Source organism: Ranitomeya imitator, chromosome 9, assembly GCF_032444005.1.
Source record: "Ranitomeya imitator isolate aRanImi1 chromosome 9, aRanImi1.pri, whole genome shotgun sequence".
NCBI lineage: Eukaryota > Metazoa > Chordata > Amphibia > Anura > Dendrobatidae > Ranitomeya > Ranitomeya imitator.
In genome coordinates this window covers 51,382,696-51,526,874 of record NC_091290.1, presented here as the reverse complement: position 1 = coordinate 51,526,874, position 144,179 = coordinate 51,382,696, and the positions used below count along the sequence as shown (strand labels likewise).

Below are 144,179 nucleotides of genomic sequence, written 5' to 3'. Positions count from 1 at the left end.
CCTCTCCTTCTGTGTCTGTGTCCCCTCCGGCGTCCTCCTCTGCTTTTCCTGTGTTCCCTGCGGCTTCCACTCTAGCAAACTGCTGGAGCTTTGCCGCCACCGCCATTCTTTTCTGGCATGCCGCGTTGTCCTTCTCCGCCTTCTCCCTGGCGTCGGCGCCATCTTGGCCGGTCCCTGCCTCGCCGGCTCCGGCGTCTCTTTGTCTCCTCCTGGTCATGTTTGCCGATCTCGGGGCCGCCGCTATTCACCGCCGCACTCCCGGGACTCTCCTGCAGCCGGTAAGCGCTTTGAATCGCCGCTCAGCTGCGGCTTATCAGGATAAACTCAGCGTTAGCAGCGGGAGCGCTCTGTCACGCGTCCGCTTACATGGACGTTCAGGCCACGCCCCCCACAACACCATTTTTTTAGGGACTACATCACATTTGAAGTCACTTTGAGGGGTCTATATTATAGAAAATACCCAAGTGTGACACCATTCTAAAAACTGCACCCCCCAAGGTGCTCAAAACCACATTCAAGAAGTTTAACTCTTCAGGTATTTCACAGGAATTTTTGGAACTTTTTTTTCGCAAAAATTAATTTTAGCCCCAAATTGTTTTATTTTACCAAGAATAACAGGAGAAATTGGACCCCAAAGTTTGTTCTACAATTTGTTCTGAGTATGCTGATACCCCATATGTGGGGGTAAACTACTGTTTGGGTGCATGGCAGAGCTCAGAAGGGAAGGAGCGCCGTTTGACTTTTCAATGCAAAATTGACTGGAATTGAGATTGCATTTTTCCATTTTGGAAAGTAGACCCCTATGGAACTTATCTAGATGTGTGGTGAGCACTTTGACCCACCAAGTGCTTCACAGAAGTTAATAATGTAGAGCTGTAATAATAATTAATCATATTTTTTCCCAAAAATGATCTTTTCGCCCCAATTTTTCAATTTCCCAAGGGTAACAGAAGAAATTGGACCCAAAATTTGTTGTGCAATTTGTCCTGAGTACGCTGAAACCCTCTATTGGGGGTAAACCACTGTTTGGGCTCATGGAACAGCTTGGAAGGGAAGGAGCGCCATTTGACTTTCCAATGCAAAATTGACTGGAATTGAGATGGGATGCCATGTCGCGTTTGGAGAGCCCCTGATGTGCCTAAACATTGAAACCCCCCTGTTATGATCTGGTGGCCTTGGAGCAGCATGAGACATACTCTGGAGAAGGTGGTCCCTGTACTGACCGCAAAACCTGAAGCTAGCAGCGCAACTAAAAGCAGCCGTGGGGGGTACCTAACTCTCCCTAGACCCCTCGGCAAAGCCTAAGATCTAACTACCCCTAAAGACAGAAACAGGAAACCTATCTTGCCTCAGAGAAAATCCCCAAAGGATAGATAGCCCCCCACAAATATTGACTGTGAGAGGAGAGGGAAATAACATACGCAGATATGAAATCAGATTTTAGCATAGGAGGCCATACTAGCTAAAAAGAAAGAATAGAACAGAGTACTATGCGGTCAGTACAAAAACTCTAGAAAATATCCACCGCAGAAAATATGGATCACCACATCTGACTCAAGACATGGGGGGTATATCTGCATCTCCAGAGAAATAGCTAGGCTGCAAAAAATCCTTCACAGACCAAGCAGGACAAGACAAAAACATGAAAATGCACAGAACTATAAGGTCCACTGCAGGTGGACAGAAAAAACAAAGCCAGGACTTATCTTTGTAGAAAAACACAGCAAACTGGAGAGACCAGCAGGGAAGTGAATCCTTCAAGAACAATGGACAACTGGCACTGATTAAAGGATCCTGCAAAGCTATATACCCCAGTCAGTCCTGCAATTAGTAGAAACACATGTCCACTCCTGCAATCCAGGCACAACTGCATTACCCTCTACAACCACCGGAGGGAGCCCAAAAGCTGAATTCACAACACCCCCCACACGTGACACCATTTTGGAAAGTAGACCCCCTAAGGAACTTATCTAGATGTGTTGAGCACTTTGACCCACCAAGTGCTTCACTGAAGTTTATAATGTAGAGCCGTAAAAATAAAAATCATATTTTTTCATAAAAATGATATTTTCGCCCCCAATTTTTTATTTTCCCAAAGGTAACAGAAGAAGTTGGACCTCAAAAGTTGTTGTGCAATTTATCCTGAGAATGCTGATACCCCATATGTGGGATAAACCACTGTTTGAGTGCATGGCAGAGCACTTTCCAATGCAAAATTGACTGGAATTGAGATGGGACGCCATCAGGGCCGGACTGGCCACTTGGCAATTCTGGCAAATGCCAGAAGGGCCAGTCTGGTTGTGGGCTGCCTTGTGTGCTACGTTGTTAACAGAATCAATGTTTTCAAGGCACCCACACTGTTAACAGTTGTGACAGAGTACAAAACCGGTCACTCCGTCACTTACCTCAGCATGCCGTGGGTATAATTAGAAATATTGGTCTTGTAGTAAATCTTCCTTTCCTCCATCCAGGGTAATATTAGTAATATATCCCATCTGGTTATTGGGGACGGGGACACCATGGGCCTGTATGATTTCAAATGCCAGGGCTGAATTTCATCCCCAGTCTGTACCTGGACGCCATGTCACGTTTGGAGAGCCCCTGGTGTGCCTAAACATTGAAACCCCCCACAAGTGACACTATTTTGGAAAGTAGACCTCCTAAGGAACTTATCTAGATGTGTGGTGAACAATTTGAACCCCCAAGTGTTTCAGTACAGTTTATAGCGCAGAGCCGTGAAAATAAAAAATAAAAATTCCACAAAAATTATGTTTTAGCCCCCAGTTTTGTATTTTCCCAACAGTAACAGGAGAAATCAGACCCCAAAAGTTGTTGTTCAGTTTGTCCTGAGTACGCTGATACCCCATATGTGGGGGGGGGGGCATCGTTTGGGTGCATCGCAGAGCTCGGAAGGGAAGGAGCTCCGTTTGGAATGCATAATTAGATGGAATAGTCTACAGGCGTCACATTGCGTTTGCAGAGCGCTTGATGTACCTAAACAGTAGAAACCTGCCACAAGTGACCCCCATATTGGAAACTAGACCCCAAGGAACTTATCTAGATGTGTTGTGAGAACTTTCAACTCCCAAGTGTTTTACTACAGTTTTTAACAGTGTACGGGGGTTAATGTGCCCGGAGCGGTCTGTGACCGCTCCTGGCACATAGTGCCGGATGTCAGCTGCGATAGTCAGCTGACACCCAGCCACGTTCGACCGCGCCCCCACCCCCCCGTGAGCGCGGCTGATCGCGCTGGACGTACTATTCTGTCTAGGGGAAGTAGGGCCCACCCCACATGGACAGAATAGTACATCCAATGGTGGAAAGGTATTAAAAATGTGGCAGTAAATTTTTATTTTTTCAAGGAAATTTACCAAATGTATTTTTTTAGGGACCTATCCAGGTTTGAAGTGACTTTGAGGGTTCTATATATTGGAAAAAAAACAAAAGTGATACATTTAAAAAATCACACCCACTGACAAAATGAAAACTGCTGTCAGGTAATTTATAATAATAATAATAATAATAATAATTTTTACTTATATAGCGCCAACATATTCCGCAGCACTTTACAACTTATAGAGGGGACTTGTACAGACAATAGACATTACAGCATAACAGAGACCACAGTTCAAAACAGATACCAGGAGGAATGAGGGCCCTGCTCGCAAGCTTACAAACTATGAGGAAAAGGGGAGACACGAGAGGTGGATGGTAACAAATACTTTCCTGTTCAGACCAGACATAGTGTAAGGATCAGGTGTTCATGTAAAGCTGCATGAACCAGTTAACAGCCTAAGTATGTAACAGTACAGACACAGAGGGCTATTAACTGCATAAAGTGTATGAGAACATGATGCGAGGAACCTGATTATGTTGTTTTTTTTTTAATAGGCCACACAGGGATCGTTAGGTTAATGCATTGAGGCGGTAGGCCAGTCTAAACAAATGAGTTTTTAGGGCACACTTAAAACTGTGGGGATTGGGGATTAATCGTATTAACCCCAAGTCAGCGGGCATGTTGCTTTGGAGTAATGGTGGAACCGCACATGGAGATGGCAATGTCAGGCAAAGGTAGGTTAATAGAGGGAGAAAACACGAGGAGTTCAGTTTTTGACAGGTTCAGTTTCAGATAGAGGGAGGACATGATGTTAGAGACAGCGGTAAGACAATCACTGATGTTTTCTAAAAAGGTCGGCGTGATAACAGAAGAAGAGGTGTATAATTGGGTGTCGTCAGCATAGAGATGGTACTGGAAACCAAATCTACTGATTGTTTGTCCAATAGGGGCAGTATACAACGAGAAGAGGAGGGGGCCTAGGACTGATCCTTGAGGAACCCCAACAGTATGGGGAAGGTGAGAGGAGGAGGAACCAGCAAAACATACAGTGAAGGATCGGTCAGAGAGATAGGAGGAGAACCAGGAGAGAACGGTGTCCTTGAGGCCGATGGAGCGGAGCATAGTGAGGAGGAGCTGATGATCCACAGTATCGAATGCTGCAGAGAGATCCAAGAGAATTAGCATGGAGAAGTGACCATTAGATTTAGCTGTTATTAGGTCATTAGAGACTTTAGTGAGGGCAGTTTCAGTAGAGTATAAAGAGCGAAAACCAGATTGAAGAGGGTCGACAAGAGAGTTATCTGAGAGATAGCGGGTAAGACAGGAGTGGACCAGGTGTTCAAGGAGTTTAGAGATGAAGGGAAGATTAGAGACAGGTCTATAATTAGCGGCACAGTTTTGATCGAGGGATGGTTTTTTAAGTAATGGATGTATGATGGCATGCTTAAATGAGGAGGGAAAAATACCGGAAGTGAGGGAAAGGTTGAATATTTTTGTTAGGTGAGAGGTGACAGCCGGGGAAAGGGATTGGAGATGTGACGGAATGGGGTCACTGGTGCAAGTGGTCGGGCGAGAAGATGCAAGGAGCCTGATTACTTCTTCTGTAACTGGTTCAAAGTCAGAGAGTGAACTAGATGCAGTGGGGGACGGAGGACAGTGCATGGTATGAAGAGATTGGGAGATGATTTCCTGTCGAATGTGGTCAATTTTTTCTTTGAAGTAATTGGCCAGATCGTCAGCACGGAGATCTGTGGTTGGGGCCTGCTCTCTTGGGTTGAGTAGGGACTGGAAAGTGTCAAAGAGACATTTAGGGTTATTTGACAGTGAGGTGATGAGGGTGTTGAGGGTGTTAATTTATTAACCCTTCAGGTGCTTTTCAGGAATTAATGCAAAGTGACATGACAGGAATGAAAAAGTGTATTTTTACCACCTACAGTACAGACCAAAAGTTTAAAGATTTTTCTGTATTTTCATGACTATTGAAATTGTACATTCACACTGAAGGCATCAAAACTATGAATTAACACATGTGGAATTATATACTTAACAAAAAAGTGTGAAACAGCTGAAATTATGTCTTATATTCTAGGTTCTTCAAAGTAGCCACCTTTTGCTTTCATGACTGCTTTGCACACTCTCAGCATTCTCTTGATGAGCTTCAAGAGGTAGTCACTGGGAATGGTTTTCACTTCACAGGTGTGCCCTGTCAGGTTTAATAAGTGGGATTTCTTGCCTTATAAATAGGGTTGGGACCATCAGTTGTGTTGTGCAGAAGTCTGGTGGATACACAGCTGATAGTCCTACTGAATAGACTGTTAGAATTTGTATTATGACAAGAAAAAACAGCTAAGTAAAGAAAAACAAGTGGCCATCATTACTTTAAGAAATGAAGGTCAGTCAGTCCGAAAAATTAGGCAAACTTTGAAAGTGTCCCCAAGTGCAGTGGCAAAAACCATCAAGCGCTATAAAGAAACTGGCTCACATGAGGACCGCCCCAGGAAAGGAAGACCAAGAGTCACCTCTGCTTCTGAGGATAAGTTTATCCGAGTCAATAGCCTCAGAAATTGCAGGTTAACAGCAGCTCAGATTAAAGACCAGGTTAATGCCACACAGAGTTCTAGCAGCAGACACATCTCTACAACAACTGTTAAGAGGAGACTTTGTGCAGCAGGCCTTCATGGTAAAATAGCTGCTAGGAAACCACTGCTAAGGACAGGCACCAAGCAGAAGTGACTTGTTTGGGCTAAAGAACACAAGGAATGGACAATAGACCAGTTTAAATCTGCTTTGGTCTGATGAGTCCAAATTTGAAATCTTTGGTTCCAAACACCGTGTCTTTGTGCGACGCAGAAAAGGTGAATGGATGGACTCTACATGCCTGGTTCCCACCGTAAAGCATGGAGGAGGAGGTGTGATGGTGTGGGGGTGCTTTGCTGGTGACACTGTTGGGGATTTATTCAAAATTGAAGGCATACTGAACCAGCATGGCTGTCACAGCATCTTGCAGCGGCATGTTATTCCATCTGGTTTGCGTTTAGTTGGACCAGCATTTATTTTTCAACAGGACAATGACCCCAAACACACCTTCAGGCTGTGTAAGGGCTATTTGAAGGAGAGTGATGGGGTGCTACGCCAGATTATCTGGCCTCCATAGTCACCAGACCTGTACCCAATCGAGATGGTTTGGGGTGAGCAGGACCGCAGAGTGAAGACAAAAGAGCCAACAAGTGCTAAGCATCTCTGGGAACTCCTTCAAGACTGTTGGAAGACTATTTCCGATGACTACCTCTTGAAGCTCATCAAGAGAATGCCAAGAGTGTGCAAAGCAGTCATCAAAGCAAAAGGTGGCTACTTTAAAGAACCTAGAATATAATTTCACTTGTTTCACACTTTTTTACTTTACTAATCGGAGCTATATCCACATGTGAACAATTCTACCACAGGCGGGCGCACAGGGGGTGGGAGGGGGGTGGGGACAGGGATCTTTATTTAAAACATGAAAAAAAAAAAAAAGGATTTTTCATATCTTCTTTCCAGCGAACGCTGCTGGAGAGAAGATATGAATGGCGGCTTCAGCACCAGATGCAGGGGACAGCACTTATCTCTAGCGCTGTCTCCTGCACGCTCCGTGTGGTACCCAGTCGGCACACGGGCGTCACACGTGTGCCGCACGTGTGCCACACGGATGGCCTACGTGAGCTCACGGTCACACGGACATGGATAACTCCGGTACCGATTTTTTCGGTACCGGAATTATCTGGACATGTGAGACTGGCCTGACCTGTAGACCTAAAATTGTATCTGATCTATTTGACAGAACCAGATCCAGAAGATTACCTCTCCTGGTCAGTTCAACTAACAGCTGAGAGAGGTAATTGTCCTGAACTGTGGATAAGAAATTGTAGCTTTTAGTACAGCCTGAAGATTTTATGTCCCATTGAATGTCTGGATAGTTAAAATCCTCCATTATAAGAACCCTATTACTGTTTGCTGCCTTTTTAACTTTTTGCAGCATTTCATCCTCTACCTGTTCAGCTATATTAGGAGGCTTGTAGCAAAATCCAATTAGCAGCTTTCTATTATTGCCATCCCCATGTACATTTACCCACAGTGGCTCTGCATTGATGTAATCAATGTCTTCATATATCCCCAATATCTTCATTGAGCACAGTTTTTAATGTGTATTTTACAAAGATGAACACCTCTCCACCTTTTATATCTTTCTTGTCCTTTCTAAATGTAGTGTAGCTCTCTACATTTGTTACCTACATTTGTTACCTTTGATAAAGACCAATTGTGGTTGAAACGTCGTATCATGGTGGAATAAAGGTTTTTTCTTTTTCATCACCTGGACTGGATGCTGTTCCTTTCTATTCCTTTTGTACGTTTGTTACCTAGTCATGGCTCTCGTCAAGTCATGTTTCCCTAAAGCCCACTACATCGTATTCTGTGACCGTTTTGAGTCTCTAATTCATTCATTTTTTTTTTTGCTTCAAAAGAGCATCGATTCTTCTAGGTACAATATCACTCAATTTTTGAAGGAACTCGGTACAGAAGTTGTTCCAAACTTCTTAGAGAACTAACCACAGATCTTCTAGGGATGTCTCTTGTGCGTAATCGTTCTGCCTCTTTATGTAATCAGAGACTGGATGATTTTGAGATCAGGGCTCTGTGGGGCCATATAATCATTTCCAGGTCTTCTTGTTCTTTATTCTGAAAATAGTTCCTAATGATATTGGCTGTATGTTTGGGGTTGTTGTCCTGCTGCAAAATAACTTTGGAGCCAATCAAATACCTCCCTGGTGGTATTGCATGATGGATAACTATCTGCCTGTATTTCTCTGCAATGAAGACAGCATTAATCCTGACCAAATTCCCAACTCCATTTTCAGAAATGCTGCTCCAAACATACGAGGACCCTCTGCCATGTGTCATTGTGGCCTGCAGACCCTCATTATTGTAAAGTGCTCCAGCATTTGGCCATCAAATTTCCTTATGTTTACAGCCATTTTTCTACATGCCAATTGTTATATTTTTATGTATAGATGAGACATTTGGTCGTGTTTCCATGTGGAAGATATGTCTTTTTGGCAGCAATTCTTTCATAGAGATCATTTCAGGTGTAGCTGGGTCCCACTGGTGCTGCCAGTTCTGAGCTGATGATTCTACTGGACAAAGTATAATGTGTCATTGATCTGCTTTACAAAACTTCCTTCACCAAGCACAGCGGCTAGGGTCCTAAATGTTGCCCATATCTTCTTCAAAGAGCTTGAACAGCAATTCTTGAAACCCCAGCCTGCTTAATTCTTACCCTTTGAGTGACCTTAATGATGCAATAATTACCTTGTGTCTTGTTGCTGTGCTCAGTTTTCAAATGGTGTATGGCATGTGCCATTAAACTTTCTTCCAATATGCATCCCCCAGGTTGCGAATAGAAGCGTATTAAGGCCGCTGGAGTGTATTGCAGTCACAGGCATAGCTGTGGTTGCAATGCAGAATAAAAGAAAGTGTGGTCTTGGACAAGCTTTTTTCCCAAGGCAGGTTTAACTCGGCATGGGCATTAATTTTTGGAGCGACCTACAGGATGGTAGTGGGGAGGTTCACTCCATCCAGCCAGGTCTTACAAGTGGCCCATAGCCACATATTCCATGTAAAAACCCTGCAGTAAAGGGTTTGGGTGTGTCAGTGTTTGCTTGCAAGTGGCACAGGGCCGCCATCAGAGCATTACTGCCCTTACTGCTGTTAGAGTGAACAGCAGCACACAGAAAGGCTCGCAGGTCAGGGGCCCCGCTTATGTGCTATTGTTCATCGCGCCCCATCGTGCAGCAAAGTGGTCACTGGGACCCGGGAGCTTTCCCGAAGCTGTGCAAGACTGTCTGATCTTGACGGCTGTGCAGCTCCTGCTCCCTCCATCTACTGTGTCATGTTCTGGATGCTGGAGGCAGAGAAGAGCTGCTGGGGAGCGACTGCGAGGCACGTATGCAAAACTTTTTTGTTTTCTGTACTAAATTAAATAAATGGGGGAGGGGAGGAGGAGGAGGAATTGCACATGATGACGGGGAAGGAGTAAGGGGACTGCACATGATGATGTGGAGAGGGGGGTTAAAGGGGACTGCACATGATGATGTGGAGAGGGGGGTTAAAGGGGGACTGCACATGAAGTGAGGATTAAAGGGGAACTGCAAAGGATGACATGGGGTAAAGGGGACTGCACATGATGATGTGGGGAAGGGCGGTTAAAGGGGGACTGCACAAGATAATGTGGGGAGGAGGTAAAAGGGGGACTGCACATGATGATGTGGGGAGGAGGTAAAAGGGGGACTGCACATGATGTGTGGAGAAGGTAAAAGGAGGACTGCACATGATGATGTGGGGAGGGGGTTAAAGGGGGACTGCACATGATGATGTAGAGAGGGGGGTTAAAGGGGGACTGCACATGAAGTGGGGATTAAAGGGGAACTGCAAAGGATGACATGGGGTAAAGGGGACTGCACATGATGATGTGGGGAGGGGGATAAAGGGGGACTGCACATGATGTGGAGGGTTAAAGGGGGACTGCACATGATGATGTGGGAGTAAAGGGGACTGCACATGAAGTGAGGGGTTAAAAGAAACTGCAAAGGATGACAATGGGGTAAAGTGGACTGCACATGATGATGTGGGGGGTTAAAGGGGGACTGCACATGATGAAGTGGGAGTAAAGGGGACTGCACATGATGAAGTGGGGGAGGGGGACTGCACATGATGAAGTGGGGGAGGGGGACTGCACATGATGAAGTGGGGGAGGGGATGGGAGACTGCAAATGATGAATTGAGAGTGGGGGAAGAGGGACTGCAATTGAATTGAAGGTGGGGAGTGGGGAGAGCAAATGATTGGGAGAGAGCAAATAATAATGAATTTTGAGGGTGGGGGAGTAAATGACGTATTGAATGTGGGTTTAGAGCTGTTGATAATGAATAGAGGGTGGGAGAGAGAAGACATGACAATAAATTGGGGTGCAAGGGGCATGTAAATATAATGAGTTGGGGAGCAGGAGGTGCATAGTGGGGGGCTTTGAGTATGCAGGTACTGGTAATGAATTGGGGGAAAGAGTAAAAGTGCTAATTAATTTATATATTTATTAGGTGGGGAAAGTGGCTATGTATAGCTAGAAGGGGCTCAGTGGCGTATTATAATTTATATTTGGAATGGTGGGTTGCATAATAACCAATTATGTATTAATGGTGGGTGCATATCTATATTCAGATGTGTAGTGTAGAAGAAAGGGAAAAAGAGGGGAATGTGCTCTGGAAGCGGTGCTCTAGGTAACTGTGTTATTTTATGCAGAGATTACTCCTGGCAGGAAGAAATGATGGCGGTCTGCGCTGCATGAAAAAGAAAAGCAAAGATGAAGGACTTCAGCTAGAGACATCACTGGTAAGTCAGTGTGTTACCTGTACACTGACACTATACACTGTACACTCTGTTCAGAGCTCCTGTGTATAATGTTACCAGTGATCACTATATTATATGTACACTGACACTATATACAGAGCTCCTGTGTATAATGTAACCAGTGATCACTGTATTACCTGTACACTGACACTGTATACTATGTACAGAGCTTCTGTGTATAACATCACTTAGTATTGTGTTTTGTTTTTTATTAATCATCATTATTGTAGTATTCAGTCACTATCTGGTGATAATATGTGGTCTGGTCATGGTGTGACGGCATTTGTCCCTTGTATGTGGTATTATAGGTCACTATGTGGTGGTAATATGTGGTCTGGACATGGTGTGGAAGTATGTGTTGCTTTTTTGTGGTATTATTGGTCTTGGTATAGGGGATTGTGTTGTGTATGGAGGTCACTTGTTCTCTCTGATATCAGTAAGGGGAAGATTCTTTATTTCCAATAGAGATTAAATACTTGTACGTTTAACCCCTCCCTGTCCTGTGACTATTACACAGTAGCAAATATACACTTACAGGGCTTTTACAGTGAAAACAAGTAATCACCTATCCTAAGTCCCTATTCACACTTTCAGTATTTGGTCAGTATTTTGTCTCAGTATCTGTAAACTAAAACAAATAGTGAGCGATAAATACAGAAGTGGTGACATATTTCTATTATATTTTTCCTCTGATTGTTTCACTCCTGTTTTTTTGCCTTACAAATACTGAGGTAAAAAATGAACAAATACTGAATGTGTGAACGTGGTCAAAGGATAAGTGATGATAAGTTATTGATTGGTGGGGGTCCGACTACTGAGACCTGCACCGATCTGCAGAATGTGCAACTTTTATCTGTGTTACAAAAAAATTCCTACAAAAAATTAGTATACATATCTTGGTACCGTGTTAGCCAGTGGATAGAAAAATATTTAGAATTGAGAGTCGAACCACTGAAGACTCTCAGTTCTAAATATTTCTACAAAAAATTAGGAAGCTATAGCCAAGCAAAATACATACCGTATATTTTATTGATTCAGGAAAAGATTTAAAAAAACTTCACATAAAATCATGTTTCAAGGGAGATACAAATACAAAATAAACTGTCTGCACAGAAAATTTGGCCATTATCTTGAAAATTAGTGTCATAATAGAATCATGATCTCAGCACATACCAATCAACATAGAGAAACTGATTTAGAAATCAGTCATTCAAGTTGAATATTAAAACAATCAATGAATATCTGCTAAAACTCTGCACATATCAATATTCAATGGGGATAAGAAAGATTAAATATAGTCCCGAAGGTTCATTAAATTATATACTAACACGTGAGGGTTTAGGCTGCCGTCACACTATCAGTATTTGGTCAGTATTTTACATCAGTATTTGTAAGCCAAAACCAGGAGTGGGTGATAAATACAGAAGTGGTGCATATGTTTCTATTATACTTTTCCTCTAATTGTTCCACTCCTGGTTTTGGCTTACAGATACTGATGTAAAATACTGACCAAATACTGCTAGCGTGACGGCAGCTTCACACAGATAATACAGTATGCAGGTACAAGGGACTTTCTAGTACCAATCTCTATATATACAAATTCACTGAAGGTAGCGCATAAAAATAAGGCATAGAGGCCATGTACCACTAAATCAACAAATAGATTATAGAAATTCCTATAAAGTGCATTTAAGCAGGATAGATATACATGTGCAGGCAGCAATGATTGGATAAAGTATCTCTCTTGTGAGTAGGCTAAGTGAGGCATATTTACCTGGCAGTGCAGTATATGGCCCCGACGCGCGTTTAGTGTGATGCTTCTTCCTAATCACTGATCAGCCTGAATGGCAGCTTTCTGTCTATGCACAGTGTACATTGAAAGCTGACAAACAGTGTGGGGGCGGGGTCATTCAGAGCTTATGACTATGGAGGACTGCATGGCAGCTGGTTTACTAGTCTTATAATGATCATTTCCTGCCAATAAATCAGTGATTTTATCAAAACTACAGCAAGCAGCCCAGTAAATAACGCACTGCTGGAATCTCTGGCTCAACATTATCTTCCTTTCAGATTAAGTGGCAAAAAACCCGATGACAGAGGATTCCTTTAAGGTCCTGAGTGATCATAAAGATTAAAATAGGTTAATCTACCCTTTCAAGCATCATACTAAAGTAGGAAGCCATGGATGCTGCATATTTTCTTTTTATGCTACGCACTAGAAAATATGACATTTAGGCCATGTTCACACAGTGCGTTTTTTACTGCGGAACCGCAGCGGTATTGCCGCTGCGGTTCCGCAGCAGTTTTCCATGCAGGGTACATAACAATGTAACCCTATGGAAAACAGTCACTGCTGTGCACATGGTCCGGAATTTCGTTTAAAAAGCCGCGCAGAATAGCTGCGGCAAAAAAGAAGGAGCATGTCACTTCTTTTTCCTGAACCGCAGCGGTTCTGCACCCATAGACCTCCATTGTGAGGTCAAAATCGCAGTAAAACCCGCAGATCAAAAATATATCTGCGGGTTTTACTGCGATTTGATGTGCAGAACCGCTGCAGCAGGAAGTGCGGGGGAGCGGGCAGAAGTGCGTGGGCGGAGTGTGGCTGCCCCCCCGTGTTCCGATCCCGCCCCCCCGTGCTCCGATGCCCCCCCCGTGCTCCGATGCCCCCCCCAGTGCTCCGATGCCCCCCCCGTGCCCTAATCTCCCCCCCTTATACTTACCCGGCGTCCCGGTGTCCGTCCGGCCGTCTTCTCCCTGGGCGCCGCCATCTTGCAAAATGGCGGGCGCATGCGCAGTGCGCCCGCCGAATCTGCCGGCCGGCAGATTCGCTCCAAAGTGCATTTTGATCACTGAGATATAACCTATCTCAGTGATCAAAATAAAAAAATAGTAAATGACACCCCCCCCCACTTTGTCACCCCCATTGGTAGGGACAATAAAAAAATTAAGAATTTTTTTTTTTTTTTTCACTAAGGTTAGAATAGGGGTAGGGGTAGGGTTAGGGGTAGGGTTAGGGGTAGGGTTAGGGGTAGGGTTAGGGGTAGGGTTAGGGTTAGGGTTAGGGTTAGGGGTGGGTTAGGGTTAGGGTTAGGGTTAGGGGTAGGGTTAGGGTATTTTCAGCCATTTTAGCCCTAAAAAGCTTCCTAGGAAACACACAGTCTCTGCATAGAAAACTGCATAAAAAAAGGATAAAAAAACGCATCAAAAAACGCATCAAAAAACGCATCAAAAAAGGACCAAAAAAGGACCAAAAAAAGGACCTGCGTTTTCTGCCAAGAGCTGCAGTTTTTTAAAAAAACTGTCCTGAAAAAAAAAGGATGGAAATCCTGAACGTGTGAACATACCCTTATAGTGTCCCCATGTATCCTATCACACACTATGAAGAATTGTTATCAACCCCTTCAGGGGCTCATATGTTTTCTATTCTTTTAGCAGCACATTCTGTCTGAGGCATACCAGCAATCAGATGGAAATCAAGAAACTGAGTATTGTTGTAATGTGTATTATGACATGCGTTATTAGTGATAGCTTGTATCTTGCCTAACAGTAGGAAGAGTTAGGGTTAATGTTTGAGACTAGCCCAGAGTGGGAGGGGCTATGGAGAAGGGACAAAGACAATTTCCTCTCAGGACATCAGATAGGGCCCAGTGCACAAGAGACGCAGACCTACAGTCTGACTAGTCAGCAGAAGAGCGTCATGTGAATGTCCGTGATGTGAGTACAGACCGAGACAGTGGATAGCGAGATTCTGACCAGTAAGAGGAAAAGCAGCAGAAAGACAGAAGTGATGCACCAGAGATAGATCCTGGGACAATGGATTTAGCAGTCTGGGTTTATAACTCAGAGAGGAAATGGGCCAGGCCCAGGACGAAATAGGTAATGTGAGACAAAGAGAGTGCCCTTGGTGGGAGTCCCAAGACATCATCAAGCTAAGAAGCTAAATACTGGCCATATTGGCAAGCTAATTCCCTTAGGAGGAAAGGGGACGTGGATGGGGACTCTCACTTACTGGACGGTAGTACTGTGCTGGGTTGTAGTGAAGGCAGGAGAACCAATAGAGACAGAAGCTAAGTGAGTTAAGAGAAAGGAACTGAGACTGTGAGTGAAAATGCTCCTTGTGTTGAAGGAAACATGACATTGGTATTGTCGATGTTCTCGGTGGGGCTACCACTTCTACTATATCCCCAAATAACTCATCATTTACCCCAAAACCCGATCCCCTCTCACTAATAAAGATTGTAACGACCGTTATGCCGGTCGCTGCTTGAGAACAGAACACGGCGCTGCTATGAATGACTCAGGGCACAATATGATATTAAACCAACTTTTCTTTATAACTTACTAGCTGAAGAGCCCGGCGTTGCCTGGGCATAGTAAATATCTGTGGTTAGTCATAGCACCTCACGTCTCTTATTTTCCCATCATGCCTCTCATTTTCTCCCTTACACCTCTCATTTTCTCCCTTACACCTCTCATTTTCCCCCTCGCTCCTCTTATTTTCCCCCTCACTCCTCTCATTGCCCCCTAACACTTGTCATTTCGACCTCACATCTGTCATTTTCCAATCACTCCACTATTTTCCCTCACTCCTCTCATTTTGCACTCACACCTTTTCATTTTTACCTCACACCCCTCATTTTCACCTCAGTATATATATGTTTGTCATCCCCCTTATATATAGTGTACACCTGTATGTCTTCTCTTGTATATAGTATACACCTGTATGTCATCTCCCCTGTAAATAGTATATACCTGCTGTATGTCATCTCCTCCTGTATATTGTATATACCCATGTGTCATCTCCTCTATTATATACCTGTAAGTCATCTCCTCCTGTATATAGTATATACCTGTGTGTCATCTGATCCTGTATATAGTATATACCTGTGTGTCATCTGCTCCTGTATATAGTATATACCTGTGTGTCATCTCCTCCTGTATATAGTATATACCTGTGTATCATCTCCTCCTGTATATAGTATATACCTGTGTGTCATCTCTCCTGTATATAGTATATACCTGTGTGTCATCTCCTCCTGTATATAGTATATATCTGTGTGTCATCTCCTCCTGTATTAGACCGCGTTCACACGTTATTTGGTCAGTATTTTTACCTCAGTATTTGTAAGCTAAATTGGCAGCCTGATACATCCCCAGCCAACAGGAAGCCCTCCCCCCTGGCAGAATATATTAGCTCACACATACACATAATAGACAGGTCATGAGACTGACAGCTGCCGTATTTACTATATGGTACATTTGTTGCTCTTGTAGTTTGTCTGCTTATAAATCCAATTTTTAGTTTTGATGGATAATACCAGACTTGTGTGTGTTTTAGGGCAAGTTTCATGTGTCAAGTTGTGTGTGTTGAGTTGCATGTGGCGACATGCATGTAGCGACTTTTGTGAGATGAGTTTTGTGTGGCGACATGCGTGTAGCAACTTTTTGTGTGTCGAGTTGCATGTGACAGGTTAGTGTAGCAAGTTGTGTGCAGCAAGTTTTGCGCATGGCGAGTTTTGCGCGTGGCGAGTTTTATGTGTGGTGCATTTTGAGTATGTGCAAGTTTTGCGTGAGGCAACTTTTGCATGTGTTGCAACTTTTGTGCATGTGGCAATTTTTCCGTGTGTGCAAGTTTTGCACGTGTGGCGAGTTTTGTGTGAGCCTAGTTTTGCATGTGGCGAGTTTTGCGCGTGGCGAGTTTTGAGCGGCAACTTTTGTGTTTCGACTTTTATGTGGCGAGGTTGGTGTATGTATTCAAGCACGTGGTAGTTTGTGGCGCCTTTTGTGTGTGTGTTCATATCCCCGTGTGTGGTGAGTATCCCATGTCGGGGCCCCACCTTAGCATCTGTACAGTATATTTTCTTTGGCGCCATCGCTCTCACTCTTTAAGTCCCCCTTGTTCACATCTGGCAGCTGTCAATTTGCCTCCAACACTTTTCCTTTCACTTTTTCCCCATTATGTAGATAGGGGCAAAATTGTTTGGTGAATTGGAACGCGCGGGGTTAAAATTTAGACTCACAACATAGCCTATGACGCTCTCGGGGTCCAGACGTGTGACTGTGCAAAATTTTGTGGCTGTTGCTGCGACGGTGCAGATGCCAATCCCGGACATACATACATACACACACACATTTAGCTTTATATATTAGATGCAAAAAATGACAGAATTTTCTCTCCCAACACAATATGGGCCACAACAGCCACAACTCACAGAATACAAGTTATGCAGCCTGAGAGACCCCAAGTGCCAGCTTCACAGACAGGAATCAGACTACCCCACAACTATACCACTCCCTCCCTTATGTGTAATGGGCCTACACGGGGTTATACTGTGTCTGTGACACGTGGTCCTCTGAGGAATACAATCTTACACCCGCCTCCCGCCTAGTTTACAATAGATCACGGGTACCCGGTTTTCCCAACATATCTACTATATAAAGCTGAATGTGTGTGTGTGTGTGTGTGTGTGTATGTCCGGGATTGGCATCTGCACCGTCGCAGCAACAGCCACAAAATTTTGCACAGTCACACGTCTGGACCCCGAGAGCGTCATAGGCTATATTGTGAGGCGAAATTTTAACCCCGCGCGTTCCAATTCACCAAACAATTTTGCCCCTATCTACATAACGGGGAAAAAAGTGAAAGGAAAAGTGTTGGAGGCGTCGCAGCTACAGAAACAAAATTTTGCACAGTCACACGTCTGGACCCTGAGAGCGTCATAGGCTATGTTGTGAGGTGAAATTTTAACCCCGCGCGTTCCAATTCACCAAACAATTTTGCCCCTATCTACATAATGGGGAAAAAGTGAAAGGAAAAGTGTTGGAGGCGTCGCAGCTACAGCCACAAAATTTTGCACAGTCACATGTCTGGACCCCGAGAGCGTCATAGGCTATATTGTGAGGTGAAATTTTAACCCCGCGCTTTCCAATTCACCAAACAATTTTGCCCCTATCTACATAATGGAAAAAAATGAAAGGAAAAGTGTAGGAGGCAAATTGACAGCTGCCAGATGTGAACAAGGGGGACTTAAAGAATGAGAGCGATGGCGCCAAAGAGTATATACCGTACAGTTGCTAAGGTGGGGCCTCGACATGGGATACTCACCACACACGGGGATATGAACACACACAAAATGGGCCACACACTACCATGTGCTTGAACACATATTACCCTCAGCACACATTTCACCACAAATACACCAACCTCGCCACATAAAAGTCAAAACACAAAAGTCGCCACTCAAAACTCGCCACGCGCAGAACTCGCCACATGCAAAAACTAGGCTCTTGCAAAACTCGCCACAAGTGCAAAATTCTCCTCATGAAAAACTCGCCACACGCAAAACTTGCACACGCGGAAAAATTGCCACATGCACAAAAGTTGCAACACATGCAAAAGTTGCCTCACACAAAACTTGCACATACTCAAAAGGCACCACACATAATACTCGCAACGCGCAAAACTCGCCATGCGCAAAACTTGCTGCACACAACTTGCTACACTAACCTGTCACATGCAACTCGACACACAAAAAGTTGCTACACGCATGTTGCTACACAAAACTCATCTCACAAAAGTCGCTACATGCATGTTGCCACATGCAACTCAACACACACAACTTGACAAACGAAACTCGCCCTAAAACACACACAAGTCTGGTATTATCCTTCAAAAATAAAAATCTGATTAATAAGCAGACAAACTACAACAATTGCACCATATAGGAAATACGGCAGCTGTCAGTCACATGACCTGTCTATTATGTGTATGTGTGAGCTAATATTTACTGCCAGGGGGAGGGCTTCCTGTTGGCTGGGGATTTATCAGGCTGCCAATTTATCTTACAAATACTGAGGTAAAAATACTGAGCAAATAACGTGTGAACGAGGTCTAATACAGGAGGAGATGACACACAAGTATATACTATATACAGGGGAGATGACACACAGATATATACTATATACAGGAGAGATGACACACAGGTATATACTATATAGAGGAGGAGATGACATATAGGTACATATATATACAGGAGGAGATGACACACAGGTATATACTATATACAGGAGGAGATGACATACAGGTATATGCTATATATAGAAGATGACATGCAGGTATATACTATATGCAGGAGGAGATGACACTCAGATATATACTATATACAGGGGAGATGACACACAGGTATATACTATATACAGGAGGAGATGACATACAGGTATATACTATATATAGAAGGAGATGACATTCAGGTATATACTATATATATGGGAGATGACACACAGCAGGTATATACTATATACAGGGGAGATGACATACAGGTATATACTATATACAGGAGATGACATACAGATGTATACTATATATAAGGGAGATGACAAACATGTATATACTGAGGTGATGAGGTGAAAATGAGAGGTGTGAGGTGAAAATGAAAAGGTGTGAGTGCAAAATGAGAGGAGTGAGGAAAAATAGTGGAGTGATCAGAAAATGACAGATGTGAGGTTGAAATGACAAGTGTTAGGGGGGGAATGAGAGGAGTGAGGGAGAAAATGAGAGGTGTGAGGGAGAAAATGAGAGATGTCAGGGGGAAAATGAAATATGTGATTGGGAAAATGAGAGGCGTGATGGGAAAATAAGAGATGTGAGGTGCTATAACTAACCACAGATATTTACTATGCCCAGGCAACGCCGGGCTCTTCAGCTAGTATATATATATATCACAGTATATACTCAGTGTATACGCCGTGCACCGTCTTATTGTTGAGCGCTCAGTGTACTCTTTCACAATATATGCTTCAATGGTAAATAACTGCATTTGTTATACAGACGTCCAGCAGCGGATTAAATAGGTATTTGAGCCACCAAATCTTCTGCTGCAGATCCAGATAAAGTTCACGAATAATTCCAGGAATATCCTTATAACCAGAATCGTGAAGCTCGGGAATCCACACAGTGTCTATTCATTATCAGGCAATTCTTAATACAAGACTGTCCTTAATTAGGCTGCGATTCCTATCTAGCTATCCCTAGCTAACTACACAGTCGGTGACCGGTCACACTTCTCTGTTTACTCACAAGAATAGCTTTCTTGAAGTCACACAGTCCCAAAACAGGAATGCCTCAAGATCTGGATTCCCCACTCTCCATCACCGCGCTGCTTCTTCTCAAAACGCCCAGAAACTCTCTCTGAGGTCACTGTCCTGTTTCCAGAATCTTCTTGTCTTTAACTCATGGGTGACCTCCGGTGGCTGAACAAAATTACTGCAACAACATTGTAATTATCCTGTCTATTACTCAAGGGTGACCTCCGGTGGCTGAACACAGTTACTGTATCAACACTGTTTATGATAGAAAAAAGACATCACCACTTTACAAGATGAAAACTCCAATTTTGGATAATAATTGGCCACAGCAGCCTTTATTATAAACATACAAATATTTAACAGCAAATAAATAACATGGGGAGGGTCCATGAAGCTCAAAATCTGGTGATTAACCATAATGAAAAGTAAGCATATAACAGACCATAAATTACACCCAGCCGTCACCCCACTGGCTTGGGAGCACCAAATACCTCTAAGGGTTCCATTGTCCACTTAACCCCGGGGATCCGGCCCAACGATGCCAAAATCCCCCCAAAATCACCAGACCAGAAAAACCATAATGTAACACCAACTGAGCAATTAATATACCCACAAATTCCCCAGATGAATTTAGCACCAACTTAAAGGACCCCCCAACCGCATCAAAGCCACCATGACCCATGACTAAATCCCCAAGCCAACACAATAAACAAACAAAATTAAGGGAGGGTGGGCGGAACTGCTCACAAATGCCTCCAGAGCGGGAACTGGCAAGACCCCTCCCATAGCTCACACTATAAAACCCCATTTTTGCATACCCCCACCTACTCCCACTATCCCCACCCCCCTCCAACCCCCTGTCATGCCGGCCTTTGGTAACACCGCAGGGGGAAGGAGGCAGCTTGCTCCGGACTGTACTTTCATTAAGCTATTTACCTGCTATCTTTTGTACACAATCCCTACCAGGTTAGTGTTCAGTAAAAAGTTTATTTTTGACTGGTGATCTCCTTCATTGAAGTCCTCAACATCTGGCCCTTACCAGCCAAAGTCTTTGCTAACATGCGGCCTGCAAGGGCGTAGCACCTCTATGGACCAAGTCCACACACCCAGCCAAGACCCCCGCTTACATGTAACGTGCCTGGGCCTAAGAGAGACGAGTACTTTATCCATTGCTACAGCCCCGGAATATGTTACATAGGTCTGAAATTCAGTAATGGTGTGGCCTCATTCAGACTTTGGAGAATGTGTCCATTTAATAATGTAGAGTTTACAGCTGTAAGGCTATGTTCACACGTTCAGGATTTCCATCCTTTTTTTTTCAGGACTGTTTTTTTAAAAAACTGCAGCTCTTGGCAGAAAACGCAGGTCCTTTTTTTGGTCCTTTTTTGTCCTTTTATGATGCGTTTTTTGATGCGTTTTTTGATCCTTTTTTTTTATGCAGTTTTCTAACCCTAACCCTAACCCTAACCCTACCCCTAACCCTAACCCTACCCCTACCCCTATTCTAACCTTAGTGAAAAAAAAAAAAAAAATTTCTTAATTTTTTTATTGTCCCTACCAATGGGGGTGACAAAGTGGGGGGGGGTGTCATTTACTATTTTTTTTATTTTGATCACTGAGATAGGTTATATCTCAGTGATCAAAATGCACTTTGGAGCGAATCTGCCGGCCGGCAGATTCGGCGGGCGCACTGCGCATGCGCCCGCCATTTTGCAAGATGGCGGCGCCCAGGGAGAAGACGGCCGGACGGACACCGGGACGCCGGGTAAGTATAAGGGGGGGAGATTAGGGCACGGGGGGGGCATCGGAGCACTGGGGGGGGCATCGGAGCACGGGGGGGGGGGGCATCGGAGCACGGGGGGCGGGATCGGAGCACGGGGGGGCAGCCACACTCCGCCCACGCACTTCCGCCCGCTCCCCCGCACTTCCTGCTGCAGCGGTTCTGCACATCAAATCGCAGTAAAACCCGCAGATATATTTTTGATCTGCGGGTTTTACTGCGGTTTTGACCTCACAATGGAGGTCTATGGGTGCAGAACCGCTGCGGTTCAGGAAAAAGAAGTGACATGCTCCTTCTTTTTTGCCGCAGCTATTCTGCGCGGCTTTTTAAACGAAATTCCGGATCATGTGCACAGCAGTGACTGTTTTCCATAGGGTTACATTGTTATGTACCCTGCATGGAAAACAGCTGCGGAACCGCAGCGGCAAAACCGCTGCGGTTCCGCAGTAAAAAACGCACTGTGTGAACATGGCCTAAATCTACGTAAACCTTCAGCACTTAGGTAACTCTACAAGTCTGTTTAGGTTAAAACCCAGCCAAAGCTGTGAGTGATCAGATCTCCATATAAAACAGCTTGCCAAATGGGAAATCCGTCCATGTTTCCTAGACAAAACTTGTTTGCGAATTTTAAGCAAAAAACCTGCAATGATTACTATGAAGACAAACATCTTGTAGTTAATCGTAACAGAGGAATATTTAGCTTGTAGAACAGCTCCCTCTAGTGGTCATAGAAAATGGCTCTCTGGAAATAATATGTTTTCAGATGGTAGAACACGCAAATTGTCACATGTACTTTATTAAGTAGCTTCCGAAATAGCGTGGACATCTAATTTCCAGAAAATAAATCCATGAAACTGTTATGTATGTGGAACTCCCGCCAAGGCCGTGGGGTACTCGGTACCGGGTCCGGCACTTAAAGGGGATGTCACGGTGGAGGCAACCCGGCCCATGGCCCTGGGTGCCCACGCAAAATGGACGGTCATTAAATGGATTTGAATAAAGTTTGTGCTCATGACGCCACCTGTAGTATTTGGTCAGGGTGACCGACGCTGCTAAAGGGGTCCTCTGGGGTAATATTGTGGCAGCAGAGATGGTATGGCCTCTCACAGTTGCAGCTGCATCCCCAGGGCTCCCGGTGTGTAGACAGAGATGGTGAATGATGTAGCAAGAAACGGAGGACAGGGGTTTGCAGTCTCTTTACCTTGTTTACTGAAGGATTCAGGCAGCCACAGTCCAGGGCACCAGATCATGGATGCAGGTGTGGTTCGGCCGGCTTTGAAGCGAGTTGGGAGTCCCCCTTACCAGGTGGGGTTAGAGGCCTTCCTTCTAGCGCTGTGGTGTAGTCCCTTGCTGCCTTAAGCCTCTCACAAGGTCCTAACGTGTTCTCTCTGTCCTCCAGGTTGGTAGGGCACTACCCACACGACAGGTAGCTCGAACCTTTTTACAGGGTTTCTATCATGACCCGGGCTCTATGCGCTACTGTGTCCTCAGGTGTAAGGGTGGACAGGTGACATATAATCCAGCTGTCCTGCCGGTTTCTGCTATGCCACTTGGAGTACGACACAACCCCGGTGTTCTGTTGGGCGGTAGCTCAGTTGCAGCTAATCACCTAGTTCTTCACTCTCCTTCGCTTCTCTTCCCCTCCACGATCTCTACAGCTTGCTCTGCGTTCTGTTCTATCTCTTTCCTTTCAGGAGCTGCAGTATCCTCGTGGCTGCAGGCCCCTCTCTCAAACGTTCTGCCTCAGACTTCTACAGTCTGCTGTCTGGCACTCACTGACTGACTTCGCTTTCCCTCCAGATACATATATATATATATCTACTATATAATTGTCTAAGGGTCACTTCCGTCTGTCTTTCTGTCACGGATATTCATTGGTCGCGGCCTCTGTCTGTCATGGAAATCCAAGTCGCTGATTGGTTGCGGCAAAACAGCCACGACCAATCAGCGACAGGCACAGTCCGGAAGAAAATGGCCGCTCCTTACTCCCCGCAGTCAGTGCCCGGCGCCCGCATACTCCCCTCCGGTCACCGCTCACACAGGGTTAATGCCGGCGGTAACGGACCGCGTTATGCCGCGGGTAACGTTACCACTGCTATTGACCCTGTGTGTCCCCAACTTTTTACTATTGATGCTGCCTATGCGGCATCAATAGTAAAAAATGTAATGTTAAAAATAATTAAAAAAAACAAAAAACCTGCTATACTCACCCTCCGTTGTCCACCGAGCCGCTCGCGCCGGCCGCCATCTTCCGTTCCCGGCGATGCATTGCGAAATTACCCAGAAGCGACGTCATGGCAGGTCCTTCTCGCATAGCATCCTTGACACCGGAACCTGCTGCTTGCACTGCCAAGAACAGGACGCAACGTCGGAGGGTGAGAATAACTTTTTTATTATTATTATTATTATTATTATTATTATTTGTAACATTATCAATTTTTACTATTGATGCTGCATATGCAGCATCAATAGTAAAAAGTTGGTCACACAGGGTTAATAGCTGCGTTAATGGCGTGCGTTACACCGCGGTCCATTAACGCTGGCATTAACCCTGTGTGAGGGCTGACTGGAGGGGAGTACGGAGCGGGCACTGACTGCGGGGAGGAAGGAGCGGCCATTTTGCTGGCGGACTGTGCCCATCGCTGATTGGTCGTGGCAATGGTCGTGGGTGTCTTGCCATGACCAATCAGTGACTTGGATTTCCATGACAGACAGAGGCCACGACCAATAAATATCCATGACAGACAGAAGGACAGACAGAAAGACAGAAATGACCCTTAGACAATTATATAGTAGATTAATCAGGTCAGTAATTGGTTAATTAATAAGACAGGTCTGCAATGGTAAAGTTGTTTGAAAAGTAAGAGGTCATTTTTATATACTTTCGATTGCAGAAGTCAATAAGAATATTGAAAAAATTCCATCACCTGCAGTTTTTTCACAAACACCTTTTCTTGCATCAAACTTTGACCCCTTTGCGTGACCTTTGGGGGATGATTTTGGAGTCTTTACGTTGATTAGAAATTAATGGATGCCGGGCTGTAATTGGGTGCTGTGGGCAGAGAAGATTTTCTTAACCCAGCTTCCAAAGAGTGTGGTGGTGTTCATAGCATCCAATCATAGCATAGGTTTAGTTTGACCCCAGGAGTATAAGAAAAGAAAGATGTACTGCGATTGGTTGTTATGGGCAGTAAAGACAGATTTTTCATTTCTCTCAGTTCATAACAGTGTGGTGGTGTCCACAGCAACCAATCAAAGCACAGCTTTCATTTTACCTCAGCAGTATAAGAACTGAAAGCAGCACTGTGACTGCTACCGATGGGGAGCGAAGGCAGATTTTCTTTTAGCCAGAGTCTATAAGAGCGTGGTGGGCTAGTTACCATGATACTGTTCATCCTTTAGTGGTTGTGATGGATTACACTTCTGTTTCTAACAACGTGATCAAAATGTCTAGAGGGGGTGTCATAATTCCCCCAACAACTTTTGCTACATTTGCAGTTGTTTTGTAGTGAAAAAACAATGAAGGGACATTATGGACTTCGTTGGAGAATTGTATTATGCATACTTTGGTGTAAAACTAGGTGATAAGGACAAGGCTTAGGCTCCAAATGTAGTGTAACAGTCTTATAGAAAATGCGAGCACTCACCATCCGCTAAAATCCACTTCTTTATTATGACATGTAGTCAAAAGGCAGAACGAATCAGGGAAAAAACGTGATTCCACAAGACGACGGCCGTTTCGCGCTGCCGCGCTTCCACGGGTCTTGACCTGCATTCACGCATCATGACGACATAGAAAGAGTGTGTGTAGGTGACAATAACCAGCTGTTGGTGCGGCTTATTGCTCTTTTTTTTTCCAAATGTAGTGTGTTCTGTTTCTGTGGAAGAACTACAACAGTTGTCTAAAGGAAAGAAAGAGAGCTTTCGTTTTGGTGCGCCATTGACAAGGGACTGCAAAATCACTTGATTCAGAGCATGAAGAGCAGGATTCTGAAGAAGACTTTCACACTAGTCCCAACGAGCCACAGATTTTTTCATTGCTCGAATAAAATAATACAGTCAGGGACTCGGACCTTCCTCAATATTCTGCAGAACTTTTAGGCTGTAGACTAAATGAAAAGAACCTACTCGCTCCTGGTACCTGTTTTTCATTGTACAGAAGCAGAGATAAGGAATTCTTTCCATACTTTTCTCAAGACGGTGCTCTAGTGTATTGAAGTGATGTTCCTGGGCTGAAAGAAAATGTAAGATTGAGTACTGTATAATGTGAGCTAGTGGAGACCCTTTATTGATTCATCCCCCCCCAAAAAGTCTGAAAGTTGTGCCTCTGTCAGAGATTAACTGCGGCATCTAAATGATTAAACAGCAGCGATCTGAGCTCAGCTCCTGTTGCTGCTGTTAGAGGCAGGTGTCGGCTATGTAACACAGAGAGCGGTCACCCAGAGTGCATCCTATATTGGGAAGAGCTTAAAGTCAGTAACAAGACACCTATGATATTTCTAAATGCCCTAAAATTTACTTACAGATGGCTTTATATCACATGATCAAAACAAAAAAGGAAAAAATATAAAATTTTGATTGTATATTATCATTTATTGCATCTTTCAAAACCATTTAGAAACACAATAATTATTTAAGAACAGAAACTGAGCAGCAAAAGAAAGCAGGCCGTCATGCACAACAGCGTTTCCAGACCATAAAGCATGATTTGCAGACATACGCCATTACATATCCAGTAATACCTTTATATTATGTGCTAATGTATTCAAAATGAAGATTGATTCATATTTGTACATAATAGTGAGCTGGCAGATTCCATACAAAAAGATGAGCCGACCACAGCGATGAAACTGAGATGGTGAAGACGGGAAGTCATGCAGTGCGCCCAGGAAGCCTCCATAGGGTAAGAGATGTTGACTGTTGCCTGCTAGGAGAGGATGTTGAGGGCAGTTGTCAGCGTCTGCAGTTCGTCTCTCAGCTCTTCCAGGGAGCTTTGAATTTGACTGGGTGAATCCAGAACCTCGATGCTCAAAGTGTAGGGGTTGTACTGCACCGCAAAAGGCCTCTTTATATGAGACACATAGGTCCTGTGGGATGGGAAATTGGATATAGGAACACATCATGGATATATCATGTAAACTAATAGGTTATATAAAGAGGACAGTAAAAAAAAAAGGTAAACTCGATTCTTTTTCTAATATTTATATCAATAAAGCTATAGTCACATGATGTTTCTGGCTTTTATTTAATGTATATGCCAGGACTAATGACCTCCATATACAGCAACATGCATATGGCAGGACTAAAGATCCCATACACAGCAACGCACGATTTTGCTAAGTGCTCCTGTATTCTCTATAAGAGAGCTGGTGCTAGATAAAAGGATCAGCCATTAGAAATCCAACAGACTAGAACCTTCTCTCTCTCTAAATCATCTCTCCAGGGAGAGTCGGGGGCTTATGCACCTATTGACTACCTCCTCTTGTACTTTTGCTTGGTGGCCCCATCTGAGCTATATATATGGTACATATTTGTCACAGGTTTATAGTAACATAGTAACATAGTAACATAGTTAGTAAGGCCGAAAAAAGACATTTGTCCATCCAGTTCAGCCTATATTCCATCATAATAAATCCCCAGATCTACGTCCTTCTACAGAACCTAATTGTATGATACAATATTGTTCTGCTCCAGGAAGACATCCAGGCCTCTCTTGAACCCCTCGACTGAGTTCGCCATCACCATCTCCTCAGGCAAGCAATTCCAGATTCTCACTGCCCTAACAGTAAAGAATCCTCTTCTATGTTGGTGGAAAAACCTTCTCTCCTCCAGACGCAAAGAATGCCCCCTTGTGCTCGTCACCTTCCTTGGTATAAACAGATCCTCAGCGAGATATTTGTATTGTCCCCTTATATACTTATACATGGTTATTAGATCGCCCCTCAGTCGTCTTTTTTCTAGACTAAATAATCTAGAGAGCGGCCAGAAGACCGTGTTGTGTGACATCACGTACTCCTGCACTGATTAGAAGCACTTCACAATCATGTAAAACTGTTCAATTGAGAGCTCCAGGAGCTTTCCTGCTTTGATGGTCTCAGCTGTTCAATGTTGGCCACTCCCCTCTGCTATATATGCTCACATCTGGCAATCAAGGATTGCCAGAGTTAGTTTCTTACTGCCTGGTTCTGGAGTTGGAGTTGTTGTTTTTTTTTTTGAGGAGGCGTTTGGAGAGCTGTTCTGAAGACTGTTGCTTGGTAATTTATCTATGTGCATATACTCATCCTCTCCTACTTGTTTTTTCCTTCCTTTACTTCCCGGTGTTCTAGTGTTCCGGTGTTTTCATTTATCTCTGTACATCCTCCTTTGTTAGTCTGGTTTGTGCATTCTTATACACTACAACTCCCCACTTCCCTGGATGGGGGAGGGGACAGATAAGGGCTCATTTAGGCTACCTTCACATTTCCGTCGGTATGGGCCCGTCGCAATGCGTCGGGCCGACGTATCGACGGACGTTGTGAAATTACTGCACGACGTGGGCAGCGGATGCAGTTTTTCAACGTATCCGCTGCCCATTCTGCAGTCCGGGGAGGAGGGGGCGGAGTTTTGGCCGCGCATGCACGGTCTAAAATGGCGGACGCGACACATAAAAAACATTACATTGAACGTTTTTTGTGCGTTGCGTCCGCCAAAACACGACGGATCCGTCGCACGATGGACGCGACGTGTGGCCATCCGTCGCGATCCGTCGCTAATGCAAGTCTATGGGCAAAAAACGCATCCTGCAAGCACATTTGCAGGATCCGTTTTTTGCCCAAACTGACGGATTGCAACAAAGGACAAAAGATGGAAGTGTGAAAGTAGCCTTAGGAGCTCAGTAAGGCACATGGCCCCAACATCTTCATCATGAGAAGTAATCCAGGGAGCAGGGATAGCTAAGACGCCCCTAGCTTTAGGGGAAGGAGCCACTAGCCCCAGCATATCCTGTAACAGAGCCATGACAATATTATGGTAATACACCAGATTAGGCCTTTAGAGATATTTTTGGTGCAATATTTGTTTTGCTGATATTTTCAATGAATGTCTAATGAAATCACATTTTTAGTGAGGTCTAAGGGGTATCATTTCTCTTTATGGAGAGTGGCATACCATCTCTGGCTTGTCAAGGTAAGGAGGCTTATTCGCCGTGCAATGCTCCTCTGGGAAATATAATATGCAAATTGCCTCTTCTGAGAAAAATATATTTCCCAGAGGAGCATTGCACGGCGAATAAGCCTCCTTACCTTGATAAGCCATCGTTGAAGTCTTTCACCTGATCGTTGGTCGCTGGAGAGAGCCGTCTGTGTGACAGCTCCCCAGCGACCACACAACGACTTACCAACGATCACGGCCAGGTCATATCGCTGGTCATGATCGTTGGTAAGTCGTTTAGTGCAACGGTACCTTTAGTCCTCTTTTTCTCAGAAGAGGCAATTTGCATTTTTAGTGAGTAAGTTGTCTTAGGGTTCTAGAGTCTGGAGGAGCCCATACACTTTAGACTATTGGCTGATCTTGCCGATATCAGTGGCTTTGGCCGACTTTACTCCAATGTGCATTAAACAGATACTTGTTAGGAATAGAGGCCAAAAGGTTCATTTTTTGACTTGTGTTGAGCTGATGTTACCCTATGCACTTTTTTAGTATGTTGGCCCATGAATATGTTAAACATGATGTGAACATAGCCAAAGATCTAAACCACTGGCGGAAACAGACAGAAAGGTCTCCTGTACAAGAACAGCATATGGACCCTTTGCAGTCTAATAGTTCATTATAATGCACAATTCCACATGTTTTGGAGGTGGTAGTGGCCCTTTTACCTCTTGTACCCTTATGCAGCTACACAGATTGCACCAATGATATGCCTGACCCTAAGCTAAACACTGTGACTCTCACCAGAAGGTAAGACAAGTCTTCACCGGTCTTGTTCGTAGAGATGAATGTAAGTATCAGAAATGGCCAAGTAAGTACATTCCGTTATTTCCTATATTCCCATTTATCTGTGTGCATATTCATCCTGTTAAATGAATTGTGATGACTATGGAACACATTTCACATTTATGGTTAACACTCTGTAGGATCTGCTACTAGTTGTATTCAAGTAGTCTCAAGTAGATAATGAAAGTGAACAAAATCACTCCAAAGGAAATGCAAAATTATGATATTGCTTTATGCAGTCAGGCATTATAATATGCGGTGGCCGACATTTCAGTCCTGTCCTGGACCTTGGTCATGGCCTCTCTGGAAATCTCAGGAGGATGAGTTGATGGCTTTGGAAAATACATAACTTTAAAGAGAGACTAAAGTGGACCAAGGAGACCAAGATGGAAGAATGAGCAAAAATCTACTTTTTGATCATGGCACATTTTAACAAACCTTTTCAAAAAATTATGACCTACAATATGGTATTGCAGCACAGCCTAATTCAAGTTTTAGGAAGTACGGACTAAGTTGCAATACTATTTAAGACTAGACAAAAAAAAGCAGAATAACACTGGACAACTCCTGTAAGCTAATAGCGGTACTGAAATACAGTATTTGCTTAATATGCGATGTACAATATTTATTTTTCGATTCTTCTTTGTCATACCTTAGTTTTTCCTTAGCATCTGTGAAACTTTCTGATACAAAATATACAGACTGGTAATTCTGGTCCTGATATGGCTGAATCGCTGCTTCCTCTGGGTCAAATGGTCGAATCTCTGGCTCATCAGACAAAGAGTGCTTAGAAAAAAAAAATCCATAAAAGCATTTATAAATAAATATATAAATTCAATTATCCTAACAAAATTGCGAGTATCTGATATACCTATATCATTTTTAAAATGTCTATGTATGTAGTGTCAGCATGACATTTTTAAGATTTCCACAGATCGTAAGTAATATTAGAAGATACTGCTATATGAAGTACGGTAATACTATGAGATTTATGGAGTATGTGATACGGAATTTAACATGATTTGTTCACAAGGAAAATAGATAATCGCCAGAGGTGTCTGGAAGTGTCTAACTGCCCTCTTCTTATTGGGTAGACACCACTTTGAGCATGCATGTGGTATCAAAAGGGATAGATGTCAGCCAGCAACCATCTAGGCATTTTTAGTTGACAACGTTTGAGTAGATTAGTTTAATTATGCTCTTATTAGTGTTTGACCACATATTGCAGGAAAAAATTGCAATAACCGGTAAAAAAAAAAAAAATGGGCAGGTTAACAAATCCAAGAGCCAAAGAGATGTAAGACCTCATTCAGACGTCCATTTTTCATGCACAACTACTATCTGTGTGTTTCACAGATATCACTCGTACCTGCAATATTCTATGGTTCTATTCACATGTCCGTGACTTTTGCGGAGACATGTCTGATTTTCATGCACATATCAGATCAAAATCGGCAACGGAAGTCTATGGGTCCGTGAAAAAAATTGAACTGCACTCCGATGACATCTGAGTGTGGTTCCATTTTCAGAAATGATAAGGTGGAAAAACATTTTTTTTTTTGTTTCCATGTACGAGAAAAACTGACGACACTTGGACCACACTCCAATCAAACTGGTCTGTCCATTTTTCTTGTACGTGAGAAAAACTGATACCTAAATGAGGCCTGAAGTTTAGACAATGGCTGATACATATTGAATGTCTGTGGGGCAACTTAGTGTCCCAGACCTCAGCTTATTATATGGAAATAAACACCATGTGCACAGCTATAATATGGTGCTGAGACTAGGTACCCAAACCATCAAATCAAATATGAAAAAGTCTCGCACTCAACTAAAGCATCAATTTGTAGATTTATTAGTAGCACCAGAAACATTTCAGTCCATAAAGACTTTCATCAGTCACGTGCTGTGCTTATTTATATATGGCAACAATTTCTCACTGGAGAGTGGATAACAAGTTATGCGGAAAGAAGCCGCTGCATAATATGGCTGAGATAATAGAAAAGATTTTTGGAAACACTTGAATGGTATGCTGTGGGGGTGGGGAGGTAACCACAGGTGTGCTCTTTGCAAACAGGGGCTGTAGAAAGCCGATGGGAAGTGAGGGAATAGTCCTCCAAACTCGGTATGAGTCGCACCAGGCATCGTCTGACACAAAACTTCTTTTGGCCGGGGGTAACCTATGATATTCGTTAGTACTGCCAGACCTGTGACAGTTGCCAGCGCATTGGCAAGAGGAAAGATCGATGCAAGGACCAAATTACGCCCCCTCCCCATTGTAGAGGAACCATTTAGCTGAGTAGCGGTCGATCTGATAGGGCCGTTAGCCAAACCCAGTCCATCAGGGAAAAAGTATATATTGACACTGGTAGATTATGCCACATGGTATCCAGAGGTGGTTGCATTACCTAACATACTGGCAGAGACGGTGGCGGCCACCCTGCTCCAGGTTTTCTCACGGGTTGGATTTCCCTGAGAGATTATCTCAGACCAGGGTACCCAGTTTACAGCAGATGTGACCAACCAACTGTTGAAGCTTTGTGGTGCAAAGTTCATTAGAAGCATCTCGTACCACCTGCAAACCAATGGGTTGTGTGAACGCTTTAATGGGATGTTAAAACAACTCATTGGGACTTTTACCAGGACCTACAGGGACTGGGAGAAATTCTTGCCACACTTCCTGTTTGCCTATCGGGAGGTGCCCCAAGAATCCACAGGGTTCTCCCCGTTCTAGCTGGTATATGGGAGACGGGTAAGGGGACCCCTAGACTTAGTGCTAGAACAATGGGAAGGGGAGGGCCTCATAGAAGGGGTACCTATTGTACCCTGTGTGCTGGAATTCCGGGACCGCCTACAGGAGCTGACCCAGGCTGTACGTGAGAACATGCAGGTGACCTAGCGGCGCCAGCGTGTATGGCACGATCGGAGGGCCAGAGAGCGCACCTTGGAAATAGGACAGAAGGTCCTGGTGTTAGAGCCCACTCGGAAGAACAAGTTCCAAGCTGCATGGCAGGGGCCCTACCAGGTAGTGGGGAAAATAGCCGACACAACCTATAATGTTGCCGATTGTGATGACCCCAGGGTTATCCGCATGTTCTACGTGAATATGCTGAAGCCCTCCCGGGAGCGCCCTGAAGAGGTAGTGGCCATCTGTGCACCTGAAGCAGAGGATTTAGCCAGACTTCCCTTGCCGGATGTCTTAGGGGAAAGGACTCAGTCTAAAACATGGGACCAGGTACACTTGGGTGAAGACCTAGGCCCCCAGGAGAGACAGCAGGCGAAGGAGTTGTTGAGGCAGCTACAATGGATGTTTTCGGGGAGAACAGGATACAATCGCCTGGCACAACACAAGGTTGAAACCCAGGATCAGACCCCCCTGTGACAAAACCCCTTCCGCGTCCCTGAGTCTGTATGAGAGGGGATGCGACAAGAGATACAAGAGATGTTGCGTTTAGGGGTCATTGAAGAGTCAGATAGTCCCTGGGCATCCCCCGTAGTGTTAGTGCCCAAGAAGGATGGGACTACACGGTTTTGTGTAGACTATCGTAAGCTCAATGAGAAAACAGTGACGGATGCATATTCCATGCCGCATGTGGATGAGTTGTTAGACTGGCTGGCGGGGGCAAAGTATTTGACCACCATCGATCTATGCAAAGGCTACTGGCAGATTCCCCTTAGTCCTGACGCTATTCCCAAGTCGGCATTTGTCACCCCGTTCAGCTTTTTCCAGTTTCGAGTTATGCCATTCGGGATGAAGAATGCCCCGGCGACCTTCGAGAGGCTGGCTGACCGGCTTCTGGATGGTCTCCAGGACTATGCTTGTGCCTACCTGGACGACATCGCCATCTACAGTGCGACATTGGAAGAGCATCTAAATCACCTAGAGAGAGTATTGAACAGGATCCACAAAGCCGGAATCACCCTGAACCCAAACAAGTGTCACGTGGGCAAAGCAGAAGTTCAGTATTTAGGGCATTGGGTGGGAAGTGGGAAACAGCGACAAGAACCAGCCAAGATTGAGGCCATAGCCAAATGGCCCACCCCACGCACTAAAACCCAGGTCATGCCATTTCTAGGGACAGCGGGGTATTACAGGAAATTCGTTCCCAATTACAGCAGTGTAGCCAAGCCCCTCACTGATCTGACCCGTAAGAACCAATCCCGCCAGGTAACCTGGACCTCAGAGTGTGAGGAAGCCTTCCGCCAACTAAAGGACGCCCTCACCAATACCCCTGTATTGGCCGCACCCTATCCAACTAAACGTTTCCTTGTTCACACAGACGCTTCTATGTTTGGATTGGGGGCAGTACTGAGCCAAGTTGGGCCGGACGGCCAAGAACACCCGGTAGCTTGCCTGAGGCAGAAACTACTGCCCCATGAAGTAAGCTATGCGGCCATCGAGAAGGAGTGCCTGGCGGTAGTATGGGCACTCAAAAAGTTGCAACCATATTTCTATGGACGACAGTTTTCCCTCCTAACGGACCATAATCCCCTAGTCTGGCTTAATTGGGTCTCTGGAGACAACGCCAGATTGCTGCGGTGGAGTTTAGCCCTACAACCTCTGGACTTCACCATCCACTACAGACCCGGCAAACAAAACGGTAACGCTGATGGACTAAGTCGACAAACGGAACTTGTACCAACCCTATAAACTTCGGTCATCCCCAAACCGATCCGTTAAGGATCAGACTGTGTATGCCGATCGCGTCGCTGAAAAGGGGAGCCGTGTTACGGAACCACTCAGCACCCAGAATATGTTGTGCAGTTATATGTATGTATAATAGGTTCCATGTGAGATGCATGTCCCTAATGCATCAGCCCACAGGCTGCGCCCCTGGGCAGAGGGGACACGATATTCCCCTTTTGTCCGCCCCTCCACCTTTGTAATTCCCACAGTAAATATCGTAATGTATGGCTGGCCTGCCGCTTTTCTATTGGCCTGCCCTGTGTATCTGTGTGATATATTCTGTGTCCTGTGAGTAAAGTGTTGTCAGACTGGAAATACGTGGAGAAGCAGTGATCTTTTATATGCGCCCATGTAACCAAGCAATTCCAGCCAGCATCCTTTATTCAGACTCCAGCCAAAGCAGAGTGGACCTCCTGAAACACGGGGTGGTACTGAAAGAGGTACCCCAGCTTGGTAGACCCCGTTAAAGGCATCATGGTGGCTCAGTGCGTAGCACTGCAGCATTGCAGCACTGGGTTCAAATCCCACTAAGGACAACATCTGCAAGGTATGTATGTTGTAAGTTCTCTTTGGAGTGTGGAACGAAAACTACAAAAACAGGGAGAAAATACAAAGACATACTGATAGGGAATCAAGATTGTGAGCCCCATTGGGGACAGTGATAATGTATGTAAAGCGCTGTGGAATTAATGGTGCTACATATAAGTGAGTAAAATAAATAAAAGCTTATGGGCCCAAATGCAAAATCTCAAACAGAGCCTCCAACTATCATGGGTCTCTTATAGAATGTATCTGCACATATGGATTTTTGGGGCCCCCTAGGCTTCAGTGTATGGGTGTGATTGCAACCTCTGGACCCAGTATAATTATACCTATACTTCTTTTCCAATGGCAGAATAATACATACCAGCAATTCACCATATGAAGATAGTAAACCGGCACCATAGGCTTTTACTTCTCCATCCTGCTTGCAAAGTCCAAACTCCACGGTAAACCAATAGAGCTGTAACAACACGCAGGGGAAAACAAACTGCTAAAATAATTTCTATTGCTATACATACAGCATACGAAAGCTTTATATGGGTGTACATGAAGCAAAAAAGAGCATGTTTCAAACATTCCTATGTGCCCCTATGTCTGCCCATTAAACGTCCTGGGGTCTCTGCTGACTAAGAATCTCTGTAGGTCGTCACCACCACGTAATGTCAGAATTTTGCTATGTAATCTGAAGGCAGCATTAAATAGAGGCTGAGACACAGATTTATATATGGGATATGTCACTTATTAGGCTATGTGCTGTTGTTTCCATACAATGAAAGTTTTAATACCAAGAGATTATCACTGCCTGGACTACAGTTCATGTCAGCCATGGTCCAATCACACTCCTTCCCCTGATAAACAGCTCACTGTCAATATACACTGTACACAGAAATCTGTGGCATGGGCGGAGTCAGCAGTGGTGTGGATGGGGTCAGCTTTCTGAGCTCTGCTACATCCTAATTCTAAGGGCGCAGTCAGATGGCCGTATACACAGATGATGGCTTTTGGCTCTCCAGACCTGAGCGTAACAGCCTGTGTTTCTACTGAACTGTCACACTTGGGCCGGAGAGATGATTGCCAGTCCGACCATCGTGATACGATCGTTGTCCGTGTTATACGGCCGTCTGACTGCGCCCTAAGAATTCTGGTTGTATCACAACTACTGCACCCAGTAAACTAAGTGATACATCACTGGAATCAGGGTCTCTTTTCCTACATTATGTTGCTCTCAGATGAGGTAGTAAAAACTTGCTGACAGATTCCATTTAAAAGAAAATGTCAATTTAATTATTTAGCAGTGAAAATCTTTCCTAAGTATCTTTTTATTACGGCTGAAACTACAAACGTGCAAAAAATACTGCATATCACCGTCAGCTTGCTGGTGACTTACATTATGCTGAGACGTAGCAGTGGCATAGTGCGATCTTTGGCTGAGTGACGTATAACATAGTAACATACTGTAGTAACATGGTTATTAAGGTTGAAGGAAGAATTTAAGTCCATCTAGTTCAACCCATAGCCTAATCTAACATGCCCTAACATGTTGATCCAGAGGAAGGCAAAAAACCCCATGAGGCAAAGAGTAAGCTCCACATTGGGGAAAAAAATTCCTTCCCGACTCCACATACGGCAATCAGACTAGTTCCCTGGATCAAGGCCCTATCAATGAATCTAGTGTATATACCCTGTAACATTATACTTTTCAAGAAAGGTATCCAGTCCCCTCTTAAATTTAAGTAATGAATCACTCATTACAACATCATACGGCAGAGAGTTCCATAGTCTCACTGCTCTTACAGTAAAGAATCCGCGTCAGTTATTATGCCTAAACCTTCTTTCCTCCAAACGCAGAGGATGCCCCCTTGTCCCTGTCTTAGGTCTATGATTAAAAAGATCATCAGAAAGGTCTTTGTACTGTCCCCTCATATATTTATACATTAAAATAAGATCACCCCTTAGCCTTCATTTTTCCAAACTAAATTGCCCCAAGTGTAATAACCTATCTTGGTATTGCAGACCCCCCAGTCCTCTAATAACCTTGGTCGCTCTTCTCTGCCCCCGCTCTAGTTCAGCTATGTCTTTCTTATGCACCGGAGACCAGAACTGTGCACAGTATTCTAAGTGTGGTCGAACTAGTGACTTGTATAGAGATAAAATTATGTTCTCCTCATGAGCATCTATGCCTCTTTTAATGCATCCCATTATTTTATTTGCCTTTGTAGCAGCTGCCTGACACTGGCCACTAAATGTGAGTTTGTCATCCACCCATACACCCAGGTTTTTTTTCATTGACGGTTTTGCCCAGTGTTTTACAATTAAGCACATAGTCATACATCTTATTACTTCTACCCAAGTGCATGACCTTACATTTATCCCCATTAAAGCTCATTTGCCATTTATCAGCCCAAGCTTCTAGTTTACATAAATCATCCTGTAATATAAAATTGTCCTCCTCTGTATTAATTACCCTGCAGAGTTTAGTGTCATCTGCAAATATTGAAATTCCCCTCTGTATGCCCCCTACAAGGTCATTAATAAATATGTTAAAAAGAAGAGGGTCAAATACTGACCCCTGTGGTACCCCACTGCTAACCGCTACCCAGTCCGAGTGTGCTCCATTAATTAACCGTTTCCTATCCCTGAGCCAGCTCTCAACCCACTTACACATATTTTCACCTATCCCCATTATTCTCATTTTATGTATCAACCTTTTGTGTGGCACCGTATCAAAAGCTTTTGAAAAGTCCATATATGAACGGTCCCTAGTAAACCCGTGCTGATACTGGGTCATGAGGTTATTCCTCTTCAGATACTCCAGTATAGCATCCCTTAGAATGCCCTCCAGGATTTTACCCACAGTAGAGGTTAAGCTTACTGGCCTATAATTTCCGAGTTCAGTTTTTGTCCCCTTTTTGAATATTGGCACCACATTTGCTATACGCCAGTCCTATGGCACAGACCCTGTAATTATGGAGTCTTTAAAAATTAAAAATAATGGTCTATCAATGACTATACTTAATTCCTGCAGTACTCGAGGGTGTATCCCATCCGGGCCCAGAGATTTGTCAATTTTAGTGATTTTTAGACACCGCCGCACTTCCTGCTGGGTTAAGCAGGTGACATTTAATGGGGAATTTTTGATATCACCAATCATATTGTCCGCCATGGAATTTTCTTGTGTAAATACTGATGAAAAAAAGTCATTTAGCATATTGGCTTTTTCCTCATCCTCATCCACCATCTCACCCAGACTATTTTTAAGGGGGCCAACACTATCATTTTTTAGTTTTTTACTATTTATGTAGTTAAAGAATATTTTGGGATTATTTTTACTTTCTCTGGCAATGAGTCTCTCTGTCTCAATCTTAGATGCCTTGATTTGCTTTTTACAGAATTTATTTAATTTTCTGTATTTATTTAATGCCTCCTCACTACCTACTTCCTTTAATTCTCTAAATGCTTTCTTTTTGTCACTTATTGCGCCCCTTACAGCTCTATTTAGCCATATTGGTTTCCTCCTATTTCTAGTGTGTTTATTCCCATACGGTATATATCGTGCACAGGTCCTATCCAGGATGCTAATAAACGTCTCCCATTTTCTTTGTGTATTTTTATGTCTCAGGATATCGTCCCAGTTAATTGCACCAAGATCATCTCTCATCCATTGGAAATTTGCCCTCCTGAAGTTTAGTGTCCTTGTAACCCCTCTACTACACATCTTACTAAAGGATACATGAAAACTTATTATTTTGTGGTCACTATTACCTAAGTGTGAAGAGCAGAACAAAAATGATTACCTCAATGAACAAAAATAAAAAAAGGAATTTGTGATAAATATTGACCTGTCCATTCAAGGACATTTTAGCTATAGTATGAAATCCTGTTTTTCTTGTCTGTGGAATTGCCTTTGTACTGTTTGTTGTGAAACTGCCGCCCACGAAACTGTTTTCTTTTCTTTTCTTTCTTTCCTGTTTTGTCTCTTTGTTTAAACATGCAAAACTTGTATAACCACTAACAACTATATAAAGAAGGGATAGCACATTGAAGGCAGGCGTGCTTCAGAGACTTCCCAGTGATACACTATACAAGACGTGTCTTGTGTATTATTTCTGGTGATTCACCACTTCCAAAGGCTGCTCCGACTGAGTGTGATCCCGACATTTCCTGGCGCCTGAACAGGGACCCGAGGTCTGTGTATTCCTTCAAGAACACCGGCAGAATACGAACGAAAAGAGAATCTGGGATAATGGACGGCAGATAAACAAAAACCTGGCCAGGTAAGAGACACTGTTAGATCTCTTATATCTGCCCTGCACTGTCCGTAAGATTTTCTGTGTCGTGTTCTTTAGCGGGTAGTTCTAGTAGAGGAGGATACCTATAGCTCGGGTTCTTGAACTATTTAGGAATTGATCACCTCACGGAGTACGGCATTGAATGAGAGTGAATGTGAATAGAAGGTGTGTGGAAGTTGGGAATAGCCCTATAAGCCGCCCAGGGGGTTGAAACAGAAGAAGTGACTGTCCCACTGGGCAACGTGGTTGCGTCCTTTCGGGGAGACCTCCGCGCCTATGTTCAATCTCTGATCCTGTCTTTGACAAAAACCTGGTGACGGATAAGTGTATGATAGTATGAGCCCAGGACAGATAAATTAGCCTGGGACAAGAATACGTTGTATGTGATAGTATAAGCCCAGGACAGATAAATTAGCCTGGGACAAGATACGTTGTATGTTCTTTTTCTGTCTGGTTGCATTTGTGTTGTTTGCTATAGGTGTAGGAATCAGGATTTTCTTACATCAACACGATTTAAACATCCTAGCTCCTTAGGAAGAAGGTAACGAGGTATTCTCATACCCAAACGCCACCTAGGGCAAGAAAAAGACATCCTAGCTCCTTAGGAAGAAGGTAACGAGGTATTCTCATACCCAAACGCCACCTAGGGCAAGAAAGCTCAGGATAAGAAAATGGGGAATAAGCAAACAAAGTCGGAACCAGAAGAATTAGATATCTATACTATCATAAAGGAGAGAAGTGGTGAGGATGCCACTAAGGGGCTGAAAAAGATTTTTAGTAAGTTTGGAGTTACTAGGGCAGAAGCTTTTAGTAGAAAACTATGAGAAGGAATTCAGGAAAGGAAAAAAGGCATAATCAGAGACAAGAAATGGATAGATCAGATCCAAGCATTGATTGATGTCTCTAGGGTAGCAGAAAATGAGGGATGGACATATAATCAACAGAGTAAAAAGTGGTGTATTAGACCCACAGGCTGTGGAGAAAAACAAAATGTGGAATCTAAAAATACCCCACCCCCATACCTTAACCCACATGCCCCATCTTTTCTCCAAACACCACCTCAAAGTTTAGCCGGACCAGGAGGATGGGTATGTCCGCACTGTGGACAACAAAATCCAGACTGGAGAAATGATTGCCTAGCCTGTGGTACACCTAGACATGGCGCTGTACTTGCCCCTGTTAGGGTAGTACCAAGACCCTTTAGGGAACCTGGTGCTGACGGAGTAATGGGAACTAGATATCACCAAACTCGACAATATTTCCCTTGGTCCCCCGCTGAAGGCATGTCTCTCTTGCACAACGCACCAGATCCCACCCAGTGTCCAGTTAGATTTGCACAATATATACAGCAAATTATGCAGACTCACGCTGGAGTTTGGGCAGATGGAGAAGAATTATGTAGAATGAAAATGACTCCTGGAGTCTTCCAGGAGCTATTAGCAAATCTACAGGTACATAGGCCCCAAGCAGGAGATGGTGCCTTACAAACGATAGAATCAGGTACACAATTTGTAGATCACTTAATGGTTTTCATGAGGGAGAGACAGAGGCAGAGAGGAACAACGGGAGTGGTGGCTCAGAAATCTGGACAATCAGTAGACGAATATTATCTAAGTGTAGAAAATAATTTCAGAGATGAAGGCATGGATCTAACCGCTCCAGGAATGATGAGGTTAGTTACAAAAACCTTTATAGATGGATTGTCTCCAAAAGTGAAGGAAAAGCTTAAGGCCGCAACCCCTGATTGGAGAACCTTGGAAGACCCACACCTGGCTAGACAGAAAGCTGTAGGGATAGAAATGGACTTAAGAGAAAATTCTAAGCCAGTAAGAATTGCACAGGCTAATACTGGCTCTGCTAATCAAAAGTTTACTTGTCATTACTGTAAGAAGCCAGGACATTTCCAAAGGGAATGTAGGAAGAGAAAAGCAGATATAGATTCAGGAACCTTTGTACCCAAAAATAGGATAAATAACCCAGTGCCTGATCAAACAGACAGCTCAGAATGACTGAAAGTTATGCAGGTCTCTCTTCCTTCTAGAAGACCAATAATACAAGTTGAAGTTGAGGGTAAAAATGTACCTTTTCTGATAGATACGGGAGCAACATCCTCCATTTTAAATCAGGACTTTTTACCATATCCTGACAATATATCCTCAAAGGTTACATATGCAGAAGGGTATGATGGTAAAATTCAGGCGTTGCCCTTTACAAAACCTTTAAATGTGAGCTTTGGCCCTAAAACTTTTGTATCCAAATTTTTATTTGCTAAAGGTGCACCTACCTGCTTGTTGGGTACTGATGTCTTAAGTAAAATGCATGCAAACATCCATTTTAGAGAAGATGGCACAGTTATGCTGACCATCCCTGAAGATGCAGAAACTCTGGAACCATATGTTAGAATACAGGCAATGGAGGATTTTCCCGAAATTTACACTCAACAAGCAAAAATTGACTTGTCTCGGGTTCCTGACAGCCTATGGGCAAAAGGAGACACTGATGTAGGATTTTTAGAAACTGCCCCGGGAACCATGTTACCTCAGCTTAGGCAATACCCCATCAGCGCCCAGCAAGAACAGGCGATTTCTCAACAAATTCAGGATTATGTGTTACAAGGTGTTTTGGTAGAAATCAGGTCACCCGCCAATACACCCTTATATCCTGTTAAAAAGAAAGTGTCCTCCAAAGAAACTATGGTGAAATATCGCATGGTGCACGACTTACGGGAAATCAATAAGGTTTTGGCACCGGTCACCCCTGTGGTACCGAATCCTCATACCTTACTGTCTCAAATTCCCAGCACTGCTGCATATTTTACGGTAATTGACTTATCAAACGCATTTTTTTCTGTGCCACTACATAAGAACTGTTGCCATTTGTTTGCCTTTACATTCAAGGGTAAACAATTAGCATGGACAAGATTGCCACAAGGTATGGTACACTCACCAACTTTGTACTCTGAAGCAATGCAGACCGTGCTAAAAAATTTCATCCCAGAACCAGGAGTAGTCATTCTACAGTATGTAGATGACTTACTTATTTGTTGCCCTGATGAGCAGACGGCAGTTACCTCAACTGTTAATTTCTTAATTTTCCTAGCGCAAGAAGGCTGTAAAGTAAATAGACAGAAACTCCAGGCTTGTCAACAAACAGTCGTGTTTTTAGGTCACTGCATATCACAGGGCATCAGACACCTCACACCTCAACGTACGGAAGCCATACGTAACATGCTTGAACCCAGGAATCACAAACAGCTGCGTGCTTTCCTAGGTATTGTTTCACACTGTAGACAGTGGATCATACATGCAAGTCAACTCATGCAGCCTTTATATGACTGTATTGCCAACACACCATATTCACTCAGTGAAGAGGCTAAACAGTCATTTTCCTCTTTGAAAACAGCACTGGTATCAGCTCCGGCTTTGGGACTCCCAGACTACACTAAACCTTTTCAATTGATGGCAGCTGAGATATCCTCACATGCTACAGGGGTGCTCACACAAAAACATGGAAACAAACAGAGACCTGTGGCATACATATCAGCTCATCTGGACCCTGTAGCTAGAGCCGCACCTTCTTGTGTAAGAGTAGTAGTCGCAATTTCACTGTTATTAGATAAAGCTTCTGAGATTGTTCTTGATCACCCACTTCTAGTTCAGACCACTCATGATGTACATGGCATTCTTAACCAGGTCCAACCTAAACATATTTCAATGGCCAGACACCTCCGTCTCCAATGTTCCCTACTACTGCCGCCCAACATTTCCTTTGCCAGGATTCAGACTCTTAATCTCGCGTCTTTGCTCCCTTTAGAGTCTGAGGGGGGTACCATACCTGAGGAAACTGCACTCTCCAACTCCTTTGAAACTGCACTCTCCAACTCCTTTGACCCATCAAAGTCAATGCATGATTGTGTACAATTAATGGAACAAGAGACTCAGGGCTTATGTAATGTACGTGACAAGCCACTCTGTAATGCTACATTTGAACTTTTCATAGATGGCAGTAGATATGCAGATATGAATGGACAATTTCATACAGGTTATGCGGTAGTAACTCAGCATGAAGTGCTGAAAGCAGAACCTCTCCCTGCTAATCAGTCTGCACAAGAAGCAGAACTTACGGCATTAGTTGAAGCTCTAAAAATAGCCAAAGATCAGACAGCAAACATATACACTGATTCTAGATATGCACATGGCATTATTTTCGATTTTGGCGTAATATGGAGAGCCAGAGGTTATATGACTGCTTCAGGCCAACCTGTTAAACATGCCTCCCTCATTAGACAGATTCTGGAGGCAGCACAAGAAACTAAAGAAATAGCGGTGATAAAGGTAGCTGCACATGTGAGACTCGACACCGAGGAAGCCAGGGGTAACGATAAAGCCGATAAGGCAGCAAAACAGGCAGCACGTAAACCCTTACATCATGCCCACACACTAGATAGCTCTGAAGATGATGAGGAAAGATTGAAGGAAGCTCAGAAACAGGTAGACGACGAAGAACGAGGGCAGTGGCAGAAAAAAGGGGCAGAAGATCAGCAAGGATTATGGAAAAAAGGAACTTTGTTGTGTTTACCCAGAGCCTGGTACCCCGCAGTGGCAAGTGACCTCCACCTACCCACGCATGTGTCGGCAAATGGTATGACGCTCAAGGTAAAAGAAAGGTGGTTGGCTCCAGGCTTTGGTAATTTTGCTCGGAACATGTGTGCTGCATGCGCTATATGCCTGGCACACAATCCAGGTCAGGCCATTAAAACTCCAACCAAGCATCATGTAAGACCACTGTATCCCTTTCAAAGACTCCAGATCGACTACATCCAACTTCCTAGGTACAATGGATACGAATATGTGCTTGTGTGTGTGGACATGTTCTCTGGGTGGCCAGAGGCTTATCCAGTTCGTAAAGCCTCAGCAAAAACTACTGCCATTAAAATAGCACATGAACTGATACCCCGTTACGGCATGCCTGAGGTGATCGAGTCAGATAGGGGTACCCATTTTACTGGGGAAATATTCCAGAATGTTATGAAAATGTTGGGAGTAGAAAACCAGTTTCACACTCCATATCATCCACAGAGTTCAGGTAAAGTGGAAAGATTAAATGGGACAATAAAATTAAAAATCCAGAAGGCCATGGCAGAAACAGGAAAGCCTTGGACCGAGTGTCTACCACTTGCCCTGTATTCCATCCGAAACACCCCAAGGGGGAAGGCTAAGCTGTCACCACATGAGATTCTTTTTGGTAGAGCAGCAAATTTGGGTTGTTATTTTCCACAACAACTGATGTTGAATACTGAGACTTTAACTGCTTATGTACAAGAATTACAAAAACGTTTAACTAAAGTGCATTCGCAAGTTTTTGCTTCCCTTCCAGATCCAGAAAATCTCGAAGGAGGCCACAAGTTGGAACCTGGTGATCAAGTCTACGTGAAAAGACACACCAGAAAGACTCTGGAACCGAGATTTGACGGACCTTTCCAAGTCCTGTTAACAACTCCAACAGCAGTCAAGCTTGAAGGAAAGGCATCATGGATACTTGCAAGCCATTGCAAAAAAGCAGTATAAGACTCATGATATTGATGTTAATAATGTTAACCTCAACGGAGGCATGGGAAAGACTGAATTCTCTAGCCCTTTTGAACAATAGATTCGTACAACATCATAGAAAATTAGTGCATGACTTGTTAAATAATACGCAACCCCTGGCAGATTGTTGGATCTGTACCCATTCACCAGTATCAGCCACAAGTATACCTTTTCTAGCAGTTCCCGTGTCAGCTGAAGAAATATTCGCTTGGCCTAATTGTTCAGACAACCTGGCCAACAACCAACCTGGCAATACTAGACTATGGAATACTACAATCGCCATACCAATTGTGGGATGGGTAGAATTTCCTTGGTGGCAGGGCAATCTTACAGGAAAAATAGACAACTTACAATATTTAGCATTCAAGGGAGGAAAATGGGTACCTAGGAATAAGACTGGATTAACTGATTTAGGACAGGTCCTCACTGAAAATCTACAGCTCAGTTTCAGTACAACCACCCCTTCCTCTGATGCTTTCAAACCTACAGTATTGGAAAGATACATACATAATAGAAAATGGGAACATTCTGAGTTGTTCCCCCAAGGTGATGCAGACAGTTGTACAAGTAAGCCGGGGAACCTGGTTTGTAATGAATCCAATGAGTATGTCAACGGAATGCATGTATGTGGGAATCCCGCAGCCGGGTACTGTAGCCCCTTGGGACAAAAACCCTCTTGGTGTATGCTTCAGAATGTATCTAGTTTTGTGGATTTGGCTCACAGATTGGTATTGCAGCACTCAGCTTTGTGGGATCTGCCTGAGGGTACATTTTGGATATGCGGAGAAGGAGCATATAAATGGCTTCCCGTAGGTATAAAGGGTACTTGTACATTAGGACGCCTAACCCTGGCTACTTTCATAATTTCAAATAAACAAGTGAATATGCAAGCCGTGCCCAAGCACACACTGTATAAAAGAGCTGCAGATAACTCACCACGTCCCTCGGGGAGGCCGCATATAGTACAAATGGGAATTCCCAACAAAATTGCTAGTACCATTTTTATTTATCCTATGTTAACACAAATGTGGGATAAATTAGTTAGAGCCACGGATTATCTAGATGATCAGATTTGGGATATATTGGACATATTAAATACTAGTATAGCTGTACAGAATCAGCTTATAATAGTCACTAACCAACATACTCTGGTATTGGATTACCTAACTGCCTCACAAGGGGGTATGTGTCAAATCATCGGACCCACCTGCTGTCATTATATAGACCCGAATAGTACTATGAGTATGAGATTTAAATTAAAAGACGTACAAAGACTCAGGGATCAGCATGACAAAGACAATGACCAAAATAAGGATAGCTGGTGGTCAGATACCTTTTCTTTTCTTAACCCGGCCAATTGGTTCAGAGGGATCGGTGGGTGGGTTACCGGGATTATGCAAAGCCTAATACATACAGTTATGGTTATTGTAATTATATATGTATTATTCAAGGTTGTACTCAAGGGTATCTCGGTATGCACAAATAAATTTTGTGTAATGGATGCGAGAATATAAAGTTTTTTTTTGTAATATCACAAAAAGAATGACTAAAATGATCGACAAGGTTTTGAATGGAATATGTCAAAGGGGGGATTGTGAAGAGCAGAACAAAAATGATTACCTCAATGAACAAAAATAAAAAAAGGAATTTGTGATAAATATTGACCTGTCCATTCAAGGACATTTTAGCTATAGTATGAAATCCTGTTTTTCTTGTCTGTGGAATTGCCTTTGTACTGTTTGTTGTGAAACTGCCGCCCACGAAACTGTTTTCTTTTCTTTTCTTTCTTTCCTGTTTTGTCTCTTTGTTTAAACATGCAAAACTTGTATAACCACTAACAACTATATAAAGAAGGGATAGCACATTGAAGGCAGGCGTGCTTCAGAGACTTCCCAGTGATACACTATACAAGACGTGTCTTGTGTATTATTTCTGGTGATTCACCACTTCCAAAGGCTGCTCCGACTGAGTGTGATCCCGACACTAAGTGACCCCCAACCCTTATATTTGATATGCGAACTGGCCTGTTACGAATCATCGATACAGCAATATATGTGCACAGTGCCTCTAGCAGTGACTCTAAGCCAGAGTTGTGTCATTGGTGATAAGAGTCTGATTGCAGAAGGTCCCATCCCCTGGGAATCCTATTGACCACAAGAACGGAGGTGCCCAACTAACTCCCCCCACACTGAATGGAGTGGCAGTGGAGTATGTGCGCTGATCCAAGATTAAAGGTCTGCCGGATCTTCTGCAATCAAATGTTACAAAAAATATCAATATGACTAAATTGGTTTTATGCTAACTATTGATGCAGGAACTTCATCCTCACAGATATACCTGGTGGCTGAATCAATGGGTACATTGTATCAGGCAGTATAGCAGCAGATTAATTATATGGCAATAATTATACCTGTATTATGGATCACATCCGTTCTTTAATGGTTCTTACCGTGGCCAGTTTCTCTATTTCTTCATCTGTTGCTCCAAGCGATGCCAAGCCAATGTCCTTCATAAAACATATAAACTCAGCAATAGAAATGCTTATTTATCTGCTTTTTTATATTTTATGCTTATATTTTATGCTTATGAAATAAGTATTGAACATGTCACCAATTTTCTAAGGAAATATGTCGCTAAAGTTGATATTGACATGAAATTCGATGTCGGTAACAACCCATCCAATCCACACAGGCAAAGAAATCTAACCATAGTTGTCCATAAATTTAATTATGTGTAATAATGAAAAATAACAAATGGAAACAGTATTGAATACGTGAAGAAAGAGAGGTACAAAAAGCCACTTAGTGAAAAATAATATTTGCTGGTTCAACTGATGGTCTATAAAATGGTGTCTCATTACCAAGGTGCCACATAAGAAACATCTCATAATGGGTAAAACCAGCGAGCTGTCTCAAGACCTACTCAGTCTTATTGTTACAAAATATACTGATGGCATTAGTTACAAAAGAATTTCTAAACTACTGAAGCTTTCAGTGAGCACTGTTGGGGCCATAATGCAGAAGTAGAAGGAACATCATTTCACCATAGACCAAGGTGGTCTAGATTTCAGACAGAGAATTGAAAAGAATGATCAGAAGAGTTGCCCAAAGAGCCTAGGACCACCTGTAGAGAGCTAAAGAAAGACCTGGGATCATCAGGTACGATTGTTTCAAAGAAAACTATAAGTAATGCACTCAGCTTATATGGTCTGTGTGTACGGTCACCATGCAAGACTATTGCTGCACAAAAAAGCATGTTAAAGTGTGTTTTAGGTTTGCTCAACATTTAGACAAGCCTGTGACATACTGGGAGAACACAGTCTGGACAGACAATACCAAAATTGAACTCTTTGGACGCTATAATACACTCCATGCTTGTAGGCAGGAAGGCACTGCATATCACCCCAAAAACACCATACCAACAGTAACATTTGTAAGTGGGAACATCATGGTGTGAGGCGGTTTTTCAGCATACGTCTCTGACAAACTTCATATAATTGAAGGAAGGATGAATGACAAATGTACCGAGACATTCTTGATAAAAATCTGCTGTCATCTACCAGAATGATGAAGATGAAACGCGGATGGACAAGTTAGCAAGACAATGATCCCAAACAGACAGCCAAAGAAAGTCTCAATTGATTTCAGAGAAAGAAAAAAAATCTGCTAGAATGGCCATGCCAATCACCTGACTTGAATTCAATAGAAAATGTATGGAAGGAACTAAAGCTCGGAGTCCATAGAAGGAGCCCATGGAACCTTTAGGATTTAAAGAGTGTTTATGTGGAAAAATGAGCCAAAATCACACCCAAGCCATGTCTGTGACTAGTTTCTCCATATAGGAGGCGTCTTGAAGTTGTCATCACCAACAAAAGCTTTGGTACCAAGTATTAAATACATTTCAGTAACAGTGTTCAATATTATTTCCCTGTTTCATTTCTCATTATTACACACAACTTAATTTATGGACATCAATGGTTTGATTTCTTTGTCTGTGTTGATTGGATGAGTTGTTACTGAGATCTAGTGAGAATTAAATGTCCATAGCAGCTTTAGATGTATATTCACTTAAAAAATTGGTGCTTTAAAGGGAATCTGTCACCAGGTATTTACTATCAGAACTGAGAGCATCATGATGTAGGAGCAGAGATCCTGGCTCCAGTGATGTATTGCATACTAAGATACTTGCTGCACTTTTGATAAAATCTCTGTTTTATCTGCTGCAGATTTAGCAGTTCTCTAAATGCTGAGCTCTGTATAACCCCACCCACACCACTGATTGGCAGCTTTCTGTGTACACTGTGCATAGCCAGAAAGCTGCTAACCAGTAATGGGGGCGTGGTTATATGCCACTCATAAAAATGGAGAACTACATGGCAGCAGGTTTATTAGTTCTCTAGTGATAATCCCCTGCTGATAAGAGAGTGATTTTATCAAAACTATAGCTAGAAGCCCGATAAATGACACATCACTAAAATTATGGTTTCTGTCTCTACATTATGCAGCTTCCAGTTTAGGTGGCAAAAACCTAGTGGCAGATTCCCTTTAATTAGAGGAGAAGGCAATATTCCATATTATTGCCTTACTGTTGTTATATATCTCTGTCTGTCCAACTGTGGGGTATTAAAACCTTACAAAAAAACATAAAAAACACATTGCAATTGTCCACTCAAGATTCCCCACAGCAGCAGCTTCATCATAGGGTGATGTATCGTTGTCACTTTCAGCCCCATCATGCCTCCAATAAATAGAATAAGCAGCATCGTCAGCAGTTTGGTCCATGGGTGTTTCCAGACTGCTCGGTGCCGCCTCAATCCCCGGCCCTCATGCCTCCATTGACGTGGCTGACCTCTCCTACATCATCCACAGATTCTGTTGCACCTGCGCAGATCTTGTTCCCTACTGTGCAGGCATGAGAGCTCAAAAAACCGTGGATGATGTCTGAGACATCAGTCATGTCAGTTACGACAGGGGATTGATTGTGGTGATAACAGAACAGACCAGTGACACCCATGAGTCTAGCACCTGACGGTTATATAAAGGAAACCTGGTGTGACATGTTCCCTTTAAGGAAGTTGGCAGTGCATCGCCACCTTTATGATCTTGAAGTTTTCACATATACGAGAGGGTACCCCCAAAAAAACAAGAATTACTTAGTTAATTTTTTTATTCACGATAACATCTTGAAAACATTAATCTCCTTCAAAGTCCTGTCCATTAAATGGTATGAACTTGTCTCAACGGTTTTTTCATGCTTTCCCTAGGTTTTTCTTCATACTCGAGGATCAGAAGAAGTTGCAGGGAGCTAGGTCAGACGAGTAAGGGGGGGTGACCCTGATTTTTTTGTCACAAGGGCTGGATCTTGGTGTTACACCCATGATCCTGAAACAAAACAGCAGTCCAGCCATTGGAAGAGGGCTTCATCGCCCAGACCAAAAAAGCATGCCAAATGAAGTCAAATTTGAAGTCCATGATGGTTTGTTCTTTCGACAATCCAAGGAGTCATTCATGTTGAGTTTGTTCCTCGTGACACCACAGTGAACCAACATTACTATCTGAGCGTGCTGAAGCGATTGCGTGAAGCAGTGAGAAAAAAATATCTGAATTGTGTCCATCGGGGAACCGGCCACTCCACCGTGACAATGCGCCTTTCCACACAGCGTTGAAAATCAACCAGTTTTGGGTGAACAACGTCATGATAACAGTTTATCACCCCCATTACCAGCCTGACCAATCCCTTGTTGATTTCTAATTATTCCCTAGAATTAAGAAAAACCTAAAGGGAAAGAGTTTTTAGGACATAGAGGAGGTTAAGAAAAAAAATCGCTGGAGGCACTTAACAGCCTTAGATCAGAAGAGCATAAATGTTCCGAAGAGTGGAAAAACCGTTGGGACGAGTGCATTACATCTAATGGATGGAATTTTGTAGGGGATTGATGTTTTCAAGATGTTATCTTGAATTGAAAAAAAAGTAAATCTATTTTTTTGTGGGTACTTCCTCGTTTCTACAACATATCAAACAATCATTTTATGATTTCCCACTTTATCTCCACCATTCGGATCGATGTAGGTGACAATTTTTAATAAAACTCTTGAAACTTACCTGTGAAAACTGAGCAAATGTTTTATCAGCCAACATAGGAACGTGTCCGAGCAGCTCATGACAACAGTCCCTGTGGAGCAGGACGAGAAATGATTATGGATATCATGTTCTGGTTATATTCCTAGAAATAGCGTCACCCTGTTATCCAATGACTATTGAGCTCCTCTTTATCCAGAAACCCAATTGATGAAACCTTTTACATTCATGAAAGACTTAATCTAATTAAAACTGCCAAAAATTAGATCTTCATTGATTGTACCTCCATAAATACAGTCATTAATGTAATGTAAATGCCTACAATGATGCTCCTGTCTAGTAGCAAGGATCATACTGATGGAAATGACCATTAGATCCGAGCTGCACTAATATTCCATGTAAAGTGGATTTTAGACATGGAATACATTTTTAAATGTAGTGAATTGTTTCTTCGGAGAGGAAGAGGACTAGAACTCTAGTGCCACCTATTGGAAGTAGCAATCCTAACAGTCAATGTCGACCCTTTAACGAGCCTTGTCACATGACTTAGGATAATAACCAAACCAGAATCTCAATTTGCAGACACTGTGTTTCGGGGTACTGCCCCTCGTCATGTGACAAGGCTCGTTAAAGGGTCGACATTGACTGTTAGGATTGCTACTTCCAATAGGTGGCACTAGAGTTCTAGTCTTCTTCCTCTCTGAAGAGACAATTTGCATATTTCCCAGAGGAGCATTGCGGCTTTAAGCCTCCTCACCTCGACATGCTTATCATGTCACTCTCCGCAAGGAGAAACGATACTTCTTGGATCCCGGTCAGACGCCTCTCACACAGCCAAACCAGATCTCCACTTTGCACTGACGAGGGGCAGTACCCCGAATCACAATGTCTGCAAACTGAGATTCTGGTTTGGCTTTTATCTATGGCTTTGAAACTGCTAAGACTCTTACTGTCGCTCTCATTCATTCCCGTCTGGACTACAGCAACTCTCTTCTGATCGGTCTCCCTCTTTCCAAACTTTCTCCTCTCCAATCCATCTTAAATGCGGCAGCCAGGGTCATATTTCTGTCCAGCCGCTTCACCGATGCCTCCATCTTGTGCCAGTCATTACACTGGCTACCCATTTGCTACAGGGTCCAGTATAAACTCATCTCTCTCACCCACAAAGCTCTCCACATTTCTGCACCGCTATATATCTCCTCTCTCATCTTTGTCTGTCGCACTACACGTGCCCTCCGTTCTACAAATGACCTAACACTAACATCCCCGTAATCCGAACCTCGCACCTCCGTCTTCAAGACTTCTCTTGTGCTGCGCCAGCTCTCTGGAATGCACTTCCCCAGATGATCAGACTGATACCTAGCCCCGACCTATTCATGCGCACTTTAAAAACCCATCTCTTCAAACAAGCCTACCAAATCAACTACTCAGTAGACTAACTTTGTCCTGTTCCCTCCTTCCAAATATTATCTGCATGTGAATCTGCACCCTACTATTCATCTGTCTCCACACCCTCCATGCACATGATAACTGCACTTGATACTTGACTATTGCACTTAAACACACGGGCTTATGACCAGATCATGCAGCTTTATATGAAAATCCCTATTTATTATAAATTGCCAGACCTGAAATAACAAGCACTTTTCACCTATTGTGTCCCCCTCCCCCCCCATTTCCTTGTAGATTGTAAGCTTGCGAGCAGGGACCTCACTCAATGTCACTGTTTAAATTGTCTTAACTTGTACTGAATTTGTTGTCTGTACATGTCCCCGCTTAATTGTAAAGTGCTGCGGAATTTGTTGGCGCTATATAAATAAAAATTATTATTATTATTATTATTATCCTAAGTCATGTGACAAGGCTCGTTAAAGGGTCGACAATGACTGTTTGGATTGCTACTTCCAATAGGTGGCACTAGAGTTCTAGTCCTCTTCCTCTCTGAAGAGACAATTTGCATATTTCCCAGAGGAGCATTGCGGCTTTAAGCCTCCTCACCTCGACATGCTTAGCATGTCACTCTCCGCAAGGTGAAACGATACTTCTTAAATGTAGTGAAGAAATACATTGAAGAGAATCTGTAAGTAGGTTCAACTCTCCTAAGTCAATTATATGGGCATGTAGGTTACATGAAGCTGAATAAAATGATACTTTGATATCAGTGATCCGATGTCTTATTCCAGAGAAATCTACATTTTCTTTAATAAGTAAATGAGCTGTTAAGATCTATGGGCCGGACATAGATCTCCCAGAGAATCTGCCTCCATCCATTTCTTATTTTAGATGAAACGGGTGTTAATAGTGTGAGACATGTAATGACTGACAGTCTGCTGTCCTGATCTACATGTCTCACACTGGTGATGCCTCCTTTCAATTATAATAAGCTCTGGAGGCAGATTCTCAGGGAGATCTTTGTCCGGCCCATAGATCTTAATAGTTTATTTATATATTAAGAAAAATGCAAATGATGCATCAGATCACAGATATAAAGATATAATTTTATTCAACTTCCTGTGACCTGCTTGCCCGTATAGATGGCCTAGGAGGGTAGATCCTGCTGACAATTGCCATTTAAAGCCAAATAATTGGCCTTTTCCTTAATACACATTGACTCTTAATAGTCAGTAACCTCACAATCACATCTCCACTAGGGATATGGAGCTGCAGAAAACTCCTACTCCTAATGATTTTCATTACAGTCTTTTGGGAACATGGTCCAATATTGCTTATAGTATTGCCACCATCATTGTCAGTTATGGTACAACTATGATCTAGTACATACGGCTCTGGCGAGTGCATGGGAGAGGATGCGTGTCGAATATACTGGGTGCACTGGAAAACACGAAAAGCCAAACTGGAGAGGAAGTCACGAGCAGATAGAAGGCCGGCCACCGGACGTAACTGGAACCCAGTCCTTTCTGTGATAAGTAGACAAGAAAACCACAAATCAGGGTTGATCCCCGTAGAATCTGCTCATTTATAATTGTTTGCAAAACACAAATAAAATGACATCACCTAAGGATGCGTTCACACATCCTAAGTCATTTGACAAGGTTCATTAAAGGGTCAATATTGACTTTTCAGGATTGCTACTTCAAATAGTTGATTCTAGTCCTCTTCTTCTCTGAAGAGGCAATTTGCATATTCTATTTCCCAGAGGCGCATTGTAAAGGTACCGTCACATTTAGCGATGCTGCAGCGATATAGACAACGATGCCGATCGCTGCAACGTCGCTGTTTGGTCGCTGGAGAGCTGTCACACAGACAGCTCTCCAGCAACCAACGATGCCGAAGTCCCCGGGTAACAAGGGTAAACATCGGGTTACTAAGCGCAGGGTCACGCTTAGTAACCCGATGTTTACCCTGGTTACCATTGTAAAAGTTAAAAAAAACAAACAGTACATACTTACATTCCGGTGTCTGTCCCCCGGCATCAGCTTCCCTGCACTGTCAGCGCTGGCCGGCCGTAAAGCAGAGCACAGCGGTGACGTCACCGCTGTGCTCTGCTTTACGGCCTGCCGGCGCTGACACAGTCAGTGCAGGAAGCTGATGCCGGGGGACAGACACCGGAATGTAAGTATGTACTGTTTGTTTTTTTTAACTTTTACAATGGTAACCAGGGTAAATATCGGGTTACTAAGTGCGGCCCTGCGCTTAGTAACTCGATATTTACCCTGGTTACCAGTGAACACATCGCTGGATCGGCGTCACACACGCCGATCCAGCGATGACAGCGGGTGATCAGCGACCAAAAAAAGGTCCTGATCATTCCCAGCGACCAACGATCTCCCAGCAGGGGCCTGATCGTTGATCGTTGTCACACATAACGATTTCGTTAACGATATCGTTGCTATGTCACAAAAAGCAACGATATCGTTAACAAAATCGTTATGTGTGATGGTACGTTAAGGCTTAAAAGCCTCCTCACATTGGCATGCCAGGCTTTGCATGTCACTCTTCACAAGGAGAAACATTACCCTTTGGATCCCGGGCAGACGCCACTCACCTAGCCAAATTAGATCTCACTTTTTGCACTGATGAGGAGCGCTGCCCTGAAACACGAGATTCTGGTTTGGCTTTTATTCTAAGTCATATGGCAAGGCTCATTAAAGGGTCAATATTGACTTTTAGGGTTGCTACTTCCAATAGTTGGTTCTAGTCCTCTTCCTCTCTGAAGAGGCAATTTGCATATTTCATTTCCCAGAGGAGCATTGCAAGGCTTAAAAGCCTCCTCACATTGACATGCCAAGCTTTGTATGTCACTCTTTACAAGGAGAAACGTTACCCTTTGGATCCTGGTCAGTGGTCTCTCACCTAGCCAAATCAGATCTCACACTTTGCACTGACGAGGGGCGCTGCCCCGAAACACGTGTCTGCATATTAAGAATCTGGTTTGGCTTTTATCCTAAGTCATATGGCTCATTAAATGGTCGATATTGACTTTTTAGATTGCTACTTTCAACAGATGGCGCTAGAGTTCTAGTGCTTTTCTTCTCTAAAGAAAAAGTTTGCATATTTACCATCGAAAAGAAATGGACCAATTTTTTTTATCTTGCCAGTTACATTCATTTGTTTTCTTATCCGTTTTTTTCTTTCCCTGAAGCAAGTAGACTGCCTGAAGTTTTTTTTATCCATTGACTCTTAAAAACAGATGAAACTCGGAGGGAAAACTGAAGTCTGTTTTCTATGAAACCCTGTAGTCCGAGTTTGATCTGCAAAACAGATGAGACTAGGACTTGCTCTGCGGCTTAGAATCCGAACTCATAGATCCATTTTTAAAACTGATGTGTATATGGATCAATCAAAATTCTAAGGATCAGTGTCCAAAAGTGTCTGGAAAAAAACGGACAGCCCCGAGACTTGACACGCGGATACGTGAATGCAGCCTAAAGATGGAATCATTCTAGATCTTGACGCCTGTATTTTCCTTGGAATATGTGCAAAGAAATAACATCAAGAAATATTTTCAATAAAACACGGGCATCACAAACAAACAAAATAATACAAAGTAAATTAATTTGTTATAGAATAAATAAAATATTGCAAAATAATGAATAATAATGTATCTCTCCATGTCACTGTGTGATACTATAGAAAAACTTCTGCAGACATACATGCCGTGCTGTTCCTCCTACAAAATACTGGCTGCCCTTTGTTTTATTATAGATGGATGACCCAAGTACTGTGATTTTGACAACTGCATTTTACACAATTGCCAGCAGGTGGAGACATATTCCAGTTCATAAACAAAGCATGCCACTTTGAAATAAAAAAAAAAAAAGAAAAATGCGAGATAAATAAAAACGTACTACAATCTGTAGCTCCCTCTCTCTACAGATGTAACAAATAGCTACGATTACAATGTGCGTCACATACATCGCAAATTAGAAAAAAAATAAAGGAAAACTTGGAGCAAAGCTTACATTACAATAAATATCAAAATAACAACGACACACGGTTAGGTGAACCCAATGAGGTACAAGACATTTCCCAGGATACAGGAACACATAAAAAATATAAGTTTTCTATGTTATCAAAAAGGTTACAAGCCGAAGAACAGGTCAAAGTGCTTGTTCTTCGTTAACCCTATTCATGACATTTGACATATATTTCCGTCATAAGCCGTGTCCCTGCCGTTAACACACTGAGCCCGCATCTTTTCCTGCGTGTGGCGGCTAATTTCATCAGCCAACAAGTGCCTTTAACAGCCGCACTGAAGCACTGCCATGCTTGGAACAGGCAGCTTCAAAGAAAGACAGCAAATAGTGAAAAAAATAAAGTCTTTAAAAATATGAAAAAAGTAAATAAAAAAAATACAAAAGTTCAAATCACCCCCCTTTTGCACCAAGGAAAATAAAACAATATAAAAAAAACAAATATCTAGATATTTGGTATACCTACATTCCGAAATGTCCAATCTATCAAAATTTAAAGTAAGTTAATCCAATTCGGTAAATGGCGTAAAGAGAAAAAAAATCGAAACGCCAGAATTACCTTCTTTCTTTTTTTGGGGCCAATTTTTTTGTACAATTTCCAATTTTTTTTCACCTCTCTTAAATAAAAGAAAAAATATATACATGTTTGGTATCTGCATACAAGTACTGACCTGGAGAATCATATTGCCGGGTCAGTTTTACCATGTAGTGAACATGTAAATGAAAACTATTTTTTTCCAGTTTTCCAGTACACTATATGTATCCTTACATCTAATGTGTTACATACCATAGCGCAGCAAACCTAGACGTGGGATTTTCAAAGACTGTGCATCCTCGAAAGTGTATTGCAGTGCAGAGACCCACCGGCTCCCTGCACTGCAATACACGCTACTGGCCAATCAGAGGCCAGCAGCTGACATCAGTGTGTCCGTCACATGTGGCGCATGGCAGTGACGACATGCGCTGCCCATGGCTGGCACAGCGAATTCAGCTTCAGGCAATAGTAGCGGACACTGCAACATTCTACTGGGGGACATTATATTAGCATGGGGGACATTGTTACAGAAATGGCTAGGATGGGGGACATTATACAAGGAAGGAGTCCAGGATGAGAGGGCTTTATATCAGTATGGGGCCTTAGATGTAGACATTACAACAGGAATGGGCACAGGCTGGAGGACAATAGGCCAGGAAGGGGGACATTGTTACAGAAAGGGGCCAGGATGGGGGACATTATGCCAAGAAGGGGTCCAGGATGGGGGACATTAAAACTCGAAGAAGCACAGGGTAGAGAACATTACAACTGGAAGAAACACAGGACAGAGGACATTATATCAAGAAGGGGCCCAGGATGAAGGACATTATTACAGAAAGGGGAAAAACGGGGGACATTATTACTGAAAGGGGCAAGGATGGGGATATTATTACAGGAATGTGACAGTATGGGGGACATTATTACATGGAGGGTGAATATGCATATCTTTATAGGATCTAGTACCCTACAAAGGCCCATACATCTGACCAACATGGTGGTGGGAGCCCAGGTCTAAATTTTGCACCGGGGCTCATTGAACTTTAGTTACACCACTGCTATCATATATCTCTATCTATCTATCTATCTATCTATCTATCTATCTATCTATCTATCTATCTATCTATCTAGAAAAGACAGATAGCAGCACAAACTTGAGCAGATGTAGGGTGCAATATTTCCTGAATAATGAGGTTGTCCAATGCAAAATATAAATGGAAAAAAATCAGGCAGCACTTCAGTTCAAGGAAACATTGCTGGCTTTAATCCAGCACCAAGTGGTAAAACATTTTGACCTCACATCACGGTCTTTGTCAAGCTTGACAAAGACCGTGATGTGAGGTCGAAATGTTTCACGACTTGGTGCTGGATTAAAGCCAGCAATTTTTCCTTGAACTGAAGTGCTGCCTGATTTTTGTCCATATCTATCTATCTATCTATCTATCTATCTATCTATCTATCTATCTATCTATCTATCTATCTATCTATCTATTATCTATCTATCTATTATCTATCTATCTATCTATCTGTTTGTCCATAGAAAAGAAAGCGGATTGGCACATACTGTCCCGTGCAACAAAATCCTTTATTGTGGCATCATCATACCAACAGCAGGCCTGATGACCTGTTGAAGCGCAATGTAAGCGTAAAACGATCGTCGTCTGTATTTGCTCCACTGTTTTATCTGCCTGCTGTTAGTATGATGATGCCACAATAAAGGATTTTGTTGCACGGGACGGTATGTGCCAATCCGCTTTCTTTTCCATGGACATATAGATTCTTTTTCTTTGGAAGTGGCACCCGTAATCCCTGGTGTGTGTGCAGCTTCATCAACCCGAGGTCATACAGCTGTGCCTTTGTCCTGCTTCTCTTCTATGGTATGTGAATTGTATCTATCTATCTATCTATCTATCTATCTATCTATCTAATATCTATCTATCTATTTATCATCTAACTAATATCTTTCTATCTATCTATTATCTATCTATTATCTATCTATGTCATCTATCTGATATCTATCATGTACTGTATCTAATATCTATCTATCATCTATCTACTATCTATCTATCTATTATCTATCATCTATCTATTATCTATCTATCATCTATCTAATATCTATCTATCTATCTATCTATCTATCTAATATCTACTATACATCATCTATCTATTATCTATCTATCTACCTATCTATTATCTATCTATCTAATATCTATCATCTATCTAATATCTATCTATCTATCTATTATCTATCTATCATCTATCTAATATCTATTATCTATCTATCTACCTATCTATTATCTATCTATCTAATATCTATCATCTATCTAATATCTATCTATCTATCTATCTATCTATCTATCTCAAATTGATCTGGCTATCTGTTTTACTATTTTAATTGTGCCGGGATGGCTAGTCATGTTTCCCATGTATATCACCTTTTAGAAAGCAGGACACATCCTGTAGCTGCGGTATATTATCCTCACTGTATCCACTATGGGTCTCCAGCAGATGAAAAGCCTCTAAGTGCTCCTTACATGCATGTGTTGGGTACAGACTCTTCAGAGTAGAGTAGACCTGCTTCCTGAAAATATTAGTAAAAAATATTAATAATTAGTAATCCCAATGCAATGATTATTTTTATTTAAAAATGTATTTGCAGCTTACCAGGTTGCAATCTCCTCCGGCAGATACTCCACCCGTTGTATCAGATCTCCACTGTAATGATAAAATACAGCAAAAATTGGTTGGGGGAAACCATGTCAAATCCATATCCCTTTCGTGTCAATGGGATTTCTACACCTCTGCTTACATGCATTTCATGTTTTTATCTTGGATTTTTAGTACCCCTTCAGAGAATAAAAGGCTGGAAATAGGAAGCATGATACTAATTTCCTAGAAAAATATTTAGAATTGAGAGTCCTCAGAGAGTCCTCAGGTACCAAGATATATTTCTTTCCTGTATCACTAATTTCCTACAAATTTTGCAGAGAAAGGTAAGGATAATAGTCCGAGTGTTTAACAATACCACTAATCCACGTGCTCATCAGCTGCAGTGCAAACTGCAAATCAGCCTCAGATTTTTGCTAAGGAACATAGCCCTACTAAAGTGATTCATCTAGATTAAATAAGTGTTTACCTTTATGTTGCTATACCACCTAATAATTCCTATATAGGTACAATAATACATATGTAGTAATAATAATGATACTAATATATAAAGTTCGGTCCAGACATATTTGGACAGGGACAAAGGTTTTGGCATTTTAGTTGTTTACCAAAACATATTCAAGATACAGTTATATAATCAATATGGGCTTAAAGTCCAGACTTTAATGTTTTTTTAGGCTATACACATCATAATTGGAGTAAGGGGTTAGGTATCAATGCTCTTTAATATGTAGCTGCTTCTTTTTCAAGGGAGCAAAAGTAATTGGACAATTATCTCAAAAGCTCTTTAATGGGGTGTATGGGCTATTCCCTCCTTAATCCATCATCAATTAAGCAGGTAAAAGGTCTGGAGATTATTCCAGGTGTGGTATTTGCATTTGGAAGCTGTTGCTGTGAACCCACAACATACGGTGAACTGGAGCGCTCAATGGAAGAGAAACAGACCATTATTAAGTTGAAAATAAATAAGAAATCCATCAGAGAATTGTCATAAATGTTAGGAGTGGCCAAATCAACAGTTTGATGCATTCTCTAAAAAAAAGAGTGCACTGGTGAGCTTGGGAACTGAAAAAGACCTTGATGTCCATGGAAGACAACAGTGGTGGATGATAGCAGAATCCTTTAAATGGTGAAGAAAAACCCCTTCATAACATCCACCCATGAGAAGAACACTCTCCAGGAAGTTGGTGTTTCAGTATCTAAGTCTACCAAAAAGAGAAGACTCATGAGAACAAATACAGAGGGTTCACCACAAAGGTGCAAACCATTGATCAGTCAAAAAAATAGAAAGACTAGATTAAAATTTGCTAACAAAAAACATTTAAAGAAGCCAGCCCGGTTCTGGAAAAGCATTCACTGGACAGATGAAACTAAGATCAATCTGTACCAAAATGATGGGAAAAAGAAAGTGCGGAGAAGGCTCATGATCCAAAACACACCACATCCTCTGTAAAACATGGTGAAGGCAGGGTGATGGCATGGGCATGCATGGCTTCCAATGGCACTGGGTCACTAGTGTTTATTGATGATGTGACTGAAGACTGAAGCAGCCGGATGAGACCTGAAGTGTACAGGACGATACTTTCTGCTCAGATTCAGCCAACTGCAGTCAGGTTGATTGGACGGTGCTTCACAGAACAGATGGACAATGACCCAAAACATACTGTGAAAGCAACACAGGAGCTTATTAACTCAAAGAAGTGGAAAATTCTGCAATGGCCTAGTCAATCACCAGATCTCAACCACACCGAGCAACATTTCACGCGCTTAAGACAAAACGTAAGACAGAAAGACCCACAAACAAGGGACAACTGAAGTCAGCTGCAGTAAAGGCCGGCAAAGTATCACATAGGAGGAAACCCAGCGTTTGGTGACGTCCATGGCTTCTAGACTTCAGGCATTGTCTGCAAAGGATTCTACACAAAGTATTAAATGTGAACACTTTATTTATGGTAAAGTTATCGTAATTAGTCCAATTACTTTTGAGCCCCTGAAAGGAGGAGGCTTTGTAGAAATATGGTTGCAATTGCTAAACGTTTCACAGGATATTTTTATCTAACCCCTTTAGTTAAACCTGCAAGTCTAAACTTCAATTGTATTTCAGTTGTTTCATGTTAAATCCAAAATAGTGGCCTGCAGAGCTGAAATCGCAAAGATTCGGTCACTGTCCAAATATTTCTGGGCCTAACTGTACGCTGCCATATGTGTTTTGCATATGATTCTAAATCAAATTTGTCCATTTAGTATCTTACTGCCTGAAGGAGAAGGCAATGTCAGCAATCATCTTCCTCCTTTTACGATACTCTTGGTCAGAGAAACCCTGAATAAGGGAGACAAGGAACCAATAATTAATGGTACTAAAAGTTCAAAGGAAAAACTTTTGTAGTGGAAATATATAAAATTTGTAAGGCCTCTCTCTGCGTCTCGGGAGTTTATCTATGTCTTCCTGTGAAGCAGGACAAAAGGCAGCCAAGCCCCATCCCCCTGGTTAAGATGGCGTGATTTAAAATGTCTGCCAGCCAAAGGAGGAGCTAATCTGCACGGGATTGACCTCTGTGGTCTCGGAAGGATTTCTACATGACTGATTTTTAAGACCGATCATCATACAAAAAATGCTGCAGACTGTCAAATAATGAAGGCATCTATATTTCTTCCCTAAAGCGTCACCAGATTTCACAATACAAACTGCAAACATCTTAGATAGATCTCTGGCGGTTGACAAGGCTGGTGTACTTACTTTGAAAATTCATCTGAGAATAGCTTTAGACAAATGGGTTCGTATTACATTGCAGCGCCAGGCTCGTGACTCCATCAAGGGTTCCTTTTGAATCCCCAAAAAACAGTATTCAGATGGAACCCCTAACAGAGCCATGAGGCAAAAGTCTGAAAATTTGTATACCAATATCCATAATTCCTGACAGTGTCTTTTAGCCAGACACATTTTCCTAATTCCTGCAAGAACCTTCTTTGTCTCCTTCCATGGAAAGAATCTGTCAGGAAGTTTTTTCGGCATTCAGATGGAGGGTTGAACATGGAGCTGAAAAATATGTAAATTCATCAAAATCCTACTTAAGAGTTTATACTCAATCTCCACCCACCAAGCCTCAGGGTCCCTCCTGCTGCTGAGATCTCACGCTGCTCAGCACCTGCCGTCGTCAATCAAGCTGTGTAGTTAGAGGAAGAATGCTCTTGTCTCCTGAGTTCTTTCATTGCTCATAAAATGCTCATTTTAATATCAGGATTAAATAGCCATCCTGAAATAGATCTTCAAAGAATGTACATCAATGCCTCATCATGTCCTAGAGATTTGTTTAGGAAATTAGGCAATTTGTGTTCTTAAGTCTGGTGATCAATCCACTTTAATGTAAAAAAAATCAATGATATATTTAGAAAGGTAAAAAGCTTTAGTGGCGAAAAAATATATGGTGGCTACTTGGTGGTATTATTATGGGCACCTGACCATTTGCTATCACCTTTTTCATGTATTTTGACAGGATTTTTCTGTAGATTGACAAGTTAACAAAAACAGATATCTGACTCACCGGATGTTCCAAGTCTAGATCTGGATCGAACTTAGTTTCCAAGTGGTGACATTTGTCCAGGTCTGCAATTTTAGTAGGAAACCAGTGAACTGTATATGCCAAAAGAAAGACCTTTATTTAGTAACTCATGAAAAGAGATCAATTAACGATGGGTTATAATGCCCTCCTGCACTAGCACTACTCATAATTTTTTTTTTTTACGTATGTATGTCAGGTGGAGTTACCAACTTGTTGCTTTATGCTTTCTTGAAAACTTACAGAAAGCTAACATTTTTATGGACAGATTGGAAAACCAATAATAATAAATCATTAAGATTTTAATTGATTGATATCTACAGTCCATAATTCTGATGTAAAGACATTTTCTGAAGTCAACTATAAAATGATAACTACAGCTATAATAATCTGTACAACCTACTCCAGCGTCAGCATCATCACAGGCACATCACATTTTAGTTACAGACACAGGAAATTATTTCCTATTTTTACAGACTGTCCGGGGATTTCTAGGTGGTTGGCAACGAAGACGTCAGGACTGCATGCACTTGTTCCCCTAATCCCTACACCGATGGCCATAACCTCTAATCCTCTCAACCTCCCATGACAGTTTGTGCTGAAGGTTGTAGTTTTCCGACAACTGGACAGCTTCAAGTTTGGGCTTACAATTGTGGACGTTAAGCCTATTTTTCTAAGGCCAGGTTCAAATTACGCTTTAGTCGTCCGTTAGAAGGACTACGTTACACCGCGGCATAACGCGGTGTAACGTAGTCCGTTAACGCTACCATTTAGTTCAATGTCAGACGCATTGTTAGCGCACGCCCATTGTGGGCGTGCGCTAGTGATGTGCCGTCATTGAGTGACGGACCCTGGGGCGCGGGCTGCAGCGTTTCCAGGTCCGTCATCGCTAGCGCAGATTAGAGCATCTGCTAGCTCTATCTGCGCTAGCGGTATGACAAGTCGGTACTTGCGTTAACAGCAGCCCGTGTGTTGAACAGGCTGCTGTTAACGCAGTGTGAACCTGGCCTAAGCTAAAAAACATTTTTGCAATATTTATTAGGGTACGCTCACACTGCTGTATATTCTCTCATGCGGGCAAATTGGGCCGATTATGCTTATGACACTCAGCTCAAACTCTGTCAAAGATTGAGCCGTGTCATCTTACTGTGATCCAATTCTCTCAGATGAAAGAATTGTATCACAGATGCGGAGAAGATGAAAATCGTAATTTTTCCATGTTCTCCATAGGTATATCTGTACTTTACAAAATGAAATCCAAAAATTCGGCACCAGAGGGATTCCCGGAAAAATATCCTCCAATGTTTGGTGCTGAATTTTTCTCAGCTTCTCTATTGTCATTTGTAATGTGCCCTCAGTTTTTCCACGCATGGGTGAGTTTCCCTACCACGTGGCGTGGCGAGGTAGCTACATTGTGTAACATTACCCCACATAGGTCGAGGGGTAACAGAATGATGCACCTTGAGCATGAAGCCCAGGTTTGGGTCTGCGTTTCTTAGGATGCTCCATATTATGCTATGCCCAGGTTTGGTCAACGCATACCTTTCACTTCTTTGGTGGTCCTTACATCTTCTGATACTCTTCTAATGGAGCTCATTAATGTGTTGAGGTCTGATCGATGAACTTCACAGCGTATAAAATACTCCAAATCTGAGTTCGATCCAGTTCCCTTTTTTCCAGGTCGTGTCTCCATGTGCTGGATTTTGGCTTCAAATGTCTAAGAAAATGACCAATAATATAATATTAAACAATTCTGGTCAGCAACATTGTAATATTATAATTGTGCAAGTAAATTGTGCAATCTTCTTCATAGAAAACAATAGACTATAATGACCAGATAGAAGCAACACACCAATGTGGGGTATAAGCGCATCTGGTGTTGTACTCCTATGGAAGGAATGTATCCTGGAAACGCGGGGGAAAGTTGGTCTTCTTTTATTTTTATGTTCTCACATCTAGATAATAGCTATTAAATATGGGCAAAGTAAGACTCTACAACATATCAACATATACATGAACATGCCACAAGAAAGTCTGTACGGCATCTATAAGCACCTGTACAACTCTGCTGGTAAAATGTATATTAATATATATTTTGTCTTATTGCTTCCTCATTACTGCTGAGTGTGTGAGTGTCAGGTGGGACATGTGCCCCAGGTGCGAGTTCTCATGGAGGGTTTTAAGGAAATAACAAAGCACTTTCCATAATGGAGTAGGCCACCTCCCTAGGCAGGAGATTCTGGCTCAAGTACAAAACGGGGTGGTCACTGCCATTTGTACTACAAACAGCCATGTGAAGATAGATGCTTGTAGTACCAGTAAGCTGGAAAAGGCAGTCTTCAGTGCCTAGAAGACCGTCTCACAGTCATTTGTTCAATAGACTGCAGAGGGTAGCTTCTTCTTGGTGAGACCCATCCGGGGCTCTGCCAGGCTACTATAGTGTGGGACGAACCTCCTATAGTACCTGGCAGTGCCCAGGAAGGGCATCCCCTGTTTATTGGTCTTGGGGGTGGGCCAGGATGTGATGGCAATCACCTTTCCGAACTCTGGCATCAGAACCCACCCGCCTACCCGGTGTCCCAGGTAGTGGATCTCACTCATGACCAGCTGGCACCTTTCTGGCCTAATGTTCAAACGGATCTGCCTTAGCACCGGTGCCAGATGCTCTAGGTGATCCTCCCAGGTGGGACTGAAGATGGCAATGTCATGAAGATATGTATACCCTTCAAGTCCCTTAAGCAGCATGTTGACCATCCGCTTAAAAGTTTCAGGGGTATTCTTCATGCCAAATGGCATCACTGTGGACTCGAATGGTCCGAGTGGGGTGATAAAGGCAGAGCATTACCTTTTCTCACAGGTCAGGGGAATCTGTCAACATCCCCAGCTCAGATCAATGATGGTCAGGTACTTGGTCCCAGCCAACTGATCGAGCAGGTAATCGATGTGCGGCATCAATGACCATGACAGCGTTGAAACCCATATAGTCCACGCAGAAACGAGTTGTCCAGTCCTTCTTTGGGACAACGACTATGGGCAAGTTCCAAGCACTGCTGAATGTTTGGATGACCCCCAGTTTCAGCATTTTGTTGCGCATCTGCTGCTGTACATCCATGGAGACCTAATATGCTGAACACCGGATTGGGGGTGATACCCAGTGTCCATGTGATGGATGACTGCAAGGTCCTTCTGAGCTTGTTGCTGCACAAATCCCAGAAGGGGTGTAGAGTTGCTTATAGCTGGGACCGTTGGTCCAACAAGAGCTGGTTGCAAACTACCACATCCTTGATGGTTCCACCTGCTCAAGCCTGGGCTGGCATATTCAGGAGGGTCTCCACCTCTCCCTCTTCTGGCAGGTTGCATGCAAGGAGGGCACTGGTCTCCCACTCATGATGTGCCTTCATCAAGTGGAAGGCCTTCCACCTTCCCTGGGCATGGTCCAGGGTGATCAGGTACGTTACAGCGTTGAGCCACTGGTGCACAAGGTATGGGCTTTCCCAGACTTGTCCTTGGGTACGGATATCAGTAGCCACATATATTGACCCACCTGTAGGTCCTCTCACAAGCATTCTGGTCATAGCATTGTTTCTGGTCGGCCTGGGCTCTTGTCATATTATTGTGCACTAACTGCGCCAAGCCTGTATCTTGTCCCAGAAGCGCACAACATGCTCAATGATCGACACTCCAGGGGTGGCTAAGTCTCCTTCCCAGGCCTCCTTCACCACAGCCAGGGGCCCCCCGCACACATCGCCCATACAGGAGCTCAAAGAGGGAGGACCCCATTGAGGCTTCTGGTACCTCTCGGTAGGCAAGTAGCAGATGCGGGAGGTACCCCTCCCAATATTGTCCATGGGAGTTAACTAAAATCTAAAGTATCTGCTTCAGGGTGCCATTGAACCGTTTGCAAATGCTTTTAATCTGTGGGTGGTATGGGCTGGTCACCTAATGTACTTATATCTGCTTACAGAGGGACTCCATAAGCAACCACATGCATTTCCTGGGAAAAACCCACTGGGGAGAAAATCTACAGTAAGGCAGCGGCCACCTTGTTGGCCCAAATGGATGACATGGCTACCACTTCTGGGTTGCTATATTTGTAACCTTGCCTTTTTGCATATTTGCTATCTGCATGTGATTGTACCAATTGTACCATCAGAATTGTAAAGGGTTTGTAACCCCATATGTGCCATATTTGCAACTTTACTCTATTGCATATTTGCTATATGTATGTGAGTGTCAATTGAAGAGAGGGTCATGCATGCTTTATTATGTCTACTAACGTAATTCTGTTTTTTTCTATGAGATTGCCTTGCGCAGGCGTGTACTACGGAGGACAGAGAATAAACTTCAATCCAATATTGCGGCCAGCGTGCAGCCAGCAGGTAAGGAAAGGGTGAATCAAACACCTGAAAACTCCGCCCATATGACCGAAAACCGGTCCCGCCAAATTCAGGTGACAAGTTCCCTTTAAGAACCGGCCATATACCGAGTTCCCCAAGGTCCTGATGAGCGTTCCAGTTATATTTTAGAGGTTCTTTTTCTTCCTTTGGTTCTAGACATAGGAAAAAATGCAGGCAGCACTCCATAGCTTAAAGGTGAAAAAAACATGGTTTTATTTCAAATCCACATGCTGTGGCAACGTTTGGGCTCAAATTAGCCTTTTTTCAAGCCTTTGGTTCTATACATATCAGACCTTATTTATTTGTTTTGTTTTTTTACTGCTTCCGGTTAACAGGTGGCATAATCTATTACCGTCAGTAGGAAGCATTTCTTGGAGCTGTTGGGAGTGGCCATCTGTCCAATGAGATCCACAGCCACCCTCCTGAAAGGCTCTTCAATAATTGGCAGAGTTACCAGCGGGGCTTTGGGGCACCACCCTGCCTTCCCCACCCTCTGTCAGGTGTCGCACGAACAGCAGTAGGCATCAACATCGGCCCACATCCTTGGCCAGTAGAGATGCTGGGCTAGCCTGGCCTTTGTCTTAGTGATCCCTAAATGTTCAGCCATCAGAATCTTGTGTGCAATCCACAACAACTCCGTCCTTAACGGATAGGGTACCACTAACTGTCAGTCCCTATGCCACGCCTCCGATGAACCCTGCTGGATCGTTACCCGGTACAGCTGTCCTTGGTCCCTGACCACTCTGTCAAGGTCTGAGTCCAAGGGAGGCTTTGCCGCCTGCTCCTTAAGAGCATTTGAGCTGTCATTAGTTTCCAATGCTGCCTGAAACCCCTGACTGGATGTGACCAAAATAGAGAAGACTGTCATGTGCGGGCAGCACGGTGGCAGCACGCAGTGGTTAGCACAGCAGCCTTGCAGCGCTGGAGTCCTGGGTTCAAACCACACCAAGGACAACATCTGCAAAGAGTTTGTATGTTCTCTCCGTGTTTGCGGTTTCCTCCCACATTCCAAAGACATGCTGATAGGGAATATAGATTGTGAGCCCCAACGGGGACAGTGATGATAATGTATGTAAAGTGCTGTGGAATATGTTAGCGCTATATAAAGATTATTATTATTATTATTTATGTCTTCTGTCAGTTCTACGGGACCTGCTTCCTGGCCTCCAACTGACCCGGCAGCCACTTGGTCAGAAGGGGGGAAGCCATCGAGGGTTCCAGGTGTTACAACCGCACCTGACAGAGGCCACGGCCACTGCAACCGCAAGTAGTGCCCATTTCCTCTCTGCTTCCCACCAAATTGCCTGTCCAGACTAATTAACCTGGCCCTCTGACATCCCGGTTATGGAGGGACCCTGCAATGAGGCATTACCTTGGAGCCCTACTGCTCCTGAGACAGCCCCACCATCAGTTGCATGCTCCCCTTCCGCAGCTATCTGCCCCATGTGTGCCCCCACTGTGGCAATCTGACAGGACAACTGGTTCCAGCATGCCGACTGGCTACACTCTAAGGCAATATTACAGTTTGCTTGATGGATTTCCTCCATCCCACGAGGAGAGGGACACAGTACGTCACCCACTTCCACATTTCCATCAGTAGGCATGTTAATCACATTGACATCAACAGGAGTGGACATTACGCTGCTGTCTGGAGGATCAGACCTTGGGAGTTCAGTGGCCACATACTGGGACACTAGCTTTCCCAAGACAGTCCTAAGCAAAACACTTGCAAGAATATTTGAGGACACCCCAAACTCCCATACTACCTTCTCAGCAACCCACTCCAAATACACCATGGTGACGAGCAGCACCAATTTGAATCCTCCAAACCTGAGACAGAAAGGATTTTCCCGGGTACCAAATCCTGTGGGGATAACCAGCTCAGGCTACACAAGAGTCATCTCAGCGTAGGGTTTCTGGGACAGCAACAGGCCCTTCTGGCTCTGAGGTCACATGGCTTTGAAGTTTCAAAGATAAAGCCGTGTGCACTACTACTAGTGGTGCCCAGGTAGGTTCCCACACCATGTGATACTAAAAGAAAGAACCTGGCACTCAACTTAATGCTGGTGAGATTTTAATGGTAGTAGCCAAAAAACGTTTCAGTCCTACATCTGGACCTTCATCAGTTACGTACTATGATGAAAAAGTGAATGACTGTAGTGTCATATAAGGCACAGCATGGTCTGCGTCTGGTATTTGCGCAGATAGGTTTAGGCACACAGACTGGACTTATTAACGCTGATAGGTGCTGTGCTTGTGTCCAGACACGGAATCCCCGCTTGTCACAAGGGGCACCACCCATCTTGAAAAGTTTTCCCTCTCCCATATACTAATATTCCACAAACAGGAAGTTGATATTACCAACCATTTCCATTTTATTTAGGTACATAAATGTAACAAACCCGCCCTTCTCCACCCCGCCTGACATCATCGCACTCTCTGGTGACACACAAAGTCAGCTTGGCACAGTTTTACACAGACACCCCCTGTCCACATGGGCCTAGAGAGGCACAGGGAGTGAGAGAAGGTGGCCCACGCAGCTGCTGACTTGGCTCCACACTCACTCACAACCATGACAGGCTGAGAGGCCCCATTCACTAGCACCAGTGAAACAGAACTTTATCAACTCAGTAGGACTGCCACCAGTTCCTCGTTAGATATAAGCCTGGTCCGTTAACTCTATTACATCGGGCCGGAACCCAGCCCTGGTAGCATGGAAAGTTAAAACCGAGAACACAGACTTATGGATATGAGGATTGAGATAAAAGAGCAGCCCAATTATATATTTAATTGCCTTTAAGTCACACTAGAGAATACATTATATGCACAATGGTTATACATATACAATGGTCAAATATGCAAATGCAAGGGAAGTACAAAAGTATAAGCAAATGATACAAAAGTCAGTTACTGGCTTGATGTTCTGCCGTTGGATGCTGGCAAACACATGGGAAATATGGTGGCCAGCTATATCTGGTTTCTTACAACACACTGCATGATGTGACCTTCCTTTGCAGAGAGAAAAGGCCCACATCATTGCACGTGCACTTAACCCCTTGGTCAGTCACCCCCTTCCCCGCTCCCCAGGATGGCCCTAGTTTCCCTCCCACTTACTTTGGCAGCTGAAACTCTAAAACCTACGCTGGATCATAACTTCTCTAAGGAAGGTCATAGGGCAGCGGTTTTGTCACCATCGGATGCGGCCAGGTCCCTGTTATACTTTGAAATAAAACACAGCTTTGCGACCTGGCTTCTATTAGCTATTCCACATAACTCTCTATCCCTGGGTGCTAGAGCGGGTCAAAACCCTGGCGGGCATTCATCTCGTTCATGAGATCATGAATATGCTATCTGCAGGCGGTGTGAATTTAGCTCGGCCACCTAGTGACAATAGTTTCCAGTCTCAGCTTCACATTTTGTAAGAGGACTATAATCTTGAACTGGATATGACAGTTGATTGACAAAAAATTATAGGCCCCCATACTCTTTACACAAAGTAAGGAAGTCCGATAGAGAACTATCAATCAAAGTGAAGAGGTTGGTACTGGGAGAGGAAACAACCCAGAAAAACACAGAGGCTGTTTAAGCTCTCTGCCATGCCCAGAGTACTCTACACCTCATATGCATATGAATGAAAATTCTAATTTCTCAGGAATGCAGCAACAGTTAATAGATATAAAGGTGTTGATGAATTTTCATTTCTAACATCTACATGCCCAAATATGCTGGTTTCTGTGGTGGTGGGGGGTTAATCTTACAAACAGATACCTTTTAATGTTAAAAAAACCTTGTTTTTGCAAAGTATTTGAGACCATTAGGGCTAATGTTACCCACACTTAAAGATACCTGTTGCCCAAGGAGCAAAAACTGACACTTGTTGGCACTGAAGCATGTATTACTAGATTTTTAGGTGGTTTATTTCGCAATGTTAATGGTTTAGGAAGAAGGTTGCCAGTAATGAACTCATCTTTCCCTCAGCAAATTAATTTTTAACATATCCCTAAATAAGCCTATCTTTTAAAATATTCTGCTTTTATTACACAAAGGGATGTTAATTATTTTCTAAAGCCAAGAATTACAGAAGGCAAGGGTTAACAGAGACAGTCATATTGTATGGGGTGCTTGAGGCAGTGAGATGCTGCTCCTCCTGCCCTATTTGTGTGGCAGGTATCTGCACATCAATGCATTACCACTAATGTGACAGCGCTGATCGCATTACCACAGCGGGGGCAGCAGCAGATAGCTGGCACATCCACAGGGAAATTGCATTATCACTGTCTGTCTCCCAATCCCAGCCAGAGGGCACATCACAGAGCATCTCATGGACAACATGGAACATCTTACACTCCAAGTGTCACATCCCACTCACCGAGCGGCCGCGGCAGCGAAATGCTCTGAACAGTAAGCTCTGTTTGATAACTGGATGTGCATGAGTTTCTCTTTCTTGCTCTTTTATGTATCTATAAACTTTTATTTGATTTGACTTTATTTTCCTATACGAATGAATAGGGAGAGCAGCCACCTCTCCAATGAGCGAGGCTATGGGAGATGTTCTTGAAGATGAGCGTCCCATAGTAATGCGATGATGAAATTATAGAAAAGTCAATTAAATTTAATATAAAGATATAAATCTCATCAATGATAAAGGTATAAAGGTATCAAGTTGTTCTTAATATCTAGCTTACAGAAGTAAGAAAATATAGGACTGAACTGGGGCTCAATAGCATTACTATGACTATAGGGTTAATTAATGATGTGAGCCATTTTTTTTATTATTTAACAGTTCTTACCTCAAACACTTTCAGAGTACGGGATAAGGAAGATGGCTTGTTTCCTTTAAGGGAGAAGAGCAGGTTGACAATGGCCTTTCCGTTCTTCTCCTCAAATACCAGAGGGTCAGTACACTCTCCAGCCTCTGCAGCTGCTGCCGCTGCTTCGCGTTCCTTCCGGGCATCTTCTATTAAACTTTGCCTTCTGCCCAAGAAGCGAGAGGACTGTAAAGGTAGACATCACAGTCAGTGACAGGATTTAGAAAGGTCTAGACATCATCATCTCTTGAAAATTCACTAATAAATTATGGCTGCCGATAGATGGAAACACCTTTCATGGAGATCTTCCTACCATGGATCCACTCATTGAACATAATTACAGTTGGGGGATCCTTTTTTTCCTAACATGAGGACAGGTATGGACTGGGGCTGAAATTCAGCGCTGGCATTTGAAATCACACAGACCCATGTTGTCCCCGTCCCCAAGCACCAGATGGCATATATTACTAATATTACCCTGGATGGAGGAAAGCAAGATTTACTACAAGACCAATATTTCTAATGATACCCGTGGCCTGCTGGGGTAAGTGATGGAGTCAGCAACTTTGTGCTCCATCACAACTCTGAACAGTATGGGTGTCTTGAGAACATCGATTCTGTTAACAACGTAGCAGACAAGGCAGCCCATGGCCAAACAGGCCCTTCTGGCATTTGCCAGAATTGCCAGATAACCAGTCCAGCCCTGCATGAAGACACATGGATTTCTTCCTCTGGATCGCCACTGTAGTACAACTGGTGGACTTGTACCTTTTTCCATTCTACTATAGATTTTACGTTGCTAGATTTTCTTCTTAGGTCTTGAGGTGATACAAAAATCCCCATGCCACATTTATGGACATGTTCTTCTTTATTGGTATAAAATCTTCATCCGACTGTTAAAATGATAAATTTGTGCTCCCCATCACTGTCATAGACCACAATATCAGTGTTACTTTACAACAGGGCCACAGGCTTTGGTATTCCGCACTTTATGTGCCCCCATGTGCTTCTAGGGCATGCCTTTTTACCAAATGCTATCCCATGGCAGGTGTACATACCTAAAGGACCCTTTTATAATTCCGTAAAGATACATTCATTCTGTGTGTTTTTTAGGAGTTTTTTGAGAAGAGAAGTAACAAAATACTGCACATGTGCCCAAATGTCGTTTGTACATTGCGGTACAGTAAGGCATGCACACACTAGCGTCTTTTCTCTCATCCGAGAGAATCGAGGAGTTTATGCTAATCACACGCTGAGCAAATTCTGATCAGAGTATCATAGTATGATGATTGTGTGACTCATGAATGCAAACAATAACTCAAAGGGACATAAAGTGTATATATATAACCCTTACAAAGCAGTATTTTAATGATAAATTTAAAAAGACACCTAGGAAAACCCTATACACAACAGCAAAAATATGCAAGCCTGAGTAGATAGACTAGGACTAAAAATAAGAAACCAATTAATGAATCCAACAACCACCACTTATTCTGTCTCCTCTTCCTTATATACAGTCATGGCCAAAAGTATTGACACCCCTGCAATTCTGTCAGATAATACTCATTTTCTTCAGGAAGAAACTGAGTATTATCTGACAGAATTGCAGGGGTGTCAATACTTTTGGCCATGACTGTATATAAAATATGTATCAAACAGACGACATACACTATTCCGAGAGACAGGTGTATGATATTTGGCTGTGGAATAATATCTATTCCCAGGTTATTCCACTTTAGGCCTATGAATCCCTGAGATGTCCGCATAACTACCCTGCCTAGCAGCAGAGGCTGGCACCCTAGATAATGAGGTTTTGGCGCCCCCACTCTACGGTGGCTCGACCTCACTCCCTAAAAGTCCCTGACATACCAGATACTCCTAAGGGAACCTAAAACTAGGCATCAAACAAGTATCTATTAAAGGAAGATAGGGAAAGCCAAAACGAATATCAAATACAGCATATATCACTTATTATTTTGATGCTTGTCAATGGTGATAGTTTCCATGTCTCAGCCTCGACATGTTTCTCCTTTATGGTTCATCAGGAGGACAGCATTCATATTCTTATGAGGTACAGGTGATGTGTTGATCATAAGCCCATTGTGGTACATCCTCAATGGGCTTATGATCAGCACAGCACCTGTATCTCATTGGAATATGAATTCTTGCCTCTAGATGAACCATTAAAGGAGAAACGCGTCGAGGCAGAGACATATAAGCTATCTCCATTGACAAGTATCTAAATGATAAGTGATATATGTGAATTTGAGATTTTTTTTGGCTTTCACTCTCTCTCCTTATAAGATAGTTGTTTGATGTCTAGTTTTAGGTTCCCTTAGGAATATCTGGTATATCAGGAACTTTCAGGGATAGTGATGGTCAGCCACCATGGAGCGGGGGGTGCCAAAACCTCATTATCTAGGGTGCCAACCTATGCTGTCAGTCAGTATAGTTATACAAAAATCTTAGGGATTCATAGGCCTAAAGTGGTGTAATGTAAGAATGGATATTAATCCACAACAAAATATCATACACCTGTCTCTCTGAATAGTATCTGTTATCGGTCTGATACATTTTTTTATATATAAGGAAGAGGGCACAGAATAAGTGGTGGTTGTTAGATTCATTAATTAGCTTCTTATTTCTAGTCTTAGTCTATCTACTCAGGCTTGTATGTTTTTGCTGTTGTGCACTATAGGGTTTTTCTAGGTGTCTTTTTAAATCTATCATTAAAATACTATGATCATAAGGTGATCCTATTTTATCGGATGAAGAGGAGATGGAAAAAAAATGTCCCCATCTTCTCCATTCTGTCAGTCTGTGTAAATTGGACTGAACTCAGATTGCACTGGGACCGAAAGTACAGTCATGTGCACGAGCCTTTATGTCTGTTTATTTAGGCAGTTTTTCAGTGATTTTTCAGGCGAATTCCAAATGGAGTCTACCTAAAAAGATGCCGTTTGGACAGTCATTTTGGTACTTGGAGACAAATTTAGAGAGTTTCCACTTAGTTTGTGCTTAGTTTCTCCTCCAAAAACTCCATGTTCACTTAGCCTAAAATAGTATTTTGGAGTTTTAAACATAAAGTCTCCATCAGATAAATATATTTCTAAGGGCTTTATTGTACTACGTTATCAATGAACATATATGTTTTGCCCAATACAAAAGACTCCCTTGTGCATGGCAGCTTAAAAAACACCGGAGGCTCTGATTGGCGGTAAGATCATTACTTCTGGTCAGAGAACTGTATCAGACGACAATGTGAGCCAGGAGATATGACCGGCGATAAAAAGGTTACCTCTGGTCACAGGCAACGGCTGATGAGAGAGTACTACTCCCATCAGCCTACGCCTACTGTCACTAATAACAGCTAGAGAAAGCACTGCTCATGGGAATATTCATCAGCCAGTGCCTGTGCTATAAATAAATATTTTTTTCAAACAAATGGTGTGGAGTCTCTTCTATTTTTGATAACCAAGCTAGTTATCAAGAATAGAGGGGTCCCACGCTGTTTTTTAAAATTATTTAAATAAATCATTTAAAAAAACAGCTTTGGTGTCCCCCATTTTTGACAACCAGTCAAGCTAGAGCAAACAACTGGGGCTGGTATTCTCAGACTGGTATAGGGTCAAAGGATATTGGCCCCCTAGCCTAAAAATAGCAGCATGCAGCTGACCCACAAAAGACGCATCTATTAGATTCTGGTGCTTTGCCCAGCTCTTTCCAATTGCCCTGGTGCTGTCTCAAGTGGGGTAATATTTGTGGGGTTGATGTCAGCTGTTTTATAAGACACCCTCATTACTAACTCCATAGTTAGATTGTAAAAAAGACACAGCCAGAATAAAATCCTTTAATTGAAATAATGACACAAACTCTTTTATTTGAAATAAAAAAGCAGCTATGCTCACATTTTCACCTAATCTATTGAAGCCCAGGTCACCTGTAAAAAAACAGAAAATAATAGACAACCATATACTCCCCTTTACACCCAATGTACCAATGCCCATGTCCACTGGAAAAGAAGAAAAACGATAAACAACCATATCCCTCACCTGTCCAATGTGCAGACCGTTGTCCGACAACGATCCAGATGATTTGAATGATTTTGCAGTCACATCAGTGTCTGCTCTCCCAGTCAGCCGGCTCACACTGACAAGAGGGTAATTGCTCCTACAGTGATTAGCGCTGGCCTGCTGTGAGAAAATTCAACAGAGTTCAAAGCCTATGAACTCCATTTACCTCACTTATGGCGCTGCTTGCAGTATGAGAACTTTCTCATGCAGGGAGAGCTGCCGAAAGTGAAGTCATCGGAATTCACCAGTTATTAACTCCGGTGAACTTTCTCACAGCAGCTCAGTTCTGCACACTGCAGGGTCGACTACGCTCCTGTTTCACTGTGAGTTGGCTGGCATAGATAGCGGTCCCATCACTGGTGAGAACACTATCCAAATCATCCAGCTAGTCATGGGACAGTATGGATTATCTTCACATTGGACAGGTGAGGGATATGGTTGTTTATTATTTTTCTCTTCCAAGGGACATGAGCAACGGTGAGCATAAAGGTGAGTATATGATTGTATATTATTTTCTGGTTTTTTTACAGGTGACATGAGCTTCAATTGATTAAGTGTAAAGGTGAGTATAATTGTGCTTTTTTATTTTAAATAACACAGTCTGAGTTATTATTTCAATTAAAGGATTTTATTCTGGTTGTGTCTTTTTACAATCTAACTATGGGGTTAGTAATGGGGGTGTCTTTTAGACGCCTATTCATTATTAACCTTTGTATTTGATGTCAGCCATAAAACAGCTTACATCAGCCCCACAAATATTACCCCACTTGCCAAGACATCAGGGCAAGTGAGAATAGTTGGGCAAAGTGGCAAAATTGGCACATCTAATAGATGCGCCTTTTCTGGAGTCTGAGATTACCAGTCACCAATTGTTTTCTTTAGCTTGGCTGGTTAAATAATGAAAAAGTATGGTGTGGGGACCCCTCTATTCTCGATAACTAGCCTTGCTGAAGCTGACAGCTGAGGGTTGCAGCCCCCAGCTGACTGGTTAACAAAAATACCGGGGAACCCATGCCATTTTAAAAAAATATATATATATTTACAGCTCAGGAGCAGCTGATTAACACTCCCATCTGCCGCTCCTGCTCTCACTGTTATTAGCGGCAGCAGGTGTCGGATGATGGGAGCTGTAGTCCAATCAGCTGATTCAAGTGACCGGGGGAAAGCGTTATACCTCCGATCACAGCTGAACACTCGCAATGTCTTCTGACAGCGTGGGAACCGTGGCTTTCTGACCGGCGGGATTGATTCCACCGCCGATCAGAAGCGGTGTTTGCTGCGCTGTCTTGCACATTACAGTGCAGCAAACACTGGATGTTCGGGCCCCCAGTTCAAGTGAATGGGGTCTGGGTTCAGATTCGGGTCCGGGTACTGTTCTGGTACCTGAACACAAACTTTTTATAACTGTTTGGCCAAACCCGCCAGACCCAAACATCCAGGTGTCCACTTATCTCTACCCATCACTAGAAACAACAAAAATCCAATTGTCAATATGTGATCTACCGTAATTGTAAATTCTAATTTGCTCCCCACTCTCCAAAATATCAGTTATGTTAGTTGATTACCAAAGAAATTTTATATAGACTACGTTCACATTAGCGTATAAAAAAATTGTCTTTTTTTTAATTCAGAAAAAAAGGACCATTTTCATCTTGTTATCTGCATGGTATCAGTAAGGCATCCAGTTTTATATATCAGTATATATTAAAATGTACAACACGAAATATGCTTTGCGATATTAAAGAATTGCAATGTAACTGTTATACAGATGATCCGCATGGGATCTGAGTTTGTTTTCCACATCAACAGACTTAAATGGGCGAGTCTCTCCGACTTATGGACAAACTCATCATTTTCATGCAAAAGTTCGGTCCGTGAAAAAAAAAAGTCATCTAAACAGCCCCATTGAATAACAATGGTTTAAATGCTGTACGTGTGATGTCATTTTTGTCGTGGACAGCACTCGAATCAAAAATACATTCTTGTAAACTTGGCTATAGTGTAATTGTGCTCCAAGCAGATGCTATGTGACCAAAGAAAATTATGCTATGAAGTTAGCATAGCAAAAATGTCAGCATAGTTGAATTTTTGGGATCAGTACTATATAAGGTCATTTGTAACCTTTCATTCTTGAACAGAAAAAAAGAGTCCAATTAGACTTTTTTTCTGATTTTTTTGCCACTGTGTAACCGCAGCCTTATAGGGAAATAATGACGTTACCCTTGCACCAACTTTTTGGGATGAGCTACTTTGTAATTAGCATTTTACCTGTTCCTTACTATATGGATTTACCAAGCAAAACATTTCAATGCAACACAAATATTTCAGACGTAGAATGCAAGTTTCTTATTATATTTATTAATTATATTAATTTATTATTATTATTATTATTATATTAATTTATTATTTTCATACACATGGCATATATATTTGTAAAGTTTTATTTTTGCTTACAAAGATTGTTTAGGACTGAAAAAGGGTATGGCAGCGTTTGTGTAAAAAAGCACAACACCTCTACCAGATTGTATCCCAATTCATTTGCAGTACCAGATGTAACCTAGAGACAGTTGTGGCGCTGTTTTTTTTTGTAAGAAAACAGCTATTTTTCTCTAATCCTGCATAACTGTCTGGATGGAATACACTTTAACACTATTTTATATGTGGGAATATACCCCGATAAAACTGATCATGAAGAATTTTCTGTTTCCATATATAAAGTTGAAGCATAAGTGGACATGACATGTACGCCACACTCATACAAATTTAAAAAAAAAGCCTTACTCTGTCATTATGTACCCCATTAATAATGATCAGGGGTTACATTTTATCATAGACCATGTTATATCAATCATATAGGTTACACAATCATATATAAGTGTAAAGCATTTTACATTCGACGACAACCCCAATCTACTGGGACAATACATACGTGACGAAAAAGAAGGAAAAGTAAAAGCAAGCTGTAATATAAGTTACATATACAAAGTAGAAGACTAGGCTGAACACAAAAAGTAAGGTTAGATTCTTCTTCTTACCAGAATAGCCTCAGCCTGTTTGGGATCAAGCTCCGAAACAGCCCTTCTAAAGCTTTTCCCGGCAGATCCCGAGACATTTGGTGTAGGCATCACTACTCTTTGTAGAAGTGCGTTCCCTGCACCTGCTCCAAGCCCAGGCTTTTATATTGCAAGTCTAACGTCACTACTCCCCCCCTCCACAACATCTCAGCCTGAGGGAGGAGAATGGACAGTGGTCCTTTAGCACATCTCCCTCAGACTCAGACAGTGTATCCTGCAGAGCATCACTTCACTTTGTAAGAGTAGCCTTCAAATCCAACACCTGTAGACCATCTCCGCAGCAGCTTGTTGATGAATTTTGGATCATTTAGTTCAATGCTAGTAATAATTTATTATAATAACGTAATATTTTATCTTGAGAATTTAGATTTTTGGGGGCTGCTGAAGGAAAGTTAAAGCCCCCTATACACATTAGATTAATGTTGGCTGAACCTAAGTCAACTATCTAATGTGATTGGGGAGCCTGGACAACTGAACATCTGGGGAGATGTCGATCGGGTATGTCTGATTTTAGACTGCTAATCACTTTGTTCTCCCAGAGAACACATGTTTGGTGACACCACCAAAGAGAGCTCCCATGTAGGGATGAGCAAACCTGTGGAAATTTGGGTTCTGGTATCCGACCGATTAGAACTGTACCCAAACTTCCTGAACCTGAGCCCCACTGACATCAATGGGGACCCGAACTTTGGAGCTGGAAAAATTGCATGGTTCTAAATGGTCCAAAAGGAGATGATCTCCAGCATCAAAGTACAGTAGTTAAAGGGAACCTGTCACCCCGAAAATCGCGGGTGAGGTAATCCCACCGGCATCAGGGGCTTATCTGCAGCATTCTGTAATGCTGTAGATAAGCCCCCAATGTTACCTGAAAAAGGAGAAAAAGACGTTAGATTATACTCACCCAGGGGTGGTCCCGCTGCTGGTCAGGTCGGATGGGCGTCTCCGGTCCGCTGCGGCGCCTCCTATCTTCTTTCCATGACGTCCTCTTCTGATCTTCAGCCACGGCTCGGGCGCAGGCGTACTTTGCTCTCCCCTCTTGAGGGCAGAGGATAGTACTGCAGTGCGCAGGCGCCGGAAAGGTCAGAGGCCCGGCGCCTGCGCACTGCAGTACTTTGTCTGCCCTCAACAGGGCAGAGCAAAGTACGCCTGCGCCGGAGCCGTGGCTGAAGATCAGAAGAGGACGTCATGGAAAGAAGATAGGAGGCGCCGCAGCGGACCGGAGACGCCCATCCGACCTGACCAGCAGCGGGACCGCCCCTGGGTGAGTATAATATAACGTCTTTTTCTCCTTTTTCAGGTAACATCGGGGGCTTATCTACAGCATTACAGAATGCTGTAGATAAGCCCCTGATGCTGGTGGGATTACCTCACCCGCGATTTTCGGGGTGACAGGTTCCCTTTAAAACTTAGTTTTTAATAATATAGGATATAAAAATGATAGAATGTGTACATATTAAAAAAAAAATTCTTATGCTTTTTGGGTAGAAAAACCCTTAATCACAGCCTGAAACATGTAAGCATTATGGGGCTTTTTTAATATGTTCACATTCTGCCAATTTTTCTATCTTATATAATTAAAGGCTAAGTTTTAAGTTTTAATGACTTTCCTTTGGGGTTGCAGAACATCCCATTTTGGAGCATTGAGAACTATTTGACCTGGAAACCCAGACCAGTACATACATACTCCGTGTACCACACCCCGACCACAGACTGCCCTGCAAGTCTCCTGGAATACCTATGTCTAATACAGGAGCAGTCAGCTGATTTGACACTTTTTCTATTTGTTGCGTGATGCATTCTAAGGAATCTTGTGCCAATGGACTCTTCTCTAGTGATTCCAGATAACGTGAATCACTTGCTTTGATGGAAATTTTAAACAATGTGAATAGATTTTCATCATGTGTACCATTAATATAGGTTTGAATGGCATAATATGGGTTGCATTAAGAAAGGCAAAAAAATACAGACTTGTCCTTACTTGCCTTAACTGTTAGCCTCTGTTTGAAGACTTCCATTGAAGGAGAACTCACTATCTCTTGTGGCAGCCTGTCCATTCGTCGATCGCCCTCACTGTCAAAAAGTTTTTTTCAAATATCTAATGTGTTTCCTCTCTCATCCCGTTGCTTCTTGTGTTTCCTTGTGCAAATGAGAATAAGGTTGATCATTCTACAATGTGACCATCCTTGAGATAGTTATAGACAGCTATTAAGTCTCCTCTCAGTCTTCTCTTTTGCAAGCTAAACATTCCCAAATCCCCTAACCGTTTCTCATAGGACATTGTTTGCAGATCAGTCACCATCCTGGTAGCTCTTCTCTGAACTTGCTGCGGTTTGTGCATGTCTTTTTTAAAATGTAGTGCCCAGAACTGGATGAGGTCTCACCAAAGAGGAGTACAGGGGGATCTAGACTGTATGCTTCTGTTAATGCAACTCAGAATTGTGTTTGCCTTTTTTGCTGCTGCATCACACTGTTGACTCATGTGCCGTCTGTGATCTCTTAGTATACCCAAGTCTTTTTCACACGTACTATTGCTTAGCACTATTCTTCCCATTCTGTATATGCTTTTTTCATTTTTCTTGACCAGACGTAGAGCTATGCATTTCTTGCTGCTATAAACAATTCTGTTAGTTGCTGACAATCAGTTTACACTCAATTCCTTCATCTATACTAATAATTTTATTTTATATAGGGCCAGCATATTCCACAGCATTTTACTATTAAGCAGGGACATGTACAGACAATAATTTCAATATAAGGTAGGAAAGTTTAAACAGTAACAGTAGGAGTGAGGGTCCTGCTTGCAAGATTACAATTTATAAGGACATAGGGGGGACACAATAGGTGAAAAGTGCTTTATAATTCAAATCCAGCAATTGTAATAAATATTTTCATATAAAGCTGCATGAGGCAGTCATCAGCCAGTGTGTTTAAGTGCAATTATCATGTGCAGTTATCATGTGCATGGAGGGAGTGAAGACAGATGAATAGGAGGGAGCAGATTCTGAATAATATTTAAAAGGAGAGAACAGGGAAGAGTTAGGTTAGTGAGTTGAGGTGATAGGCTTATTTAAAAAGATGTGTTTTTAAAACACACTTAAAACTGTGGGGGCTAGGTAGAAGTCAGATTGTCTGGGGATAGTGCATTCCAGAGAATTGGCGCAGCACGGGAGAAGTCTTGGAGACGAAGGTGCGAGGTTCGAATTATGGAGGATGTTCGTCTTAGGGTAGTTTGTGAACACAGGGAATGTGTAGGGTGGTAGAAAAGGATGAAGGAGGAGATATAGGCTGGTGCAGAACTGTGGAGAGCTTTGTGGGTGAGAGATACGAGTTTATATTGTATTCTGTAGCGAATGGACTAGCACAAGGTGGGAGCTTCTGTTAAGTGGAAGCTTCTGTTAAGTGGATAAACAGAAATACGACCCTGCATGCTGGAGTTATCCAGACAAGAGTGAATAAGATCGACAGTAAGAATTTGAGCAGTTTCAGAGGCGAGAAAAGTTCAGATTCTGGAGGTGTTTTTAAGATGCAGGAGACATGAGCGAGTGAATGATCGGATACAGAGAATGAAGGAAAGTTGTGTATCAAATATGAACCCCAAGACAGCGAGCATACTGCTTGAGAGTTATGGTTGAACCCACCAAAGTAATTTTAATGTCAGATAGAGTTAGGTCTACTTAAATCATCTTCATCTAAATCATAGTAACATAGTAACATAGTAACATAGTTAGTAAGGCCGAAAAAAGACATTTGTCCATCCAGTTCAGCCTATATTCCATCATAATAAATACCCAGATCTACGTCCTTCTACAGAACCTAATAATTGTATGATACAATATTGTTCTGCTCCAGGAAGACATCCAGGCCTCTCTTGAACCCCTCGACTGAGTTCGCCATCACCACCTCCTCAGGCAAGCAATTCCAGATTCTCACTGCCCTAACAGTAAAGAATCCTCTTCTATGTTGGTGGAAAAACCTTCTCTCCTCCAGACGCAAAGAATGCCCCCTTGTGCCCGTCACCTTCCTTGGTATAAACAGATCCTCAGCGAGATATTTGTATTGTCCCCTTATATACTTATACATGGTTATTAGATCGCCCCTCAGTCGTCTTTTTTCTAGACTAAATAATCCTAATTTCGCTAATCTATCTGGGTATTGTAGTTCTCCCATCCCCTTTATTAATTTTGTTGCCCTCCTTTGTACTCTCTCTAGTTCCATTATATCCTTCCTGAGCACCGGTGCCCAAAACTGGACACAGTACTCCATGTGCGGTCTAACTAGGGATTTGTACAGAGGCAGTATAATGCTCTCATCATGTGTATCCAGACCTCTTTTAATGCACCCCATGATCCTGTTTGCCTTGGCAGCTGCTGCCTGGCACTGGCTGCTCCAGGTAAGTTTATCATTAACTAGGATCCCCAAGTCCTTCTCCCTGTCAGATTTACCCAGTGGTTTCCCGTTCAGTGTGTAATGGTGATATTGATTCCCTCTTCCCATGTGTATAACCTTACATTTATCATTGTTAAACCTCATCTGCCACCTTTCAGCCCAAGTTTCCAACTTATCCAGATCCATCTGTAGCAGAATACTATCTTCTCTTGTATTAACTGCTTTACATAGTTTTGTATCATCTGCAAATATCGATATTTTACTGTGTAAACCTTTTACCAGATCATTAATGAATATGTTGAAGAGAACAGGTCCCAATACTGACCCCTGCGGTACCCCACTGGTCACAGCGACCCAGTTAGAGACTATACCATTTATAACCACCCTCTGCTTTCTATCACTAAGCCAGTTACTAACCCATTTACACACATGTTCCCCCAGACCAAGCATTCTCATTTTGTGTACCAACCTCTTGTGCGGCACGGTATCAAACGCTTTGGAAAAATCGAGATATACCACGTCCAATGACTCACCGTGGTCCAGCCTATAGCTTACCTCTTCATAAAAACTGATTAGATTGGTTTGACAGGAGCGATTTCTCATAAACCCATGCTGATATGGAGTTAAACAGTTATTCTCATTGAGATAATCCAGAATAACATCCCTCAGAAACCCTTCAAATATTTTACCAACAATAGAGGTTAGACTTACTGGCCTATAATTTCCAGGTTCACTTTTAGAGCCCTTTTTGAATATTGGCACCACATTTGCTATGCGCCAGTCCTGCGGAACAGACCCTGTCGCTATAGAGTCACTAAAAATAAGAAATAATGGTTTATCTATTACATTACTTAGTTCTCTTAGTACTCGTGGGTGTATGCCATCCGGACCCAGAGATTTATCTATTTTAATCTTATTTAGCCGGTTTCGCACCTCTTCTTGGGTTAGATTGGTGACCCTTAATATAGGGTTTTCATTGTTTCTTGGGATTTCACCTAGCATTTCATTTTCCACCGTGAATACCGTGGAGAAGAAGGTGTTTAATATGTTAGCTTTTTCCTCGTCATCTACAACCATTCTTTCCTCACTATTTTTTAAGGGGCCTACATTTTCAGTTTTTATTCTTTTACTATTGATATAGTTGAAGAACAGTTTGGGATTAGTTTTACTCTCCTTAGCAATGTGCTTCTCTGTTTCCTTTTTGGCAGCTGATCTTTATCACTGATAAAGATATTATACAGCACAGGGCCCAGGACAGAGCCTTGTGGTACCCCACTTGAGACATTCTTCCAACTGGATGTGTAGCGTAGCCATTTATGACCACTCTTTGGGTCCAATCACTAAGCCAGATATTAATCCACCTAACATTTACCTTTCAATGTGCAATTTCTGGGGCCCTTCTGCTAAATTCAAGGCAAATCCCAAGTGTACATTTCCTAAGTTACCTATTTATTTTTCCATACAAAGGCAACAGAAATTATAGAATCGGTCAAAAACAAATATACACTCAACCTCCCCTCTGTACAAATGCCTCTGTATGACAATCTAATATTTTTCACCTACTGTATTCTATGTTGTTTCTGGGAAACCCATTTACAGAGAGACCAAACTTAACCATTGTTATGTTATCTATTACTCTCTGTTTTCAGCTATTTAAAGCTTCCTTATACTCTTCAATGGGGCAACTACAGCAAGTCAGGAAAAATGTCAGCCCTCACGATCACCTTTACTTATGCATGTTTCCCATAAAAATATCGTTTTAAAAGTTGAAGAATTAGGACCACTGGTTTTTCAGGGAGTAGAGGAAATATCAAATTATATGTCCAAACTAATCAACATCATTTTGAAAAACATTAGTTATCTTTTCCATTGAGTGTATGGCCCCTATTCATCAATGCTGATCTTGAAGAGGGGGCAGGGTGGAGTATGAGGTGCCTGATTCATTAATTAATTAGCCTCCATGCACCTTGCCTCAAATCTTACTCTTGTCAGAAACTGAAGTAATATTTATAGCTTAAGGAACACCACTATTTGTTATGAATTTGACTATCAGGGGTATCCACAGTCCTTCATGGCCCGCTCCCAATCCAGCTTCGCTCCCTTTCTCAGAAATGGTCAAAAATGGCAAAAGTCACAAAATTTGTTCAGTCTCAAGTTTTGCAACTTCTCAAAGCTTTTTATCTCAGTTTTCTGGCATACAAACTTTGATGAGATGAGCCCATTTCTCTTTACGCATTGCCCTCTCACACTGGACCACCGGGCAGTAAATAGTTGCTCGTTTCGTTCTTGTCATCTGATAATGGATTGCTTTGTCGAGACCACTAACTTTAGTCTACCCAGAACTCTTATGCCAAAAGAGGAAGGGTTTTGGGTGCAGAACTTAAACGTCCTTAAAAATGTTGGCAACTATGCAAAATATTTGCACATAGAGAGAAAGGTCAAAGTTGTCCATTTTGACATTAATCTCATGTATGATTAGCTAACAACTTTCAGTTTTCAAAATGTCTTACAACGCTTGCACAGAACATACTGTGATTCTGTATAGTCAGTTCTAGTTTTGTTCTGGTTTTGGCATACATAAAAATGTTCTTTGATATATTACAATCTATGATAATCCCTCTAACAACAAAAGTAAGGCTCAGTAGATAGCCTTGAAAATGTTGCCTTCGATTTGTACATATAGCACCAATTCTTCCAGTGCATCTATGACATTTCATAGACTCCTGCTCATCAATAAACTATCAGGTTCTGATTTTTCCCAGTATTCTTTAGTTTTATGTTTTTTTTTATCTTGCCATTATAGGCCACGCTTCTTTTCTTATGAGACCTCCTTAGCAAATATTTTCTCTTCTTGGTTCTTCGCATTGCAGCCTCATGTTCTTTCTCTTGGCCTAATCTCTGCTCCCCATCCGTGTCTCCTCTCTCTCCCTCCTCGGCTGTCTCTTGCAGTAATTAGACTTTGTCAAACACAGTAATTAGCACCACTTTGCCTGGGTGCCTTTTTGCTGTCATGATGACTCTTTTCATTCACAAAAAGACTTTTAATAACCCATAATGGCAGGGCACAACTGCTGCAAAACAAATCTTCTCTGAAAGTTAGCTCTGCAGTCCAGGGACAGGCTTGTGAGTTCAATCAAAGCCAATATTCTATTTAATGAAGCATATATTTCTCTACACGTTTCTGTATCAAAAAAGAACATCTTGAACAAAAGAAACTTGACTCCACAGGAAATATAAGTTCATGTGTTGTTTGCATAACAAGGATATGCCATCACTTTATGATCAGTCCTGGTCTAACCTCTGGAACCCCTACCAAGAATGCGTGAGCCCCAGTGCTGATTTGGAGTTGGATTCTACAACATTTCACTCCCAATAATTCTGCTGTGTGGAGAGCCGCAGCTGACACTGTTGCCATCACACAGGAACCCCAGCCACCTCTCAGTCAAGTGGACAAAGTGCTAAATAGGGGCTGTAGACCATTTATTCTCATAATCAGCAGGTGGGTCCTAGAAGGCTGATCCCACAAATCATATCCTATTAATATGCCATCACTTATCTTACCCCAGACAGGATACACTAGAATGCACCACCATGTGCTGTGATCTCCACTGCTTACTAGATTATAGTCGCAGTGGTACTATAAAAAATACTATCAGATCCAATTGGCTTTCATAATGCCACTTTAAAGGTATGCCTCCTGGAATCCACCTGAAAATGTACCACAAAAAATGAACATAGTCCACAACAATGTCAAAACGACATTGCTGGGCACAAGTTTTGTGTTATGTCTCTTCTTTTAACTACTTCAAGATTTGGAAAGGCTTCGCTGTTTGAAGATATGCCTTGTACACCCTGGCACACACTGACTAGGAACTACATTACAACAAAAATCTGTCCTCGTGATCATTTTTCTAGTAACCATTCTAACCCACAAGTTATGCCTTGTTGTTGTCATGTTCACCATCATTTTCCTTATCGACGGCTTTGCGTACTCTTCCTCCTCTCTCTTACCATTGCATTATCAATTAGCCTTTTATGTGCCCAAGAAACATGCTTTCAGTTGTCTGTTTGTGTGGAAACTGAACTCCCACAGGGTCAAGTTCACCACAATCGATGCCGAACCATATGGATTATACTGCCTTTTGCAAAAAAAAAAGATTGCGGCTTCAATGAGAGATACCTAGCCACCATCATTTATTGAAAATAGCTTTACAGGTCTGGGCACAAAATGCCAAAAAAAATTTCAAAAATAAAATTTATAACATTTCGTGCAAATTTTTTGCGTTTTAGCTTCTTTATCATTGTTTGTGAAATTACGTTTTTTTGTGACTGCAGCTGGGTGAACACAACAGGTAGGAACCTAGACAAGATTAGACCCCTACACAAGTGTGGGCACAAAGGGAAAAAATATTTTTAAAACAGTTGTTTGGCTTTGACTACTCGTAATTTTTGTAAGGTATCTGCTTCACTATGACGTTTGGCGTATATGAATTACTTGTGGATGGGGCGAGCATCTATTGGAGTAACTTGCCCAGTAGGATCCTGAGCAGGATTGTGTCCCTGCGCAAGGCAGGGCACAAAAAGAAAAACTGTTGTAACTTAGCAAACCAAAATTCTTGGAATTCTCCTTTTGCCATTTTCTTTAACATGATTCTCAATTTTTGTCTAAATTCATAATGATTTTTGAGTCAGTTGAAGTTACCCGATAGAATATTTAGCAGTATTCAACTCAGCATCCCTGCAATATGCAGCAAGATGTGCAGCAGTATCTGGATATGGAGGGGGACATTGAGTTGGCATAGGCAAGTGATGAGGATCACATTCAGAGCTAAAATGATGACGACAGCCACATATCTCCTGGCTAAAAACTGTAGTGCTGCACACTGTGTTTTACAGTGGTGTACTGCACTGCTGTTGCCAGGACTGAAGATGCTGGTACTACACTGCTAGACATCTTGGCCACTGCCACTAGATGCCTACACACATTCCCTTGTTCAGTGTCGTACTGTATTGTACTTCTACTTGGAAGCATGCCCTCTTCATAATACAGGAACATGAAACTGCTCCCAAAATAGTGATTTTTTTTTTACAGTGCATGTTGAAAAGTCATTGCTTCTTCCATTTGAAAACAGCTAACCCATTACTGTTCTCTCAAAAAAGAGATGATTTTTGGACAGTTTGATTAAAAGCCACCATAATTGTTTAGTGATTTTGACAATAACAAAGAGGGAGATATTTTTCACTCCTAGTTTAGAAGCGATAACTTCTTCAATTACTAAACAGCTAACTTATTCCTTCCCCCTAAATTAAGGGATGAACGACTTCTGAAAAAATGATTGCTTCTTTACTTAGCAATAAACAAAGCTCTCCAACTTTAATAATTTTTGCACTAACCCATGTGAAAAACCCACGGCTTCTTCCGTTTGCACTGCTTATGTAAAACCTTCAGCAAGGAAAATATCTACTCCCCAAAAGGGATAATTTTTAGACCATTTTTACATAGCTCAGAAAGTTTCTTACTGCAGTGTTGTTAAATAAGCTGTTGGTTTCTACCGATACCATCCGTTTTATCCCAGCCAGATAGGTTGAGGACACTTGGACATTTATAAGGCTGTGTTTGTTTAAAGAGCTCAAGAGGGTTTCAATACAGTCATAAGAGACCTCAGAGTGTTACACACATTATTTTCTGGGCAATAAGAGATTTTGTAGTATTAAAAATCTTATTTGAGGAGTAAAATTTGGTGAAGCTGTCAAATTCAAATTTCAAAACATCCGCTCATATCTATATATTACCTATTATAGGCCAGCACGGTGGCTTAGTGGTTAGCATTGCAGTGCTGGAGTCCTGGGATCAAATCCCACCAAGGACAACATCTGCAAAGAGTTTGTATGTTCTCTCTGTGTATGCGTGGGTTTCCTCCGGGTTCTCCGGTTTCCTCCCACATTCCAAAGACATACTGATAGGGAATTTAGATTGTGAGCCCCATTGGGGACAGTGATGTTAATGTCTGTAAATGGGGCCAGTGATGTTAATGTCTGTAAAGAGCTGCTTAATACAGTATATACCAAAAGTTTGGACACACCTTCTCATTTAAAGATTTTTCTGTATTTTCATGACTATGAAAATTGTACATTCACACTGAAGGCACCAAAACTATGAATTAACACTTGTGGAATTATATACTTAACAAAAAAGTGTGAAACAACTGAAATTATGTCTTATATTTTGGTTCTTTAAAGTAGCCACCTTTTGCTTTGATGACTGCTTTGCCCATTCTTGGCATTCTCTTGATGAGCTTCAAGAGGTAGTCACCGGGAATGGTCCTCCAACAATCTTGAAGGAGTTCCCAGAGATGCTTAGCACTTGCTGGCCCTTTTGCCTTCACTCTGCGGTCCAGCTCACCCCAAACCATCTCGATTGGGTTCAGGTCTGGTGACTGGAGGCCAGGTCATCTGGCGTAGCACCCCATCACTCTCCTTCTTGGTCAAATAGCCCTTACACAGCCTGGAGGTGTGTTTGGGGTCATTGTCCTGTTGAAAAATAAATGATGGTCCAACTAAACGCAAATCAGATGGAATAGCATGCCGCTGCAAGATGCTTTGGTAGCCATGCTGGTTCAGTATGCCTTCAATTTTGAATAAATCCCCAACAGTGTCACCAGAAAACCACCCCCACACCATCACACCTCCTCCTCCATGCTTCACAGTGGGAACCAGGCATGTAGAGTCCATCCGTTCACCTTTTCTGCGTCGCACAAAGATACGGTGGTTGGAACCAAAGATCTGAAATTTGGACTCATCAGACCAAAGCACAGATTTCCATTGGTCTAGTGTCCATTCCTTGTGTTCTTTAGCCCAAACAAGTCTCTTCTGATTGCTGCCTGTCCTTAGCAGTGGTTTCCTAACAGCTATTTTACCATGAAGGCCTGCTGCACAAAGTCTCCTCTTAACAGTTGTTGTGGAGATGTGTCTGCTGCTTGAACTCTGTGTGGCATTGACCTGGTCTCTAATCTGAGCTGCTGTTAACCTGCGATTTCTGAGGCTGGTGACTCAGATAAACTTATCCTCAGAAGCAGAGGTGACTCTTGGTCTTCCTTTCCTGGGGCGGTCCTCATGTGAGCCAGTTTCTTTGGAGCGCTTGATGGTTTTTTCCACTGCACTTGAGGACACTTTCAAAGTTTTCCCAATTTTTCGGACTGACTGACCTTTATTTCTGAAACTAATGATGGCCACTCGTTTTTCTTTACTTAGCTGCTTTTTTCTTGCCATAATACAAATTCTAACAGCCTATCCAGTAGGACTATCAGTTGCATATCCACCAGACTTCTGCACAACACAACTGATGGTCCAACCCCATTTATAAGGCAAGAAATCCCACTTATTAAACCTGACAGGGCACACCCATTTCTGGTGACTACCTCTTGAAGCTCATCAAGAGAATGCCAAGAGCAAAGCAGTCATCAAAGCAAAAGGTGGCTACTTTGAAGAACCTGGAATATAAGACAGAATTTCAGTTTCAAACTTTTTTTGTTAAGTATATAATTCCACATGTGTTAACTCATAGTTTTGATGCCTTCAATGTGAATGTACAATTTTCATAGTCATGAAAAAACAGAAAAATCTTTAAATGAGAAGGTATGTCCAAACTTTTGGTCTGTACTGTATGTTAGCGCTATATAAAGATTATTATGAATGCTGGACCCTTTGTTTTATATATATATATATATATATATATATATATATATATATATATATATTTACTGTAATCCAGCCTGTGATGATGAGATGAAAACTGCAAGCCTCATGATATGTGTTAGGGGTCGAGTTGCCGCCTCTGCACAGGGGTAATCTCGAGCCAACTCCTCTGTGGTCTCCTATTCCTCTCCAACCACAGTGGAGCCTGCTCAGCGGAGACGTCGGTCCCAGCATCTGGCTCAGCCTGCTACTGTGCGGATGGTTTCTGCTGCTTTTCCAGGCTCAGCCATTGTAGCCAGTACTGGTCAGTGGTGAGCAGATGTCTCTGGGACCAAGTCCTGCTTTTTCCCTTCTGGGCATGCCCAAGGTAAGACCTCTCATTGGAGGTCAGGGGTCACATGCTCAGGTACTGCTGCAGCTCCCATTGGTCCTCTAGGAAGGTCCTTAAGTTGCTCTGTTATTGTAACAAGCTTCCATTTGTCCTCTAGGAAGGTCCTGAAGCTGCTGCAGCTATAAAAGGTTTGCATGGCCGCACGGCCATGCACTAGTATCATTTCATGTTATGAGCTTGCTAATTGTGGTCGCGCCTGTATGATTGTATTCAGGGACGCGGCTGAATTAAGCCCCTAGAATACCGACACCTCCGGTGAGGAGTTTTTGTGTGCTTCTGTGTGTGCGTGACCACTGACTGCCATCAGCTCAGCAGTTAGCTGTGTTCCCCTGTAACGCTAAGGCTAGGTTCATATTGCATTAGTGCAATCCGTTTAGCGCCTAGCGCTAGCGGATTGCGCTAACGCAATGTGTTGCAAAGGGGTCGCGTTAAACATCTCCGATCTGCGAGAGCGGGGCACGGACCGCGGGCACACCTTGGACGCTGCAAGCAGCATCCGCGGCGCGTCACAAAACACCGGCACATCGCTAGCACGTGCCGAAAATGGCACGCGCTAGTGATGCGCGTCCCCATTGCTCTTAATGTGCGCGCTAACGGACGCGTTGCACGGCGTTAATTTTGCCGCGCAACGCTGTCCGTTAGCGCGGTCCCATTAACACAATGGGAACCTAGCCTAACAGGGCACAGCGTGTTCTTTTCTGTGTGACTCAGAGAAGTATCTGAGTTCACTTATACCGCCATATAGTGCCGTCATTTTCTAGCAGCAGGTTATCTCCTGCACGGTGGACCCCAGGCTGCGAACACACCAATTATAGCATCCATATTAACTCGGTGCGTTCCGCCAGTCCTCACAATATGTTGACACTATATAAATAAAGATTATTATTATATACCAAAAAGTTTGTAATTGCTCCTAAAATACATCACATGGGGGAGAGGAGAGAGAGAGAACATTGCTGACCATAAGAACTTACACTTTGCAGGTGAGACAGAGAAAGAAAGAAGACCCTGCTGACCATAAGAGCTTACGCCCTACAAGAGAAAGAGAATTACCCATTGACTTTGGAGAACAACTCTGCTGTACAAACAATGCTCCTCTCAAACCGCTGAAATGTGATGGCCAAGGTACTGACCAGAACTGTACAGTGTGTGTTAATCTACAAGATGTCATGTTAAGGGGAAGCCCACGTGGTAGTGCAAAATGACATTTGTCTGCTCCCTGATGGTTCAGCAGTGTGGGAATGTTTTGTTTTTCAAATCCATCAATTGAATTTCAATATGTTTGAATTTGTGTGAAACCATGAATATCAGGAAATTCAACTCATACTCGATCCTCTGTGAATCGATTTGCTACCTCTAATATAGGCTCTTATTCATAAAATCAATTTAGACAGAATTCTGGCATAAATTAATTTAAGAAGGCGCATTTTATTTGCAACACTCATAGTTGCGCAAAAAAGTTGGCAACTATTGGAATTTTCACTCCAATTTCTCCTAGCGAAATGGGAAGAGCTACGGTGGTAAGGACATGGCGGGGACATGACGCCACATTATGACTAATTTATGACGAGTTGTGTGTTGTGTCCAGGACTGAAGTGAGATTTCTGGCATGATGCATGGAAGACACCTTCATGAGTCAGGAAAGTCCAACATAAAAATGGGAACAGCATCCAGTCCAGGTGATGAAAAAAATTCCAAGAAACTTTATACTGCCATGATGCAAAGTTTCGACCAATGTAGGTCTTTGTCAACCATGCTGGTGGTGCTCATCCTATTTGCACAGACAAAACTCCCAGCAACAATCTCCTGAACAATCTCCAAACAGTAACTTCAACGATGAAAAACAACTCCAACTCCAGAACTAGGCAGTATGAACGAACACTGGAAATCTCTAAGTGACAGAGGCGAGCATATATAGAATAGTTGAGTGGCCAACACTGAACAGTTGAGACAGTCCAAGTAGGAAAGCTACAGGAGCTTCAACTGAACAGATTAACCCTTGTACTGCTAGCAAGAAAAAACCTGCACTAATACGATGGTGAAGTACTTCTAACCAATGTAGAAGTTTGTGAAACCAAACACCATGGTCTTCTGGCTCCTCTCTGTCACAGTATCCCCATGATGCAAGTTGTCACAAACACTCATATTTCTTTAATAGACCTGTAGTAAGAATTGGTAGCAGCAAGGGCAGAGGTTTCAGTTTGTACTGTAAGGCACATTCTAATCGCTAAATGCTTTAAGACGACCTTTAAAATGTAACTTCTAATGACTCAAAAGCACAAGTAAAGACTGGTCTAATATAGAAACCACCGGAGACTAGACGGAGGTGGACATGACTTGGGGATGGGTGGACTGAGAACTCCTGCAGCTTTTGTTTGTATTGCGGTGTAGATTTTAAACAAGAGTGTTGTTGCTTTAAGAGGAAGGAGTTTAGATGTTTGTGCTTGGTGTATTACTGTGAGGAGGGTGGGGCTTATATAGGGGAGGCAACTCTGGCTCTCCCTCTTTCTCTCACAGGATGGACAGGAGGAAACATTACCTGCCCTCCCGCCCTGTTTATAATCTCTGTCCTAAAACTTTTTAATTATTGCTTGTATAATGATAAATGCTTTATTGTATTTTTGAATTTGTCATTGTATATCTTTTATCAGGTTCAATTGTGTATTGGCTATAAAGAGTTATTATTTGTGGCAACCTTCTAAGCCCCAGGGAAGGGCAATCCTTCAGCCATGGTTCCCTAGAGGTTTCCTCCACAGGGGTTTTTTCCTCTCCTGAGCGCCGTATGATGACTCTTTGTGAGTCGGAGGTTTGCCAAGTTTAGTCCCATTAATGCTTTTGTAGGGACTTCTAGTTTTTAAGTTTACAAAAAATGATTTAATTATAAAAAAAGTGTCAAATGAGACTTGGAATTTATAACCCGTCACGGCTTTGAGGTTTAGGAGTCAGTTGGAAGTTGCAGACAAGTTAAGGTGGACTCATTTTAACTAATAGAGGATGTAAAACCTCATGGTGGTGAGCAGGGTTGGCCTTGGTGGCCAGCCTCAAGGACGTTGTAATGGTAACATCAATCAGGGGCGGGCACAGTGGTTAAGCACCGGAGTGAGGCTAATAGGGTCAATGGTGCCCTGATAGTTTACTGGCTCTGCTTGAATGGCAAGCCAGTGCGTGCCGCCCCTTTATGGCTGTCTGTCCTGGTGCTGTATGTGAGACAGCTAGGGATATCGCAGTACTTGTGAATCCCAATGTACTAGCACTCCACCTGACTCCTACTGTGATAATTTAATTCTGTGATTTCAATAAAAGCTGTGGCCATTTTGACAACCAAAATAATGTGTTTTGTGTATTTATTTTAGCACCTAGGTTTACAGTAGTTATGGTGGTTTTAAGATGGAGTGGGGTCCATCCCATATCCAAAAGTCAAGTCAAAATCACATAAATAAGCCACATACATTTGGGATTTTGGAGCAAAGAAACAAAACTGGAAATTGTTGTTCCACTGCCTATGGATCAGCAGTATATCTGGTGGAGGATACCCTGCCTACTGTGAAGCATAGTGATTTCTTAGTGTTGCTCTTAGGTTACCTTGCTTTGAGAAGATATGGTTTGCAAAAATGACAATTTGTGCAATTGTGACATTTCCTTGTCATAAATGCATACTCCACATGCATTAATGTTTTAAACCATTTCTTAGCCCTGAAGCCAAATTTTAAAATGAGGATGATTACCCTTTTTGTGTGAAGTTCGACACATTTATGGATGCAAATCTATGTGTCAAATGTTTTACACTAATGTAGGATTTTGCATTAATTGCAACTTTTTACATGTTAAAAATGAAAGAATTTGTGTAAAGCTATAGGCCAACATAGTGGCTCAGTGGTCAGCAATAGGATCCAGGGTTTTAAGTCCCACCAAAGACAACATCTGCGAGAAGTTTGTATGTTCTCCCTGCATTTGCAAGGGTTCCCTTCAACATTCCAAAGACATACTGATAGGGAATTTAGATGGTGAGCCCCAATAGAGACAGTGATGATGATGGTGTCTGTAAAGCGCTGGTTAAGATTTTATACAAATCAGTAAAATAAATAAAATTTTCAAATTATTCACATGGACAACTTAAGGAATCATTTCATTATCAGTGAGAGTATGAATGTTGGGGCCACCAGCAATCCCCAAGAATGGAGCCTTTGAGACAGTCTACATTTGACACAATAGTCTGTGATCTAACATTGGAACATGTACTAAGCATGCTTAAAATGTTGTGCTGGTGCAGAATGTGCCAAAATTACCATTAAGGTGCGACATTTGAAAAATATGGAGTAGTGAAGTAAAGTAGAAGTATGAGTCCCCCGCCAGGGCCATGGGGTATTCGGTACCGGGTCCTGCTGTTTCACAGGGGGATGTCTCGGTTGTGACCCGATCCATGGCTCAGGGCCCCCTTGTAAAAGGGAAAGGTCTTTAAAGGGAATAAAGTTTATGTTCGTGATGCTACCTGTGGCATTCGGTCAATGGGGACCGACGCTGCTTTAAGGGGTCCTCTGGGGTGATGTTATGGCAGCTAGATGGCATACCTTCCCACAGGTGAAGTATATCCCCAGCGCTCGCGATGTGTAGATGGAAAATGGTGAGAGGTGCCGTGAAGAACGAGGACACAGGTTTGCAGTCTCTTTACCTTATTTACTGAAGACTTCAGCAGCCACAGTGCAGGGCACCAGATCACAGGGCAGGCAGGGTCCGGCCAGCTTGGAGGCAATTTAGGAGTCCCCTTACCCAGGTGGAAATCAAAGCCTTCCTCTAGCGCCTTGGAGTTGTTGTCCCTTACTGCCTATGGCTTCACATAAGGTCCTCACAGATGTTCTCTCTGTCCCCCGTATAGGATAGGACACGACCCATATGACTGGTGACTTGAGGTTGTTTATAGGGACTCTAGCATGCCCCAGCCTCTAAGGGTGTTACCGTGCCTCCTGGGTACTAAGGCAGACAGGGAACGTGGAATTCAGCTGTCCTGCCAGTCTCTGATGTAAGTTATGGAGAGCCTTACGATCCTCGGTGTTCTGGCTACCGCAAAAGCAATGCTACTGTGACGACCAGGACCATGGGGTGCCACAAGTACACGAAAGATTTGGGACAAATCATGTCATTTTTAATCAAGCCTATAAGTTATTAGAAAAATCCCATTAGTATCGGGAGGTTTTATCTCTTACAGGTGATTCTCACACAAAGTTAATTTAGTTCAATAATGCAATTTAAAAAGTGAAATTCACATATTATATAGAGTCATTACAAACAGAGTGATCAATTTCAAGTGTTTATTTCTAGTAATGTTGATGATTAGATTACAGCCAATGAAAACCCAAAAGTCATTATCTCAGTAAATTAGAAAAGCTAACAAAAAACACCTACAAAGGCTTCCTAAGGATTTAAAAAGGTCTCTTAGTCAGTTTCAGTAGGCTCAATAATCATGGGGAAGACTGCTGACTTGACAGATGACAAGAAGGCAGACATTGACACACTCCACAAGGAAAGTACATTTTGCATTTCATTTGGAAATCAAGGTCCCAGCGTCTGTAGGAAGAGTTGAGAGGCCACAATCCAAGCTGCTTGAGGTCTAGTGTGAAGTTTCCACAATCAGAGATGGTTTGGGGAGCCATGTCATATTCTGGTGTAGGTCCACTGTGTTTTATCAAGACCAAAGTCAGAGCAGCCGTCTACCAGGAAATTTCAGCGCACTTCATGCTTTTCTCTACCGACAAGCTTTTTTGGAGATGGAAATTTCATTCTCCAGCAGGACTTGGCGCCTGTCCACACTGCCAAAAGTACCAATACCTGGTTTAAAAACAACAGTATCAGTGTGCTTGATTGGCCAGAAAACTCGCCTGACCTTAACCCCATAGAGAATCTGTGGCGTATTATCAAGAGGAAGATGAGACAACAGACCCAACAATGCAGGCGAGCTCAAGGCTGCTATCAAAGCAACCTGGGCTTCCATAACCCCTCAGCAGTGTCACAGGCTGATTGCCTCCATGCCACGTCGCATTGATGTAGTAATTGCTGCAAAAGGAGCCCTGACTAAGCATTGAGTTCATTTACTGAACATACAATTCAGTAGGCCAACATTTCAGATTTTAAAATCATTTTTCAAGCTGGTGTTATAAAGTGTTCTAATTTATTGAGATAATGACTTTTGGGGTTTCATTGGCTGTAAACCATAATCATCAACACTAATAGAAATAAACACTTGAAATAGAAATAGATCACCCTGTTTTGTAATGACTCTCTATAATATGGGAGCTTCACTTTTTGTATTGAAGAACTGAAATAAATTAACTTTTTGATGATATTCTAATTTCGTGAGAAGCACCTGTATGTGTTTTGTAACTATTACCATGAACTGTATTCTAGACTGCGACTTGACTAAACATCAATATAGAGAAAACAAGAAACCGGTGACCTACAGGATTCCAGGAAAGTCAGCTTAGAAGCCTGTTAAGACAGGAACAGTAGCAATAAGGGATAAATAAATGAAAAGGGGGAACGCAGCGTACAACTAGCATAGCAAGAGATATTAAGCAGCGGGGAGGGGATGAGAGCAAGAATAAAAGGCTGACATTTGTATGTCCGGAGCTCCCGCATGCCTGATATTTACTCAGGATTACCAGATACTTCTACTTTCCTACTTTGAATCCTGCAGGGTGCACATTTTAACCCTTCTCTGACCTCCCGTTGTAGCTCCTTGAATACCACGGCTGGCATCTCAGAGTCTCTATATATTGGAGTGCAATGTAATTTCCTGACACTATGTCATAAAGAATTAGTATTCATTAATGCTTATGCCTGATAGTGCAAAATGGAACTTGCCCCACAGCAAAGGATGTCATATGCTAATAGGTCAATATTGGGTTGAGCGCGAAAATGGTTTCCAAGGTATAACCTGTCCTGGATCCTTAGTTCTTTTCTATGGCCTGAAGAAGAGTTAATGCAGGTTGTCTGCTGAGCAGATATGGCATTATTACATATCAGAGGTGGAGTGTGGATGGCTGTGCTTGTAGAGCATGGCTTACCAATTACAGAAAGCGTGTAGTTTGCTCTTCATTTATGAACTAATAGAAGGATTACAATTCACAGGTCGCACAGCCAAACAAGATGCAGGACAATGGATTCGAGTCGGCAACCGGTGAAGGCTACGTGTCCCCTAACATTGATGGTAGAAATCGAAAGTGCTAAACGTACAGGAATGTATCAAAGTCATTTCCTCTATTATACCGAACACCGTCCATATAGGAGAAGCAGAATTTCTATAACCACACAAGAGCGTTCCAGGCCTCTCCATGTCGGGGAGAACATTGACTTTAGCTGGCTGCTGTAAATTGTGATCCTCAAGCTGATACCAGACAGTTTTTTTGGCTTTTCTATATACACAGTGTCTGTATCAGTGAGCCTCAGACACACTGAGCAAACATCTCTTCCTGTCTCAGATAGCTGAGAAACTGTGATAAGAGAGAGTCTCATGAATGACGCAAGACTCGCCCATGCAGCCTAATATCAGTGATAGGACGGTGATGGCAACTGCCCTTACTACTGCTGCCATGAAAAGTGACGTATTCCAGACATCTCCATTTATATCTACATATTAAACTGCTTTATATTGGATATTGTTTTACCTAGGAGACAGTAACTAAATGTTAATATATTATTTGGTATATTATACTAGCAATCTTGTAAATGACGATAGATATCATATGTATGCAGTCGGTGGCAGAGTAGGCGGTCAATATGGGATAAGTGAGTTGGGGGAGCCCAATAGCATACGGAACCGCTACTCCATTCTGCAGCTTAATTCCTCAGGATGCCAATACCAGTGAATACAATGGTGAAGGGAAGAGACATCGGCTCCCTGTTCCACATTCCACCAATGCGTCTGGGTCTCAGCACAGCAGGCGCGATTTAATCACTAGATTGTACCTGCTGCACGGAGCCTTAGTCCACACCCTGTAGAGACCAGAACGGGGCAAGGTGCGTTGTTTTTCTTTGTTTTATCAGTCAGTACTTGTAGGAGGCTGTTAAGCTTCATCATGTAGGGGTGGGCATCATACAGTGTGGGTGGCTTTTGGCAACTTCATACTGTGTAGGGGGCACTATAATGAAATGGAAGCCAGTCACATGCCGTCTAGTTCAATCCAGCTTTTCTCAATTCTCCTCTATGGATAGAAGCTGAACATGTGTAGTTGACATATGAACACAAGTATGCAAATCACGTGCATGTAGTCATGTGACTGCCCACTCACACTAGGAAATCATAAGAGTGTATTGTGATTAAGCAGTCTGAAGTCACATGAAGTGATATTCTTGGGATTTAATCTGGTCCTCCCCAGGATCACACTCTCATACATGGTAGGTAGTAGTTTTAGCTGTGAGCCACAGGCTTTACTGCCTTGCCAAAGATAGGAAAATTTTCAATGGATACATTTCTATAAAATCTTCATCTTCCTTATAGGCACATTGCACTGGTACATAGACTTACAGTCCTGTTTACCAGTACATCTCGATATACAAACTAAATAAATTACTAAATATATATATATATATATATATTAATTTATACTTGATATATGTATATACTGTATATATATATATATATATATATATATATATATATACAGTACAGACCAAAATGTTTGGACACACCTTCTCATTTAAAGATATTTCTGTATTTTCATGACTATGAAAATTGTACATTCACACTGAAGGCATCAAACCTATGAATTAACACATGTGGAATTGTACACTTAAAAAAAAGTGTGAAACAACTGAAATTATGTCTTATATTCTAGGTTCTTCAAAGTAGCCACACTGTGTATCATGTTGGAAGAAACCCGAAACAGCTGGCAACCCACATCTCCCATGTTGCTGCCAGCACCAAGGCTGAAAATCAAGCTGGTAACTGATTTGTTTCATCTGCTTATACTTAATGTACCACCAACTGTATATGTATACCTGAAAGTTGTATATGTATATATCCATTGTGTATATAGTGTTTATCTAGTGTGCCCTTAAGGCAATTATATATTCATTTTAACCTTGGGCTGCTCTTTTGTCTCGATCCACGAATCCACACGTCTGTATTCTCGGTTTAACATCACATGCTATCTAAACTGGTTTCTGGCCCCAAATAATCCTGTTAGCGGACTTGGTTTATATCTACCAATGAACTGGTGGCAGTCCTACTCGTCCGGCATTGCTCTGTTTCACTGGTGCTAGTGTAGGGGGGTGGAAGGGTCGATGAAGACGTCGTAGCAACAGGTGGGTTGACTTGTGCTATTTGAAGTTTGAGAGGTTTATGTGTGATAAAATGTTTTATTATATTCCTATGGCCTGTGTTGTGCTCTGTTCTTCTCTAGGCTTTACCTTATCACCATTCCTGAGAATGCAGGAGGTCTTTCCACTAGTGGAACCACACTTGGTATAACATACTGTAGCTGGCACTACATAGGGCATTAGATAGTTAATAGTGCTGGGATTAGCCCATAGTCTGAAGAGGTTACATAGGAGTTTTATAAGAAAAGGTTTTCCGGGTTCAGACAAGAGATGAGCGAACTTGTTTGGAAACCATTTGCCAATCTCAAAGTTGGCATGAACATTGCACATTCGGATTTGTGTTCGGATTCCAGAGCATTTTCCTCAAAATTGGCAAAATTCGGCCAAAGTTCGAAATGATCGAGTTTCCACAAAGGTTGTATACACATGGCGGATCTGATCGGCGGTAATGTTACCGCTGGTAAGATAGTTATCTTCAGTCAGAGTGCTGTGGGGTCACGCTGTCAGATGCCAGCATGATCTCACAGCTGTGACTGTGAGGGTTCATGCCCATGATCAGGAACAACAGCGTTTTGGACGCAGCGCACTTGTGCTGCATTCAAAATGCTGCAATGTACTGTACAAGTACAGTGGATGGGATTTCTATAAATCCCATGCCCACTGTGCTTCTATTTGATGCTGCATAAACTCACCCATGGCGCAGGTTTACGAGCTGCATCATATCTTCGCAATATAAATTTCTACATAAGATATGCATTGGATGCGGTAAATTTGCATTGTTCAGTGAACACATATGAATTTATCTGCATGATTAAAACTCAGCTGCCACAGGGTTTCAGCAACAGAGAGGAGCTAGAAAACTGCAGCGTCTGATTGCTTCGACTTCTGCGCTGAAAAGATGCGCTTCTCCTTCATTTTAATGGTGTTTATTATTTGAGCTCAGATAGCCACTCCCATTCCCTTTATAATCAGGGTTCTGATGTAAATCCTTGTCAGAGCTAGCATCTGCTGCATGTCTTCAGGAGGGAGAAGTGTTCATATGAGAAGGAGTGTTGGATGGGTTATCTGTTACTGTTGCGTGGTTTGTATGTCTAGTAATTTCCTTCCTTTTTCTATTTTTGCTTTTTCACCTACCTCCACTCCCCAATGCATTCCTCTGTTATATGTGAGTGAATATTTTGTATGCCTGGAGTTTTCTTTTAACCCTTGTTTGTTTAGCCTTGTTTGTCTGGTTGGTGTACTGCAGAGCACAATAACACCCCTCTTCCCTGGGTGGGGGAAGAGAACAGACGGAGGGCTAACTCAGGAGACAGTGCAAGGGTGGAGGCCCCAGCATCTTCACTTTCGGAAGTATCCTGGGGAATAGGGCAAGCTAGGGCGCTCCCTAGAGATAGGGACAGCGAAGGAGCCCCTGGTCCCAGATCACCAGACAGCAGTGTCATGACACTGGTTCACTCACCTCTATTCAGACAGAGTTCTAGTTCAGAGAGAGTTTAGTCAGGTATAAGTGAGTGTAAGCAAAGCTAAACACTACAGTAGTAAAAGGCTCTAAGAAAAACAGATGCCGCAGAGGCCAGAAGGTTCTGTCAGTTTAAGTCTCCCCACAGCATGAGGACACATCTGAAGTTTTTTCTGGACGCCAGGACAGTCTTGGACCTGAGATCCGGAAGAGATATTGAGTGTGATACCTCTGTCCCCGGTGTGAGCAAGATGTCAGCGAAAGGGACGGATGGTGGTCCTAGGAAAGCTGTTATGCTGGAAGGAGGGTCAGGAACAACAGTTGGGCTAGGGACAAGTAGGGCAGAATGGAGATGAAGACTGGTAGGACAGAAATCTAAGGAAACATCACTAGGGTCTCTTTCTTATTATTTATGCTGCAGCTATGTGTAACCAAATTTCACAGTAAAGATGAACCTGTTAACCCGGATCCAAGGTCTCCTGTCATGTCTGAAGCTACAGCTGGACCCAGTCCCATGGGCGAGGAGGTAGGAAGAACTGAAGGAACAGTGAGTAAAGAGCAAACTTCACAGCACCACATACACCTGTGTGACTGCTGTTTAGAATAGGGGTTTTAGGGCAACCAGAACTCAGTTCTGGCCCACAGCAAAGTGAGCCTGTACCACCTTCACTAGTGAAAGGGGTCTCTCAGACGGTCAGTGCTGTGAGCGAGTGTTGTGCCACACCAGAGGCTGGGTGGGCCACCCCCTCTCACTCCCTGTGCCTCCCTGTGCTCGTGTTGACAGAGGGGGTGTCTGTGTAAGCTGATCTTGCTTATCCACAGGGGGAGCGTAACGTGACATTGGTGAAAGTGGGGGCACCGTACCGCGTGACCACTCGATCTATTAGTGACTTCGGACGGTGCTGTGAGGTGTGGTTCTTCACATATTGGTGGCAGCAGTGGGATATTTGTGGTCTCTCCGGTGTCATCTATGCCAGATAAGTGTGCTTTAAAGGGTTATTCCAATAATCAAGTGATATCCCCTATAAAAAGTAGTTAATGGAATATTAAAGGGAACCTTTCACCAGTTTTTTAGTCTCTCAGCAAATGCCACCACCTTTATCTACTGTTGTACTGCAGTAATACTCCCGCGTTGTATTTAAATGAGGATGGACCGTTCTGATGGGCATCCTAGCTGTGGCGTCTATGCCTCCTAATCGCTATCCTCTAGATCTGATTGATGTGGATGACGTGTCCTGTGCAACAGCAGATAAAAGTGGTGGCATTTGTTGAGAAACTAAACAACTGGTGACAGGTTCCCTTTAATACAGACTAGGGTCCTCCACTGGCAGCCATCAAAAGACAGTGATTGGTGGGTCACTAAAAGATTATTAAGAAAAATAATAGAAGAAAAATATATAAAGTAGCAGCTTTTAGTACATACCATAGAAACAGCTGCTGTGAGGGCATTAACGACTGGTCAAATTCCCTTTGCTAGATTGCTGTTTGGTGAGAATACACCTCCCTAGAGGAACTGCTCTGTTGGTAAACAAAGGGGGAGAAAATTGTCTTAAGGCTCATGAAAAGTTTGTAGAGGGGGAAAAATGGTCCTTTGAATGGGCCCATTATGAACTTTGCTATTGCACCTCTTGTTTTCTATGCAATCGCTTCTTTTAGGTTTTATCTAAAGAAAAGAAAATGTAAAACTTAAAAATTAAAGGGAAGGAAGAGAAGGTCATAAGGATGATTGTTGCTTCATTCAAGTTCGTTCCTTCATTTAAATTTGGTTAACAAAATGGGCACTCTTCGTAGAAGTTAAGAAACTGCATCACGTACAGAGCCATTTAATAATGATGCCGCCAAATGGTGCAGCATCGGAATTCAGAACGATTTCTATCAGGCACATCGATGATTCCTCATATTTGCTCCTGACAGTGAAAAATAATTTCTCATTATATTGAAAATACATTCTACCAAATCAATATGAACAAATTGTTAGAAATCGAGTAGGATGCATGAAGAGGTGATTCACTTATCAGTATTACACTCTGAGTTCATTCATTCTCTTATATCACCAGTTACACAAGGACAGAGTTCTTTTCTTCGATACATACAAATGAAACAGATATGGAAGGCACAAAAAGTGACATGAAGGTAAAATAAACAGGAAAGCAGATTATAAGAATGTTTTATTGAGGAAGATATCATTAAAGGGAATCTGTCACCAGATTTTTGCTATCTGATTTGAGAGGGGCATAATGTAGAGACAGAGACCTTGGTTCCAGTGATGTGTCACTTACCGGGCTGCTTGCTATAGTTTGCTGCTCTCTGCCTATGCGCAGTGTATACAGAAAGCTTCCAATCAGTGGTGTGTGCAGGGTTATACAAAGATCAGAGTTCAGAGAACTGATAGATCATAAAACAGGTATTTTGTGAAAGTGGCAGCAAGCAGCTCTGCTGGAATCATAGTCTCTTCCCCTACATTATGCTGCTCTCAGATGGAGTAGCAAAAACCTGGTGACAGATTCCCTTTAATAGCGGAGGGAATTTGAAAAAAAAATAACAGAAGACTGGTATTTATAGTTTCTCCAAAAATAATAATTCCATTTTTACTGACTTATCCAATTGGAGTGAGAATGGAGATTTGGAGGTAATTTACTTCAATAAGAGATGGAATAACAATATGGTATTGCTTCACTAATCATTAAAGGGAACCTGTCAGCAGGATTGTGCTCAGTAACCTACACACTGTCACGTCTGAAAATAACCCCTATCCATAAGGCCAGTTTCACACGTCAGTGGATCCGGTACGTGAGGTGACAGTTTCCTCACGTACCGGAGCCACTGACACACGTAGACACATTAAAATCAATGCATCTGTGCAGATGTCATTGATTTTTTGCGGACCGTGTCTCCGTGTGCCAAACACGGAGACATGTCAGTGTTCGTGGGAGCGCATGGATTACACGGACCCATTAAAGTCAATGGGTCTGTGTAAAGCACGTACCGCACACGGACGTTGTCCGTGTGCAGTCCATGTGCCGTGCAGGAGACAGCGCTACAGTAAACGCTGTCCCCCCCACTGGTGCTGAAGCCGCAATTCAAACTTCCCTGCAGCAGCGTTTGCTGTAGAGAAGATATGAATATTACTTTTTTGTTAAGTTTTTCATGTTTAAAATAAAGGTCCTTGTCCCCACCCCCTGTGCGCCACCCCCCCCGCTGTTCTTAAAATACTCACCCGGCTCACTCCCTCGCTGGCGCTGCTTCCTGTCCTGGCCGCACCTTCTACTGTATGAGCGGTCGCGTGGGGCCGCCGATTACAGTCATGAATATGCTGCTCCACCTCCCATAGGGGTGGAGCCGCATATTCATTACTGTAAATGAGCGGCCCCACGTGACCGCTCATACAGTAGAAGGTGCGGCCAGGACAGGAAGCAGCACCAGCGAGGCCCCATTCAAACTGAGCATGCGTGGAAGAATTTCCAGTCAGGGAAATTCTCTCTCGCTCGTTCTTTCTCTTTTTACTATTGATGCTGCCTATGCAGTATCAATAGTAACAAAATATAATGTTAATAAAAAATCGCAATATTTTCACCGTCCGGCGTCCCGCGCCACGTTTCCGATGCTCGCGATGCTCCTGGCAGCTAGCGTTCCCAGTAATGCATTGCGAAATGACCCGATGATGTCGAGGTCTCACGAGACCGCTACATCATCAGATGTCATTGTAACGCAAGGCATTACTGGGAACGGCAGCTGCCGGGAGCATCGCGAGCATCGGTAACGCTGAGCGGGACGCCGAAAGGTGAGAATATTGCGATTTTTAATTTTGTTTTTTATTTTTAACATGAGTTTTGTTGTGTATGCATTTTCGCAGTGGAAAACTGCTGCGAAGATGCATACACAACAGGTGCACATAGCCTCGACGGGTCCGTCAGAAAAATGGGCCCAGTGCACCTGTTTTTTACAATCTGCATAGGATCCGTCATTTCAACATTTTGACGGATCCTGTGCAGATTGTAAAAACGGAAGTGTGTAAGAGGCCTAAGACGCCCTTTTTTCCCCCAAATTTGGGGTGAAAATGGGGGTGCGTCTTACAATGTGGATATACGTTATCTGTGCTGCCACTGCGGGTGTCCAGTGCTTGCTGCCGCCGTGCTCTGTCCCCTGGTGCTGCCGGGTGCTGCCGCCGCGCACTTTCCCTGATGCTGCCGGGTGCTGCCACCGCACTCTGTCCCGTGCTGCGTCAGGGACTCTGCCAATCCATCCATGCTTTACTGTGCGTGTGCGGTGGATTCCTTCTGGGAAAAACCCAGCAGCACCGGGGCGCAGAATGCGGTGACTGCAACACCCGACAGCACTGGGGACAGAGCACAGTGGCAGCATCAGACACCCGCAGTGGCGTGCAGCACATCGGAACACCCCCTCATCCCAGCCTGCATCCTGCAGCAACGTTCCAATCCTGCCTCCTCGAGCAGCAACCCTAGGACCCCGCTTCACCGCAGCCACCACCCCAGTAAGCAATAAGACGCATGGACTAAAAAATAAATTCCTATATTTCTACGGAGCATCTTATAAAGCAAAAACAACGGTGTATGTATATATATATATATATATATATATATATATTTATATTTATACATATGTGCATATATGCACATCTATATGTATATATATTTATGTACATATACATTATATATATATATATGTATATATATATATATATATACAGTGGGTACAGAAAATATTCAGACCCCTTTAAATTGTTCACTCTTTGTTTCATTGCAGCCATTTGGTAAATTCGAAAAAGTTCATTTTTTCTCATTGATGTACACTCTGCACCCCATCTGAAATATCACATGGTCATAAGTATTCAGACCCTTTGCTCAGTATTGAGTAGAAGCATCTTTTGAGCTAGTACAGCCATGAGTCTTCTTGGGAATGATGCAACAATTTTTTCACACCTGGATTTGGGGGTCCTCTGCCATTTTTCTTTGCAGATCCTCTCCAGTTCTGTCAGGTTGGATGGTGAAGGTTGGTGGACGGCCATTATCAGGTCTCTCCAGAGATGCTCAATTGGGTTTAGGTCAGGGCTCTGGCTCGGCCAGTGAAGAATGGTCACAAAGTTGTTCTGAAGCCACTTCTTTGTTATTTTAGTTGTGTGCTTAGGGCCATTGTCTTGTTGGAAGGTGAGCATTCTGGAAGAGGTTTTCATCCAGGATATTTCTGTACTTGGCCGCATTCATGTTTCGGTCAATGACAACCAGTCGACCTATCCCTGCAGCTGAAAAACACGCCGATAGCATGATGTTGTCCACCATGTTTCATTGTTGGGATTGTATTGGGCAGGTGATGAGCAGTGCCTGGTTTTCTCCTCACATACCGCTTAGAATAATCACCAAAAAGGTCTATCTTTGTCTCAGCAGACCAGAGAATCTTATTTCTCATCGTCTGGGAGTCCTTTATGTGTTTTTTAGTAAAGTCTATGCAGGCTTTCATATGTCTTGCACTGAGGAGAGGCTTCCATTGGGCCACTCTGCCATAAAGGCCCGACTTTGTTTTTTGCAGTTGATCATGAGGTTTACGTACATGTCAGAAGAAATTTTGGTCCACTCTACTTTGCAGATCATCGCTAAATTATTAAGATTTTGAAGCTGTCTTTTCGCAACTCAGAGCTTCAACTCCTTCCATAAATTTTCCATGGGATTAAGGTCTGGAGACTCCATGACCTTAATGAGCTTCTTTTTGAGCCACTCCTTTGCTGCCTTGGCTGTATGTTTTTTAGTCATTGTCTTGCTAGAAGACCCAGCAACGACCCATTTTTTAATGTCCTGGCGGAGGGAAGGTGGTTGTCAGTCAGGATTTTACGGTACATGGCTCCATCCATTCTCCCATTGATGTGGTGAAGTAGTCCTGTGCCCTGAGCAGAGAAACACCCCCAAAATCATAATGTTTCCACCTCCATGCTTAACAGTGGGGACAGTGTCCTTTGTATTGTGAATTCTGTTGTCGAGCTCCCTCCTGTGGTCGTGAATGGTACTTCGGCGAGTTCTGTCTATGGGCTCCCTCTGGTGGGTATGAGTGAAGCTGCGGCTTCTGAGGTTCCTTACACAGGTGACGTGGTTTGTTCTTTGGTTGGCTGCTCTATTTAACTCCTCTCAGATCGTTACTCCATGCCAGCTGTCAATGTTTTAGCATTGGTTCAGTTCGCTCCTGGATCTGTCTGGTGTCCTGTCTTCTCCTGCAGAAGCTAAGTTCCTGATTATTATTTTTGCTCATTGTTTCTTGACCAGCTGGTTATCATGATTTTGTCTTGCTAGCTGGAAGTTCTGGGATGCAGAGTGGCCCCGCTGCACCGTTAGTCGGTGCGGAGGTCTTTTTTGCACACTCTGCATGGTCTTTTGTAGGTTTTTGTGCTGATTGCAAAGTTACCTTTCCTATCCTCTGTCTATTTATTAAGTCTGGCCTCCCTTTGCTGAACCTGTCTCATTTCTGAGTTTGTGACTTTCATCTTTACTCACAGTCAATATATGTGGGGGGCTTCCTTTACCTTTGGGGAATTTCTCTGAGGCAAGGTAGGCTTTATTTTCCATCTCTAGGGCTAGATAGTTCTTTGGCTGTGACAAGGCGCCTAGGGTCTGGTCAGGAGCGCTCCACGGCTATTTCTAGTGTGTGTGATAGGATTAGAGCTTGCGGTCAGCAGAGTTCCCACATCCCAGAGCTCGTCCTGTATGAGGTTTAACTATCAGGTCATTCCGGGTGCTCCTAACCACCAGGTCATAACACCTTTGGGTCATAGGCAGCATTTCTCTTCCTCCAAACACAACAAGTTGAGTTAATGCCAAGGACCTCAATTTTTGTTGTACAGGTTAGAGACTAACTGATTAATTGAGTCTGTAGACAAAGTCTTTTTATAAAGGTGACTATGAAAGACAGCTGTCTTTAATGCAGGTAATGAGTTGATTAGGAGCATCTAACTGGTCTGTAGGAGCCAGAACTCTTAATGGTTGGTAGGGGATCAAATACTTATTCCTCACTGCAAAATGCAAATAAATTTATAGAATTTATACAATGTGATTTTCTGGATTTTATTTTTGATATTCCATCTCTCAATGTTAAAATTAACCTACCATTAAAATTATAGACTGTTCATGTCTTTGTCAGTGGGCAAACTTACAAAATCAGCAAGGGATCAAATAATTATTTCCACCACTGTGTATATATATATATATATATATATATATATATATATATATATATAAAATTTATTTTTTGGGGGGGTTAAAAGCGATTTACTTTTGCAAAAGTAGTAAAATGTAAAAAGAAACTAAGTTGATTATCACTGCAATTTTTACTAATAAACTATAATATTTATCCTATATTGTAAATGTGTGGAGAAAAAACTGTGCCAGAATGTTTCTGATTCATCCAGTCTCACAAAAATAAATGAAATGTAAAATTAGCAAGTATTCTTATGTGCACAAAAGTGGCACGGGTAAAATATCATCCTGTTCCACAAAAATAATCCCTTAGACAACTCTATCTATGAAAAAATAAAAAAGTTATCTCAGAATATGGTGACTCCCAGGAAAAGTTGTTTTTAATTGATTTTTTTTTCTGTAAAAGTAGTACATAAATACATAAATTAGTTGTCAACATGTCAAATACACAAACTACTGAATGAAGAAAAAGCCACAACAGATTCTTTTGTTTATTGCAACTAAAAAAACTGTAATAAAAAGTCTTATGTAACAAAAACTGATACTGCTTAAATGTACATCTTGTCGGGAATAAAATAAACCTTCATACAGCTCCATTGATGGAAAAATGTAAAAATGTTTTCACTATATGGCGACACAAAAACAAATTGATTTTTTTTCAGTGTATTTATTGTACAAAAGTAGTAAAACATTGAATAGATTTGATATTGCCATAATCGAACTGACCCACCGAATAAAGTAAACTCTATATTTGCAGAATACGAAGACCATAAGCTATAAAAAAAAACAACAGCAGAACTGTTTATTTTTTCAATTTCTTCCCATAAAGTGTTAATAATAGTTAGATAATAAGTTATCTGTACCCCAAAATGCTGCCGCTTACCAATTCAATGCAGCAAACAAAACTAAGCCTTCATACAGCTATAATTGATGAAAAAAAAAATATTATAGCTCTTGGAATGCAACAAGAAAAACTTGAGAAAAGCTTTGTCCTGCAGACCCTAAATGGATCAGTTCTAAAGTAGATAAAGAAGCCCTCCTCCTCCTCCCATCAAAGTTTTTATCCTCTTAATATATTGGAGTCATCAAATTATATAGCATTGTGTACTTACAATTGCTAATGTTTCCTTTCTACCCAGTTAATTCTTCTCTTTTCCATTAGGTCTATGACATCATGTGATTAAAACTAACTAGCTGAATCCTTCTAAATTTTATTTGGAAACAAGAAGTCTCTTTTCCCTGTATGAGTCATCACTGCAAAAGTCAGGGAGGAGGAGCGGAGCACTTAGGTCAGTCTTTGAAGAGGGGAAATGAGACTTCCTGCTTCTACATAGAGCAGAGAAAAGAGAAGAATTCATGGGTAGAAAGGCAAAATGAGCAATTGTAAGAACATTGCTTTATAATATGATGACTTTAATATATTAAGAGGATAAAAACTTTGACAGGAAGTGTGATTTTTTTAAAAGTTTGTGATGGAGATTTAGAATTTGCTAGCAAACCTATAGAGGTGGTCCAAGCAGGTACCCTGGAGCCCCTAGAGAGAAAAGGACAAGACTAGGCATGCAGAACTTTAAGTCTGCCACTTTATTGGGTGCTAAGGATCCTATAACACCGTAAAGTAAGGGCGGAGAATAGACTCATTAAAGGCATAGCTAGTGAGGCCACTTTACCTTTTTCCAGACTATTTAGCCCGCTAGAAAGCACCACTATGGGGCCCCTTTGTAAATTCTTGCTCCGACTTCTCTTTTCCTCTATGTATGCTCTTTTGCTTGCTCATGTTTGAAGTAGATATTCCTATATTGAAAAACGTATAAACACCTCTGTCTAGATGTCACTATGTCTTTCAATATTCCTAGCCCACCTGTCATCACAGTAACACCACGAACAACGTATTCTACATATAAATGCTACCTTTATTCCTAATTTGCTGCTTTCTTGTTTTGCACATCTTTTAATTGCTCTTAGTCATCCGGGCTCGTAACAGCAGCCGAGCAATCAGCAGCCAATTATCTTGTGTCACCAGCACTGTCATTACCTCCATCTGCCAGAGAGACTGCCCCCACCCTTCCCTTCAGCATCCTCTTCTGCATGTGCATCGGAGGCGACATGTTGTAACAAATACAAAGTGTCACACAGATCGTCATGTTACAGACAAACCTCCAACACTTTACAATAACCAGGCATCACGCGGATAGAAACACGTTACTCCATCTTCATAGATATACAGCACATAAATTCACAATGCTGCCGGATACCCCAAATTCTGCACACACACCAGTGTGAGTAGTGGAAGGCCCCATTAGTATAGGATTTGGATTGGGCAGAAAGATCTTCAACTTATGTCGATGGACTTGTAGCTAGTTCAATCACTTTAACCCATCAATTAAGGACCCTGGATAATGCACTACACATACTGTATAATATATATAATAGAATATATTACATTATTACATATATTGTATATATAAGCTAACAGACAATTCTCTGAACTCATTATCTTTCCTCCATCTCGCATATCTTCCCTACCTGATCTATCTATCAAAATAAATGAAATCACCCTGTCCCCTGTCCCCAAAATCCGCTGCCTCGGAGTAACCTTTGACTCTGTGCTGTCCTTCAAACCGCACATCCAAGCTCTTGCCACCTCCTGTCGCCTCCAGCTCAAAAATATTTCCAGAATCCGTTCTTTCCTCAACCCACACTCTACCAAAATGCTCGTGCATGCCCTAATCATCTCCCGCCTCGACTACTGCAACATACTCCTCTATGGCCTACCTTCTAACACTCTCGCACCCCTCCAGTCCAGCCTTAACTCTGCTGCCCGACTAATTAATCTTTCTCCTCGCTACACTCCTGCTTCCCCTCTTTGCAAATCCCTTCACTGGCTCCCAATTTCCCAGCGTATCCAATTTAAATTACTAACACTGACCTACAAAGCCATCAACCTTTCTCCTCCGTATATTTCCAAACTAATCTCTCAATATCTTCCCTCACGTAATCTCCGGTCCTCCCAGGACCTCCTCCTCTCCTCTACGCTTATTCGCTCCTCACTCAATCGCCTCCAAGACTTCTCCCGAATATTTCCCGATCCTCTGGAATTCAGTGCCCCAACACATCCGGTTATCCACTACTTTTGGATCCTTCAAAAGAAACCTGAAAACCCAACTCTTCAAGGAAGCTTACAGCCTGTAAAGACCACACGGCCACCTCAACACCATTGGAGCTACTGCAACCCTCGACCTACTGTCTCCTTCCCCATAATCCTGTAGAATGTAAGCCCGCAAGGGCAGGGTCCTCTTCCCTCTGTACCAATCTGTCATTGTTAGTTTGTTTATTGTAAGTGATATCTGTAACTTGTATGTAACCCCTTCTCATGTACAGCACCATGGAATTAATGGTGCTATATAAATAAATAATAATAAATAATAATAAATACTGTATATATTGTTGTATTTTGTGTCCACTGCAGCCAATCAACAGCCTCTGATTAGCTGATGAATTGATGAGTTGCAGCCAAACATCGGTGGAGCTCAATATCGATTGATTTTATCTTAATTGGGGTCCTAAGATAAGCTATTGACAAAGCTGGAGTTATGCAATAAAGGACATCCCTTCTAATCTTAAAGGTGGCATGGACTTTATGATCAGTAGTATCAGGTCTGTAACTTACAACATTGTCTAATATCTATCCAAGTGACCAAAACAGCCAGTTGAAGGAAACATCGGATGATGTTTTTTACCCTCCTGTATGAGGGTAAAAAAAGACACACACCGCCACAGGGCAAGTTGCAAGTGTGAGGCTAAGCCCCAGATTTGGTGCATCTTATGGATGTGCCATTATGAATGCCCCTTTTCTGGGGTGGCTGAGGGCTGTTGCTGGTAACCTGGGAGGGAGGCAATATCTCTGGTCACATCCCAGGCTTTTAATATTAACCTACAGCTGTCTGTTTAGCCTTTGCTGGTTTGAATTTATAGGGGGACCCTACATCATTATTTTTTTTTCTGGGGTCCCCAGTAAATTCATCAGGAAAGGCCAAGCAAACAGTTTGTAGCTGCTATTAATAGCCTGGAAACCTTTTTGGGATTTTGTCCCTTTTCCCATATTATTAACAGCAGCCCCCAGCCATGGGCTTTCCCTCTGCTGGTTATGAAAATTATGCAGGAGCCCACGCCATTTTTTTAATTTATTGATCTTAGGGAGACAAAGCGACAATGATGAGAGTGGCCTTCAGCAGCCAGTGCCTGGGATATGCGCAAATTTTACAGCTTTTTCCAGGCGCCGGTACATGTCACATTGACATATGGACTGCACACGGATGCCACACGGATGTGAAACACAGACACGGACAGCAAACGGACACATGTATGTCACATACATACATGTGGATGGCACATGGACCTCGGATCTCACCAGTACTGGTTTTTCCTTCTAGAGTTGTTTACTTAGATGCAGATAGAAAAATCAGAAAACGTTCAGGCTTCAGAAGTTGTAAAATGCAAATACCTGGCCACATTTACCTACGTCACTGTGATGACTAATGTATAGCTGGTGGTTTATACATAAACATGAGGAAATGTATGACCCGATCTCTATAATACATAAACATAGGGCAAGTAATGAATAGTAGAGATGTATTGCTATTTGGTAGAAAATAAGACCCTAGGCTTGTTCTATCACAGTGCGTTAGAGTTGCTAAATGTAATGGAATATTCACAGATTTCAAAATCACTAAATAAAAATGCTAAAAACAAAACACTTTATTGCATGCACCTACAGCAAATAACACATTTCTAGTTTTCTTATTATCTGTACAAAAAACATAATAGCCAAGCTGGCTTATGCCTGGTAAACAATGTTCAAAAAAAAAATCAGCACATGCAATTTTTATTCTACATTTACCCATGATTTAATCAGTAGCAATTAGGCCACATTCACACTTTCAGTATTTGGTCAGTATTTCATATCAATATTTGTAAGCCAAAATCAGGAGAGGAACAATCAGAGGAAAAGTGTAATAGAAACATATCACCACTTCTGTATTTAATACCCACTCCTGGTTTGGGCTTACCAATACTGATGCTTTTTTCTTCTTCGGCTTGCTTTCTTTTACAAATACTGATATGAAATACTGACCAAATACTGATCGTGTACACGTGGCCTTAAAGTGAGCTTTTCCTAGCACTGTAATGATGCACAGTGATGGAAGTGAAGTTTTTAGTTTAACACTAAAAATACCTGGTTTTAACCATCTCTAGGGGAGTTTGCTCTTTTCTCCCCTCTATAATGTTACTTACGTATGATTGGGCAAGCGTCATAGAAGGGAAAAGTAAACGCCCACAGGGAAGAATATGTTTTTTTCATCAAACACAGGGTACAGCATATAAAAAGAATCTGTGATTCAGTCCAATCTGTGGAACGATTGTTGTAAAGAAAGAGTAGCTGAGCAGAATGATATGTAGGTTTATTTGGAAAAGATTCGGTATAATTTGCATTTTCTTCATTGAAATCCCTGGTGTTTGTATGCCCATGAGTCCAGTAGGCGGTCCTAATCACTGATTAAGTCTGCATGCAATCATGCAGGGAAGACTGTCAATCACTGAATAGGACCACCCACTGGACTCATAGACATACAAGCACAAGGGACAAGTAAAATGCTGTTTTTAGTGAAACATTTCACACAAAAAAGTAAATCAATCTGATCAGCTTCTCCTGATCTATAATATCTCACCTCCTGATCAGCTATTTTTTTAACATTACAGGCATTCTTTAATTCCTTAGGCTACGTTCACATTTGCGTTGTGCGGGGCTGCTTCGGCGACGCACCGCACAACGCAAACAAAAACGCAACAAAACGCACGCTAAAACGCAGCGTTTTGCGACGCATGCGTCCTTTTTTGCCGAATTTTGCACGCAAAAAAAATGCAACTTGTTGCGTCCTCTGCGCCCTACGCTTGCGGCAAAAAAAACGCATGCATCGCAAAACGCAGCACAACGCATGTCCATGCGCTCCCTGTCATGATCCCAATGGCAGGGGATCACCAAAGGACAAGCACAGATACTAACAAGCTCTAGGGCGATGGAACCTGAGCTGACCGCGACCCTGAACCTAACACACAAATAAAAGTAGCCGGGGAACGTGCCTACGATGATCCTGGACGTCTCGCTCCAGCCGAAGATCTAACTTCCCCTATTAGTAGAAACACAGACCTCTCTTGCCTCCAGAGAAATCCCCCACAGAAATAGCAGCCCCCCACATATAATGACGGTGAAATGAGAGGAAAGCACATACGCAGTATGAAAACAGTTTCAGCAAAATGAGGCCCGCTAAAGCTAGATAGCAGAGGATACAAAAGTGAACTGCGCGGTCAGCGAAAAACCCTTCAAAAAACCATCCTGAAATTACTTGAACTCATGTGCCAACTCATGGTACATGAGGAGCAATTTCAGTCCACTAGAGCAACCAGCAGCAAGAATCACATATCTGCAGGCTGGACTAAAAACCAAATAAAGCAAAACACCAAAACAGGAAAATCCAAACTTAGCTTGACCAGAAGGTTCTAGGAGCAGGGAGCAGAGGTAACAAGACACACTGGATACATTGATAACCGGCGAGGAAATGCCAGCAAGGCCAGGTTAAATAGGAAACTCCCATATGCTGATGGAACAGGTGGAACCCAGAAACCCAGGAAAGACAAGTCACCCAGTACCATCAGTAACCACCAGAGGGAGCCCAAAAACAGAACTCACAACAGTACCCCCCCCTTGAGGAGGGGTCACCGAACCCTCACGAGAACCACCAGGGCGACCAGGATGAGCCCTATGAAAAGCGCGAACCAAATCATCAGCATGAACATCCGAGGCAACCACCCAAGAATTATCCTCCTGACCATAACCCTTCCACTTGACCAAATACTGGAGTTTCCGTCTGGAAACACGAGAATCCAAGATCTTCTCCACAACATACTCCAATTCTCCCTCCACCAGCACTGGAGCAGGAGGCTCAAGCGAAGGAACAACAGGTACCTCATACTTCCGCAACAACGACCGATGGAACACATTATGAATAGCAAACGATGCCGGGAGATCCAAACGAAACGACACAGGGTTAAGAATTTCCAAGATCCTATAGGGACCGATGAACCGAGGCTTGAACTTAGGAGAAGAGACCTTCATAGGAACAAAACGAGAAGACAACCACACCAAGTCACCAACAAGAAGTCGAGGACCCACGCGGCGACGGCGATTAGCAAACTGCTGAGCCTTCTCCTGGGACAACTTCAAATTGTCCACCACATGACTCCAAATCCGGTGCAACCTATCCACCACCATGTCCACTCCAGGACAATCAGAAGGTTCCACCTGACCAGAGGAAAAACGAGGATGAAACCCCGAATTACAAAAGAAAGGAGAAACCAAGGTAGCAGAACTAGCCCGATTATTAAGGGCAAACTCGGCCAGCGGCAAAAAGGTAACCCAGTCATCCTGATCAGCAGAAACAAAACACCTTAAATAAGTTTCCAAGGTCTGATTAGTTCGTTCAGTCTGGCCATTCGTCTGAGGATGGAATGCAGACGAAAAGGACAAATCAATGCCCATCTTAGCACAGAACGTCCGCCAAAATCTAGACACAAACTGGGATCCCCTGTCAGAAACGATGTTCTCAGGAATCCCATGCAAACGAACCACATTCTGAAAAAACAGAGGGACCAACTCAGAGGAGGAAGGCAACTTAGGCAAGGGTACCAGATGAACCATTTTAGAAAAGCGATCACACACAACCCAGATGACGGACATTTTTTGAGAGACAGGGAGATCCGAAATAAAGTCCATGGAAATGTGCGTCCAAGGCCTCTTCGGGATAGGCAAAGGTGACAACAATCCACTGGCCCGAGAACAGCAAGGCTTAGCCCGAGCACAAACCTCACAAGACTGCACAAAAGAGCGCACATCCCTCGACAAGGAAGGCCACCAAAAAGACCTGGCCACCAAGTCTCTAGTACCAAATATTCCAGGATGACCTGCCAACGCAGAAGAATGGACCTCGGAGATGACTCTACTGGTCCAATTATCTGGAACAAACAGTCTCTCAGGCGGACAACGATCAGGTTTACCCGCCTGAAACTCCTGCAAAGCACGTCGCAAGTCTGGGGAGACAGCAGACAAAATCACCCCATCCCTAAGGATACCAGAGGGCTCAGAATTTCCAAGGGAGTCAGGCACAAAACTCCTAGAAAGAGCATCCGCCTTCACATTCTTTGAACCTGGCAGGTATGAAACCACAAAATTGAAACGAGAGAAAAACAGTGACCAACGAGCCTGTCTAGGATTCAGACGCCTGGCAGACTCAAGGTAAATCAAATTTTTGTGATCAGTCAAGACCACCACACGATGTCTAGCACCCTCTTGCCAATGACGCCACTCCTCAAATGCCCACTTCATGGCCAAAAGTTCCCGATTACCAACATCATAATTCCGCTCAGCCGGCGAAAACTTTCTAGAAAAAAACGCGCATGGCTTCATCACTGAGCCATCGGAGCTTCTCTGTGACAAAACCGCCCCCGCTCCAATCTCGGAAGCATCAACCTCAACCTGAAAAGGGAGCAAAACATCTGGCTGACGCAACACAGGAGCAGAAGAAAACCGGCGCTTAAGTTCCTGAAAGGCCTCCACAGCCGCAGGAGACCAATTAGCAACATCAGCACCCTTCTTAGTCAAATCCGTCAAAGGCTTAACAACACTAGAAAAATTAGTTATAAAACGACGATAGAAATTAGCAAAGCCCAAGAACTTCTGTAGACTCTTAAGAGATGTAGGCTGCGTCCAGTCACAAATAGCCTGAACCTTGACGGGATCCATCTCAATAGTAGAAGGGGAAAAAATATACCCCAAGAAAGAAATCTTCTGGACTCCAAAGAGACACTTTGAGCCTTTTACAAACAAGGAATTGGCCCGCAGGACCTGAAACACCTTCCTGACCTGCTGAACATGAGACTCCCAGTCATCAGAAAAAACCAAAATATCATCCAAATACACAATCATAAATTTATCCAGATATTCACGGAAAATATCGTGCATAAAGGACTGGAAGACAGAAGGAGCATTAGAAAGTCCAAAAGGCATTACCAAATACTCAAAATGGCCCTCAGGCGTATTAAATGCGGTTTTCCACTCATCACCTTGCTTTATTCGTATAAGATTATACGCACCCCGAAGATCAATCTTAGTGAACCATTTAGCCCCCTTAATGCGAGCAAACAAATCAGTCAACAATGGCAAAGGATACTGATATTTTACGGTAATCTTATTCAAAAGACGATAATCTATACAAGGCCTCAAGGAACCATCTTTTTTGGCCACGAAAAAAAAACCTGCTCCCAAAGGGGACAAAGATGGACGAATATGTCCCTTTTCCAAGGACTCCTTAACATAATCCCGCATAGCAGTATGCTCTGGCACTGACAGATTGAACAAACGACCTTTAGGAAATTTACTGCCTGGAATTAAATTTATAGCACAATCGCAATCCCTGTGAGGAGGAAGCGAACTGAGCTTAGGCTCCTCAAAAACATCCCGATAGTCAGACAAAAACACAGGAATCTCAGAAGGAGTAGATGAAGCGATAGAAATCGGAGGTGCATCATCATGAACCCCCTGACAACCCCAGCTTAACACAGACATTTTTTTCCAGTCAAGGACTGGATTATGAGTTTGTAACCATGGCAGACCAAGTACTAGAACATCATGCAAATTATACAGAACCAGGAAGCGAATCACCTCCTGATGAACGGGAGTCATACGCATGGTCACTTGTGTCCAGTACTGAGGTTTATTCATAGCCAAAGGTGTAGAGTCAATTCCCTTCAAAGGAATAGGGACTTCCAGAGGCTCCAGACTAAACCCACAGCGATTGGCAAATGACCAATCCATAAGACTCAGGGCAGCGCCTGAATCCACATAGGCATCGACGGAAATGGATGATAATGAACAAATCAGAGTCACAGACAGAATGAACTTAGACTGTAAAGTACTAATGGCAACAGACTTATCAACCTTTTTTGTGCGTTTAGAGCATGCTGATATAACATGAGCTGAATCACCACAATAAAAGCACAACCCTTTTTTCCGCCTATACTTTTGCCGTTCACTTCTAGACTGAATTCTATCACATTGCATTATCTCAGGTGACGGTTCAGATGACACCGCCAAATGATGCACAGGTTTGCGCTCCCGTAAGTGCCGATCAATCTGAACAGCCATAGTCATAGACTCATTCAGACCAGCAGGCGCAGGGAACCCCACCATAACATCTTTAATGGCCTCAGAAAGGCCATCTCTGAACTTTGCAGCCAGAGCGCACTCATTCCACTGAGTAAGCACCGACCACTTCCGAAATTTTTGACAATAAATTTCTGCTTCATCTTGCCCCTGAGAGAGGGCCAACAAAGCTTTTTCAGCCTGAATCTCTTGGTTAGGTTCCTCATAGAGCAAACCCAATGCCAGAAAAAACGCATCCGCATTAAGCAACGCAGGGTCCCCTGGTGCCAATGCAAATGCCCAATCCTGAGGGTCACCCCGCAGGAAAGATATAATTATCTTGACTTGCTGAGCAGGGTCTCCAGAGGAGCGAGATTTCAGAGAAAGAAACAACTTGCAATTGTTCCTAAAATTCAGAAAACGAGATCTATCTCCAGAAAAAAACTCTGGGACAGGAATTCTAGGTTCAGACATAGGAGCATGTACAACAAAATCCTGTATATTTTGAACCTTAGTGGCAAGATTATTCAGGCTGGAAGCCAAACTCTGGACGTCCATGATAAACAGCTGGGATCAGAGCCATTCAAAGATTAAGAGGAGGAGGAAGTAGCCAGGCTGCAATAAGGCTAGGCAGCAAACTCTGAGGGAAAGAGAAGGAAAAAAAAAAAAAAAAAAAAACTTCCTCAGACTACTTATCCTCCTACTTCAGCCAATACAATTAACACTTTGTGGGCCGGTTATACTGTCATGATCCCAATGGCAGGGGATCACCAAAGGACAAGCACAGATACAAACAAGCTCTAGGGCGATGGAACCTGAGCTGACCGCGACCCTGAACCTAACACACAAATAAAAGTAGCCGGGGAACGTGCCTACGATGATCCTGGACGTCTCGCTCCAGCCGAAGATCTAACTTCCCCTATTAGTAGAAACACAGACCTCTCTTGCCTCCAGAGAAATCCCCCACAGAAATAGCAGCCCCCCACATATAATGACGGTGAAATGAGAGGAAAGCACATACGCAGTATGAAAACAGTTTCAGCAAAATGAGGCCCGCTAAAGCTAGATAGCAGAGGATACAAAAGTGAACTGCGCGGTCAGCGAAAAACCCTTCAAAAAACCATCCTGAAATTACTTGTGCCAATCCTCTACCTTGTGCCAGTCATTACACTGGTTACCCATCCACTCAAGAATCCAGTACAAAACTACTACCCTCATCCACAAAGCACTCCATGGCTCAGCACCACCCTACATCTCCTCTCTGGTCTCAGTCTACCACCCTACCCGTGCCCTCCGCTCCGCTGATGACCTCAGGTTAGCATCCTCAATAATCAGAACCTCCCACTCCCGTCTCCAAGACTTTACACGTGCTGCGCCGATTCTTTGGAATGCACTACCTAGGATAATACGATTAATCCCCAATCCCCACAGTTTTAAGCGTGCCCTAAAAACTCATTTGTTCAGACTGGCCTACCGCCTCAATGCATTAACCTAACGATCCCTGTGTGGCCTATATTAAAAAAAAAAAAAAAAAAAAAAAAATTAATTAACTGGTTCATGCAGCTTTACATGAACACCCAAGCCTTACACTATGGCTGGTCCGAATAACTATAGCAATTGTTACCATCCACCTCTCGTGTCTCCCCTTTTCCTCATAGTTTGTAAGCTTACGAGCAGGGCCCTCACTCCTCTTGGTATCTGTTTTGAACTGTATTTCTGTTATGCTGTAATGTCTATTGTATGTACAAGTCCCCTCTATAATTTGTAAAGCGCTGCGGAATATGTTGGCGCTATATAAATAAAAATTATTATTATTATTATTATTACTTGAACTCATGTGCCAACTCATGGTACATGAGGAGCAATTTCAGTCCACTAGAGCAACCAGCAGCAAGAATCACATATCTGCAGGCTGGACTAAAAACCAAATAAAGCAAAACACCAAAACAGGAAAATCCAAACTTAGCTTGACCAGAAGGTTCTAGGAGCAGGGAGCAGAGGTAACAAGACACACTGGATACATTGATAACCGGCGAGGAAATGCCAGCAAGGCCAGGTTAAATAGGAAACTCCCATATGCTGATGGAACAGGTGGAACCCAGAAACCCAGGAAAGACAAGTCACCCAGTACCATCAGTAACCACCAGAGGGAGCCCAAAAACAGAACTCACAACAGCTCCCCATGTTAAACATAGGGGCGCATGACGCATGCGTCGCCGTGGCTGCGCCCGACGCAGCCGCGAAAAACGCTAATGTGAACGTAGCCTTACAGGCTTCCTTTAATAGTGCAGATTTCAATACAGTCTTTGGTTTTGTTCACACCTCAGTTTTTTGTATCAGTATTTCATCAGTATTTGTATGTCAAAACCAGGAGTGTGTCCAAAACACAGAACAGATGTCAATCTTTCAAATATAGTTTTTCTCTGCAAGTTTCAGCCTTAGTTTTGGTATGCAAACACTGATGAAAAGTAGTGACCAAATACTGATGTGTGAATAAGCCCTTATTCAGTGAATCTAATAAACTGAAGAAAAGGAAATCTTCAAAACATGTCCTGCAGTGTTTTCTTGAAGACAAGAAAAACCAGTCTTAAAAATTGTAACCAAGTCATCTCTTGAAGAGGTTTTCCCAGAAATTAATTTTTTAGACCTTTTTACTATGGCACAGAACAAACAAAGCCATTCTAATTACCGTATTTTGCGGACTATAAGACGCTGCCCAAATTTTGAGGAGAAAAATAGGAAAAAACGTTTTTAATAAAACTGTGGTGTTTCTTATAATCCATGTGTCTTATTGCTTACCGGTGTGGTGGCTGCAGTGAATCGGGGTCCCAGGGTCGCTGCTGGAGGAAGCAAGAGTGGAGCATTGCTTCAGGCCGGGATATGGGTGGGTGTTCAAATGTGCGGCGCGCCGCTGAAGGTGTTCGGTGCAGCAAGGGGCTCTGCCAACATTTTGTGAAAGCCCAGAGCTCCTGCAGTTACATGGTTTCCTACGCGGTGGACTCCGGGAAAATGGCTGCCAGGGCAGCGCATGCGCAGATGGAGATCTCAGCACCAAGATCTCGGGAGATGAGATCTCAGATGAGATCTTAGTGCGATGAATCAATAGTAGTGATGAGCGAGTGTGCTCGTCATTACTCGTGACTCACTTCAGTATCAGTGTGCTTGGGTTGCTCTTTACTCTGTATTTTTCTGAATGTTCGATCCAGAGCCATTGAACATGTGGGGATTGCCTGACACTCACTATAATGCCATAGCCCTCTTGGTTGTGCATTACTGTGATTGGCTGACCACATAGCGTCATCAGGTCTTTATAAGACAGGCGATGCTATGCTTACATACATACGTACGTTCATCTGATGTGTGCAAATTTGCCTGGCATTGTAATACAACCATTTTGTGAGCTTTTAAATGTTATAAGTTATTTAGCGTACTGCAGCTGGGCCTCCAAACCAGACAAAAAAAATGTCAAATAACTTGCATTGCTATATTTATACTGCAGTCTTTATCTCTATTGGGCAAATTTTGCTGGCATTATAATACTGCAGTTTTTTTTACAAACTTCTTCTATATTCTACAATAATACCGCTCTTATCTGCAATTCGTCTATGGTGAGGTGTGGCAGTAGGAATAGCACTCGATAGGCATCTAGTCAGGGATTATTGGCTTATAAATTCTAAGTCTTCCTGTTTTTTTTATCCATGCACTCATTAACCGATTTATGTTTTTTACAGTGATCTGTACTCAGAAATTCATCAAAGCTACCAGTGTTACTTGTGTTAGTCCAGAGATTGTTGCTGCCATGTGCAAGAAAAATAATTTCAGTGACTATTCAAATCCCTCCTATATTTTACAATAATTCTGCTTTTATCTGCAATTCGTCTACAGTGAGGTGTGGCAGTAGCAATGGCATAAAATAGACATCTAGTCAGGGATTATTGCCTTATACATTCTAAGCCTTGCTGCTGTTTTGTTCCATGCACTCATTGACAGATTCATGATTTTTAGTCTTTTGTACTCAGAAATTCATCAAGGCAGGCAAAATGAAATTATATAATATGTCCACTCACAGTTTCTCTTTAGTATCCGTATGTAAGAGGTAGTGGTGGGAAACTTTACGCTACTGGGGCTGGAATTACCACTTCTGACCTCTTCGGTGCTTTGTTTCTATCTATATCTGGGTGCTTCTTGAAGTATGTTTGGGGTCAGTCCTGTTGGAAGACCCATAATCTGCAATGCAAACCCAGCTTTCTGACTTAGAGCACTACATTGAGACTTAAAATCTTTTGGGAATTTTCACATTTCCTCTGCTAAACAGGCCTACTTCATAAATGTCATATCTTCCTTATTCTACAACACCCATGGGCGGACACACCGCATGTTCAGCCTGTGCAGCTGCACAGGGGCCCAGGAGGACAGGGGTCCCGATCAGCTGCTTGCTCTTTCATAGAGCCAGGGGCTGCATCTACACTCAGAGGAGAGGAAGGGGCCCTACCGGAGTCTTTTGCTGACAGTGAGGGGCCTCTTCTCTCCTCACAGTTGATGCTGCCGCTGGCTCTTTGATATAATGAAGGAGCCCGGGATCCCTGGACACGCCCCCTGGAATCCTTGGACACGCCCCCAGCTTTTCTTCCTGGTGCAGGCAGGAACAGGCTGGTAAGTATGGCTGATCTCAGCCGGTCCTGTCTCCTGCCTCCTCCTCACTGCCTCTGACTGCTGCTAGGAACAGCCTCTGAGCAGTCAGTAGATCTGTCACCTCTGCTGCCTCCTGAGCAGTTCTGATAACTGAACTGCCTGATCAATGTTCACATGAGCTATCACATCAATCCCCCCTGCCCCCTGTAGCTACCTCCACCTCCTGTACTGAGGGGGCTTTATTGAAAAACTGCTGCACTGGCCCATTCAGATGCAGGAGCTACAGTGTGAATGTTGCCTGAGTGGCCATTGCAGCCATTCCTCAGTAAAGACCCCTCAGTACAGGGGTGGTAAGTGGCTACGGGGGGAGGGTGATGTGATGGCTGATGCTCACATGGGTCAGACACCTGACAGAACTTCTCAGGAGGAAGAAGTGTCAGATCCACTGACTGCGGGGAGTACACTCTGCAGCTATCAGAGGTAGTGAAGAGGCAGGAGGACTGGCGAGAGCTGGAGATCTGGCCAGTAAGTGCTGATGGAGGACTGAAGACCCCCAGGATGGAGCTGCTGGAGATGGAAGAATGCAACTGACAGAGGGACGACACGTGTAAGTAACAAAATGTGCACAGACTTACTATCACCTATGTGTATTACCATACTTCTTTGCACCTGTTTGTAAAAGTCTATATATAAGTATCTATATATATATATATATAATTGTCTAAGGGTCACTTCCGTCTGTCTGTCTGTCCTTCTGTCACGGTTATTCATTCGCTGATTGGTCTCGCCAGCTGCCTGTCATGGCTGCCGCGACCAAGCAGCGACGGGCACAGTCCGATTAGTCCCTCCCCTACTCCCCTGCACTCACTGCCCGGCGCCCGCTCCGTAATCCCCTCCAGTCACACAGGGTTAATGGCAGCGGTAACGACCCATGGTGTAACGCACTCCGTTACCGCTGCTATTAACCCTGTGTGTCCCCAACTATTTACTATTGATGCTGCCTATGCAGCATCAATAGTAAAAATATGTCATGTTAAAAATAATAATAAAAAAAACCTGCTATACTCACCCTCTGCCGCCTTTCCCGCTCCTCGCGACACTCCGGTGACCGCTCCATGCAAGCGGCAGGGCTGGAATGCGACAAGGACCTGCCATGACGTCACGGTCATGTGATCGCGACGTCATCACAGGTCCTGCTCATACCAGCCCTGGGACCGGAAGCTGCCGTTTGCAATGGAGCGATCCCGGGAGCGTGGCGAGGAGCGGGAAAGGCAGCGGATGGTGAGTATAGCAGGACTCCAACGGGCCTTCGGAAGGTGAGTATATGTTTATTTTTTATTTTAAGTCTCTATACTACGTGGCTCTGTGCTGTATACTCCATCGCTGTGCAATATACTATATGGCTGGGCAATATAGTACGTGGCTGGGCAATATAGTACGTGACTGGGCAATAAACTACGTGGCTGGGCAATATACTACGTGGCTGGGCAATATACTACGTGGCTGGGCAATATACTACGTGGCTGGGCAATATACTACGTGGCTGGGCAATATACTACGTGACTGGGCAATATACTACGTGGCTGGGCAATATACTACGTGGCTGGGCAATATACTACGTGGCTGGGCAATATACTACGTGACTGGGCAATATACTATGTGGCTGGGCAATATACTATGTGACTGGGCAATATACTATGTGACTTGGCAATATACTATGTGGCTGGGCAATATACTACGTCACTGGGCAATACACTACGTGGCTGGGCAATATACTATGTGGCTGGGCAATATACTACGTCACTGGGCAATATACTACGTGGCTGGGCAATATACTACGTGACTGGGCAATATACTATGTGGCTGGGCAATATACTACGTGACTGGGCAATATACTACGTGGCTGGGCAATATACTACGTGACTGGGCAATATACTATGTGACTGGGCAATATACTACGTGGTTGGGCAATATACTACGTGGCTGGGCCACTCTCCCCAGTCCCACAAGCCCGCTGTCTTGGGGTAATCCTTGACACTGATCTCTCCTTTAAACCACATATCCAAACCCTTTCCACTTCCTGCCGCCTCCAACTCAAAAATATTTCACAGATCCGCACATTCCTAAACCAAGAATCTGCAAAAACCCTAGTCCATGCCCTCATCATCTCCCGCCTTGACTACTGTAACCTCCTGCTCTGTGGCCTCCCCTCTAACACTCTTGCACCCCTCCAATCTATTCTAAACTCTGCTGCCCGACTAATCCACCTGTCCCCCCGCTATTCCCCGGCCTCTCCCCTCTGTCAATCCCTGCACTGGCTCCCCATCACCCAGAGACTCCAGTACAAAAGCCTAACCATGACATATAAAGCCATCCACAACCTGTCTCCTCCATACATCTGTGACCTCGTCTCCCGGTACTTTCCTGCACGCAACCTCCGATCCTCACAAGATCTCCTTCTCTACTCCCCTATTATCTCCTCTTCCCACAATCGCATACAAGATTTCTCTCGTGCATCCCCCCTACTCTGGAATGCTCTACCACAACATATCAGACTCTCGCCTACAATCGAAACCTTCAAAAAGAACCTGAAGACCCACCTCTTCCGACAAGCCTACAACCTGCAGTAACCACCGATTGACCAAACCGCTGCACGGCCAGCTCTACCCTCACCTACTGTATCCTCACCCATCCCTTGTAGATTGTGAGCCCTCGCGGGCAGGGTCCTCTCTCCTCCTGTACCAGTTGTGACTTGTATTTTTCAAGATTATTGTACTTGTTTTATTATGTATACCCCTCCTCACATGTAAAGCGCCATGGAATAAATGGCGCTATAATAATAAATAATAATAATAATAATAATAATAATAATAATAATATACTATGTGGACATGCATATTCTAGAATACCCGATGCGTTAGAATCGGGCCACCATCTAGTATCTATATATAATTGCCTAAGGGGTACTTCCGTCTGTTTGTCTGTAACTTCCGTAACGGAAATCACGGGTCGCTGATTGGTCGCGGCTGGCCGTGACCAATCAGCGGTATTGGGGCGGGAGTTAAACACCGCTTCACTTTTTACTATTGATGCTGCCTATGCAGCATCAATAGTAAAAATGTATAATGTTAAAAATAATAATAATAAAAAAAAAAACATTACATTCTCGCCGTCCGCGCCAGCCTTTCCCGCTCCTCTCGCTCTGGTCCCAAGAATACATTGCGGCGAGAACGCTACATGATCACGGGTTATTGCAGCAAAGAATTACTGGTAACGGAGCGTCGCAAGGAGCATCACTTAAGGCCTGTGCTGGATCCGGGAGCTGCCGGAGGGTGAGTGTTGTGAATTCTGTGGCAGAGCTCCCTCCTGTGGTCACAAGTGGTACTTCGGCTGATTCTCTCTGTGAGCTTCTGTTGGTGGAGGGAAGTGGTACTGCTGCTTCTGAGTTTCCTCCCTCAGGTGATCTGGTGAGGTCGTTAGGTGCTTCTCTACTTAACTCCACCTGATGCTTTGATCCTGGCTTCCTGTCAATGTTCCAGTGTTGGACTTGCTTTTCCCTGGATCATTCCTGTGGCCTGCTGCTCTGCATAGCTAAGTTCTTCTTTGCTATTTGTTTGCTGTTTTTTCTGTCCAGCTTGTCTAATTTGTTGCTGGAAGCTCTGGGACGCAAAGGGTGTACCTCCGTGCCGTTAGTTCGGTACGGAGGGTCTTTTTGCCCCCTTTGCGTGGTTTTCTTTAGGGTTTTGTGTGGACCGCAAAGTTACCTTTTCTATCCTCGATCTGTTAAGAAAGTCGGGCCTCACTTTGCTGAATCTATTTCATCTCTACGTTTGTCTTTTCATCTTAACTCACAGTCATTATATGTGGGGGGCTGCCTTTTCCTTTGGGGTATTTCTCCGAGGCAAGGTAGGCTTATTTTCTATCTTCAGGCTAGTTAGTTTCTCAGGCTGTGCCGAGTTGCATAGGCAGAGTTAGGCGCAATCCACGGATGCCTCTAGTGTTGTTTGGAGAGGATTAGGGATTGCGGTCTGCCGAGTTCCCACGTCTCAGAGCTCGTTCTATGATTTTGGGTTATTGTCAGATCACTGTATGTGCTCTGACCGCTATGTCCATTGTAGTACTGAATTGCCTTTCATAACAGTACAGGAAGCCAAAAGTACTAATGATTCTCAATAGAGGGAAAAAAGAAGTTCTGAGACCATTTTTTTTTTCTTTGCACTGTGTTTTGCCTTTTTTTCCCCTAGACATTTGGGTGGTTCAGTACACAGGTGTAGCGATGGACATTAGAAGTCTGTCTTCATTTGTGGATCAGCTCTCGGCAAGAGTACAAAAGATTCAAGACACTATTGATCAGAAAGCTATGTTGGAACCAAGAATTCCTATTCCTGATTTGTTTTTTGGAGATAGAACTAAGTTTCTGAGTTTCAAAAATAATTGTAAATTATTTCTGGCCTTGAAACCTCGCTCCTCTGGTGATCCAGTTCAACAGGTTTTGATTGTTACTTCTTTTTTGCGCGGCGACCCTCAGGACTGGGCATTTTCTCTTGCGCCAGGAGATCCTGCATTGAGTAATATCGATGCGTTTTTCCTGGCGCTCGGATTGCTGTACGATGAACCTAATTCAGTGGATCAGGCAGAGAAAAATTTGCTGGCTCTTTGTCAGGGTCAGGATGAGATAGAGGTATATTGTCAGAAATTTAGAAAGTGGTCCGTGCTCACTCAATGGAATGAATCTGCGCTGGCAGCTATGTTCAGAAAGGGTCTCTCTGAAGCCCTTAAGGATGTCATGGTGGGATTTCCTATGCCTGCTGGTTTGAATGAGTCTATGTCTTTGGCCATTCAGATCTGTCGACGCTTGCGTGAGCGTAAATCTGTGCACCATTTGGCGTTATTACCAGAGCTTAAACCTGAGCCTATGCAGTGCGATAGGACTTTGACCAGAGTTAAACGGCAAGAACACAGACGTCTGAATGGGCTGTGTTTCTACTGTGGTGATTCCACTCATGCTATCTCTGATTGTCCTAAGCGCACTAAGCGGTTCGCTAGGTCTGCCACCATTGGTACGGTACAGTCAAAATTTCTTCTGTCCGTTACCTTGATCTGCTCTTTGTCATCGTATTCTGTCATGGCATTTGTGGATTCAGGCGCTGCCCTGAATTTGATGGACTTGGAGTATGCTAAGCGTTGTGGGTTTCTCTTAGAGCCCTTGCAGTGTCCTATTCCATTGAGAGGAATTGATGCCACGCCTTTGGCCAAGAATAAGCCTCAATACTGGACCCAGCTGACCATGTGCATGGCTCCTGCACATCAGGAGGATATTCGCTTTCTGGTGTTGCATAATCTGCATGATGTGGTCGTGTTGGGGTTGCCATGGCTACAAGCCCATAATCCAGTATTAGATTGGAAATCCATGTCGGTGTCCAGCTGGGGTTGTCAGGGGGTACATGGTGATGTTCCATTTCTGTCAATTTCATCATCCACCCCTTCTGAGGTTCCAGAGTTCTTGTCTGATTACTGGGATGTATTTGATGAGTACAAGTCCGATGCCCTACCTCCGCATTGGGATTGTGATTGTGCTATCAATTTGATTCCTGGTAGTAAATTCCCTAAAGGTCGACTGTTTAATTTATCCGTGCCTGAGCACGCCGCTATGCGCAGTTATGTGAAGGAATCTCTGGAGAAAGGGCATATTCGCCCGTCATCGTCACCATTAGGAGCAGGGTTCTTTTTTGTAGCCAAGAAGGATGGTTCGCCGAGACCTTGTATAGATTACCGCCTTCTAAATAAGATCACGGTTAAATTTCAGTACCCCTTGCCATTGTTATCTGATTTGTTTGCTCGGATTAAGGGGGCTAGTTGGTTCACCAAGATAGATCTTCGTGGTGCGTATTATCTGGTGCGAATCAGGCGAGGAGATGAATGGAAAACTGCATTTAATACGCCCGAGGGTCATTTTGAGTATCTAGTGATGCCATTCGGACTTGCCAATGCTCCATCAGTGTTTCAGTCCTTTATGCATGACATCTTCCGAGAGTACCTGGATAAATTCCTGATTGTGTGCTTGGATGACATTTTGATCTTCTCGGATGATTGGGAGTCTCATGTGAAGCAGGTCAGAACAGTTTTTCAGGTCCTGCGTGCTAATTCTTTGTTTGTGAAGGGATCAAAGTGTCTCTTTGGTGTGCAGAAGGTTTCATTTTTGGGGTTCATCTTTTCCCCTTCTACTATCGAGATGGATCCTGTTAAGGTCCAAGCCATCCATGATTGGACTCAGCCGACATCTCTGAAAAGTCTGCAAAAGTTCCTGGGCTTTGCTAATTTTTATCGTCGCTTCATCTGCAATTTTTCTAGTATTGCCAAACCATTGACCGATTTGACCAAGAAGGGTGCTGATTTGGTTAATTGGTCTTCTGCTGCTGTGGAAGCTTTTCAAGACTTGAAGCGTCGTTTTTCTTCTGCCCCTGTGTTGTGTCAACCAGATGTTTCTCTTCCGTTCCAGGTCGAAGTTGATGCTTCTGAGATTGGAGCAGGGGCTGTTTTGTCGCAGAGAGGTTCTGATTGCTCAGTGATGAAACCATGCGCTTTTTTTTCCAGGAAGTTTTCGCCTGCTGAGCGAAATTATGATGTGGGCAACCGAGAGTTGCTGGCCATGAAGTGGGCATTCGAGGAGTGGCGTCATTGGCTTGAAGGAGCTAAGCATCGCGTGGTGGTATTGACTGATCATAAGAACTTGACTTATCTTGAGTCTGCTAAGCGGTTGAATCCTAGACAGGCTCGTTGGTCGCTGTTTTTTGCCCGTTTTGACTTTGTGATTTCGTACCTTCCGGGCTCTAAACATGTGAAGGCGGATGCTCTGTCTAGGAGTTTTGTGCCCGACTCTCCGGGTTTGTCTGAGCCGGCGGGTATCCTCAAGGAAGGAGTAATTGTGTCTGCCATCTCCCCTGATTTGCGGCGGGTGCTGCAAAAATTTCAGGCTAATAAACCTGATCGTTGTCCAGCGGAGAGACTGTTTGTCCCTGATAGGTGGACCAATAAAGTTATCTCTGAGGTTCATTGTTCGGTGTTGGCTGGTCATCCTGGAATCTTTGGTACCAGAGAGTTGGTGGCTAGATCCTTTTGGTGGCCGTCTCTGTCGTGGGATGTGCGTGTTTTTGTGCAGTCCTGTGGGATTTGTGCTCGGGCTAAGCCCTGCTGTTCTCGTGCCAGTGGGTTGCTTTTGCCCTTGCCGGTCCCGAAGAGGCCTTGGACACATATCTCTATGGATTTTATTTCTGATCTTCCCGTTTCTCAAAAGATGTCAGTCATTTGGGTGGTCTGTGATCGCTTTTCTAAGATGGTCCATCTGGTACCCTTGTCTAAATTTCCTTCCTCCTCTGATTTGGTGCCATTGTTCTTCGAGCATGTGGTTCGTTTACATGGCATTCCAGAGAATATCGTTTCTGACAGAGGTTCCCAGTTTGTTTCAAGGTTTTGGCGAGCCTTTTGTGGTAGGATGGGCATTGACTTGTCTTTTTCCTCGGCTTTCCATCCTCAGACTAATGGCCAGACCGAACGAACCAATCAGACCTTGGAAACATATCTGAGATGCTTTGTTTCTGCTGATCAGGATGACTGGGTGTCCTTTTTGCCTTTGGCTGAGTTCGCCCTTAATAATCAGGCCAGCTCGGCTACCTTGGTTTCGCCATTTTTCTGCAATTCTGGGTTCCATCCTCGTTTCTCTTCAGGACAGGTTGAGTCTTTGGACTGTCCTGGTGTGGATACTGTGGTGGACAGGTTGCAGCAGATTTGGACTCATGTAGTGGACAATTTGACCTTGTCCCAGGAGAAGGCTCAACGTTTCGCTAATCGCAGACGCCGTGTGGGTCCCCGACTTCGTTTTGGGGATCTGGTTTGGTTATCTTCTCGTCATATTCCTATGAAGGTTTCCTCTCCTAAGTTTAAACCTCGTTTCATTGGTCTGTATAGGATTTCTGAGGTTCTTAATCCTGTGTCTTTTCGTCTGACCCTTCCAGATTCTTTTTCCATACATAACGTATTCCATTGGTCATTGTTGCGGAGATACGTGGCACCTATGGTTCCATCTGTTGATCCTCCTGCCCCGGTTTTGGTGGAGGGGGAATTGGAGTATATTGTGGAGAAGATTTTGGATTCTCGTGTTTCTAGACGGAAACTCCAGTATCTGGTTAAGTGGAAGGGTTATGCTCAGTGTTACGATCGCTGCGCATACTTACCCGGCTTCTCACATCCCTCGGCGCACTCGCTCTCCTGTCCAGCGCCGCTCTGCTTCCTCCTTCGCCGGCTCTCGGCGTCCAGTCTCCCTGCGCATGCGCAGTCGCGTCTCCTCCGCCGCTGAGCCCTCTGGGAGGTCGCGACCCGGTGGCTCCGCCCCAACATGGCGGCGCCCATCGGGTATTTCTTCCCGGCGTCTCCCTAGGTAAGACGCCTTTGCTTTGTAGGTGCACTGTCTGCCGTCAGTGTCCCTATGTCCTAGGCTCCCTTTCGCCATTCCTGTTTCCCTGCTCAGTCTTCGCTTTGTTTCAGTGTTTTGTCCTGCCAAGTTCCGTGTTCCTGCTGTGTTCCACCAAGTTCCGTGTTCCTGCTGTGTTCCACCAAGTTCCGTGTTCCTGCCGTCTTCTGCCAAGTTCCGTGTTCCTGCTGTGTTCCACCAAGTTCCGTGTTCCTGCCGTCTTCTGCCAAGTTCCGTGTTCCTGCTGTGTTCCACCAAGTTCCGTGTTCCTGCTGTCTTCCACCAAGTTCCGTGTTCCTGCCGTCTTCTGCCAAGTTCCGTGTTCCCGCTGTATTCCACCAAGTTCCGTGTTTCTGCCGTCTCCTGCCAAGTTCCGTGTTCCTGCCGTCTCCTGCCAAGTCCTGTGGTCCAGCCTTGCCCGTCATCGCCTGTGTTCCTGTCTTTATCAGTTAAGTCCTGTTTTCCTATTATTCCCCGTCATTCTAATAGCTCTGTAGTCTCTATCTTGGGTCGTCCCTTTGGCTCTAGCTGTTGTGTCTCCATTCCCCCGAGGTCCTGCTCCTAACGCTCCCTGTATAGGGGGTGACTCCATCTGGTCCGCTCGACCCCGGGGGCTCTAGAGTCACGACCCAGAGGGTCCACTCTTAGATTTCAGTTCGAATCCCTACAGTAAGCAAAGGCCATGGACCCCGCTGGGGCCTCTGCTGCGCAAAAAGAACTACTCTTTTTGCGGGAGAATCAGTCCCGAATAATGTCCTTTTTGAAAGCTATGGACTCTCGCTTGTCTTCGCTCCTGCCCTCTGATCCTGGCAACGCCGCTCTACTCATTGGCTTACAGCAAGAGTTAGCTCAGCAGCGTGACACCCAGGCCCATATACTTAGTTATATGTCTTCATTAGACGATCGGCTGCTTTCTATCCAGACGGCCGCTTCTACTTCTGCTCCTGCTTCTCACCCTCCACCCCGCTTGGCTAAACCGCCCCGGTACAATGGGGATCCTAAATCTTGCCGAGGATTTTTAAACCAATGCCGTCTTCATTTTGAGCTTCTGCCCCAGCATTACCCAACGGATCGGTCCAAGGTTGCTTTCCTCATTTCCCATCTGGAGGGTGACGCCTTGGCATGGGTTAATCCACTCTGGGAGCGAGACGATCCCCTAGTCTCCCGGTTGTCAGAATTTTTGGAGACTTTCCGTCTGGTCTTTGACGAACCTGGACGTCTGGTCTCTACTACTGAGGCGCTGTTTTCTCTCCAGCAGGGATCGCTATCCATAGGCCAGTACGCTATTCAGTTCCGCACCCTCTCCTCTGACTTGGGCTGGAACAATGAGGCTTTGGTAGGTGCTTTCTGGCGGGGCCTCTCTGGGCGCATAAAGGATGAGTTAGCTGGTCGGGACACCCCTACAGTGTTGGAGGAATTAATTTCTTTAGCTACCCGCATTGACCTTCGGTTCCAAGAACGCACCCGCGAGCGGAGATTTCTTCGTCCTTCTCCTGCCGCCCGTAAGCCACTCAGCCCACAGCCTAGAGCTTCCTCTCAGGCGTCCACACCGGAACCTATGCAAGTGGACCGTCTTAAGATGTCTGAACAACGTCGTAAAGAGAGACGCACTCAGGGGTTATGTTTTTACTGCGGGAGTGCTGCTCATTTATTGCGTTCTTGCCCTGAACGTCCGGAAAACTCCTCCGCCTAGGTCAGGTAAGAGAGGCCTCCCTAGGTGTGTGTGATCCCTCTCAACCCCTTACTTTGTCCGTGCTGTTGCATATTGTGGGCAAGGGCATTTCTCTGGATGCGTATGTGGATTCGGGCGCTGCAGGGAATTTTATCAGGTTGGAAGAGGTTTTGAAATTCTCCGTTCCAGTCAAAACCTTAGAGGCTCCTGTGATTCTTGCATCTGTGGATGGTAAACCTTTACAGGAGACCATTACTCAAGTGACACTTGAGGTGGAACTTCAGGTTGGGGCTCTGCACAAGGAGAGAATTGCATTTTATGTTTTAGCGGGTCTGTCTCATCCTATGCTCTTAGGTCTTCCTTGGTTACGGAACCACGAGCCCATTTTAGATTGGCGCAATGGTAATATCTTGCGCTGGGGTGAGCTTTGTCGGGAACGTTGTCTGCTGCCGGTGCGTCCTGTGGGATCTTCCTCTAATTCTCCTACCTCTTCTTTTTCTGCCTTACCCTCTGTCTACAGCGCTTTTTCTGATGTCTTCAACAAGAAGGAGGCTGAGGAGCTTCCGCCTCACCGTCTCTATGATTGTCCCATAGATCTCGTGCCTGGAACTAATCCGCCCAGGGGCAGAATCTATCCTCTCTCTCCTGCTGAGACTCAAGCTATGTCTGAGTACATTCAAGAAAATCTTGCTAAAGGATTCATCCGCAAGTCTTCTTCTCCGGCCGGAGCAGGGTTTTTTTTCGTTAAGAAGAAAGACGGTTCTCTCCGTCCCTGCATTGATTATCGAGGCCTAAACAACATCACGGTGAAGAACAAATATCCTCTGCCACTCATTCCGGAACTCTTCGACCGTCTTCGGGGTGCGCAAATTTTTACCAAACTAGATCTACGTGGCGCATACAATCTGGTTCGTATTCGAGCAGGTGATGAGTGGAAGACTGCTTTCAATACTCGTGACGGTCACTACGAATATTTAGTTATGCCGTTTGGTCTCTGCAACGCCCCCGCAGTTTTCCAGGAATTTGTAAACGATGTATTTCGGGATCTTCTCTACTCCTCAGTCGTAGTTTACCTTGACGACATTCTCATCTTTTCTCCGGATCTCTCCACTCACAGGCGAGATGTCCGTCGTGTTCTGCAAAGGCTAAGAGAGAATCATCTGTTCGCTAAGATTGAGAAGTGCGTCTTTGAACAATCTTCCCTTCCCTTCCTTGGATATATTGTCTCAAGGTCTGGCTTAGAGATGGATCCAGAGAAGGTTTCTGCTGTCCTGAATTGGCCCCGTCCTCTTGGAACAAAAGCAATCCAACGTTTTCTTGGCTTTGCCAACTACTATAGACAATTTATTCCTCATTTTTCTTCTATGACCAAGCCAATCTCTGCTCTAGTTCACAAGGGAGTCAACTCCAGTCTTTGGACCCCTGAGGCTGAAGAGTCCTTTTTGTCTCTTAAACAAAGTTTCGCTACGGCCCCTGTGCTTCATCGTCCCGATGCTAATAGACCGTTTGTCCTTGAGGTCGACGCATCCTCTATTGGAGCTGGAGCTGTACTTCTGCAAAGATCCTCGTCCGGACGTTTGGTGACCTGTGGTTTTTTTTCTAAAACCTTTTCCGCTCCTGAGCGTAACTACTCTATAGGAGATAAAGAACTATTGGCCATCAAGCTAGCCTTGGAGGAATGGCGTTATCTCCTTGAAGGGTCCCTTCATCCATTCACCATTTACACAGACCACAAGAATCTGGCCTATATTCAGTCTGCTCAAAGACTAAATCCACGACAAGCCAGATGGTCTTTATTCTTCGGACGATTTGAATTTGAACTTCATTTCCGACCCGGAAATAAGAATGTCAAGGCAGATGCTCTTTCAAGATCCTTTCAGCCTCAAGACATTGAGGATTCTCCGGCTCACATCATTGATCCTGCGAAGATCGTCACTCTTGCTCCTCTAAGAGTGTTCTCAACTCCTCCTGGCAAGACTCTTGTGGCTAATCAAGACAAGGAGAGAGTTTTATGTTGGGGTCACTCCTCCAAAATTGCAGGACATGTAGGAGTCAAGAAGACACTTTCTCTGATCTCTCGGTACTACTGGTGGCCATCTCTCCGACAAGACGTCACCAAATTCATCGCTTCTTGTCCTTCTTGTGCAAAAAATAAAGTCCCTAGGCAACTTCCTTCCGGTCTCCTGCATCCTCTGCCTGTGCCTTCCGTTCCTTGGAGTCATATAGCTATGGACTTCATCACTGATCTACCTTGTTCCTCGAATTGCTCTGTCATCTTGGTTGTTGTAGATCGGTTCTCTAAGATGGCTCACTTCATCACTTTACCTGGTCTGCCTTCCGCTCCTGAGTTGGCAAAGATCTTTTTACACCAAATCTTCCGTCTTCATGGTTTTCCACATCATATCGTCTCAGACCGTGGAGTACAATTTACCTCACGTTTTTGGAGAGCTCTCTGCAGTCTATTGAAGGTTAACTTGGACTTTTCTTCCGCCTATCATCCTCAGTCCAACGGACAAGTGGAGCGAATTAATCAAGTTCTGACTACATATCTGCGACATTTCTCCAATGCTCACCAAGATGACTGGGTCTCTCTTCTCCCCTGGGCCGAATTCTCATATAACAATCTTCCCAGCGAGTCTTCCTCCAAAACTCCTTTTTTTGTAGTCTATGGTCAACATCCGAACGTTCCTCTTCCTGTTTCTCTTTCCTCGGGGGTACCGGCAGCGGATTTCTTGTCCCGGGAATTCTCTACAATTTGGAATGAGACCAAGGTGGCTCTTGAGAGAGCTAGCCTTAATATGAAAAAGTTTGCTGACAAGAGGCGTTTGGATGCTCCGCCATATTCTCCGGGTGATAAAGTTTGGCTTTCCTCTCGCTATATCAAGCTTAAAATTCCCTCTTGCAAACTGGGTCTCCGCTATATTGGTCCTTTTCCCATCTTGAGTCGCATTAATGATGTCTCTTATAAGTTGAAGCTGCCTGCCTCTTTGCGCATTCCCAACGCCTTCCATGTGTCTCTTCTCAAACCTGCAGTCTTTAATCGCTTTCACTCCGCTACCTCTCCCTCTCCTCAGCTCTGTACTTCTGATGGAGTCTTTAATGTTAAAGATATTCTTGCCAAAAAGGTAGTCAGGGGTAAAACCTACTTTTTGATTGATTGGGAGGGATTTGGTCCTGAGGAGAGGTCCTGGGAACCTCGAGAGAACATCAATGCTCCTCTCATCATGAAAAGATTCCTTTCTAGCCTTAAGAAGAGGGGGACTAAGGAGGGGGGTACTGTTACGATCGCTGCGCATACTTACCCGGCTTCTCACATCCCTCGGCGCACTCGCTCTCCTGTCCAGCGCCGCTCTGCTTCCTCCTTCGCCGGCTCTCGGCGTCCAGTCTCCCTGCGCATGCGCAGTCGCGTCTCCTCCGCCGCTGAGCCCTCTGGGAGGTCGCGACCCGGTGGCTCCGCCCCAACATGGCGGCGCCCATCGGGTATTTCTTCCCGGCGTCTCCCTAGGTAAGACGCCTTTGCTTTGTAGGTGCACTGTCTGCCGTCAGTGTCCCTATGTCCTAGGCTCCCTTTCGCCATTCCTGTTTCCCTGCTCAGTCTTCGCTTTGTTTCAGTGTTTTGTCCTGCCAAGTTCCGTGTTCCTGCTGTGTTCCACCAAGTTCCGTGTTCCTGCTGTGTTCCACCAAGTTCCGTGTTCCTGCCGTCTTCTGCCAAGTTCCGTGTTCCTGCTGTGTTCCACCAAGTTCCGTGTTCCTGCCGTCTTCTGCCAAGTTCCGTGTTCCTGCTGTGTTTCACCAAGTTCCGTGTTCCTGCTGTCTTCCACCAAGTTCCGTGTTCCTGCCGTCTTCTGCCAAGTTCCGTGTTCCCGCTGTATTCCACCAAGTTCCGTGTTTCTGCCGTCTCCTGCCAAGTTCCGTGTTCCTGCCGTCTCCTGCCAAGTCCTGTGGTCCAGCCTTGCCCGTCATCGCCTGTGTTCCTGTCTTTATCAGTTAAGTCCTGTTTTCCTATTATTCCCCGTCATTCTAATAGCTCTGTAGTCTCTATCTTGGGTCGTCCCTTTGGCTCTAGCTGTTGTGTCTCCATTCCCCCGAGGTCCTGCTCCTAACGCTCCCTGTATAGGGGGTGACTCCATCTGGTCCGCTCGACCCCGGGGGCTCTAGAGTCACGACCCAGAGGGTCCACTCTTAGATTTCAGTTCGAATCCCTACACTCAGGAAGATAATTCCTGGGTTTTTGCCTCTGATGTCCATGCTCCCGATCTTGTTCGTGCCTTTCATGTGGCTCATCCTGGTCGGCCTGGGGGCTCTGGTGAGGGTTCGGTGACCCCTCCTCAAGGGGGGGGGTACTGTTGTGAATTCTGTGGCAGAGCTCCCTCCTGTGGTCACAAGTGGTACTTCGGCTGATTCTCTCTGTGAGCTTCTGTTGGTGGAGGGAAGTGGTACTGCGGCTTCTGAGTTTCCTCCCTCAGTTGATCTGGTGAGGTCGTTAGGTGCTTCTCTACTTAACTCCACCTGATGCTTTGATCCTGGCTTCCTGTCAATGTTCCAGTGTTGGACTTGCTTTTCCCTGGATCATTCCTGTGGCCTGCTGCTCTGCATAGCTAAGTTCTTCTTTGCTATTTGTTTGCTATTTTTTCTGTCCAGCTTGTCTAATTTGTTGCTGGAAGCTCTGGGACGCAAAGGGTGTACCTCCGTGCCGTTAGTTCGGTACGGAGGGTCTTTTTGCCCCCTTTGCGTGGTTTTCTTTAGGGTTTTGTGTGGACCGCAAAGTTACCTTTTCTATCCTCGATCTGTTAAGAAAGTCGGGCCTCACTTTGCTGAATCTATTTCATCTCTACGTTTGTCTTTTCATCTTAACTCACAGTCATTATATGTGGGGGGCTGCCTTTTCCTTTGGGGTATTTCTCTGAGGCAAGGTAGGCTTATTTTCTATCTTCAGGCTAGTTAGTTTCTCAGGCTGTGCCGAGTTGCATAGGCAGAGTTAGGCGCAATCCACGGCTGCCTCTAGTGTTGTTTGGAGAGGATTAGGGATTGCGGTCTGCAGAGTTCCCACGTCTCAGAGCTCGTTCTATGATTTTGGGTTATTGTCAGATCACTGTATGTGCTCTGACCGCTATGTCCATTGTAGTACTGAATTGCCTTTCATAACAGGTGAGTATATAACTATATTTTATTTTGTTTTTTTTAACAGGGATATGGTGCACACATTGCTATATACTATGTGGCCTGTTATATACTACGTGGGCTGTGCTATGTACTACATGGGCTGTGTTATATACTGCATGGGCTGTGTTATATACTACGTGGGATGTGCTATATACTACGTGGGCTGTTTTATATACTGTGTGGGCTGTGTTATATACTGCGTGGGCTGTGTTATATACTGCGTCTCTGTTCTATGTACTACGTGGACTGTGTTATATACTACATGGCTGTGCTATATACTACGTGGCTATGCAATATACTGCGTGGCTGTGCAATATACTATGTGGGCTGTGTTATATACTACTTGGGCTATGTTATATACTGCGTGGGCTGTGTTATATACTGCATCGCTGTGCTAATATACTGTGTGGGCTGTGTTATATACTGCGTGGTCTATGTTATATACTGCGTTATCTATGTTATATACTGAGTGGGCTGTGTTTTATACTGCGTGCCTGTGTTATATACTACCCCGCTGTGTTAATATACTGCGTAGGCTGTGCTATATACTACGTGGCTGTGCAATATACTCTGTCGCCTGTGTTATATACTACGTCGCACTACATACATACAGTACATACATATTCTAGAATACCCGATGCGTTAGAATCGGGTCATCATCTAGTGCATGTATATGTACCTATGCACAGTGCTCATATGTATCTGTGGGACACAAAGATAATCACAGTACACTATATATATATGTGTATATATATATATATATATATATATATATATATATATCTATGTGTGTGTGTATTAGAACCTGAGTATACAGTAGTTATCTGTGTGTCTATAATTATATATATATATATATATATATATATATATATTGTATATGCTACATATAATGCACACACATACACACAGTCATGGCCAAAAGTGTTTTCATGTATCAATGTGTACTTTGGTTATCTATGCATGTATGTACAATATATATATATATTAGTACCTGAGACACAGTAGGTAGTAAGTGTAAAGGTAAATATCACTTAAAGGGAACATGTCAGCAGTTTTGGCCGCTATAAGATACGGCCATCACCTTTCAGGGCTTATCTACAGAATTCTGTAATGCTGTAGATAAGCCCCCGATCCGACCTGAAAGATAAGAAAAATAAGTTTTATTATACTCACCTGGGGGGCGGTCCGGTCCGATGGTTGTTGCAGGTCAGGGTCCAGGGCCTCTCATCTTCTTGCGATGCCGTCCTCCTGTTGCTTTATGGCTCCCCGACATCGCGCTCCTGCACAGGCGTACTTATCTGTCCTGTGGAGGGCAGAGCAAAGTCATGCAGTGCACAGGCGCTGGGCCTCTCTGACCTTTCCTGGCATCTGCGCACTACAGTACTATGCGCAGATAAGTACGACTGTGCAGGAGCGCAATGCCTGGGAGCCATGATGCAAGCAGCACAGCGGCGATCATAAGAAGATGGGAGGCGCAGGACCCGGAGCTGTGGCACTCATCAGACCGGACCGCCCCCGGGTGAGTATAATAAAACTTATTTTTCTTATCTTGCAGGTCGGATTGGAGGCTTATATACAGCATTATAGAATGCTGTAGATGAGCCCTGAAAGGTGATGGCTGTATCTTATATCTGCCAAGCCTGGTGACCGGTTCCCTTTAACGGGGCATTCCCGGGGCCAGACAAATCGCCAATGCAGCTGCATCGGGCCCAGAAGTGGAGTGCGGCCACTGACACCAGCGAATATTTCAGCTCAATCTGCATCCTTGGACGCACATTCAGCTGACATATATTGCAGCGCCGGTAATCCGCCAGTTCCGCTGCAGCACACGCCACTGACCAATTTGCATCCAGCATCTGACCTCGGTGTGTCCATGACTGGGGGACATATGGCAGTGACGACAAGTCAGCTGGCGGCTCTTGCGCCGGTTGCAGAAGAGGACGCCGTGTGGGAGCGGAGAAAGGTGAGTAGAATCGAGTTTTTTTCCATGTGTTGCAGAAGAACAAGACAAATTCAGAAAGGGGCATGTAGCGTTATGCCTGACATGGTGTCCCTCCCTCTATGCAGGGACACCAGCTTACTCACCGGCCCATGGCACTGTCTCCAGCATGCTCCTGCCTTCTACCTCCACTATGCATGTTGCACTGTGTCCCGATGGCGTGCCTAGGGTGCATGTGTGCGCACTCCCCTGTTCTAAAAGGAGCAGCATGTGCACATGGTAAATGCTCAGCTGGGAGGCATTTAGTTAAATGTGTGTTCACTTGCAACATGTCTCCTAGCCAAAAGCGTGGAGACATCTTGTATAAAAAGCACCCTTCTCAGTAGGGAGGTGCCTGAGCAATCCCTATAGTTACAGTATGTTAGCTAGTTTGTGTGTATGCAACTGTATGTTGCCAGGTCCCCCATTCCTAGTCTGATATAGTATCCCTTATCCCATACCCTGTGTACTGTTATTAGTACTCGCTTCCTGTGACTGCTTCGGCGGTGTCCGTATCCTGAAATCGGATCTGCGGTACCGGTACCCTCCCGTCCCTTATTACGTAACATACTCTCTATTTATGTATGGTGCCGTCCTTTATTATATAGCGTCTAGTGATGAGCGAATATACTCGTTACTCGAGATTTCTCGAGCACTCTCGGGGGTCCTCCGAGTATTTTTTAGTGCTCGGAGATTTAGTTTTTCTTGTCGCAGCTGAATGATTTACATCTATTAGCCAGCATAAGTACATGTGGGGGTTACATGGTTACTAGGGAATCCCCACATGTACTTATGCTGGCTAATAGATGTAAATCATTCAGCTGCGGCAAGAAAAAGTAAATCTCCGAGCACTAAAAAATACTCGGAGGACCCCCGAGCGTGCTCGAGAAATCTCGAGTAACGAGTATATTCGCTCATCACTAATAGCGTCCTGTTATGTGGAGCGCCGTCCATTATTACACAGTATCATCTCTTGTCATCTACAGCACCGTCCCTTACATTGAGTATTCTCATTATTTTTGTTATTCACAGCGTCTTCTCTTTATTGCATGGTGTCCTCTCCTGTAAAATGTAAAATGACTGCTGAGAGAGCAGCATCTGACCAGAAGACCAGTCTATCAGCCGCATCCATCACAAAAGAAGCTTTCCCATGCTCCATCAGCCATCATTTCAGTCTATATCTAACAGGAGTGGATGATATGTAATAAAGAACAGAGAGGTATAAATAACAAAAATAATGAGAATCTGATATGTAAGGGACGGTGCTGTACATAACAAGAGGGAACTATATGATACGGGACGGTGCTATACATAAAGAGAGAGCACTGTTTAATAAGGGCGGCAATATATATGAGAGGAGACTGTAAAAAAAAAATATATATCTGTAGCTTGGTCGCGATGAAAGGAGGGGGGCCCAGATACATTTCTTGCACAGGGGCCCTAAGCTATCTGTGTCCGCCCCTGACAACACCAAACAGATATTCAACATTTTTAACTCCCTCCAATGCGCACCCATGCCCCCTCCAACTTCCCTCATCTCTGCTGAGGACTTTGCTACACACATCAAAAATAAGATTGACCAAACAAGACAAGTCTTTATTGTTCAAGCACCACAACCCTTTGCATACCAGACCAAGTCCATTCCCCCATAACCTCCCATTCCAAGATCACTGAAGGAGAGCTTACTCATCTCCACTCCAAATCACACCTCACCACTTGTGCAGTTGACTAGATTGCATCCCACCTACTCCCCAACCTAACCATCTCACTTATCCAATTACTAACCCTTCTCTTCAACTTATCACTAATTCTGGTACCTTTTCTTTTGCTTTCAAACATACCACGATCATGCCTATCCTCACAAAGTCATCCCTTGACCTGACCGCTATGTCCATCTTTCACCCCTTATTGCTACTCCCTTTTGCTTCCAAATTCCTTGAGCAGGATGTCCATGCTGAACTTTTCTCCCACTTCTCATCTAACTCACTCTTCAACAACCTACAATCTGGCTTTCACCCCCACCATTCCACTGAAACTGCCCTGACCAAAATTACTAATGACTTTCTTATGTTACGGACTGGGTGGTGGAACGATGGTGCCATGAACCAACCTATAATTCCTGTTCTTCCTAATCACAGCAACAGCTGCAGCAGCAGAGTCCATATGCCAGAATCTTGATGCTTAAAGTCCCTTTGGCAGGGCACCTACGTAGTCCTGGTGCCCGCTTCACTGTCTATG

General features: G+C 43.4%; 1 protein-coding gene across 2 annotated transcripts; it reads right to left on the bottom strand.

Annotated features, from left to right (window-relative positions):
- Positions 1 to 26,212: 26,212 nt before the first annotated feature.
- Positions 26,213 to 104,097, bottom strand: TH (tyrosine hydroxylase). 2 transcript variants are annotated; one of them, XM_069740286.1, is made up of 13 exons: positions 104,002 to 104,097; positions 72,171 to 72,374; positions 64,526 to 64,700; positions 62,969 to 63,057; positions 61,679 to 61,746; positions 59,424 to 59,474; positions 59,195 to 59,340; positions 53,575 to 53,710; positions 50,817 to 50,886; positions 47,164 to 47,220; positions 35,202 to 35,297; positions 30,260 to 30,393; positions 26,213 to 26,723 (listed from the first exon to the last, which is right to left on the bottom strand). In XM_069740286.1, the coding sequence occupies exons 1-13, from the start codon at positions 104,002 to 104,004 to the stop codon at positions 26,564 to 26,566; spliced, it is 1,389 nt and encodes a 462-aa protein (XP_069596387.1). In that variant the 5' UTR covers positions 104,005 to 104,097; the 3' UTR covers positions 26,213 to 26,563. The 2 variants fall into 2 exon arrangements, with proteins under 2 accessions (XP_069596387.1, XP_069596386.1); XM_069740285.1 differs by lacking the exon at positions 104,002 to 104,097 and adding an exon at positions 79,297 to 79,406.
- Between the last annotated feature and the right edge of the window lie 40,082 nt (positions 104,098 to 144,179).

Excerpts from the sequence above, each read along its gene's own strand:
- TH (XM_069740285.1), bottom strand. The coding sequence starts at position 79,386 with ATGCCTACACCAAATGTCTCGGGATCTGCCGGGAAAAGCTTTAGAAGG. Across the intron at positions 61,747-62,968 it reads ATCTAGACTTGGAACATCCG|GGTTTCTCTGACCAAGAGTA; the intron begins GTGAGTCAGATA and ends TCCCTTATTCAG. Across the intron at positions 59,341-59,423 it reads CCGGAGGAGATTGCAACCTG|GAAGCAGGTCTACTCTACTC; the intron begins GTAAGCTGCAAA and ends TAATATTTTCAG.